Consider the following 144,179-nt stretch of genomic DNA (forward strand, 5'->3'; position numbering starts at 1 on the left):
ACCATTTTCATGTTAGAAATATCATGGCAGTGATGAGAAAAATAAATGTAGTTTTTACATGCACCCAAATATTATCAATTACCTTTTTTACATTAATCTAAATTAATTCATAGATTTTGAGGGGGCTTTAATCTTTTTAAAAATCAGTATGTCTTTTAAAATATGTATTTTAAAACATACATATTATCAGTGATTATCATTAAACTTGGGAGGTTATGAAAGATTTTTATCACTATTAAATAATAGTTAAAACCTTCTTGGCTATTCCTTAATATCCTTTATCTGAAGTGTTCAAAAGCCTTTCTTTGTGGGGGGTGTTGCAGCACAGCAGAATCGGACAGTTCTGTTCAGAGAAGGAAGTGGAGAGTTTTGGTTCCCATTTTACACTTCTGGAACAGTTTAGGGAAGGAAGCACCTTTACACCTTTTATTGTTCGTGGTTGCTGACATCATATCCTTCCCTGACCACTCTGTGCGTGTTTCCTGCTATTCTATCAAGATTCTTCTGTGTTGCAGGGAGGGATAAGGAGGGAGGGAGGGAGGGAAAGCGGAGGGGGAAAGGAGAAAGAGAGAGAAAGGAGAGAAAGAGAAAGAAAGCAGAGGGAGAGAATGTAGGAAGGAGAGAAGAAGGAAAGACAGAGAGAAAAGGAGAGATAGAGAAAGAAGGAAGGCAGGAAGGAGAAAAACAGAAAGAGACAGAAATCAGAGATCATGTGCTTGAATATATACAAAAGAAAAGAGGTGGGTAAATAATCTGCAGTATCTGTCCACAACTTTTCTCTACTTGAGTTCAAATCACTCTTCCTTCATCTATCTGCCTATGACAAATCATATAGTGAACAGAAGCCTGCAATAATGAAGTTCCTCTTTTTAGTAAGAAGCCTGATTTTATTTTTCTTATTTTGGGATATGAAAAAATAAAAAGTGCTTCAGACTAGGATGGCAGAATTTTGTTATTTATTTATTGTTATTATTTCTTAGCTATAGTTATCCTATGATCCAAAAATGTCTTTTATATGAAAAATTATTTCGGCAAAACTTTTCAAATTATTTTAAGCTTTTTACAAATTATTCAGCTTCTGAATTAATAGGAGATTCAATTGGAGTTGGCTATTCTGATAGCTTTTATTTTCATATAATTTTTTTTAATTTTGCAAATTGAAGAGGCAGTATAGTCATCTGTCCGTTCCTGTCCAATTTAATATGCTTGAAATAATATATTTACATTAATTTAAACATAAGACTTAGACTCAGAGAAGTAGTTGTGTAACTAAAACAGGTGGTAGATAATTGTTGACCTTTCTAATTCATCACATTCTCACTGACAACCTTGGAATGTGGCGACCCATGAATCAGATGTTCTAAACCACACACTTCAAAACGGACACACATTGCTGGGTCCAAAGAGCTACTGGTTATATCCTCTTTGCCACATTATCACTTATATACATGATTGCATTAAAGAAATTTCAAAATAAGTTTAAAGTAGATACTAGAAAGATAATACAAAAGGAAACTATACTTATATTTTATGTTTCAGGAAACACACATTTTTATGGGGGAAAGATGAGTTTCATTTCTTGAAAATTAAACTTATTTCTCCTAGAGCTACCTACAAATAATGTACAACATATTTTTGATGAGGAAAATATCTCAAATAATATTTTCATCTAGAAAAATATTTTGAAATATATATTTTAATAATAATGGTTCAATTTTTTAAAAAAATATCTCTTCTTCTGGGCTGTTTGGAAAATGTCTCCTGTTTAAAATATTGGTGTGAAACATATGGTCGATATGGGAGGGGCTCTTCATAACTTGGGTTCATCAAGAGCTGCCTATGTTAGTCTTGGAAGACTTTCAGAGCCCTGATGCTTCTCTCCTCATTCAGTTTCAAAATCTTGATCTGTAAAGGAGCTTTCATTCTCACTAACCCTGTCACCACCACTCTAATCTGTCCACCCTGACCTTCCACCTTGAAGTGAAAAAGAGCTTAGACATGCGTAGGGCTGTAAGCCGATAGTGCCACTGGCTTCAGTTGAATGAAAGGAAGGGAAATTGTTGTATGTGCGTTTGTTGTGGATTCGTGTGTTGGAAAGCCTGTTAGTTTCTTTTGGTTCTTGCATGTGTTTGGAAAATACTATTCTAACTTGCTGTTTGTACTTAAGGTAAGACTATAGGAAACATAGGAAAGCAATGCAGTTGACTGATATTTAAGACTTTCTAAAAATAGATGGATATTGAATGTGTGATACAATTATGTTTTGCAGATTTTTACATTATAATGTATAGTTTAATATCTCTAACAGCAAACGTTGGAAGACATTGCTAGCAATAACTATGTCAATATATATGTAATTTTTGTGTCACAAAAAGTTTTTAACTATTTCCATTTCCTAAAGAAACAGTTGTAGCAATAGTTTTTGCTTATCACATCACGGTTTTGATGTTACTCAACCTATATATACTCTGAGCCAAAATCAGGCATGAATTTTCTACAAAGGCATTTAGCAAAAGGGAATAGATATTCTTAGTGTCTGAGCACTGTTTAATCCACTAGAACTAATTATATCATAATAGCTATTGCAATTAGCTGATCATAAAAAAAAAAAATTTAGACGTTCATTCAAGGTGATAAAGTATTTAACAGTTAATGCAAAGAAATCAAAAGGTAACTGAATATCAGAATAAATGTATAACAGCTTTTCTGCTCCAATAATTTTGAATTGGAGCCAAATAATAGATTAAATAGCCAGGACATTGGCTTAATGTTACATAACATATTGTAGGAATTTATCAGCTTGGTTGTCAGAACAGCAAGTAAAAATAAACAGGGAAATTCCAAGCCATGTGTAAAATAGTTAAATATTCCATATGAAAATACATAGAATTAGGAAATGTATTGTCCCTACATAGAGAGTCTAGTATGAAGGGTTTCTTTTCTTTTTTTGCTTTCACATTTTGTGAAGCCTCGGTTTCTGAAATAAAAAACTTAAGGAAAAAAGCATTAAAATACAAAGGAATATGCAGATTCATAAGGTTCTATTTTGCTTGATTTTCTTAAACTTATTATTATATTTTCTTTGACTTTTCATTTTTTTCTAAAGATTTAGCAAGCTTCTAAAAGTAATCTTTTATAAAGTTGTTGTCATGCACTATTTTGGCCTCTTAACCAGTAGATTCATGATTTTGTTAACATGTAAATAAAATAACAAATATACCAGCATTTTCATTTACATCACTTTTATTACTGACTATTGTTTCCTTTTTTTCAGTTGATTTCATAAGTGATAGAAGATTTCTTCAATATAAAACAAACATTGGTACTCAGGGAGGATTTTTTTAAACATGTGCAATAAATAATTGATACATTTAAATATGTATCAATGTAACATATTTTGGAAAGTCGAAGTATCATCATTGACATAACCCATGTTGTATTTTCTGATATTTGCATAGAAATGTTGTATGGGAGTTTTTGTTTGTGTATGTGATTTTTTAAAAAATGAGATTAAAGTATTTAGATTTAAACTAGTTGACATTTCCATATATCAAATGCCACTTTAATAATGGTCCATCCTATTTGCATAACTAGGGACGTTATCACCTCTGCTGTCAAAACACAAGATTGTTTTCTCTTCAGAAATGAATTAGCTGGCCTACTTAGCATACTCAGGTATAGAAAGGTTCATTAACTCTCTGATTTAGGTACTTTGTCATGTTATAATAGTGAATAATAAAAAAGAGACACCTAATTCCATAAAAAACATTAAGAAACACTTTGGAAGAGATATTATTGAAATATCAGGCTTTAAAGCATAGTTTTCATAATTTTAATAACTTATTAAATTAATTATGAGATAATTTTAATTATAAAAACAAACTGTTCATAGTTAATATACCTTTATATATGATATATGATACAACTTTAATAAATACTTGTTTTAATTTATTTGTACAATTCCAAAATTATCTCATTGATAAAAATAAGATACAACTTTATGAATCTAGCTTGCTTTTTTATTTTATTTTATGATAATTTTTTGTGTGTGTGTTTTATATTTAGCAGGAACGAATGCAGGGATCTGTGAATTGAGTAGTGCAAGTGCTGAAGAAGGAGGTTTGTTTGGAGGAAACGAGAAAGAGAAAGAAAAGAGAAGGAAAAAATACATAATTTTAGGAACGAGAGAGAGAAGAAAAACGGGGACTATGGGGAGAAAAAAGATTCAGATCACGAGGATTATGGATGAACGTAACAGACAGGTAAGTAACTTGAAATTTTATTTGCATTATTGCTTCTATTGGATTGTTTGCTTTTTCCTCAAGAGTTTTCAAAGTGTTGAGAATATTTTGAACTTAAATTGCTGTGTCCTTAAATCTAATATAAGAAAAAATGCTCCCATATTGATTGGAGTCATATATATAATGTTATATTTTTATGATGAGCTTTTTAAATTCATTCTCTGTATACTTAGGAAAATACAAGACAACTGGATCATTTGATTAAAAAAAATAAACTTTGTACTTCAATGTGGATTTCAAACGGGCATAGTACTCTGAAGCACATGTTTTACTTAATAATCAAGAGTTAATAAGCATAATATTGTTAGATTTCATGCATCATCCAACAAAGATCCTCTTATATTGTTAGGAAGCTGATTTGCCATGATTGTAAATGTAATGGTTTGTAAATTGACAACTAGCCTCCATAAAGCTATATTCATTCTATTCACTAGAAAGTTGACTAGAGACTGGATTCAAGAATAACATCTTAGCGTTTCACTGCTTAATAAAAATGTATATTTTGGTAACTTAAACTATACAGAGAAAAAATGTGCACACACATATAATACATGTCAGTTAAATTAAGAATGTATAAAAGGAAGAAAGTTCTAAGTACTCAGTAATTGTATCTATATGACTAAGGATAACTTACTCTGACTGCTCTCTGTATCCAAATAGAGTACTTAAAGACTTCAATGATGATGTTTTTTGTAATATAAAAATCTAAATGTACTTCAATTTTCAAGTCAATAATATGTTTAGTAAGTCAGGAATGTGAGGGATATAAAATTGTGTTGTGTATAATCCCAGACTGCAGTGAGTTAACAAAATAGGAAGGGAGATAAGATTTGACTGTAGAGCAGTTAAATTTTCTAAATGGGTAAGGATAAATGTAGTGCCCTCTTAAACTTTCCAGTACTAAATGGGAAAGAATCATTCTTGAGAATGAATCCTATGCTGGTATTATGCCATAGAGTAAGCTTTGTATGGTGTCAAGAATACTGGATCTAGACTTAGCAGGCCTATGTTTAGGCCCTGTTGCTTTCTGTGGGACATTGGCCAAGTCACTTAATTTTTCTGGATTTCAGTTTCCTAATTTGTAAAATAAATTTGATGGATGATAATTCCCTATGTTCCTTCTAGTTCTAAATCCATTCTCCTATATTTCAATTTTGTCTAAGCACTGGAACTCTCAGAGGAATCATGGACTGTGGATGGAGCAGGATAGATCTGCTGTAGCAAAGCTATAGTTTCAGTAAGGGAAGCTGATAGTATATTGTTTACTTTTGGATGTCAATGGGGCAGCTAGACAGTGTAGTGGATAGAGCATCAGCCCTGGAGTCCAGAGAACCTGAATTTAAAACTGTACTGAGAACTTGACATTCTTAACTGTGGAATCCTGGGCAAGTCATTTAACCCTGACAATCATGACCAAAAAATTATAATAATAATTAAAAATGTATTTACCTTTGTCATTTTTTAAAATTTTAAATTTTTTTCAGTTTTCAAATTTGCTTTTCACTAAATTGTTCATGCTTTAGTGTATGTACAACTTATGCTATTTGTGGTAGAAAATTAAGTTTAAAAGATAAATGGTGTTATGGTTTATGATAGATATATTCTATCTATAATATATCTATTTAGCTAAAATATATAGAATATATTTTCCCTTTAAGTTGTTTATTGCTATTGATTATTCCAAAAATCAACAATTCTATCTATCAAGTTTGTTTTAATTAATTATTTGGAATTAAAATTAAAATGAAATATTGATTAGTATTTATCAATAACACTTTGGACTCTGCACATTTGTTTAAATTGTTCTGAATTAATATAATAAAAATAGGAACTGTCCCTTTGATTTTACTGGCATAAAGAATTCCCAGATGAAGAAACTTTATCCAGCAATACAAATGGGAACTTCTGTGACACTTAAAGCCTAACAGGGTCTCCAGGGTCACAGAGTCATTGTATGTCAAAGGCAAGATTTGAATCCATGCCTGATTGATTTTCTATCTACTCTGCCAAGCAATCACTAATAATGAGAGGTAATTTTTAGAATAATAAAATTAACTTTAAAAGTTCCATTTAATAAAAAGAGAAGACAAATCTCATGGAAACCTCTGACATTCGTGACCTTTAAATAATTCTTATAAAGAAAACACTATAATATTCAAACAGGGATGCAAAAATTTCAGTACTATCCTTTGGATGATCTAGTCACTGAAAAATCTTTCCTGGTTTAAATATAGTCGCAACTATAGATGTTTATGTCATTTTTAGCCATAATATTGAAAATTAGTAAAGTAAAAATGCACTTAAATTTTGTGTCAAGCTTTTGTTGGGAAAATGGTATGTGTTTTGTATTGTTTTTAGAAGCTAACTAATACTTATAGAACATATTCTAAAGAATATTTTTCCTGCTTGCTTTTAAGGAAAGGACAATAGACTTAAATTTGATATTAATAAATTAAATAAAAAAGAGAACAGAGTAATATCAGCCCTCCAATAATGTGTGTTCTGGTGAGGAGGCTAACCTTTTCTTTAATAAAGAGGCTTCTTACACATTGGTATCTTATATATCTTATACCTAATATTTGGTTGTCAACTTTTCTTCCATGGAAATGATCATGAGCCACTTGAAAAAGGCTAAAAGGATAGGACTCATAAGATCTCATTAAAATACAAGGCAACTACTGCTATGCATAATGTCATGTCATGAAGACCTTTGTCTCCTTTAAACTATGTGTTAATACATTGTAAGGTAAAGGAAGGTATTATTAATATTGTCATTTCTTTCAAATCTTCCTCTTCCCAATGAGCTCTACAATGGATTGTCCCAATGGAAACTTAACTGCCATGTTTTCTTAAAAGTGATATTAGGAATACTCAGAAAATGAATATTCAGAAAATTCTCTAGATACACATGTATAAAAGTGTTTTCTTAACCAGTATTAAGAAATATAGGCATTAAGGGGACACAAAATTTTGAGGTAAAATTTGAAGTTTTTTTTAAAAAGTAGCTGTTTTAGAATGTAGTACAATTAAATATTTTAAAATATACATTACCAGATACACTTTAACAGTAGAGATACTATATAGCTATAAGTCTAAAATATTTCATAAATCTCCTTTAGTAAAATAAATATTTTATGTATTATAAATAACATAGGAAATTTAGCTAAAGGTATCAGTTATTAAACATTTTTATTAATTTCTAACCTGAATAAAATTATTTTCTTCAGTTTATACTTTAACAAGTATACTTTAAATTATCTGAGGTAGCTTGATACATAGGACAGGTAGGTGGTCTAATAGAGTACTAAGCCTTCTATCAGGAAGATTCAACTTCCCCAGTTCTACTCTGAATTCAGATACTTACTAGCTATGTGACCCTGGGCAAGTCACTTTATCCTGTTTTCTCAGTTTCCTCATTTGTAAAATGAGCTGGAGCAGGAAATAGCAAACAACTCCAGCATCTTTGCCAAGAAAATCCCAAATAGTGTTATAAAGAATCAGAGGCAGCTAGGTGGCACAGTGGATAGAACACCAGCCCTGAACTCAGGAGTACCTGAGTTCAAATCAGACACTTAACACTTCCTGGCTGTGTGATCCTGGGCAGGTCACTTAATCCCAATTGCCTCATCAAACACACACACACACACACACACACACACACACACACACACACACACACACAGAATCAGACACAACTGAAAAATGACTGGACAACAAAGTATGGTACAGTGGAAAAAGTATAACACTAAAGTTAGAAGAACAGAGTTCAAATCCTTTATTTTGAATTTCTGTGTGACAATTCACTTGAGTCCTCTGGGGCATCAGTTTTCTGAGCCCTGTACTTCATTTTAAGGGATAGACTAGAGCCTATTGAGTTCAAGAGGGAGAATGGACTAATGGAAGGAAGAGCTCTAAGGACTTATTAGGGAGTTTAGGAATGGGCAAAAGGGTAGAGAAATGATAATAGAATCAAAGAATGTTGGTTTCACTGGAGGTTTGTGGATAATGGTGGAAAGATTATGTAGAATTATTATAGGGAAGCAGATGGGGAAGCAGATGGTCTGTTGGATGAGTGGGAAGGGGTATCTTTCTACAAGACTTTTGGGCCCTGACTTTAAACTTACTGTAATGAATAGAACATTTTGCACACACACAAACTTATCAAAAGCTTACCAACTATGTACTCAGAGAGATTTCAATTCAGAAGTGTAACAAGGAATTTTTATACTTGGGGCAAGCAGAACTAAAAGTACCCTCAAGTACCCTCAGTTTCTGGAATCTGGGGAAGAAGATGTAGATAACACTGTTCCCATTCCCACCTCACAGAACATATAGAGATTCCAAGATACTATGACGCTACTGATGTGAAGGGAAACTGACCATCCTGCCTTCCAAGAAATGAAGCTTTTTGGTAGTTATCTATTTAAATTAATAATTTCTTTAAAATTAAGTGCTAAATTCAGTTATTTCTTCACACTTGTCATTCAAATAACCCAGACGAGTTGGAAGAGTTAGGCAGGTTTAAGAGAAGAAATGATTACTCTTATAGCAGAGAGACAGAAGATTTTGAAGAGAGGCAAGACTGAAATGGGACTTGAGATGTTCCACACCCCCCACACACACACACACTCATACACACCTATAATAATGTACTATATCAGAATTGGAAGGAACCTTAAGAATCAATTATTGATTTTACAGAAGAGGAAAAGTCAACTCAAGGGAAAGGAAGTAATTTTCAAATTTATGGAGAAAGGCACCTTCAACTCAGTCAGTTTGTGGCTAGGCTGAGAAAGAGTGAAATGAAGCACAGATTTCATAGTTTGAGACTGTTAGAGCTGAACTTTTCCCAACACTTTTATTTGACATAGAAGGAAACAGAGACCCATCATTAATTTCAGAACAGTGACTAGGGGGCAGCTAGGTGGTGCAATGGATAGCCCTGAAGTCAGGAGGACCTGAGTCCAAATCTAACCTCAAACACTTAACACTGTCTAGCTGTGTGACCCTAGGCAAGTCACTTAACTTCAATAGCCTCAGAGGAAAAAAAAAGAAGTACTTTGACTAGGATGTAGTCCTCTTGGCACCCAATTCATCATTTTCAATAAATTCACTGAAATGTTTTGTCTCCTTTGAAGATATGGTCATTAATTTAGATTTGTTGATTTGTGAGTAAGTCTTCATGATCTTATTTGAAATTTTCTTGGCAAAGACACTGGAATGTTTATGATTTTCTTCTCCAGGTCATTTTACAGATAAGGAAACTGAGGCAATCAGGATAAAATGACTTATCCAGGTACATATCTGAGGCCAGATTTGAAGATAAGTCTTCCTAACTCCAAGCTCAACTTCAACCAAGATTTACTTACTGTGCCACTTAGCTATTGGTCTAGATCCATTTATTGCCATAACAGAACCAGTAATGAAGACAGTGATTGCTTTTAGATTCGTCAAGGTATACTTTGATTTCAAGCACCATCAAACTCTTCTTCTCTCCCCTCCCCATTAATATTTAAGGAACTTGAAAGATCAAAACTTGGAAAGGAAAGAGTGTTGGAGAAGGGGAATTTAAGGGGTGACTCCCCCCTTCATACTGTCCAGCCTTAATTTTCCACAACCAACTGTCTCCTCTATGCTGGCCAGCTATGATGAGAAGGGGAAAAGAACTACCAAGCAGGAGATGTATCATATTCCCAGGGAACCCTCCACCTAACAGGGTATAGGATCCCTATAGCACCTTCTTTTACTTCCTTACAGGACAACCTGTGCTTGAAACCTAGGTCTCCTCCCAGATCCTTTGGGTTTTATAAAAATTTGAGATGCCAGAGAAGGAGATAACATAGGTCAAATTCATAGCCTTTCTTTATGTCATGAACTCTTAGTATGATGAATGGATTCCTTGGGGGGGAAAAATGTTCTTAAATAAAATGTAGAATTTTACACAAAAAAAAATAAAAATATGTTAAAAGTTATCAAAATACTTTCCCAAAAAGTTCACAAACACTAGATCAACACCCTTCCAAAGAAAAGTCAAAAGACCCTGAAGCAGAGAGATGCAGGGAAAACATCAGAAGTATCCTCTTCCTTTTTTCTGCCTTGTTTCAAAGCTGTTGAGGCCCCTTTTCCATTAGCTGAGAACAGGCGGATGGCTATTCCTTCAGTGTTTAGGTGACACTGTGAGGCCAGCTGCTGTTTGAGTTACTGAAGAAACTGGCTTTCTGGAAAAGGAAAGAGGAAATGGTCAATTAGAGATAGGCTCTCTATCCTAGCCCCAGCCTGACACAGAGGTTGGATTTTACCAGGTCCAGTTTTAGGCAGATCAAAGAATCTATCCAATCCTTAATCTCTCAGTGAAATCCTACTCTCTATCTCCATTTAAAAATTCTTCTTTTGCATATTCTACCAAGCCAAAACTGCATTTTACTACTAAATTCTGCCCCTTCCTCCTCCTTAGAGGAGCACAATTGCTATCACCTGTCCTTTAAATCTCCTGTCCCAAGGTAGATTTCATCTCCCTTGGACAATTTCCAGCCCTGGGTCAAAGTCTCTATCAATCTGCCCTAGTTACCTAACATTTGAGTAGCAAATAGCAAAATTCAGCTTTTTTCAATCTTTAACTCAAAAGAAAAACAAAAGTTAAGTCAAGCCAGCCTCAGTCTTTCTGGTTGGCTTTATGATTTTATTGTTTGAATTATATAGAATACCTGACTTTTAAATGAATTTTATTTTGAGAACGCATGCATTTCACTTGGTTGTCACATCTATCACTGTTTTAAAATTTTTGCTTTTTTAAAATAAGAGATGGTTCTGAAGCAACTGATAGCTTTTTCCCCTAACCTTAAACCAGTTTATATGACTAGTTTGAAAAATTAATTTAATCACATGTACATAAGAAATATTTGATGAAATGAAAAGTTAGTACATAGAAATAAAAGTCGAGAAAGGGCATTTTTATGGGTAGTTCTTATTTTTAAAAATTTAATTCTTAGAAGCAGGTTAACTAATTGTGCATCTTTGGTTAAGTCTTTTTTGTGATTCAGGCTAACTCTCTTAGATTTATCTATCAACTGACAAGTTGTGGTCTACTTAAGTACATGAAAAACCATTGGCAAGAATATACAGATTTTACAGTTATTAAAAGGCAACTTTCCATTTCAGAGAGGAACATGTGAGTCAATGAGGCCTGGACATTGGTTTCTTCACAGTGAAATCAGAAGAGTCTAGATAGACCAAAACTGTTTGAACTGGTTTGAACTGTATAGCAACAAGCAGATAGGCATCTAAATCTATCACTGTTATCTAGTGAAGAAAATTAAAATGATGTCTTGGTGAATTTAGCCTTTCTTTTATGGAAAGAGTCCATTGGGGTCAACTGTTATCAAGAGGGGAAAAAAATAAAATAATAAGACATTTGCAGACTGCTAAGACATGTGGGCAAAACCTTGAGCCTAATAATAGAATTGCTGTTAAGTCCATCAAATAGAATATTTAAGAATAGTTTTCTTTTCCTCCTTCTCTATTTTTTCTCCCTTACATTCTTCATTGAAGACTCAGTAGATAATTGAAAAGCAATAGGAAGAAATTACAAAGTCCAGATAGATAAGTATGGATATAGCTCCTCAGCATTTTTACGTATTGATAATAATTTTTATACTAATAATTTCAATGGTTTCCTAAATAAGTAAAAATATGTTTAGTGGATATCTTTTAAAATTCAAATAAAATGCATATGTTTCAGGATGAAGGGGTAAACATTACTATTTGAAATAGCATAAATTACTAGTATTTTTAAAAAGTTTTCTTCTATATTTTTAGTCAAAGGTCAAATAATGGTCAATAGAAATTAGCTGAATGTTTCATACTTCCATGTTTCCTGATTCTAGTTTCTACATTTTTAGCTTTTTCTTATCACACTGAACATTTTTAAATATTTCAGATTTAAAATTAAATGTAACCTTCATTAAAAATAAAATATTAAATTGTTATGCATGAAAAGGATAGCTATAATATTAGGTTGTAAATTCACATCTTAATCAGATTTCATAAAAAACTGATACTAATATTCCAACTTTTCAGTAGATTAAGTACTTTTATAATATGAATTACTGAAAAATTTTAAGTGTTTTTATAGAATCGTGATAAGCTCTTACTTATGTTACAAAGCAATATATAAAAATATATTCTAATTGCCAAATCCAAATTGAATGCTCATTCTACAAACGTCCATTTCAGTAAGAATGATAATAATGAAAAGAATGTTGAATTTGGAGTCATAAGACTGGATTTCAAATTGTGTCTTCACCATTTATTTCCTGTCTGACCGCTGATTAATCACTAAATCTCTCAACCTCAATTTCCTCATCTATTAAATGGGAGAGTTGGGTAAATATTCTTTAAAGTCTCTTCTGAGTCTAGACCTATGATTCTAAATTGAACCACCCTATGCTGTTTATTTATACAGTAGTAGCCTCTTAAATCTTATGGAGGAACATTTTAACCATGTTGTTTCATTGCAAGCCTTAAAACTTTACTTAGTTACATGGCCTTGAGGAACATTTTTAAGCCCTTTCAATTCTTTTTATTCTCCTTATAGATTTTGATCAATAAATTTCCTTTCAATTGAAACATTCTTTAACTAGTTACAAATGGCAAGGAGAGATTTCATGACATAGTAAATCTCTCTTCTCTGGAAATCTTCAAGCAGAGACTACATTACAACTCATCAGAAGCATTGTAAATGGAATTCATCCTTGTTGTTGAGGTTCAATTTAATTCAGTTTGACAAGAATCTTGTTAATCAAATACCATGTTCAAGTCACTGTATTAGGAGCTGAGGCTACAAAATTTTAAAAAAAAAATAGTTTCTCTTGCCCTCAAGGAGTCTCCAGTGGCTCCTTATATAAACTAGCATGTTTAGATTTTAAAGCCCTACACAATTTTTTCCTAACTTCTCTTTCCAACTTTATTGTTCAGTGCTACCCACACCCCTACCCTGTTATTGTTCAATCATTTCAATTGTGTCCAACTTTCAGACTCATTTGGAGTTCTTCACAAAGATACTGAAGTGGTTGCCATTTCTTTCTTCAACTCATTTACAGTTGAGGAAACTAAAGTCTAAGATTAGGGAGAAAATGCCATCAGTTGTTTTACAAACAGTGACTTGTCCAGGGTCATATATTCAGTAAGCAGCTGAGGTCAAATTTCAATTCATAAAGATGAGTCTTCCTAATTTCAATCCCAGTGTTCTACCCACTGTACTATCTAACTGCCCTGCCCCTCTACCATCCTGCAAAACTAGCCTTCTTTCTTTTTCACACACAGTATCTCATCTCATGTATTTATGTCTTTGCATTGGCTTACCTCTACCTCCCTGAATCTCTCACTTTCTTTAAGACTAAGCTTTGATATTGCCTTCTATATTAAGCTTTTCTTGATGCCTTTTGAGTGTCTTCCCTACCAAACTGTATAACAAGTGTCTAACTACTTTGGATTTATTTGCATTTATGGTTATATTCTCTTTACATGCACTTATTACCTTTCCCATTAGGATATAATCTTTTTGTGAATGAGGATTACTTCATTCATTTGTATACCTAGAGCAAGGCTTAAAAGGACATGTTGGTAGCTTCTGAGGTTTCTTCCAACATTGTAATTCTATGATTGGATGATCCAAAGTTCAAAATAAAAATAGGTGTTGAACTATTTCATCCTTATTTTTTCCTTCAAGAATTAAAATAATAAATTTAAAACAAGAAAAATCCACAAAAGTTATAGAAATCAATCATCTTATTTTACAAATGCAGAAACCAAGATCCAGAGAGGTTAATAATTTGCTCAATTACACAGAGAGTAAATAGACACCAACACAAAGATAGTAAGTGGCAGAATAAGGATTTAAAAGCAGGATCCCTGACTAAATCTATTTCTATTTTCCACTACAGCAAGCTGTCTATTTTAGTATATAATTTACCAGCTTCCAAGAAAGCTCTATTCTATTTTTTTCATTAAGCACCAATGTAAAAATGTTTTAAAAGTAATTTATAATAGTGTAATATGATTTGCCATTGAAATTCATATCCTACTATCATAAAAGGTACCTTATATTCTTTGGAAAATCTATTTTCCAACTGCCATAGCTATAGTTGAAGAATAAATATGGATTTTTAAATGTGCATTTATATCATGTTTAATTTTATTTGCATGCTATATTGCAGTCTGTATTTCTTCATTATTTTTACCCTTTAATAATAATAATAAAAATCATATTGACTATATATTTACAAGAGATGGCTCTTAATTTGAAATAACAATCTGACTCAAGAAATCAGAGTAGTAGACATTTCAACAAATACCACTGTGTTTGGAAACTAGAGCCAGAGACAGCCCTCTCTGCCTTCTGCTTGCAAGGATTGATTTGGAAGGCCCTGAGGGAGAAAAAAAAAAAAAAAAAAAAAAGCTGTATTTAGGAGGTAGAGCTTAAGCTATTGTGGAAAGGAAGAAGTTACATTCTTCCTGTTATGACAGGAAATGCAGACAAATGTGCTTCCTGACCATTTGCTCAGCAGGGAATGAAGCATTCTCTGACCTTTACCTTAGGTACATTTTGACTTGGTTGAGCTAGTAAACATGTTTTTTATGCTCCTCCTCCCCCCAAAAATATTAATCTACTCTTTTAATATTCTTAAGTAATTCTTTCTATATGCAATTATATAGTTAACTCATTGAGTGATATGTGTTTACATTCTGTCCTTTATCAAGAATGAAGAAATTAATGTTTTTAAGATTTTTGTAAAGGATATGTGTCATAATCTGCTTTTTAAAAAAAGAATTAAGCATATTATGTGACATTTTTTAGAATGCACAGTACTCAGAATGTGTGGGAATAGGATAATGTGGATACTAATAAATGTAATAATTTGTAGGTTATTTCACCCATTAACCAGAACATCTGTAAAATATTCCAATTCTCTTATAAAGACAAATGACATACCAAAGATCAGTAGAAACATTAAAAAAAAATCAGAACTTGGATCAATTTGAATAAAAATTCAATTTATTCATTGCACAATTTCATTTATTTACCACCTACTCTATAATTAATATGGTAATATACTTAAAATATGATTAAAAAGCAAACTTTTTCCACTATAAATCTAAATAAAGTTTTTAAGCCTTTAGTTTTATACTGTTTATCATGTTGATGGTTTTAAAATACTTGAAAGTGCTGCTCTTTAGAATTACTATGACATTCTAGCAAATCATGGCTCAATATGCTTGAGGCTATGAAGGACAATAGTCCTATTGGTAACATAACACACTGCTGTCTCATCCTTGTAAATTATGCTGGAGGGTTACAAGCACATGGTAGCAGTCTGCTTAAAGAGTCCCTTAATGCTCTTTAATGAGCCTTTCATTTAATATGGCAGGCCTAGGCGTTGCATAAAGGAGGGCTTGTCTGAAATACCAGTCTGCAAGGGTACTACTTCCTTACACCATGTGTAATCATGAAGGCTTGAGTTAGCAAGCCTTTTAATGGCACACTGAATTAAACAAAATAAAAGCAAAAAGGTGCTTGAAAATAGCTGCGCCAAAAAAAACCAAAAAACAAAACAAAACAAACAAACAAACAAAAAAAAAAAAAAAAACCCTTATGTTCTACCAGAATATAAGAGGGAAAAAAATTCACATTTAACCTAGTACTTCTGATTTGACAATTAGAGATTATCATGCCAAATGTCAGACTCCATCTCTTTACACCTATGTAGTATATTTTAAAAGATGAAGAAAAATCATCTTTATTATTACATCAAATTCTTGGTTTTCTTAATGTGACAATGGGCTGTTCTTAGGGAGTGGAAGTACACACAAATATGTGTACACACTCAACACATAAACACACATTTTCTGAGTCTGTCTTTTCATCTATCAAATAAAGAACTGATCTAGATATATCTAATGACCCTTCTCTCTCTAGAGTTTATATATTAATGATTGCAACTGATTTCAAAATATTTTCAGATGTATTTGAGATAAATCATCTGAAATTAGGACTAGATTATTCTTGACTAAAATGAGGTAGCTGCTATTTTCAAAAGATTAGTCTCTTACATCTGCATTTACTCAGTTAATGAACCTCTCTCAATACTCACATGGATGGCAATAGAGTTCTCCTAAGGTGAAACTGATAATTGAGCAAAGTGGGAATGACTTGAAATGTCCTCTCATTACCCTTTAGGAAATTATAAAGAACTTATCTTTGTTTATAGAACATAATTTATTTTGCATTTTTTGCATTGCTTGTGTTTAATTCACATACTTACTTTATTATTCTTTCAAGGTTATGAGCAGTCTTGTATTTTCTACCAACTAAAATATTTCTTATTTTGTTCAATTTAAACAAACATCCATAAATATAGGACTAACGTCTGCCCACTGGTACATGCATGTGGTTCCCATTGGCTTCTTTGGGAATCTTCTGAGCATCTGAGGGCAATGTCTGCTATTGAATCCACATAAAATTGGCTTTGGTTTGTGGTTGGAACCTAGAAACCATCTTGCTCCCAAATTTAATATTTTTTCTTAAGCATAAAAAATCAAGTCTTGCATTCATTGATGAATATTTTATTTAATTCAACTTCAGCAGTCATAAACCATCCCTAAATATTAGTGTCTATAAAAATATAGTACAGATTAATATATTAATGTGTATAAATATATATAACAGATATTCAGTAAACATTTATTGAATAAAATAAATGAAGAATGTATTATGTTACTATGTTTTCAACCACAATACACTTAATAGAGAGAGACAACATAAATAGAAAGACTAGTGAATTTTGATGAATATATTCTATTCCTAGCTATTCTAGTGACTCATTATGTGACCTTGGACAAAGAATTTCACATCTTTATTTCCAGCTCATCATCTGTGAAGTGGGAATGATAAACTGTGCCTATCAATTACCTCAAGGTGATAGTGTCAAGTTTTGTGAGATAATATATTGGAAAGACTGAAATTCCTAGAATAAAATCCCTGTGCAAAGTCAAAAGTATCAACAAAAAAGTAGTGTTGTGATAATTATTATATGCTCCATTTCTAATACCAAAACCACATAAAAAAATGGACAATTTCAATTTTTCTTATGTTCCCCATTGCAGCTGACAAACAGTTATATTAGAAATTACAGTTGAAAAAATGAACAAGTTGCTTTTCCCTCTCATTGGGAGAAAAGCTTTCAAATTATACAACCTAAACATGCTGTGTAAGAAATTTCTATTTATTGCTTCATTCTTGAGTCCAGAGAATGTATAATTAATCAGGCTTATTTACTCTAGATAGCTCAAATTTGCCTATTTGCTATTTTAATGTCCTTTTCCTGCCATGCTTTGTCACAACTGTGTAGTCTTGATCACATTATACTTCAAAAGATCTGCAATTTCACTGAGTGCTTACTTCATTGACACAAATCACAACTGCACTCTATTTTATTAGTTCTTCTGCATGAGTTGTTATAGGACAGCTAGGTGGCATAGTAAATAGAGTGCCAGGCTTTGAAGCAGGAAGACTCATCTCAGCATATGTAGTCCCTAAGCAAGTCACTTAACCCTATTTGCCTCAGTTTCCTCATCTGTAAAATGAGCTAGAGAAGGAAATGGCAAATCACTGTTGTACCTTTGTCAAGAAAACCTTAAATAGGGCCATGAAGTGCCAAATACAACTGGAATGATTGAACAAGTTGTTGTATTTTTTAAGTCATCACCTGATAGATAACCTTTAAATGATGAGTCTTTCTGGATTTAGGTGATCTAGTTCTCCAATGATAGACATATAGTCTCAGTTTCTTATGAGTCTCATTTTTTAAATGTTTTCAGATTGCTAGGACCTGCATGACTAAATTGAATACAACCTTTGAGAACTGAGTCATCTCCAGTTCACGATAAGGAATTAGAGTAGGATTTTAATGAGCTTTATTATACAAAGCAAAAATACAGAACTTCTCAGATCTCTATTTTTCCAACTATTCTCTGGCAAAAGAGTTTATGATGGACAGTCATCTTCAGGACTCTAGAGAAAGTGATTTACATTTGGAAAAGTCAAGGATTTTGAGGTGATTTTGATGAGATATACATATATCTCTCATCAAAATCACCTCAAAAATATATATATATCATCAAAATCACCTGTATATATATATATATATATATATATATATATATATATATATATATATATATATATATATATATATATATATACACACACAAGGTCAATCAATACAAAGTTGGAATAAAACTTACAAAAGGGGTCAGAAAAGTTGGTTGATTTGATTCATACTTTCATACTTCATCTCATATTAAAATAACTAGAAATTTTAAAGCAGTGTGTCATGTAATCCTAGAACCCTAGAACTGAGAATTTAAGGATCATGATGTAATTTTTTTTTACCTATTCTAAGAATCCTTTTCTATAACCACTGACATCCTGCACTGAAATAAAGCATCGATCTAAGAAAAGTTTGAATACTTAACTTTGATAAATATATATATTAACTTCACAGGAAAGAAAATGAGAAGGCAGCTAGGTGGTACAATAGATAGAATGCTGGCCCTGGAGTTAGGAGGATATAAGTTCATATAGGCCTCAGATACTTACTGACTTTGTGACTCTCGGCAAGTCACTTTACCCTGATTATCTCAGTTTCCTCAACTGTAAAATGAGCTGCAGAAGGATGTGGAAAACCACTGAAAACCAAGAAAACTGAATGCTGAATGCTGAAAATGGCCTGATTATGAGAGATTACAGTGATTTTATGACTTTCGGTGATTGCATTACTATACCATTAATGAAACTTAAGGTTGTGTTCTCCTTTTTACATGATTTTCATATTTTTGACTTCATATAAAACTTATGTTCAGATCTTTCATCATTATCATCACTATTATTTATGTGCCAGGCATTGTGCAAAATACTTTACAAATATTATCACATTTGATTCTCACAACAACCCTGGGAGGTAGGTGCTATTATAATTCTCGCTTTACAGATGATGAAATTGAGACAGACAGATATTTAATGGCTTGTCCAAGATCACAAGTTAGTAAATGTTGGAGGCTGGATTCTGATCTTCCTAACTCCAGGCCCAGAACTCTGCACCAAAATCTTGCTACTCTAGATGTCTCCTAACATTTTTAGGGGAGTTGTTAAAGTGAAACTATTATAATCTATCATATTTTTTAATCCACAAGAACATTGTAAGAGGGTCTGTGAATTACCTTGTACTTTAAAACCCAAACTTAACAAAGAAATTTTTTAAGTTTGTAACTTCATTTTCCCCCTTGATTGTGATTGTTTAAGGACAGAACTTTTTTCCCTGATCTGTCTCTCTCTTTTTTGGTTGTTTTTGCTGAGGCAATTTGCTGAGGCAAAGTGACTTGCCCAAATAACACAGCTAGAAGTGTTAAGTGGTAAGAAAAATAAACTTTTCAAAATTCTAGGATTCATATCAGACTTTGCAAGTTTCAGGATGACCTGGAATTGTTTTTCCTAAGATTTCTGTTGATTGTACAACCTCTGTAAAGCAGTTCTTTGTTGATCAGAACTAAAACAGATTTGACACCAAAACTGTACAATATTCTAATTTTTGAAAACTGAAATTTTCACAAATGATATATCAAAAACTTTACTTTTAGCAGATTATCTTCTTGATCTCAAATCGCAAATTGCAAATCGCAAATTGCAAATCTCAAAAAAGGACTAGTTTAACTCTATTTCAATTTCATACTAGAATGAGGAAATCTGAAATCTCAGTAAATGACAAAATTTCACCACTTTCAAAATACTAAACTTTAAAATTCTACTTACCAGATATAGCATTCTATCCTTCTGTAATACTTCCTCTGAGCTCATTCTTATAACCCACATTCACTGGGCAGAGTAAGTACTCAAGAGAAACTGATACTATACCCACAAATGTAAAGGTAACCATAAGACTGACTATCTTCCCAACCCTAATTTATGAGCACCCATTGGTGATGTTCTCTTTATCATTCATCCGATAGACATGGATCTTCAGCCAAAGATATTTATTCAAATTACATAGCAAGAAAAGTACTGATAAATCATGTGTCAGAACTAGGAATCTATTCTCCTCCAAATACAAAAAAGTGGGCATGAACTTAAAGTACAATATGGAGAACATATGTAAACAAGGGTATTAACAACTCCAGAAGTGCAGGACTTCAGTGTCCTTTCTTCTGAAATAAAATTGTCACATATTTCTCTGCATTATAATTGGTTATAGCACTGGTGATAGGTGAGTTGCTCTGTTGCTTATATGAGTTGGTCTCACAGAATTTAGGATCTCTGTGAGTTGGCAGCTCAGCTTGGGCTGTTCCTTATAGAGAATGATATCTTAGATTGGTCAATCTGTGAATAAACTAAATAAGACCTCTGGACTGCTGTAGGACTGGTTCTAGCAGATCACTCAGTGCTATGCAGCTCCCATACTGGACCAGGTAGGTTTTTTCGAAACTAGGGTTTTCTCAGGACAGAGTCTCTGCTGGACAGGTAAATCCACTATATTTGCTGAACTTATTCTTCATTGGCCAACCACAGTCTTTTACCACATTCAGCAACTGACTAGACTAAGTGGTACTGTACTGTCTTCAGCTGAAGTCTGACAGTATTTTTGTCAGCTCTATTTTTTAATTCTTTTAGCTAGGGCAATAACCCATAGCCTCAGATAAGCAGAAGCCTCTCCTCTTTAAATACTTTAAAGTCTCTGCAATAAAATTTAGAACCACCAAGAAGGAAGTAGAAGTCAGCAAGGTATTCCACCAAAGACTTAAGGTGATCCATCCTAATGTGTCACTTACACTTCACAGAATTCTTCTGGAGTTTTATGCAGATGTTCAACTTGATATAAAGTTAAAAATACAATTTATGCCACTGAGGCAAGTTCATTGATCTTCCCTAGTTTCTGCATATGCTATTGACCTATCCAAGCCACAGACCTTTTCTAGGATGTAGAATGTTTATTTTTGTATCTGAACCACTTCCCCTTAATATTTAAATGTCTCTGTCTTTTCATTTCTTATGACTATTTTTTGCTCACATCTCACTTACTATTACACTTACAGTTATTGTACTTTCTCACACACTTTATATTTCAAGGATCCTTCAATCTTTTGATCTATTCCTATATCTTCATTTCACTGTGATTTAATTTTTCTCTGTAGGCACCCTGGACCCTGTGTTCTACCACTTTAATGTTTCACTATCCAATACTCTGGAATGATTTGCTTCCCTGACATTTCACTATTTCCAACCTATTAATCTTCATTCATGAAAATTGGTTCAATAAAAACAATTCACACAAGCCTCTGTGTACATGATCACAGTATATTCCCTTCTCATTTTCATCTCTTAGAATCCTAATGGGGCTTCAGGATTTAGCTAAGGTTCTGACCACTCTGTGAAGCATTCAATGACACCCCCAGTCATGTATTCTTTCTCCACCCTCAAATTACCTTGTGTTTATGCCTCTTTATACATATACCATCACTTTAGTAAAATAAAATCCTTACCATATGAGTTTCCTGCTCTTGCTTTCAGGATGAAAGAATCACAGGAGTTCACAGACTAAAGCTTTTTTCAACACTACACATTTATGGAACATTAACTTAGATGAGATTTCACTATTTCTTTTTAAAATTCTCCTTTTTTAGTTATTTAATAATTTTATTTAATTCACTTAATCATTTTAATTAATTAGCTTCAGCATTAAATATATACAAAATGTACAAAAAGACTTATGTAACTATGAATTTCATTTCTATAATGTACTTTAAAAATGTATATTAAATTTCAAAAGGTAGTAGCAAAATTGCCTCTTTTCTGTTTTCTTCTGATCTTTTTGTTTTCTTCATCACTTATTACATCTTGACAATAGTTTTGATCTCTTTTTACTAAATTTCTATCTCATTGCTTCACAACATGTGTTCCAGATGTTTTCCCTCTTTCCCAAGTCCCTATGAATAACCTAGTTTTCTGTAGTTAGCATCTCCTACTTTACTGATTCTTAGGCTAATTGATATAAGCTCCCTCAACCCCTTCCTTCATTCCTCAAAAACTTCTCTGAAAAATCACCTACTCTCTTCTTTTTTTTTCTTGTCACAGAAAATAAATATCACGACTCTTTATTCATTCTGGCCTCCTACAGAACCTGGCTCCTGCAGTCAGTTAGTGAATTTAATAAGATGAAACTTAATAAAGATTTTTTAAATTTTTTTCTATGTGATATAGTTCTATGGGAAGTGGGAGGACTATATTGCCAAAGATAGTGTGTGTGTGTATAATATGTAAAACACACAAACACACATATATACATACACATACACACATATACATATGTTTTAGTTGACTGCAAACTGAACAAGAGTCAACAGTTCAACACAAGAAGAAAAAAGTTAATGAGTTCTTAGACTATATAAAGAGATAAAGAATATCTACACATGGAAAATATCAGTTCCAATGTGGTCAGAGTGAATCTGCAATGTTATGTATAGCCTTGGGCATGCTATTTTGTAGCACTTTTAGAGAAAGACAAACAGGATAGTGAGAAGGTTTAAACCATGCCATCTGAAGACTAATTGAGGAAACAGGTTGTGGGTGGGAGAGGTTTGACATCAGTAAAGCAGAGCAAGGAGAAATATATCCTCCTCCTCCAAATCCTTAAAGTTATCAGGAAGAGGGATCTTATTAATTCTGCTTAGCTCCAGAGGGTAGAGCTAGAAGTCATAATGGCAGATGCATAGAGGTAGATTTAAACCCAGTGTTAAGGAAAGTTTACAACTTCAGTGTAATAAAACAAAAGTTTAATAGACTGTTTCAGTCAGTAGTGGATTTCTCCTCATTGGAGCAGAAGCTCTTAATCTTTTCGGGTTTTATCAGCCCCATCTGGTGAGAAATGTTTACCACTTCTTAGTTCTGTTTTTAAATATATAAAATTAAATATGTATGTGTGTGTATCAAAGAAAATAAATTATATTCAAATACAATTAGCAGAATTTTTATTTAAATTCACAGGACTCAGATTCTAAGACACACATCCTCCCTCCAGTGACTAGAGAGCTTGAAGTAAAAGTTGGCTTTCTACTAGTTGAAGATATTATAGAAGAAAAATTATATAGGTACAGGTAGGATTAAATGGTCCTTTATAATGGCAAGCTTTTGTGATTTTACTCAAAAGCAGCTCAATCTCATTCTTTATCAGTCACAGATGGCTGTCAAAGCAGTATATCCAGCCCCCATCTTCCTGAATTCTAGTTTCATTTTGCCAGTTACCTATTGGACACTTCTTCCCAGCTTTGACATCAGAATTCCAAGTTCACTATATCCATCATTTTCTCTCCTATACCTTTTCTTCCTCCAAACTTCTAGAATTCTATTAAGGACTCTGAGGTTTAGAAATCATTGACTCTTCTCTCTTTCATCATGGTAAATGCAACCAGTACCCAAATACTGTTGTCAGTTCAACTGTTTCAGTATCTCTCATATTCATCCCTTCTCCAATGGCATAACCATAAGTGACCTCCCCACTGCCCTCATTGTACTTATTTACTTCCCTGCCCCTCTATTCTGTCATACAACTGCCGAAATTATCATCATAAAGACCTTTAAAGGTTTACCTTCTGATATTTGTCTTCTGGTAGTCTAATTCAAATATTCACATTCCCAAGCTCAAAAAAATCTAGTAGAATAAAATATAAATTTCCCAAAAAGCATCTAAAGCTCTCTATAATCTGGATCTAATCCACCTTTCCAATCATTTCATATTATGTACCTTCATGAATCGAAATTTCATTATTTAGCAAACAAGTACAATTTGTGGATTCCTGTTTCCTAAACTCAACATTCCATCTTCTCTCTCATTTTCTCTCTTCCATTTACATTAGCCTCCCCATACTTAAAATGTTTCCTTCTCATTTCCATGTTAGAATAATTCTCTTGCTTCAAGACTTAACTGAGATTGCACCTCTTCCATGAAGCCTTCCCTGTTTATATTCAGTTTTTAGTGCTTTCTCTTAACTATGTATATGATGAATTACTGCACATTAGAATGTTACCGCCTTGAGAATATAAACAGTGTCCTTAGATCTTTGTATTCCCAGAACCAAGCATAGTGACTTGTATGTAGTATACATTAAATATATGTTGAAAAGAATAGAATAGTCTGAACTTTATATTTTTCCCACTGACTAAACTAGTACTCTTCATACTGGTGATATGCAATCCATATTGAAGAAATTTAAATTATTTTTAGAAATCCTAGCACATGAAACTTAGTGAAGAGAGAGGTAGAAAGTACAAGAAATTTTCTTTTGAGTAATTAATTCTCAACTTTCTCAAAAAAATACATCTTATATTTTAATTTTCTCCTTGCCTGAGTCTGACTTGAAAAGTATATGTCACTTTATGTCAAAAGTTCTATTAAACAAATAAAAAAGCAATTAAAATCATTAATATCTACTAAAATTATTAGTATATCTATACTGCCTAAAGAAAATTTTCTTTTAAATAAATAATGTTTACTTAAAAGTTAAATAAAGAGTATCCTCTTTTTAAGCACTGGGATTTTCAATACTATTTATAGGGAAATATATCATTTGGAAATTATCTTTATTTTCTATGTTACCATTTTATTTGCTTCTTTATAATTGTGGATGCATTCCAGCAATTGCCTAAGGAATGTGGCTTATGCTTTCAACCTCAAAAGTGCATAAGTCTGATTTATATCCAATTTTCCTCTTGAAAAGCATTATTTTAGGGCTTGTTGTAGGCATAAACTAAATGCTGAATTTATTTCTTAGGAAGATTTAAATTTCATAATCCAAATATTTACTACTGGGTCACCTTTACATCTGAAGCTTTTCAAATTCAAGATATAAGGGAACTTTATGGTGGTCAATATCTGTAGACTAATTTTATTTTTAGTACATATCTAACTTTTTTAAGCTATCAGAAAATTGAAAAATAAAATTTGTTGAATTATACTATTCATTTATACATTATTGCATTTACTCCTTGTCACTATGCAGGCTTGTTGATGTGCACATTGGAAACATTTTTTCTTCTTAACTACCTTAAACAGATTCTTTGCTCACCTAAAGTTGAAAATACTATTTTTGAAACAGAAATATGGACTTCTCCCCATTGCAAACTGTTGTAAAAGTATGAAAAATGTAATCATTATAGTACATTATCATGTTTAAATGTAAAAGCTCTGAATTGCAATCTTTGTCATTGAGTGGCATATTTTAAAAGAAGAGTAATATCCCAGTTCTCTTTAAGAACATTAATGCTTAAAAACAATTTTATCTAGCAATGAACAATGGGGAAAAGCATTATGAAATACATTTGGAGAGATGCTATGAAGAACATGAACATAATACTGAATTAAATTTAGAGCAATTAAGAGCAAAATTTGAAGATTTTTCTTAAATGGTTTAATATATTTGTCACTCAATCTGCAGTTTTAATAAAAAAAACTATATGCATTGCATTTTGTGATAAGTGTTATTAAGTATGCACCATCCTGAAGCCTATTTGGTTAAGTTAAATGTATAGAAGTACCAAAAGGTAAAACACACTGTGGTTTTAAAGTTATTTTAGTACTTAGGTGAACTTTGATGGCCAGAAGCTCTAACGAGCTAAATTTTGAGGTTTCTATTCTACAGAAACCATACAGTATGGAGATAGTCCATCTACAATTTCGTGGTCATCAAGCCTGATTTAAAGTGGTTTTAGATACATTAAAGTATTTTGAGTCAATACAGTCTATATTTTGCATGTGATATGTTACCTATTTCACTTATTAAAATAATACTGATGTACAGATAATACTCAAATAAATGTCTCTTCTCTTCCTGAGTGGTTGCTTCTTAATGGCTTAAAGATGAAAACACTTGAAGAGCATTAGTATTTCAAAGAGCAGCAGATAAACAGAACAGTAAAATCTGGCCTCCAATTAACGCTGCCCTCTTCGTTTTTAGTCTTTCTATCTCAAGCGCCTAACACAAGTCCTTTAAAAAAAAATGTTCTTCTTCAAATCAAGAAGCATTTTTAAACTCCTGCTATGTTTCAGGAACTGTATGAAGTGCCAAAGATAAAAAGAGCAAAAACAAACAACAAATAATGAAGACAACAAAACAATCCTTACCCTCAAAAAGCTCATAGTCTACTGGGGGAGACAATTTGCAAGAAACTATGTATGAGCAAGAAATAAATATAAAAGTTAAAGATAATCACAAAAATAAGACATTAGAAGTAAAGATGAATAGAAAGACTATATGGTAAGACTGAATCTGGGACTTGCATATAAGGAATGTTTAATAGATGCTTCTAATTAAAGGAAATTTTCTTAAGACCTTGGTACCAATGACATTTATAATGAATCTATTATTTTTTGCTCATTCTAAGAAGAAAAAAGCTCTACTGCATTTAACTTTTTGAAATTAGTAATAATTGAGCTTAAAGATTTACAAGATTAGGTCCAGATAAACTGGTTTTCAAAATAGCTTATGTAATCAGATGTGAAATTATAAAATCTATATTTTGTCATAAGCATCTTGTTAAGAGCTACAAATATAGTGTTACAGAAGGAATGTGTGCTATTAGTATGCAGTACAAAGAAAAATACAGAAAATAGACACATAAAAGACATTTTCGACTAAGAAACTAGCTGGTAGGAATTAGTAACACAGAAATGTCAGATTCTCTGTGGTATGACCAGCAGGGATTCCAAGGTAGAAAGAGGTTACATCTAGTATAAGCTTGTATTAGGAATTCTAAAAGATTAAAACATTTTATAAATTACATGTATTAGAACTCTTCTACTACTGCACTAAGTCACCAATTCCCATGTAATTGGAGACAAATAGTATTTTGTTCATCTTCCCTTCACTTAAATCAAATATCTTATATGCATATTTAATAAATAAAATACATTTTTAATTAATGAAGCTTATGCTTCTATTTGCCTTTAAAAAAAGTATCTGTCTCTAATTTACTTTAAAAATCATATCATGGGGGAAAATCTAAGCCCATGATTATTTATAGCACTTATAACTGATGCTCTTAAATATTTTGCATGCCAGTGCCCACCAAATTTTTAGGATACTATAGATTACCTCTAAGAAATCATCGTTTTTTCCTCCTTTTATTGTATTCATTGTCCCAAACTGGCAGCCAAATAGAGCTCATCATCTTAATATTTTACAGTAGATTTTAACTAGATGTATACTATATGCCTTTGAATTCTCCTTTTTTAAACTCCATTTTAACCCAAGTCTTTTCCCTTCATCCTCCATCTTCTTATAGTTACTGAAACAAATTTTTCCTAGAGACACCATATCTCTTTTAGTATTGCCTTTGAGAATGGCTGGTTCATTTCTCAAACTCTTTGACACATAAGGCTAGCAAATTCCCCTTTCATATATTCCCTCTGCTTTTATTATTCAGCAACTATTTCTTATCTTTTAAAATTCACTGCATACTATCTAAGTCTTTGGGGTTAAATTATATAATATCACTCCAGGACACACACACACACACACACACACACACACACACACACGCTTTAATTAATGGTCCACAATGGTTTTTCACTACCCTTGTTCCCTTTGATCATTCCAACTCCCACAACCCCTGTTTCTAATGTTCTTTAGCACATTACATCATATACCAGATATCTAGTATACCATACCATTTGTAATTCCTAGTTATAGTTTACTTTAAAACATGACAAATCTGGAGCAGTTAGGTGGTAGAATGGATAGAACATTGGCCCTAGAGTCAGGAGGAACTGAGTTCAAATTTAGCTTCAGATACTTAATACTTACTAGATATGTGATCCTCAGCAAGTCACTTACCCCCAATTAACTTAAAAAACAAAAACAAAATATGACAAATCTTAAGCAACAATAAGATGGAACACTAGAACTAGGAGACTAGCTACACAGCAAAAGTCTAATAGTTCTCCTCAGTTTCATGGGCCAATTATCAAGCCTGAGAGATCAACTAAAGAAAAGAGAAAGCAGGTAAATACTATAAACTCAAGCAAATAAAGGGTAAAGTATAGAAAGATTTGCCAAGTTAGACAAATCGATAAGGATCCTGGGTTCAAGAAATACAAGGTATTCAGCTACGGCAAGGAGGGAGAAAGAAGAAGGGTAGAATTCTCCACAGGAACATAGATTTAGAACTGGAAGAAACATTAAAAATGTTATAGTCCAATACTTTCATTTTTCAGATAAAGAAACTGAAAGCCAGTTAGGACTAATTCTTTCTACTGCTTTGGTCTGTCAAAGAATATGAGAAATGGGACAGCTATTCTAATTGATATTGCTAAAAGAGATAGGGTGACTTTAGGAAAAAAATAAGAGAGAAAGAGAAAGGAGAAAAATTTAATGTGGGATTTAATAGAAGATAGTTCCAAAGGTTACCATGAAAACAGAGGGCAAAAAAGGTTATGGCTTGGGGAGAAGGAGTTTATTATGAAGTATAGAGGTAATGGTCTGATAACCCCAGATAACTGACTTTCCCAAAGTCACACAATTATTAAGTGGAAAACCCAGTTTTTGAACTTAGGTCCTCTGACTCCAAATCCAGAATTTCTACAATGGGACTGAGCAAAAAAGAGATGGAAATCTAGGAAATCTAGCTCAGGCTGGTAGAAATAAATAGGTTGTATAAGATAGGGCTTCTTAAACTTTCTCCACAAATGACCCTTTTCTACCTGAGAAATTTTTATCCAATTCCATCTCAAATCAGAGTGGATATTCTGGCAGCATTCATGCAGGCATAGTGTAAAATATGCATGTGGTATCTGCAGAACCAGTGAAATTGTGTGATGAAACATGGACAAGCACTGTCAGAGACACTTTGGATTCATTATGTGTTGGATTTTTAATTAATTTTTGGTCATCCATGGCTCTCTTCAACAATAAGATTACCAGTTCCACTTGTTCAATGATGAAGAGAGCCATCTACACCCAAAGAGAGAACAGTGGGAACAAAGTGTGGACCACAACATAGCATTTTCAATCTCTCTGTTGTTACTTGCTTACATTTTTTTTCTTTCTTAGTTTTTCTTTTTCTTCCTTCTTGATCTGATTTTTCTTGTTCAGAAAGATAACTGTATAAATATGTATATATAATGCTGCAGTCAACCTAAATTTCAGAGAGACCAAGCAGCAGGTGTAGGAACCCATATGAAATTAATGGAGAATAAATTTCCAGAAATAGCAGCAAAGGTTCTGAACAATAGTAGAGAAAAACAGACTAAATCAGTCATTAATAAGTCAACATCAACAGGTTAGCGGAAAGAGTACTAGTTTGGCAACTGGAAAGTCTAGGTTCGAGGTTGAACTCCAACATTTACTCAACTCTCTCACCTTGGTTTTTTCTCACTAAGTCTCAGTTTCATCCTCTATAGAATGGAAATAAAAGTACACACACTTCTTAACTCATATTTTTGTTATAAAGAAAGAATTTAAAGTCTCTAGGAGTTTGGAGTATTATTATTGTTGCTATCTAAGTGAAGATAGTGGCAGCAAGATTTAAGCTTAGTAGATCATCAAGGGCTTCAAGAGCTTCTCTGTTCCTTCTACCATGACCAAAACTGATTTCAGAGTGACATTGGACCTAAGACTCCAGTTAGAAACAAATTAATAGCTTCAACAAGTAGGAATCAAGGAAATGCTGATACTTCTCAAAGTCAGTGGAAAAGGGAGCATATTCAGAAATTCAACTCAATTAAATATAAGCATTTGTCCAGTTCAAAACATTGTTTTATGTATGTTTATGAGTGTTTAATACAAGAGGTGATATACATAAATAAAAATGAAAAAGTTAAAATATGACAAGGATAAAAGAGACATGCAAACAAAAGGTGTTCAGAAAGTTTAAGGAAGAAGATATTATTAGAAGATTGGATTCTAAAAAAAAAAAAAGAAGATGGGATTCTGGGGTATGATTGGGGAGGTTGATGATGTGACTAATATGGTTTCCTAAAGGAGGTATCACCTGAGTTGAGCATTGAAAGATATGAAGATTTCAAAGATGAGTTAAGGAAGGATATATGTATTCCATATACTAAACATTTATTAAACAAATATATAGGCAGGGAATATGGGATGGTCCATGAAAGAGGAAGCAGCTTAATTTAACTGGAAGATAAAGAGGAAAAAGAGAGTAATAGGAAATAAAGCTGAAAAGGTAGATCAGTATGGACGTAGAAGACTTTAAATATCAGCCTACTTTGTTGTTGTTGTTGTTTTTAACTTTAAATTATTGTTTCTGAAAAGATAAACAACACAGGTTATCAGATCTATATAAAATAAAGGCTATTTTGGCAGATGTAGAAAGGATGAATTAGAAAAAAGCAAAGAGAAGAGGTAAAGTGACACAATTAGGGGGTGATACAGAGCTGAATTGTAAAGGTTAATATGGAAATAAGGAGTAAATAGAATAAGAGATATGAATTAGACATGAATTGAGGAAGAAAAAGGAATAAACCCCCAAGCTTGAAGTCCAGAAGACCTCTATGTTCAAATCTAACTTCAGACACTTACTACTTGTATGACCATAGACAAGTCACTAAACCACTTGTGCCTTAGTTTCCCCGTCTTTAAAAAGATAGGGTTAGATTTGAACTCTAAGGCACCTTATCACTGTAAATTTTAAGAGTTAGGTTCAGAAATATGATAGCTTGAGAGGACAACAGAGTTGAGGGAAGATTTTTTATTTGCTAAAGTGACCAGATAAAAAGTAAAAGAACATTAGAAATGAAGGAGGGAATGACTGACAGAACAAATGTTTCAGGGAGTCATTAAGACATGAATAAAAGGATTAGAAGGCAGTAAGCAGATCAGAAAACATAAATTTATAGTATATATAGTCAGCATAGCATGATTTAATTTCTTCCTTCAACCATGCTATAAAGTGGAAGCAGAGAAGCAGATGATTATAAGAGAACCAAATTCCAACTCTCAAAAGAACAAGAAATGTTAAGGCAAAAGAAAATGCATTACTGAGGCAGCTAACTATAAAGTCAAGATTTTCAAAGTGATAAAAGTAAAGCAATAATAGAGATGATGGGCTGGAATAATGAGGAATCAAGGCACAAGAGGCAGAGGAAATCAGAAGAGTAAAGAACAGACTAGAATGACTAAAGCAAAGATGAGAGTAGAAAAAGATAAGTTTATTGTACTAGAATAGGTTTTTAGAGTTCTAGATCTGAGTGGACGGGCAGTTATAGGTGATGGCATAGTCTAAAGTCTGACCACTTCAGTTGAGACTGATTGGAGATAGAGTTCCTGGATAGGAAGAAGTTAATGAACCAGACTGAGGAGTTATGAGGTCAACAAGATAAAGAATAAAAGCAACATAGATGATGGAGGAATTGGTATAAAGAGTAAAATTAGGAAAAAATGAAAACAATGGGATATGGGAAATAAAACATGTGAGGTTGTGCTCAGAGAAGGGTTCCTATAAGGCATAAAACGTGACCTAAACCTTGATGATAGGTGCAATTTGAATAGTCTTAGAGGAAAAGGAAGGGCATTCTAGAGAAGAGAAACAATTATGATGATGATGAAGACAAGGCAGAAGAATTTGAACTAGAAATGGCAAATAAAATGGAGTTTGAAGATTTAATAAGATGAGAAAGGGTAATGTGATAAAAAGCAAAACTTAGATTACTTTTGGTAACTTTATTTTTGATCAATTGGAGGAAAGAGAAAGTAGGGATCAGTTAGAAAGTTGGTTATGATTGAAGTTGAAAGCTTTAATCATCTTAAAATGAGATTATGGAAATCTGATTGAAGAACTGACAGTACAAATGGAAGAAAACAAGATAAATTTTGAAAGAAAAAAATAATATAAATTGGTGAAATATTGAATAAAGGGGTGAGTGATGAAAAAGGGCCAAATATACTGCCACTGTTTATATCTGGTTAGGCCAGAAGTGTTCAGAACAGAACTGTTGCTTTTATTTTTAATTTTGTCTAAAGATATTTCTTAAGTCCTGACTTTGTGACTACCAGAAGACATCACTGATCTAGAGCTAAAGAGATCTTAGAGATAATTCAATATTACTCTATCCCTTTCCTGAGAAGAAAAATGAATCTCAGGAATGTTAAATAACTTGCCAAACATACTACTAGGAAATAAGTGTTTGTGGCAGAATTTGTACCCACATCCTCTGACTCCAAAGTCAGAGTTGTTTCCATTGTATAATGCATAATTAACCATTTCTGAGGTCAGGCTTCAATTTTATCACAGAACTAAATAAATAAGAAATTAAATTTTAACTTTCAAATTAGCTAACGATGCCTACCAAAAAGGCCTGAGAAAAAAAAAATAGTTTTTGCCAGAGTTAGAAATTGAGATTTTGGAATGCAAGCCTTTTAAAATATGAAACTTTTAGAAAGGAAGGGAAGGCAAAAGAAGGGTAGACAAGAGAAGGAAAGAGAGATTAAATGAAAAGATATATTTGGGCAAAATATTTGATGCTCTGAAATGAAATTTTGTAAATGGATGGTTCCAAAGATAGAACATTAGTTTGTGAAATAACAAAAATTTCCTTTCCTGTCTTCATAAAAACATACTACTTCAAATGATTCATTAAGTTATGTGTATATATAAATGTATATATATACACACACACACACACACACACACACACACACACACATATATATATATATATATATATATATATATATATATATATATATATATATATATATATATATATATATATATATGTCTACCATTTAGAACCCACAGATTTTTTATATTCTTAGCTAAAATACAGTTTGGGATTTCTTTGCTTCCTTTCTGAATATAAAAGTGTTTAGGAGAGTATGGCAGATATGTCATTGTTTTAAGAAAAAAAGAGTACTTTAAAAAACACAATTTTTGACAGACTTTTTTTCCTCCTTTTTTTTCAGGTGACATTTACAAAGAGGAAATTTGGATTAATGAAGAAGGCTTATGAGCTGAGTGTTCTATGTGACTGTGAGATTGCGCTAATCATCTTTAACAGCACCAACAAACTGTTTCAGTATGCCAGCACGGACATGGACAAAGTGTTGCTGAAATACACGGAGTACAATGAGCCACACGAGAGCCGAACAAATTCAGACATTGTTGAGGTAAGAATTAAGGCTTTATGAGAGTAAAGCTTTGACAGAATTGTAGGACAACTCACCAAATGTTTATATTGCTTCTGAACTGCAGTACTTAATTCTCTTCAGAATGTAGTTATGTCAAGAATAGTGGGGTGGGGGGAAGAGAGGGGAGTTACTTAAAACTAATGCTGTTATGATTGATCTGTTTACCACTTTTTTTCTTATTCATGTAGTTGGAATGCTAGAGAAAATTATTCATTTTAAATTATATTATTTGATCCATTTCTGTGAAACTTGAATACACATTCAGGATCTGATAGTTCATGAAGAAATAATTCTAAATGATTGTTGTAGCAAATAATTTTTTTACAGAAATTAATTCAGATTTAATATATTACATTAAGAATAATGTGGCAGATTTGCAGCACAAAGATTTTAGTTTTCTGGCATGTTCAGGACTTCCTAGTCCTTTTCTTATAGGATCTTATAATCTAGAAGGAGGATAATATATATATATATATATATATATATATATATATATATATATATATATATATATATCCATTAATAACTATATTATGCAAGTTAGTATATGATTCAAGTCAGAGGGACGATAAAAAAAAGAGTAGCATGAGAAATTTTAAAAGAGGAGGCTACATTGGGGAAAACTTTGTAGAGGAGGTGATGATGCCTAAATTGCCCGTGAAAGTGAGATTCATTTTCTGAGTTTAATGGGAAACATGAGAATCTGTTCAAGGTCAGAAGTGAGAAGGAGAGAGGAGCAGATAACATGAGGAAATGTACATGATTGTGAAAGGGTTAAAAGCAAATATTACCAAACATTAAGATACAACAGCAAGTATAACAAAATTTTATTATAACTTTTTTACAATTGTTCAGCACACTCTGTGTTTGAGATTCAAAATGGTTTTGAATCACCTACCAAATAATCCCAAGAGTTTACCTTCATGAGCAAAAAAATATTAAGGGAAGAAAGTAAAAGATGAGAGTTTTTCCAATTTTATTAGCTTACTCTTCTTACCATCTTCTACTGGATCTTGCTATTTTCTTGCTTTCCTAGAATATTTTGAAAATTTTATTTACAAAAGGCATTTTGATCAAGTAAACGTCATTCCTATCATAATTAGTCTCAGTCATTACTAAAAAAAAATAGTATTTGTCCAAATAAAATTAATCAACCCATAGCTTTCCCTCTCACATTCTCCCTTCAACAGTTAAAAATGTTTTTAATTTTACTTTCAATAATAGTTATTATTAAAAGTTAGTTTGAAGTTTGCAACGAATGTCATGCTTTTAAATATTCTTCATTCCAAGACTAAGCAAAAAAAATATTAACTTTATGGTGGCAAAAGTAAATTATGAATAGACCTCATGCAGTTATGTACTTAAGAGTTTTTAGAGATCATTCAAGTGGTCACTACAAATATAAAATTTAAAGTTGATACTTAACTGAAAAATGCTTTGTGTTTGAGGAAATTTATGTATTTAATGCTTCTCTTAGAAATAGTATTTTATTTATATGTATCTATATATAAGTATACATGAAATATATGTGTGTAGCTAGCTAGATGGATGGATAGATAGGTAGATGTATAATGTAAATAGATGGTAGATAGATAGATAGATGTATAATGTAAATGAATACATTTACATTATAGAATACTTTTGTTGTTGTAGACCTGTAAATTCATTGATGTCAGAAAGAACTCCCAGTATGGAAATGCCTTCTAACAGTACACACATCAAGTCTTCTACAACTTAAAAAAACACCTGGGCAATTGATAGGTTAAGTGACTCATCCAGTGGCAAACTGCCAACATGTAACAGGTCTCCTGAATTCTAAAGCTGATTCTATCCACACTGATTTGTGACTATATGGAAATAATCAGTTTTTGACATATTGTCCATATTCAAGGTATTCTTATTTTTCTTGTCTACATATACAAGTCAAAAGTATTATGTCAATCAGTCATCAGTATGGATTTATTAAGTACCTACTATGTTCTGTGCAATGAGCTAAGTCTTGTGGTATCAAAAAAAAAAAAGGCAAAATACTATTGCTGTCCATGAGGAGCTTATATTAGGGGAAAGATTAAGCAATGTATAAACAAACTATATAAAGGATAATAGGAAATAGCAGAAAGAAGGCACTAGAATTTAGACAGACTGGAAATGGGTTCCTATAAAAGATGGGATTTTTAGCTCAGACTTGAAAAAAGCAATGGAGTACTTATAAGACAAAGTCTTCCATTTTTAAAAATCATAGCTCATTTTTATCTGTAATATTTAATGCTTTGATATTTCATCTTGGTGTGAAAATAGCATTAAGTTCTCAATGGCCATATATTTGGAATTTGACCTCCAATATTTCCTACTAAGCTGCAAAGGTTTAGTGTACAAACCTGAGAATGTCCTTCATCTCCTAAATTCAAAGAAAATCATCACCAGAAGTTTGACCAAAATGCTTTTGGCCACAGCATTCATGAAAACAAACTAAGATGTGAAGGTTTACATCAGTGGGATAATAGGCCCATGCTAATGAAATTCAAATCCTAGAAGTATTAGAAGTTTTTAAGCTTAGAAATACTAAATAAAATTCAATAACAAAACTTCCAGAAATATAAGAAATTGTTTAGTTCCTTGAAAATTTTTGTAATGGAATTTAATTTTTGTTGTTTGGTAGTGTTAGTGTCTTCATTACCCTTTTGGGGTTTTATTGGCAAAGATACTGGAATGGTTTACCATTTCTTTCTCTGGCTCATTTTACAGATGAAGAAACTAAGGTAAACAGGTTTAAGAGACTTGCTCAGCATCATGCAGAAAGTAAGCATCTAAGGTCAAAATTGAACTCAGGTCCTAACTCCACTAAACTAGCTGTTTTAACACCAAATTCTTTAAGTTTTACCATTCCTTAAAGATTAAATTAAATAGAAGACAATCATTTTGCTTCAAATATAGGGAAATACTTCACTTTCATGTGTGTATTTGTGTTCGATTTATAAGAGTTTAACATATACATGAGGTCTCTTTTTGAGTATACAGTTAATAAGGTATACAATCCTCCTACACAACTTAGAAGCACTTAAATACTGCTTATTTTCCATTTCCTTTTACAAATGGATATTTGGAAGTTTTTAGGATATTAAAGAGGCAGTTATTGTTTCTTCAGTGTAACATCATCAAACTATTTTGAACCCAGAAAAGGTACAATTTTGAAGCTTTTAGGTCCTACTTTCAGAATGACAATACTATACATTGTAAGATATTTATCTAAGAATATGCCAGTCACTTTCATCAATTATTAAAGCAAAATTAACAGAAAAAAAAGATTTTAAGAGTTATGGTGAATTAAATGCACTTAGCTTTCTCAACCCAATTAATTCCTGATTTCCCTGTTTTCAAGCCTCAGATAAAATGTTTCCTACCAGAAGTCTTTCCCACTTCTCCCTAATACTACTGTCTTTTCTCTAAGAGAATTTGCAATTTATCCTGCCTTGTTTGTCCACAGTTGTTTCCATGTTGTTTCTGCCATTAGATTGTAAGCTCTTTGAATGCAGGGATTTTTAAATATCCTCTGAGCTTAATGCTTTGCTTGGCACATTATTGTTCAATCATTCAGATGTGTCCAATTCTTTATGACTCAGTTAACTATACAGCACACTAGACCCTCCATCAGAGAAGTTTTTCTTCCAATGTCATGCATTCCAATACAGCCCATGGGATTTTCTTGATAAAGTTACTGGACTGTTTTACCATTTCCTGCACAAGTGGGTCAGTTTTTGTCAGAAGTCTCCATCAAGACATGTTCATTTTGGGTAGTCCAGTGTGTCATAACTGGTAGTTTCAGTGAGCTGCACAAGCCCCTCCACTACAAGGCAGTGATCCAGGAGGGCACAGAATAAGCATATAAAGTATATAAATGTTTAACTCTAACATGGCAATGGTTTACTTTAACCAGTCTTTAAAAGTAGCTAGACAGGAGAATATAGAGATCATTCAGGAAAGGAGAGGGTAAGGGATGGAGGTGGGAGAATCAGTCACATTGATTGAATTTGTACACTTGAATGAGAAATTGATTATATTGTATAGAAGATATAGAGAATCTTGCTTATGGGAAAGGAGAGCCCTGAAAAATCGGTTTCCATGTAGATTTAACAAAACCTTGAAATTTCAGTAATCTTGATGCTACTAAGTAAAGTTTTAAATCGTGTTTATTTTCAATAAAAGAATTATAACTGAATGGAGTTAAATAGCAGGAGAGTTCTAGCATAAAGGGTCATTTGTTATGCCTCTTCCCATTTGGACTATTACCTCTACTCTCAACCCCCCGAATTAGTTTATTCACAAGGAAACAGAGAAAAACCACACGGTTTCAAACATTCAGACTGAAATATAAGATTCCTGGGCCATGTTACAGACAGTGTTGCAGGGTCAGAGGAAATTGTGCAGTGCGTGGGTGTTGAAAAAGATTCTTCTCTTAACAAAAAAGCTCTGCGTAATTATCATGTCTTTGCTTGATAATTAGCACTACTGTTACAATGGCACAAAGACTCACAAAAGCTTAACGAGAAGACTGCAATCGGGTTTTTTTGTTTTTTTTTTCCTCCATTCTGAATGCAGTTTGAATATATGTTTAGATACAATATATAAATGTGTTGGATTTAGTAAATGTGCTAAATTTTTAATCCATTGGTTTAAAAAACAAAAACAGTTGTATTTAAAGCATTTCCTTTGAAGGAAGTCCATTTCATTTAACTTTACTGACATTAAGAGAGAATATTTACCTTTGTGTATAAGGCTATTAAAATGCTATAAGAATTCTGAAGATATTAATGGGCCATGTCTTTCCCCTCTCGGTTGTGCTCAACAGTCCAAATTTACTTAATCACTCCCCCACCTTACATACAGAAAATGGTTTCCTTTACATAGAGCACCATTCTGAACATTCTTCAGTATTGTGAAGAATACTGCTCATTCTTTTAGTATACATTATTGAATGCCAACTGTGTACATAGCTCTATAATGCATACAGTAAGGGAAACAAAAGAAGCAGATGTAGAGAAATTTACAACCCATTTATGGAGACAAAACACAACCTAGGTTAGACAAAATTAATGATACCAGAGTGGTACAGCTATAGAAATGAATGCTAAGAAATCTAAGTAAATTCAAAAAACATCCTTTGTTTCTATGGTCCTGGGGAGAGAATCTTTTCCATGATTCAAGAACTATAAATGTCACTGTGGTTTTATAAGCTCATTCTAGTAGACTGAGTGGGCAGCTAGATGGCACACTGAATAGAGAGCTGGACCTGGAGTCAGTAAGATCTGATTTCAAATCCAACCTTACATGTTTATTAACTGTGTGACCTTGGATAAATCATCAGATGTTTTATAGCCTCAGTTTCCTCATCTGTAAAATGGAAATAATAATAGCACCTCCTTCAGGCTTGTAATAAAGTTCAAATTACATAGTAATTATAAAGGACTTTAGCATTTAGTGCTCATCTATAAAATGGGAATAATAATAGTACCTTCCTCAGAGTTGTAATAAGGTTCAAATTATATAATAGTTATAAAGTGTTTTAGCATTTGATGCCTGCCATTGAGAAAGTGCTATATTTTGCTAACTATTGTTATTATTCATTATAAATAATAGTGGTCCAAAAAGCTTCCAAAAATTGCTTTTCTGGTCCTTAGGAGATGATACATTTATTTTTTAAAAAGCAGAACAGAATAGTGGCTTTCTAAGGAGATGGTTGCCCTATTTAACATGTCCTTTACCCAATTATCAGCTTAAGCTTAAAAATGTTCACTTCTAACCATGTAGTTTAGTGGTGCAATAGATAGTGTGCTGGACTTGGAGTTAGGGAGAATCATCACCCTGAGTTCAAACACTGATCTTTGACAAGTACTCTGTGTGTGTGACCCTGTTCACCTCCATTTATTCATCAGTAAAAAGAGCTAGAGAAGGAAAGCAAACCTTTTTTAGCATCTTGGCTAAGAAAATCTCAAAATGAGATCACGAAGAGATTACTTAACAATAATAATAAAAACATGTCATTCCCTTGCTCACAGACCTTCAGTGACTGTGGAACAGAGAAGTTTTTTGGATTAAAAAAAAAAAAAAAACTCAACTCATCACCATTGCCTCACCAAAATCTATTTCCATCTTCTCTTTGCAGATTGTTCTTATTTGTGCAGTCTCCTTCCCTCTCAGGAGCACTGATCCCAGTCTTAACCAGACTTTCCTGACCATTCATAAAGGCTATCATTCTCCATTCCTGAAATGTATTCTCTCCCTGCTTCTCTCTCTACCAGATTCGTGTCTTCCGTCATTGTCCAGCCTCAGGTGCCACCAATTTTCTGAAGTCTTCTATAACCTCAAAGCTAAATATAATTTAGGAACCTCAGTCTGCTTCTCTTCTTTTGTCCTTATTTACTCTCTGGGTATACCATAAATCTTAGTGCAAACTTAAGCTTTAGTACCTTAAATTTGCACTGATACTTTTGGGACACCCTATACAATCTTTTATTTGTGTACATAGTGAAATCCTTCTTTTATATTGCAAACTTTTTGAAAGTAGGGCTCAAGAGTAGAGATTTTCATCTTGGTACAATGACTTGTACATATTAAAAGATCATAGAATTAGAATTGGAAGAGGTTATCTAATCCAACCCCTTATTTTTTTTTTTTACCAATAACAGACTTACCCCTCCAGGTCACATAGATATTAAGTGGCAGAGTCAAGATTTGTATGCAAGTCCTTTTTCTTAAAGCCAAAGCCCTTTCCACCAATACTACAATTCATGTCAGGATAGGATAGGAAAGGGAACAGATCTGATATTTCATTGGTATTGGGAACTCCAATGTATCTTCTTTCTAACTCATCTTAGTATCTGGCTTGGCACTCTAAGGGACTTGCCCAGAGATCTGTAACCAGTATTTGACCAAGGCAATGTTTGAATCCTGGTATTCCCAAATTGAAGGCTCTCTATCCAGGTATCAAAAATTTTATTTCTGCCTTCAAGAAGTTTACAATCTGATGAAGATAACATGCAAACAATTATGTACATTCAAAATATATATCAAGAAAACATAATCTTAGAAGTGTCTTAGGTGTCACTCTATTTGGAAGGGATGAAGCCTCAAAGGAGACTAGGAAAGGCTGGAGGCAAAAGTGAAGCCATTGCAAGTATGAAGAACGGCAGATTAAAAGGCAATGAGAGGAATGGCCTGTCAAAACCAGTGTCGAAACAGAGGATTTACAGGTGAAAAGGGGCAAGGTTACAAAGGGATTTAAATGTCAAAAGATTTGATTCTACACCATCTGTTCTAAAGGTGATAGAGATTCACTGGAGTTAATTGGCTAGGGGAATGACATGATCAAACCTATACTCTAAGAAAATCACCCTATTCTCCAGTAGTGTATAGGTGTGAAGTGGGAGAGGCTTGAGACATGGAGATTAGTCAGAAGATTAATTTCAATAGTCCTGGTTAGAGAGGTCAGGGTTGTATTGGTGGTTGTGAATGGAGAGGAAGGGGCATATACAAGATAATGGTATGGCAGAAATATCTATAATGTTAATGCAAGTGAGAAGTCAAGGATAACATCAAAATGTGAGAGCCTGGGTACCTAGGAAAATGGTGATATCTTTGACAGTAATAGAAAACTTGGAAAGAGAATGAGTTATGATTTGTACATGATGGCTTTGAGATGCCTTCAAGACATTGACATGTCCCCAAAACATTTGCTTATATAAGACTAGAATTCAGGAAAAAGATTATAGTTGGATATACAGGTCTGAGAATCATCTGCATTGTTGTTGCTGCTCAGTTCTTCATGTTCAATTCTTCATTTCTTTTCTTGACAAGGAAACTGGAGTGTTTTGCTATATCTTTCTCCAGCTCATTTTACAGATGAGGAAACTAAGGCAAACAGGTTTAAGTGACTTAAGCAGGGTCACACACTCAGGGTCTGAGGCCAGTATTCTATCCAGCATGTGTACATAAAGATAATAATGAATCCATGAGGCAAGAAGAAATCACTAAGGAAAACAATCTAGAAGAAGAGAAAAGGGCAAATAATGAAAGCGCATGGATTTCATATGACATGAATAAAGATTCAGCAAAGGAGATTGTAAGAAGTCAAACAAGTAAAAGAAGAAACAGGAGAGGGTAGTTCCATGGATACTTAAAGTGGAGAGACTACCCAGGAAGACAGGATGATTAACAGTGTCAAAGGCTGCAAATAATTACAAAGAGTGAAGATTGAAGAAAGACCATTAGATTTGACAATTAAAGAATCACTGGTAATGTTGGAGAGAGCATTTTCAATTGAACAATGGCATCAGAAGCCAAATTGTGGAGAATTTAAAAGTAAGAGGAGATATGGAGGTACCCTATATAGATGGCTTTCTCAAATGTAAATCTGGCCTTAAAAGTAAGATTTGGAATCAGAAAGACATAATTTGAACTGGATTCATACATTTAGCTATATAGTCTCAGTCAAGCCACCTCCCCTCTGTCTGTTCAGTTTCTTCTGCCAAATGGAATTACTAATAGCACTTATTCTCCAGATTTTTATGACAATCATTTAGGTTATAACATATGTAAAGTGCTTTGTAAAACTTAAAGAGCTTTATAAATGCTAGCTATTCATGATTATTAAGAGAAAAGACCTTACTAATTATGGTTTATTAGAATCTAGTGGAGGAAAACTAGTCAGAAAATCAATTTAAGGGACCTTAGGGGTCAACTCATAAGTAAAGCATGAAACTTCTATAATGCATCCCCATCAAGTAATCAACTAAGCTTTGCCTATTTCCAGGGAAAGAGAACTCACTAGCAGAAGAGTGCTTCCCTTATGATACTTAGGTTTTTTTGTTTGTTTGTTTGTTTTGGAGGCTGGGGTTAAGTGACTTGCCCAGGGTCACACAGCTAGGAAGTGTTAAGTGTCTGAGACCAGATTTGAACTCTGGTCCTACTGAATTCAGGGCTGATGCTCTATCCACTGTGCCACCTAGCTTTCCCTACTTAAATAGTTGTGAAACAATGAGCAAATCACTTACCTTCTTCACTTAAGTTTCCTTGTATGTGTGTGTATGTATGTATGTGAATATATACATTTATATATAATATTTATAGTACATATAGTACATCATCTCAATACTGCTTGGAGGATGAAAGGAGATGATGTATATAAAAACATTATCATCGCCTAAGATAGCCACTTTTGGTTCTGACACCTGTCATTATTGGGTACTGCTTTTAATGTAGTTCAAATTTGGCTGATTGTAACTTTTACTCTTCAGATCTAATTTTTATCTTCAGCCATGCAAAATAAATACAATCTCTCTTTCACATTGAAAAACCCCTAAAATAGTTGAAGACAACAATAATAATAACAGCAACAGCAACAGTTATCATTTACCAAGTATACTATGATTTACATTGTTTTTGACCCTGTGCTATTATAATCGATTGTGTAATATCATTACTATATATTTGTATATTACATAATTATATGGCACAATTTTAATATATTAATATGCTATATGATAAATAGTATTAGATAATTTTATTATAACCCCCTTTTTAACACATGAAAAAAGCAAAGATATTCAGTGCTTTAACCGCAGTCACACAAGGAATGTGCTGCACGATTGAAGCTAAAATCTTCATGATTCCACATACTGCAATCTATCTATCATGTCACCCAGCAGCCTCAAAAGAGTTTTATGACTTCAGTTTGAAATTAGATGACCTTAAAAGTTAAAACACATTTCCCCATCAAATCAATAACTTTACTGATTAGTTTTAAACTTTATTTCTTTTCACAAAACAATTATGAATTATATGTATATATACATGTCTAGATTGTGTACATAGAACTATGAATATATAAATATTTACACACAAATATGCATATACATGAAGTATAAAAGATCTGACATATTCCATTTCTGACACATGATGGCTTGCCTCTCCTTGGGGCAACCTGGTGTCTTTCCTCCCCCAGTCCTGGACACTCAACATATTAGGAGAGACTTAGTGCATACACCTAATAAAATCGAGCCATGCTGAAGCCCAGAACTCCCAAGCTCAACAATTTACTAGCTCTAGCCTCCCAAATAGTGAAGATTATACAGATGATAAGTTTTATGTTTACATACCTCAAAACTAATACATGCCTATAGGCTAATTGTTATATTGAAATGAAGAAATATGTTCTTATTTTTGAATAATGCCATTTGTTTAACTTGTACATATTTAATAAATATATGATACTCAATCTCATTTAAGAAAATAATTATTACTGAACATCCAAAACATTAAGAATATTAAAACACTGAAATTGAAAATTGAGAACAAATTAACAAGCTCATTTCTTGTGAAGTTCAGTTGAATGTGTTAAAAGGAAATATTTTGTTTTCAATGAACTCTCTTAAAAATATGAATTGTTGTTCACAAAAATCATGGTATATTCATAAGAATAAAGGATTTGACAAAGTTTCATATTGTTTTCCCATTCTGAGACTCAATTTCCTCATCTCTGAAATGATTAGGTTGGAATCTATGATCCTTAGCATTTCCAACTCAAATGATCTTCCTGACTATATTCATAAGAAAATTAGATTCCTTATAATTCTTACTGTCCACTTATAATGTATTATTAGAATTAATCAATGAATAATCATAGTAATGATGGCAAATGAAAACACAAGAGGGAATTTCAGTATAATGTAATGAGCTTCTATGCAACTTTTTTAAAATGGTCTAACTCCATAATATGGAATTGGAAGGTACTTTGGTGACAATCATATTATGATTAGGAAACTTATGTCCAGTATAATGAAGTGACTTGTCTTGTCGAAGGTTATATATGTTGTAAATGTCAAGGGAAAGATTTGGATTTAAGCCTTCTGACTTCAGAGTCAGTTATTTTTTTCTCTCAGTTTTTATTACCACTGCTATTGTAACACGTCCTTTACTAAATCAAGAAAAATAGCATTAAGAAGTGAATTTTCTTTGACAAAAGATGAGACAGAAAATAGTATTCACTTTAAAATAGGATTTCTTAATCTCAAATCCATGAATTTAAAAAAAGTTCTTTGGTGACTATATTGCTGAGTAATTGTTTTCCTTTGTAATATTTGATTTTATGCATTTAAAAATCTTATTGAAAGAAGACTCCTCCAGGAGGCCAAAGGAAGGAAACAAGTATTTATTAAGTACTTACTATGTACCAGGCACTGTGCTAAGCTATTTACAAATATTAGTCACACGATGACTCTGGGAGGTAAATGCTATCATTATTCCCATTTTACAGTTGAGGAAACTGAAGTTAAGTGACTTGCCTAGGGTGACAACAAGTAATTCTATGAGGCCATATTTTAACTCAGGAAGCCTTTTTGACTCCAGACCTAGCAATATCAATAGCACCACTGATTTACTCTAGATGACTAATAAGTATCTCTTTTGGGGTGGGGAGAGTGGAGTTAAATATAATAAATAATGTTCATAACCTTGGTGATTTTTTTAAGACTTTGGACTTTATAAGCCCATTTAAAAATACAATTCTTATTCCAATCCATAATAACATTAAAAACACTCAAAAAAGATTCCAAAAGACATGATCACTTTCTTTGTTTAAGAGTGGTCATTGGAAATTTAAGTTTTTAAAACTTTATACGTGGAAAGTTCCTTTCACACAAATGGAAATTACAGATCCACACTCTTCTGTCTTCCCACACATACACATGTATACACACACACACACACACACACACACACACACACATACAAACACACATACCCCTATCCACTACTACCACCCCCAAAAAAGTAAAAAGAATTACCATTTTGGGGCAGCTAGATGGCGCAGTGGATAGAGCACCAGCTCTGAAGTCTGGAGGACCCAAGTTCAAATCTGGTCTCAGACACTTAATACTTCCTAGCTGTGTGACCCTGGGCAAGTCACTTAACCCCAGCCTCAAAAAAAAAAAAAAAAAAAAAGAATTATCATTGCAAGCACTTATAGACAGTTAATTTTCAAGAAGAATTTCAAAGACCTTTCCTTAGGCAAATTAGAAAATGAAGACTTTTTATGTGGAAGAGAAAATACAGAAAAATATAATCCTTCACAGTGTACATATAAGAGCATATATAGAGCTATCTAGCCTAGATTTCTTTCTTAAGAACCATACCTTAAAAACTAAATAACTTTGATTCTCATTGATTGGTCAAAAATGGACCTCAGTCCAAAACTCACTTGGTCATTATTTCAACTTTGATGATTCAGAATTTGTGTAAATAGTAATTTATTCTGTTTTGGCCAGAAACCCTGAGGGTCTTCCCCTATCAGATTTTTTTAAATATAAACTAGGTAAAAAGAGGCCATGCTTTGCCTCATTTCTTACCTAACCTTAAGTCAAACTGAGACCTGGGAACTTTAAAAAGCCAAAGTCTCCCATTGCATCCAGAGCCACTCCAAGTTATCCTGATATATATCTGGCTATTGGATCCAGATGGCTCTGGAAGAAAGAGTAAGGCTGAAAAAAATACACAGCTTCCCTCACTTAAATCCAATTCACTTGCAAATCATGGCATCACCTTCCAGAAGTCCTGGCCCTCTTGGAGAAATTAGGGCAACACAATAAGGAAGGGAAAGAAAGAAAAGAAAGGGAGAATAAAGCAAAGTTGGGCAGGCAAACCCTATATTAGTAGATCAGAAAATTTCACGAAGCCAATTATAAACAGTGGTTCTCAGAACCATCAAAATATATTAGAATATCACTTGTAATAAATAAATATATTTACATATATATACATATATATATTAGCCTAATGCTTTTGCAATTCACTAAATATATATGAAACACCTATTATCTGTAAGATATTGTGCTAAGCATGAGAGATACAGAGGCAAAAATTAATCAATCTTGCCTTCAAGAAGATTAGATTCTACTCTAGATTCATAAAAAGTTACTTTGTTAAGTAAATATTAACTATATCCAAAGTAATTTCAGAAAGAAGCATTGAACTGGAGGTATCAGAGTGATGATGGAAAATAGGGATTCTAGGAGATAGAGGTACAAATGATATGTTATAGTAATGCCATTATAAAGGCATAGAAACAGGAGTTAGATTGTCATATATAGAAAACCACTAACAGGCAATTTGCCTAAAATTCAATTTGGTATCATTTAACTAACATTTATTAAGTGTCTACTATGTATAAGTCACCAGGAATACAGACAAAATGAAATAATCCCTGTTCTTGAGGAGTTTGCATTCTATTCAGGAAAAAAATATGTTAATACAAAATATACAAAGTAATTTCAGTGGAAAGAGTGGAGATCAAATATGAAGACAGTTTGTTAGCTTTATAACAGAGTTATCCATAGGTACAATGGAAGTTTGGGGAAGAGTGAGATAAGAGTGAATAGGGTTGGGACCAACATGAATAGGTTTGTGGGAGGATGGAGTGGTGAAGAGAAAGTACAAGAATTTAATTCAATTTAACAAACATTTATTAAAGAACTCCCACTTGCCAAGCATTAGGCATGGAGGGGTTACAAAATGAAAAAGGCCCTGCTTTTAAGTAGCCAATGAAATAACTCTAGAAGTGAGAGCTATGGTATAACAGAAATTAAATGCCAGATGAAGGGTTTTGCATTTTATCCTAGAGACAGTAGAGAGCTATTGATGATGTTCGAGCAAAGATTTTCTTCTTAAAATTCTTACTGCATTCCAGGGAAATAATATATCTTTGTAAAAATAAATCTTTGTTTTCTATAAGATTTTTTTAAAGTGGGCTATTTGTGTATATATGTTGAAAGTATATTATGAATAGAACTTCTTACCATTACATAAAACTCATAAATTCTCTGTCTACTGCCTGGTGGCCCTTGCAGATAGCTCTGATCTGTGCTGACCTCATTCTCCTTGAATTCAAATAATGTCATGGAAAATTTTGATATCAGTGGTAATTCCCACTGAACAAGACCTTGATCACTAAAAAAGGTTAAGAATAGACAATGAATTGTATTCTAATTACAAAGACATATAGGCATGTAAAAAGCTACATGGATATAAATTTTGAGAGAAATAAATGCTCCCGTTTTACTGATTCATTATACATTATCCTGTCAAGACAGCTATGTATATAATATATACTTTGTCATGCTTAAGTTTAGTCACCTGGTTGAAGTTCTGGATGAGGAAAAAAATCCCCTGTCAATTATTTGTAAAGGTCACAGAGTTAATGACTAGCTGGGAGGTTAATTAGATTCTGAAAGCCTCTTCATAGCAATTAATCTCTTATCTTTATGTTTTTAGTAAATAATCTTTCTTACTGTTTAGATATACTGTTTAAGGTAAGAAGCACTATAAATAGGAAATCACAATCTTCTATTTATTCAATGTGGGATTTTTCCCCTTTTACCTAATCGCAAATATCATTATATAAGGATTATGACTTAAGAATTCATGCTGAACTATTAGATAGTAATATATAGAAATTCTTATACTACAATTTCTGTATTTTATTATGTTCTTTCCAGGTTTTCTTAATTAGAATCTCTCAGTCCTAAAAACATATACTTAAATACATACTGTGTGCAAAGGACTGTATTTTATTCATCAGATCCATTTTCTCGATTTAAAAAATGGTGAAGTCAGTTCAGGATTAAATTACAAAGGAAGGAAACAAGCATTTCCTAAGTATCTACTATGTGCACCCTCTCTACAAATACTATATTTGATCCTCACAACAACCCTGGGAGATAGATGCTATTATTATCCCCATTTTACCATTGAATATGGTGTGAAAAGATTTGCCCAGGATCACATAGCTAATAAATACCTGAGGTTGTATTTGACCATTGTTCTTCTACTGTACCATCTGGCTGCCTCTATTTAGCAACTAATTTAGAAATGCTTTGGTTTTTCTGTCTTTTTAAATCTATATATATAATATTTTCACATTTGCATTGACCACTCCTTTTTCTGAAAAGAAAAAAGTCCTACACTTGAGTTTTATAGGATATCTGCTATAAAAATGTGATTTTAAACAGAAAGCTTCTTGTCAGATGTTTGTGAGCAATGAATCCTACAAGAGATACAATGACGATATTAAACACAGAATTTCAGAGTAAAGCTGGAGAATCCAAGTTTTCATCATTAGAGTTATTAAGATTAAGGGCTGAGAGGAAAAGTGTCTACAGCCTCAGAGGAGATGACCATCATCAGAAAAGCATTTAATAACTAATTGCTCATAAAAAAAGATACATGAAGTACAGAAAAGCCCTTAAAAAGTAAAACACAAAACTTAAATTTATCAAAAAAAAATGAAAAAAGAATAAAAGAAAGAGTGAAAAGAAATAAAGAATTTTGTAGTTGTCAATGACAGGGAAATTAAAATCTGCAACAATCCTCCCTGATATACACATACACACATATGTAAAAATACCGATCATTTTGCCAGTAGTTAAGGGAAAGAATTTTATGTTCATTTAGAATTTATGTTTAAAATCTCTTTCTTGCACATTTTGAGTTTACTCTAAATTAATTTCATATGAAGAGAAGAAAGCTCAATAGTGAGCTGATTTTCTTGTGTGGTGGAGGCATTGTTGTGGAGAACAGTTTCTTCAGCATTAAAGCATTTGGTTTTCATCAAATGACTCATAAAGTATGACCTGGAAGGCAATGTGGTATATGATAGCAGACTGAGAGGAATCGGAAGCCTTAGCTCTGCTCTTAGTTCAGCTCTGCAGGTTACTAGCTGTGTGATACTGGGTGAGTCATTTAACCCTCTTCCTTGTTCTTTCATTTATAAAATTGGGATGATAATTCCTGCCCAGTTGTGAGGATACAATGAAACAATGGATATAAAGATGTTTTGGAAACTTTGAAGTATCATTAAGATATAAGATGATTTTATTTTTAATGCCAAAGGAAAAGTTTAACTATTAAACGTTTGCTATAGGAAAAGAATGATTGGACTAAATGCCCAGTATTTGAAAATGTTAACTTTTAAAAGTGTTTTCCATATTAAGTCCTTCCTTTACTGTCATACAACCAAAAGAGAAGTAATGAACAAAAACAATACATTGTCAAGTTAGGTGATAGAAATGATAGACAGATAGACTGACAGAAAGAGAGAGAGAGGGGGGGGATAGGTAAGTAGGTAAGTAGGTGGGTAGGTAGGTATATGAACAGATGGATAGATAGATGATAGATACATACAAAGATAGTTAGACAGATTGATACATGTGACGATGCCATTATACTTTTCAAGTTTTTTTTTCCTTTTTTAAATGTATGAGTCATTTGTAAATGTCGTTATAATTTCTACAGAAGTGCCATGAGATTTTGCTTCTGAAAAATATAAAGGGATATTTTATTGTCTTTAAGTCCGATAGAAGTTCTCTTGCGGAAAACTAAAAACCTGTGTCCTGATTATATCTCACAGCTAAATGTTTTTTTTTTTTTTTCCCCCAAGACATGATATATCTAGCTTTAAGGCTGGAAAAATTTTACATGTCAGTGTAACATTCTTAGTCCTAATAGCTCTATGGGTTTTCTCCCAATCTAGTCATTGGAGAATGTTCTTTGTTTTTGTAGTCACTGTTTCACATAGTAACAGCTTGTTGTATTTTGGTCTGTTTGCCAGAGGGTAGGTTTATTTTTAAAACCCTGAACTCTGAATTTTCTTTATTTTTCCAAGATTGAAAGCAGCTGAAATGCCTGGAGTTACAGGTTGAAGGCTGCTTTACAATATGTGAAGGGAAGCTTCATTCCCTCCCCCCTTTGTGTTTTTTTTTTTAATTTTTCCTAACAAATGTCTTCTAACTGGTAGTTGTCTAAAAATAGAAAGCCGCCTAACTAAAAATAGCTTGGCTCTCAGGCTTGCCAAGGAAAATGGAGAGGAATAGGCGTGGAATAGAAGGCTGAGTAATCCAGTTCTATTCATTCAGAGATCCCTTTGAGAATGCAGGCGATGATAAAGTGCCCTCAAAAAACCACAGGCCTGACTTGCTCTCTTCAGACTTCTAGGTGCCAATAAACATTTTAGCCCAAGGATATATTTTTTTCTCATAGGTCGTAAACACTCTGAAAGACAAGGCTTTGTTTCACAAGGCCTGACATTCTGTCAAAAATAGCTACCTTTCCTAAGGTCTTTTTTTTTTTCTTTTAAAGAAATTTCTCTTAAGTTTTTACTTACATTTTCAAATTATCTTAATTTTGAAATAATGTAACTACAATGGCAGTGTTTTTAGTTGTAATAAAAATTGTAAACTGCTTATGACCTCAAAACTTTAAAGATTTTTACAGAAAGAGAAAATTATTTCAGAAGTTCCTTTAAAATAGTGAGTAAATTGTTGATTTATTACCTCATAGTTTCACACACCCTAGATTAAACAGCAGCTCACAACATAGCATCATTTAGTCATTCTTCTTACAGTTTTCCAACCTAAGGTAGATAGCAAAATCTCCCTTACTCCTCCCTCCTCTCTCTCTCTCTCTCTCTTGATAATCTGTTTTTATCTCCATCTCTGCCTCTCTCTGTTTGTCTCTTCGTCTTTCTGTCTCTGTCTCTGTCTATCACTGTCTCTCTGAATCTGTTTCTCTTTCCATCACTGTCTTTGTTTCTTTGTATCTATCTGTCTTTATCTCTGTCTGTCTCTGTCTGTTTCTCTATACATATATAATCTTCCTCTCCCCTTCTTTCCAATTTTCTATCTCTCTGTTTCTATCTTTCTGTCTCTGTCTCTCTGCCTTTGTCTTTCATTCTCTGCCTTTGTCTCTGCAATTCTCTTTTTTTCCTTTTTTCCTTCTTTCCTTCCCTTCTCCTCGCTGTACTTCTGTCTCTACGTCCCTCAATCTGCATTGTTCTATTCTCTCTCTTTCTGTCTCTGTCTCTTGTCTCTTTGTTTGTGTGTGTGTTTTGTCTCTCCTCCCTTTCAAGTATTAGCTCTCTCTTTAAAGGCCTAGTATTCTGAGACAAATATAAAAACATGACACAGACCTATTTTGCAATCGTAACGCTTTTTTTTTTTGTTTGTTTTCATTTTGTTTTGCTTGAGTAATCTGAATAACCAGGTCAAACATAGCAACAGGGTGTGGAAATGTCAGCACAGTTCATAGGGTTATTTGGGCCTGAGTATTGTTCTATTCAGTTCCTGTAATGTTGCTGGTGATAAGGCTCCTGAGACAAAGGATGATAATTGATGGAAGGAGACTTAAATCATTGAAAGAAGAATCAAGGTCCTTGTATCTGTGTACATTGACTCTTCTGGTCTCCTTCCGTCTTGTACAGCATTTTGTCTTCTTGCATGTTGGCCCCCTACTGCTCTTTGTAATGGATGCAGACCACAAGTGATTCCTTTATGCAGTACACAGGGTGTAATTGTGTCTGTGTGGTGTATTAGTAATTACCAAGCTGAATTCCCATATTGTATCTTTACTGCAGGCATGGAAAAATAGGACACACAACCCTGCACGACCATTTTCAACCTAGATAGTGAGCCACTAATAGCTATATTCCAGGGACAAAGACTTTTTTAGGCACATACATGTTTCATTTTCTTTGTCACACATTATTTGTTATGTAGAATAATTTCAAAAAGAATTATTTCTTTTTCTTTTACTATTAATTGAAAATTTTTCAAATATTACAAATCCCCTAAATTATAGAGAAAGTTCGTTACTTTTAGTTGCTGAACAAAAAGTCACATCAATTTAGCATTATTAAATAAGCTTTAATTATGCATAGAATACCATGAATGGAATATTCAAGTATAGCATATACAATATCTGTTTAAGTAAAAAGCAATATAGTTATGTATTTCAATAATTTTTAGTATTTTTGATTTTCTAAAAAATGAGTATTATGCTCTAAAGATAATTTAATGTTCCTAGCACAGACTGTTAAACTTCAAAAACAGCTGACATTTATTTTTTGTTACAGTAAACAGACATAAATTAATTATTAATTTCCTTGCTATAAAATTTACATCCATCCCTTATGTATTATGTAACATATTGATTAGTCTACCATTTACCTCCTATTCATGGAGGTTTTTAAATGTCTAAAATATGATTTATATATTAGAAAAATTAAAATAATAAAGACTATTCAATTTAATAAGCCAGAAAACTTAATGTCTGTATATTATACTTAAACAAAGCAATATGATAACTAGTTACAAACTGGTAAATATATCACTATAGTTTTTATACTCCACTCAATTTTATTTAACCCACTAATGTTTGTTCTGTATTATGACATGAATTGCTTTAAAACATAATTTTTATATATTTTCACATTTAGATTGAAAATTTATCTACTCTAAACTTTAAATATTATTTTCCCATATTTATTTCACTCAGACAATGTCTGTAAAGTACCTTCTAAACACAAAATACTGTGCTATGACTAGAAAGGATTTAAAAAAAAGTTTAAAAAACACTGCCTGTCCTCTTGGAGCTCATAGCTTCCCTGAGGGAAAAAAAACCATGAATGGATTAGATGTCCTGTTATATCCTAGAGCTATATAACAGGAAGAAGGGGAATACTTGTAGAGCTTGACCCCCAGAAGACAAAACCAGGAAGATTGGGTAGATGTTACAAGGAAATAGATTTAGGTTTGATGTCAAGAAAACCTTCCTAAAAATTGGATCTTTCCAAAAGTGGAAGGGACTGCAGTATGAGGAAGCATTGTGTTCCCTTTATTCAAGCAAAGGTTGAGTGATCACATTTCCTAATTTAGAGGGGATTCTTCTGACACGGTGAGAGCTAAATGACCTCTGAATTCCCTTCCAAATCTTAAATTCTTTGATTCTGCAAAGAATAATCATTAAGTTCACTTACCAAAAAATATGTGCCTTTGATTTTGAATCCTTAATATAAAAAGAGGAATAGATATTCCAAGGCTATTTTACAGATATAGTATTCCTTTGTACCCTTTCCAATTTGACATCTTGTTCATTGTCTATAATTCACAACACAACTGTCTCCAAGATAGCCACTACCTCCATCTTTATTTTGTCTCACAAATTTAAGCTTCTTTTGGGAGCTTTTGAGAGCAAAGAAGATAGTCATATATAACCATATTTGAAAATAATAGTAGTAGTGTGGAGGGCAGTGAGAAAAAGCTACAGATTCCATTCAGGTACCCACAAAGAAGCTCAAAATATATATGGAAAAATATAGAAACATTACTTATCAAATAGAAAAGTACTATCACATATTTGTGAACTTAAAGATTGGAAATTCTGACATATTTTCTTTTCTGGCATCACTCTGAAACTTATGTCTTTGGGAAGAGCAGACCTTATTAAGTATTCGCTATTTTATTAAAAGGAAAACACTTTCATAATGTCAAAATTATTAACACAGCCAAGGCAAGGCATTTATTGCCTTTCCATTGCTTTGTTTAACATACAAAAAAAAGTTTGTTAAAATATTTCCAGCATTTCTTGTTGTAAAAGAATTTCCATTGAGGATATTCCTTTGCCTAGATAGATCTGTAGATGGTACAGCAAGTTAGAGGATTTTCTGGTACCTAGAAGTTCTGTCTTACTGACAATCACTACATGTTAGAGTCAAAACTTGAGCCTACCTTCCTGACTTGGAAGCCAGCTCTCTATCCACTGCAGTCCTCTGATTCTCTAACATGTGCAGATCCATCAATATTGAAAAGTGGTTTGCTATTCCCAAGTTATTTATCATTTACAACTTTATAATATACATACAAACACATATGGACACCCCACAAAATTGCTTCCAGTTTTAGAAAAAAATTTAAGACTTTACTCCTGTTTTCTCAATCATTTGATGTAATTGCAAAGTTATGACTATATCCCCCTGGACATGATTTCAATGTATTATCTAAGTGATACATTTTGGCTTTGCTCCTTTCTAGCAGGTACTTTGATGGGTCCTTACAAACAGAATTCAGAAACCATGTAAACCAATACTACATTTTGATTGTTTCTAAGTTGTTGTTCATTCATTCAGTCATGTGAGACTCTTCATGACACTGAATGGGTTTTCTTGGTAAGGATACTAAAGTGGTTTGCCATTTCCTTCTCCAGTAGATTAGGTAAATAGAAGTCAAGTGACTTCCTCAGAGTGATACAGCTAATAAGTACTTGAGGTCACATTTGAACTCAGATGTTTCTGACTCCAGGCCCAAAGCTCCATTTAATGAGTCATATAATCTCACCTAGCTGCTTTTGGGTAAAACCTACAATATCTGAACCATGACAGATAACAGTTTGAACAGTACAGATTCTTTAAAAATGGAAGGAACTTCACAGGACAACTGGACCAACTTATAAATGAACAATAATTTCCTTAACAACATAGCCACAAGTAACCCAATGGTTCTGCCATTTAGGGGCAAGTACTATAAATCTAATCTCCCTTCCACATTTTAAAATACTTATTAATAGTCCTTAATATTAATAGTAACAAATGTTCATTATCATGTAGTTCCAAATCTTCCTTTCTCAAAGCTAATGTATTGTAGGAATTTAATAGACTGTGGACAATTTTAAAGATATACTAAGAATGAAAACTACCATATTCCCATTATTTATTAGCAAGAAGTTCACTGTGCCTCTATTCATACATAAATATAAATCCACGTATATTCAACTGTCAGTTAATCCATAAACACTTTTAGGAGTGGTAGCAAATGAAGGAGAGAAAAAAGTCAAAGATGACTCTTAGATATGGATGTTTCTTTGTCACTTAAATTAGAAGTAATACAATGGCCCAATGAGAGAAAAGATAAAGATGGACAGAGAATAAGAATGAGCCTTTCAAAACTCCTAACTCACTCTTCATTTAAGCCTATACACATACAGACATATATATATATATATATATATATATATATATATATATATATATATATATATGTATATGTATATGCACATATATATACACACATATATATACATATTATTTTATTTATTTATACATATATGCCCATATACAAGCGTTACTAGGCATTTATAATGTGCTAAATGTATTTTCAAACAGAGGAACTGAAGCCTAGAACTAACTCTCTCTCACTGGGTACAGTCTTCTAAGTGAGGGCAGTATTACTTGCCATCATACTTCTGTCATTGGCTACTTTACTCATGAAACAGATTGGAATGGTGAATTTTATTTTAGGTTACCCTTATCTACCTGTCCACATCTTCATTTCAGACATATATTAGTTTGGGAGAGGGAGTAATAAACTACAAGGAGCAAAATTTCAGAAGTCATAGGTATCCTCTTTTAATTTTAATATTTTCCTTCATCTTGTAATGTACATTTTTAATAAAAAAAAAGACAGATTTGTACCCAAGGTGGTGGTTTGATATAATTATTTAAAATTTTTTAAATTTACAGTTCTTTTTTTTATATCCAAACAAAACATGTTTTAATCCATTTGAAAAAGCATGTCCTAGTACTCAACATCTCCCAACTGTTATACAACTTGGTATAGTTTTTTTTTTTTTTAAACTTCACTTTCTACCTAATGGAATCATTTATTTGCGGGGATATGGAAAGACTCCAAGGAAAACTGGAGAACTAGGCTACTACTGCAGGCAGTGGTGTCAGGAGCTCTCTGGGTGGTATTTTCTCTGCTGAGTCAGGACCACAACTCGTTTTCCAGCATGCTTTTTGCTAGTCGTGCTAACTTTCTGACAAGATGCAAAACTGGAGGTTCTTGAAGATTTCTTGCAGTTTTCCCTTCCCCCCCCCCATTCCCTAGTGAAAATGCCATTGAAGATGGCATCTCTCTGTCTAGGTTATTCTTGTCATTTAAATTGGTAAAAATTTGCAAAATATTCTATCATACTTATTTTGTTCTTTCATTAACACTATAAAATGTCTTGGTATTGTCAGAACCATTTTATTAAGAAGAAAAACTGAGGTTTTTAAGAAAAAGTTTTAAGTGTTTCAAGATTAAAGGATGATTTAATGACACATGATTAATGTTTTAATTATTAAATAATTAATTATTAATTCAATAGCAGTATGATTAATAATACAATTAATCCTTGCTTCTATTACATAGGCTACTGTGGAATGGTGCCTTTTTCCTTAAAATGTACGTTTTCCATTTTGAAAATGAAATTTTAGAAGTAATCTTTTTATTCAAAATCAGTTCAGCCAGCTAAAGTTGAGCTGAAAGTCACACAGTTACCAGGTGAACCTGATTAAGATGGGAAGCCAAAAATAACCCCAAGATATAAAACTTTCTTTTACTAAGTATTGGGGTATTTCATCTAATATCTGGATAATTTCATCAGCCCTGAACATCACTTTCGTTGGTCAGACACAGTTTATTGTTTAATGTAAACTGAAAAAAAATGGTAAATTATTATTTTCAAGCACAAATGATTATTTATCAAAATACTATAGTAGTTAGCATACATTAGAGAGGAGAAAGCAGGCAGGCAGAAGATAAGTGACTTGTCTTGGTAAATAAATATCAGGACTTCCTGACTCCAAGTTCAATCTACTGTGCCAAGTACATAAAATTTTTCACCTCATTAACATGGAAAAAAATAACCCATCAAAATAGAGGTGTTAAAAACTATATGTGTCTGTAGGTAGACAAGCTAGAAAACTGAGATAAAATTCTTCTCAGGCCTACTTCAGTTAAATGTGCAAAGCTGAATAGTGCATCTAATATCTTTTTAATATCATTAGGTTCTAGAAAAATCTGAATCTATTTCTTTGTGCTTCTTAATTGGTCTTAATTCATATATGAGTCTGTTTTATGGACCCAAAGTGCTTTATTTTATTTGTAAGACTTCTATCAATCTATGATTTCATTTGGTTTTAGATCTCCCTCCACAAAAGCAACCTAAACTCCCATAGTCTTCATTAGTTCCTATGGTCAAAAAACTCCACCGCTCAATAACCAACTTTCTGGTGATGTGGTTCCCCATTTGGAAAAAATTGGCTATTGGGTGGTGAATGTTTAGGCTGGTTTTTGGACAATAGGGACACAGTACATTGCTAGACCCATACTCAAAGCCTTTCCAGGTTGGTAGGACATGCCAGAGATTGAACAATACCTTTGACATTGTCTTTAAGAACCTAGAGTCATCCCCATGGAGGACTCTATTTTATAGCAAACATAAAATCAAGAACACTTTAATTTTTTTTTAGAGCTGAATGAAAATATTTGCAGTTGGTGTGCCAGGTACGAAAGAGAAAGGCATAGCCAATATAGTATTGAGAGAAAAAGAGGAGTAAAAAAGCACCTTGTTGAGTTATAAAATTTATTTTCTTAAGGAGCTCCATATTTCATAATGAATTCAACTGAATCCAATTCAACTCAATAAATATTTATTACATGCATGCAAGGCTTTGTGCTAGGCTCTGTAAATAAAGAAGACAAAAACTAAAGTAGCCCTGCCTTCAGTGATCTTATATTTTAATGAGTGAGGGGTGAGGATATAATACATACACAAATAAGTAAATACAAGGCATTTTTAGGAGGGAGAAAGTATTAATATCTGGGATAGAAGGAGGATCGGTATAAAAAGTTTACACATATCTAAAATGATTATGAGGACATGTCAGTTGCAATATATTGTTTCTTATTGTATTTTTTGTACTTTTAAAAATTTTTTCAATAAATACAATTATGATATATATATATATATATGTATGTATTCAGTCATTACTTATCCCTCTAATGGATTTATATATTCCTTTAGAAAGAAAAGGGAAAAACATAAACATCACTGTGGGTTGCAAACTAATTTTAGTTTGTTCTCTCTATTTTCAACAAAGACTATGTATATATATATATATATATATATATATATATATATGTATATATATATGCAAGAGAGAGAAAAATCACCAAATATGTTTTAGTAAAATATTTACAACTTTTAAAATATTCAAAAGTTTTTTACTATATAATGAAGTTTTAAAAATTATTGTTTATAAACAATAATATAAATGAATTACAACTTTTCAATTATATTGATTCCATCAAATTAAAATCATTCTTTTTATTATCATTTAAGATATTTTCTAAGTCCCTATGGTATGATAGTTGTAGTGCTATTTTTCCATTCAGAATAATGAATATTATTAAAGTAAAGAAAAACTTTTTTATAATGTTGGTCACAATTGAACAAAGATTTGAGTACTAGAGTTAGGTTTGCCCTACAGATAGATCATTTCAGGTGTCTTTGAATAAGAGAAGGCTCATTTTAAATCTTATGGATTTCCTATGAACTCCCTATATGAAATTCATGTAACTAAACTCCAAATCCAACTAATTTACCACCCTAGGACTTTCTGGGTGACCTAGAGAAATCCCCACTGGAGCTATTCCAGAGCCTAGCATCATGAACTAAGTCTGTCAGCCTGTCCACTGATATGCTAATATATATACAGGAAGTTCTAACAACCCCCTGCCAAGTTTGAATTCTGTTACAATATCATTTTGCAACTCTACAAAGAAATCTCAGTTTAATATGTACATTTAATCATTACAAGTATGTTTTGCAATAGAGGAAATTCATATTGTTCTCTGTGTACTTCAGTAGGATAAAATGTCATAAAAGTAGTATAGAACAGAAGAGGTTGTTGCATGAAAAGAAAAGTTAAAAATGTGCAAGACAACAAATTTTAAAGCATACTTAACTGCAACAAGGTAAGAGAATTGATATGTGAGAATGAGGTTTACAATATAAAGGTTTTTTCCCTGTTGAGAGCTAAAATTATTGAGAATATGACAACCAAAAATAGCAGACAAGCCACAACTCTAGTCTATAGAGATGTAACAGAAAAGTCCATCTATGGCCATGCTACCGAACTCTCAATTTAGATTGGCTCCTATCTTTTGGCCTTGCCAATTTAGACAACAGGTGCAGACACTGACAGGTGTGGATATCTAGGATGAGTAAAATTGCTGAAGCTAATGATATGGCTTTATGTTAGATCTTCAATTGCTAAGCTCTGACAAAATGGGAATCCAGCTCACATACTTTGAGGTCATTTGATTCCTTCCCTTGCTTATTTTCACCATCTCTTTCACAACTCTCCATGTCTTTCATCCAAGTTAGTCTGTCTCTTTCTCTGATACATATGTAGTTCATGTTCTTTTTCTTCTTTTCTCCATCCCCTCACTTTCTCATTCTTCTTTTGATTCCAGCTTTTGACATATCACATGAAGTCCCAAGTGGCTAAATTCAGACCCTACAAGAATTTAAGAATATTATTATTTAATATGAACTTATTAACTGAGAGTTTACATGAGATCTTGGAGTCAAAGGCAGCCAGATAGTGCAGTGGACTGAGAATCAGGAAAATCTGAGTTTGAATCTGACTTCAAACATATTAGCTGTGTGATCTTGGGCAAGTTACTTAATTTCAATTTGCTTCTTTTCCCACCTGTAAAATGAAAAAATAATAATAATAATAGCACCCATCTTACAGGGTTATTATGAATATCAAATAAGATAATACTTATAAAGCCCTTAGCACAGTACCTGCCATATAGTATTATATAAATATTGATGGTTGATGATTATGATTATATCAGCAAGATTTTTAAAGCCTTCTGATTGAAACACTGACTGCAAATTCTGACCGAAACTTACAACTTAAGATGTAATATAAATGAAAAACTACTAGTAAAAAAAAAATATAAACAAATGAAATGAATTATGCATAGCATTACAAATCTTAAATATTACAGGAAATTCTAATTTTAAAAAATTACTAGTAATTAACCTAAAAGAAAATATTAAGCCTCTTTTCTGAGGTAATATGAGAATAAGGCTTTTCTGACCCTACTGAGTAGATATTCCATATCCTATTTAATTTTCAGTGCCTAATCATCCTGTAAACAGACAAATCATATACCAAGTAAGGCAGGGAACTCAGGAGTCAGCTCTAAGGAAAAATAAGGGTGATAATTTTTTTTTCCTTTTTTTTTTTTTTTTGAGGCTAAGGTTAAGTGACTTGCCCAGGGTCACACAGCTAGGAAGTGTTAAGTGTCTGAAATCAGATTTGAACTCTGGTCTTCCTCAGTTCAAGGTTGGTGCTCTATCCACTGTGCCACCTACCTGTTTCTCCTTGATTCTTTAAATGCCCACCCTCTAGATAACAATGAAAAGAACTGAAAATTTCTGTATTTTGCACCATTTAAAATAATAAGATTGTTGAAATAGCAAATACAATATTTTTATTGACAAACCCAATTTTTTGCATAAAAAAGAAAATTAATGAAGAATGTGTCTTCCCCTTTGTAAATAGTCTACTCTCCATGTCCATAAATCAAGATCCTAAGTATTAGATATTTCAACAGACTTTGTGACTTGACAGAAGACAATACTGATAATTACCAATTAAAGGAATGTACTAGGTAGGAAAGGTAGCTTCAAAGTTATCAGCAAGAGGGGAGAAGGCTACTCTTTGCTCTCATGATTATTAAAGATGATCTATTTACCTTCTTTTGTTAAAGTCACAGTCATTGGTAATTTAGACAAGATGCTACAAAATGTTCTCATATGAGAAAATTGCTGCAAGTCTGTTTTTGTTCCTGAATCCTATTTGCAAGTAAAATTCTATAATCTTTTAAAAGTTTAATATGTAGAGTTACAATTATGCTTTATTCCTTCAAAGATATATTGCTCCCTGATGGTTATTAATTTGCTCCACTCCTCTAGTGTGTTTCCTCAGTCTTTGTTCATTTTAAACTTTGTCCTAGCTTTTTCTCCCACATCTGAGGAGTCACCAATAAATTAAATTCTTCAAGAGTTCCAATTAAATTGATTTTTTATCTTTACCAATTCAATTCACCAAATAATTATAAAGTACTTACTGTGTGCTCAAGATGATTGGGATAGAAAAGGTAGCACACACACCTCCTTTTGACCAGCCCTTGGGGAAGGGACAGTGGAACCAACATGACTCACTGACCTGCCTTGAGGAAGCCTGAATTACTTAATTGATTCTGCTATTACCTTGCTTCTTACGAGTCCTCCATTCTAGGGTAAATCTAGAATGTGACCAGAGTGACCCAGAGAGAGCTAGATGAGGTAGAATTTGTAGAATTTTTATCTTCAAATTACACTTTTTTTTAATTCAAGGTTGTGGATTCTCATTTAAACAATGCTTAGTACAGTGTATGAAACATAGTAATCATTTACCAAACATTTGTTGACTGACTAATTGATCCAATACTATATCTTTCTACTTCTGACTATATTAATTCTTAAATTTCTTCTTCCACCCTTCTTTTAAGTCTGCCTGAAATCTTCTCTATTTTCTTCCTTCCACTATGCTCTCTACCCTTCATTCTGATGTTCCCCTTACTATAATGATTTTCTCCAATCTTCTGGCTATTAAACACTTTCTGAAGACTCATATCTCTTCTGACATTTTATCTTTGAAAAACTGAGCTTTGTGATATTATATCCGTTTTAATTAGTTCCAAATTAAGTGCATCACACAGTATCTTTAACAAAAATTTAGAAAGATATTACCTATATTATACTTGACTGAACTCTTCAGTATTCCAAGGATCTTTGACCCCTCCCCCTATTCCTATTGATGAGGATTATACCCTTCCCTCTCCCTGTACACACACATCTTAGTATATCATCTTAGAGAGTTACTACAAATGATGAATCTCTCCAAATTTAGCTAGAATAATCCTCTGGGCAACAAACAGAAAGTCTTTCCATCCTGGTAAAGCCTGCCCTTCCATATGCTCCATTACTACAGATCCCAAGAACCCCCATGCCAAGATGAGATATTAGAGTAGGATTTTAGTGAAAGACTGAAGGCCTCCAAAAGTAATAGAATTTATAATGCTATTCTCCTCAAAAGAACTTACAAGACTTTCTTCCAAGGATATCAAATCATAGAATCATTGCTTTAAAATAAGTATTTAGAAAGATGCTAACCTGGCTTAGTATAGAAACAAGCTTCAGTATTAGAAAGATCTGAGCATACATTGGCTGCTCGATGCTTGATGTGACACTGCACCCAAACAACTGTCCAAATTGCAGGAGAATTTAAAATCCACATTAGTATAGGAAATTTCTTCACTGGAAGTCCACTACACTGGGAATAAAATCACAAATCTAGTTAAATGCATACACACATACAGATGCATTTGTGTATAGGAATGTATTCATCTTTAAAAAAAAAAAACTGACAAGCATGGGGATCAGGACACTGTTGCCCCCTTCAATCTTCAAGATATAACCTCTTAATTGATCAGGACACCCCAATCCTAATATCAAATAATTCAGACATATTGAAATAAAAACATATTCTCACCCCTTCCAACAAATGGGCAGGGTCCTCCCCACAAAGTTAATAATTAGCTATGAAATTTTCAGCAAGTCACTTAGCAGCTTTAACATTATTAGGAAACCATAAAGAAAACCATTATACATTGAATTTTAAATCTGAAAGTAACTTTAGTGATCATTTAATGTAAAACTTGTATTTTACAAGAGTGAAACTGATATTCATAAATGATTAATAATAATAGGGTGTTAACTTATCCAAAATATGATAGAACAGTCTGATATCTGAAGAGCTACAAAAATATTTCCTTTTAAAGGTGTTTTAACCAAAAGTTAGCCATTAGGTGGCATTAGTTCTATAACTGCATTTGAACTTTAGGAACCTATAATTAACCTCTTTGATCTTCACTCTTCTACTGAAGTCCTACTCTGATGTCTTATCATGATCTGAAGGTGACTCTGGGCTCTCAAAAGCCCTGATAGAAGATACTAAGCTCTATTGAGTCTTCCCAAGCTAAAAAGGCTTTGAGTACAGGTCTAAAAATCTACTGTGTCAATAGGACCAAGAACTGGCTTAGTCAAGTTCAAAAATTTCACCAAAATTTTTGCCACATAATGATGAATTTCTTTTGCCATCATAATTCATAAATAGTAATAAAAAACTAGTAGTGGTAATCACATTAATAATTATAGTACATTATTATATAGTACCTCTAAGTTTAATTCCCAGAAATGAGGATCTTCACAAATCTTAGTAACTATAAAGTATTATGACCTCCATTTTATAAATGGGGAAACTGAGGCCTGTAGAAGGTAAATGGTTTTTCCAGTCACCCAGCTAATTAGTGTTTGAAGGAGATAAGCCAATCTTCTTAACTCTTAAGCCTGGAGTATTGTCCATACAACACACTACTTCTTAAATTAAGAGCTAAGTCTTTGATTCTAGTAAGCATTGATGTGAAGAGTAGCCAGACTAATGAATTTTGATTCATTTAAATATTTTAATAAATCTTTTTATTATTTGAAGATTTTTAATATATAATGTGAACAGAATACTAGTTCAATATCAAGGCTAATTTTTGAAAAGATTTTTAAAAAGGCCACATACTGTAAACATCATTAACTTTTTACATATTACTGATGGTAATCATGATTTTTTGGGAGGCAATGATCACCTGTATTGTGAAAAAATATAGTGATTTTGGAAGCATTATATTTTCAGTTACTTTTAAAATTCTTGCCTACATGTTGATTCCTTTCAAAATAAGACCTATTTTTTTCAGATCTTGAATTGGGATGTTTAGGGTGATTTTCATTGCTAAAGTTTAGTTAGTGCTCAATTAGTGCTTTAATGTTCAAGAAGTTCTCTTTAAGCACCAGATATGCTATATTTGAATAGACCCTTGCCACTGTACTATTAATAAAAAAGAGAAAGGACCAAATCAGGAGGAGGTAATAAATAGTCTAGATCTATAACTGATGATTAAGCCCTGTAAAGAAGCCTCTTGTCACTGACCTTTCCTCAGCTTGATAGGCTATCAGTGGGACTGTCCAGAATGTAAACATAAGAGAAAAATAGTGAGACTTTGTGAGACTGTGGCTCTGTGTGGTTTGGGACAGCTAGGTGGCACAGTTCAGAAGCTGGAAGTGCTGGTTCAGAAGCAGGAAGACTCATCTTCCTGAATTCAAATCTAGCCTCAAGCCCTGTGACCCTGAGCTGGTCATTTAATCCTGTTTGCTTCAATTTCCTCAAATATAAAATGAACCAGAGAAGGAAATGGCAAATCACTCTAGTATCTTTGCAAAGAAAACTCCAAATGGGATTACAAAGTCAGAGACAGTTGAAATCAATTGAAAAACAATAACCAAATAATATATGGTAACTCACTGGTACACGACAAAAAGTGCAAGACTTTGATTCAGGAGAACTTGGATTCAGATCTTTCCTTGGGTACTTACTAGCTGTGTGACAGTAACCTCTCAGCCTCAATTTTTTTAATCTATAAAATGGGGATAATAACAACACCCACCTTCCAGGATTGAGAAGATCCAGTAAGGCAGCATATGTAAATAATTTTTCAAACTTTAAAGCACTGTATAAATGCTGGCTATTATCATTATTATATTGTTTATTTAAATTTTCCATTACCCACATTTTCTGAATAGTATGTCACTAACCACAGGAACATGGTCCAATAGTAAATAGAATCCTAAATTTTGAAGGGGCATTGTAGAAGGCTGGAACTCTGGAGAAGTATACTTGAAACAAGGATACTTACAACAAGATGTTAACTCAGTGAAATTGATGAGATGATGGTTCTTTAGTATACATAGACTTAGTACTTAGTGTGGTGATGTAACGGTTCTCTAGTTCATACAAACATAGTGTGCTGTAATGATGTAATGATTTCAAGGTATTTAAGGGCTGAGAAGGACTGGAAAAAGACATTCTATCTTTGACCTTCCTCCTGGTGGCTCTCCTGTCTCCTACACTTCTCCAGTAATATCAAGACTGAGGCAGAATAAAGACTCTCGACTCTATTCCTGACCATTCTCATAGTGTCTATCCTGCTGAGTCCAAGGCCTGTCCAAAGGACCTCTAGTAAGCTAGCCCGGACATTACAGGGAACCAAGACTCCAATCTAAAAGTAAATAATGTTTGTAGCAAGAGTATTTGAATATTTTTGTTGATTCAACAACAGATATTTATAAAATGTCATCCAAAACTCCTAAAATGCCATAAAATATTTCATTTCCATGCAATATGCATTTCAACTAAACCTCTCAACTTATAGAAATTTGCTGATTATTAAAGATTATTTACTCTCTTATGAGTTAACTCGATTTCATGGGGAAAGTGCTAAAGGCAATAGAAAGCAATCTATAATGAGATCAAGAGAGATAGACCTTGTTATTTAATCTAGTTTTATTTGTTTTTTTTTTTCTTTCCCTTATATGATTCCTACAGTGCACTTCAGAGTGGATATGGAGATGTCAATGGGGTAAAAAGAGAACAGTTTATTTTATATTTAATAATTTAAATTTTTATTCTAGTTTTATATTTATTATATATAACATATAAACACATTATATTTAATTTTAATTTAATAATAATTTTACGCTTAATCATGAGGGTCTTTCTGAAATTTTCACATAAGGATCCATTTCTACCTATATCATGAATTAGTCAGAATAAAGCCTAGCTCTTTTAGTTAAAGAACATGGACTCAAATCCCAGCTCTCAATACTTACTCTCAGACTTATTTTCCTGATCTGTAAAATGTAGATTGCCACTAAGTTTCTCTTTTCCATTTATAAATCTCTCTTGAAAGGAAGTGAAAGGAAGGATGCCCAAATTTTGCCTCCTTGAGGACAAAATGATATCAGAGAGAGGGGAGGAAAAAGTAATCAAGTTAGTAGCAATTTTATGTGATGGTAATAGTGCTCTGAAAGCATCTAGCTTTTATAGAGATAGCACTATAGAAAGATACATTGCTTTATGTAATTAGCAAGTGCCAGTGACTTATAGTTATTTCTTTAGCTAAGTAGGCAGTAATTAAGGGGGAGGGACCAGTGTGAGTGATTATATATAGGAATGGGTTTTCTCCATGATAATGCTTAACCCAGGAACTGATACTTCTATCTTATTTTTCTCTATTTCTATTCCTTTTATACAGCATCTGTTTTCTATATCTATATATTAGAATTCTCAGAGCATTTATCAACTGTTATTATACTGACTTGCGAAGATTTTTTTAAGTGCTTTAGATGAATACATGTAATAAAATAGAGTTTTTGTATCCATGCATCTGTAAAGGGAGTTTGCACATAGTTTATGAAGTAAAGATTCAACCCTTTTCCCCATTTTATTATTTGGAATATGTCATCTTCAGTCAACCTAATTACCTCTATAAGAAATAGCTCTTCCCAACTCAGAGTATGACATTTGCTGTCTTATGAGAAAATCTCAGAAATCTTTTTTGTTCAATTGATCTACTCCAAAAATGTCAGTCATCTATGGGATGACTTAAATATTGATTTAAATATAGAGATTTACTTAAGATTTATAGAACTCTCCAAGGGAAGAGTTTCTTTGGACACAAGAGCCAGATCACTTTCAATAGATCATTTTATTTGTCTTGACATACAGAAACAAATCTTTTCCAAATATGAAATCAGTCAGCTGAGAGGCACTGAAAATGCACTTCTGGGCCTCTTTGCCCCTAGGAAAGAATAACGATAAGTACCTGCATGACCCTACAAATGAGAATCTGGAGATGTTTCTAAAAACTAGCAGCCATAGAAGTTTAATTTGCCTGAAAGGAACCTGGAGCAATTGTGCTTGTTTACCATTTGGTAATACTCTTAGTTTCTATTGAGTGTGTACTATTGTGATAAAGATAGACATGGCAAACTTTAACATTATTTTCTTTGTCATTACGGAAACAGTTGTAGATTTTCAAGGTAATGAAGATAAAACTGTTATCATGGTATTACACTCACTTATTGTATTCAAGACTTTGTCTGCACTTCCTTGTGTTCAGAAGTTTATAACTTACAGAATCACAGAAGCAAAAGAAAGAACTTCAGTTGTCAATTAGCCCAAACCATACTTTTAAAAAATTTCCTCTACTATGTACCCAAGAAGGCGTCAAACAGTTTTTGCTAGAATGCCTCCAATAAAGGCAAACTCACCATCTCCAAAAGTACCTGTTTACTGTTCTAACTCCTCACATCCAACTTAGATTTCATTTTCTTTGGACAGAAATGTCATTCAAGTTATCAAGTGGAAGATAATATTTTTAAATATTTTTAGTGCTCTGATTATACGGGTATGGGCACTTAGAATACATTACTAACTTCTCTTCAGTTTTGTATTTGTATATCTCAACATTTTCTTTTTATAAAACATTCAAAATTTATTTTGAAAACTATAATCACATAAACAAATATGAGTTTGACAGTTGTTTGTTTTTTTAAACTAGTGAGATTATAACAATGTTTAAATGGCAGTGTTAAATGTAGTGCCAAAAATAAAGTCCTACATAAAAAGATTTAGATTCTGAAAGAATTCTCTGTCTACTATGTTGTTTCCATTTTTAGTCTAATGATACCTCTTTCACTTTCCTATTGGCCAGCCTTCTGCTGCTATAGCTCATAATGACTAGAGGCCTAGCAACAAATGCTACAGACAAAAGAAAAAGAAAATGGTTTTGAAGCTGTATTTGTTTTAAAAGGGGGGAGAGGAGGGTAGAAATATGTATAGAAGAATTGCACATGTTCAACATATATTGGATCACTTTCAGACTAGTGGAGGGAAGGGAGGAAAAAATTAGAACACAGATTTTTATAGGGTGAATACATTATTCATGTATATATATATATATGTATGTATATATATATATAGAAAATAAAAAGCTTTAATTAAAAAGGGAGAGGAATAAAAGATATACATGTACATATACATATACATATACATATACATATACATATATACACAATATATAGAACTGTTGTTCAGAGTAGATGGGGCAATGCTAATGGTTGACAGAAAACAGAATGAATCAACTTTGATTTTATAACTGTTTTCCTCTACTGTTATCCACTAAATTATTCTAATGTCTCATAACATGGAAATGACTCTAGATCACACAAATTTTAGAAATTTGGCCAACCTGGAAATCTTTCAAGTATGAGCCTAGTAATGTATTGGACATTCTATTGGCTATAAGATTGTTTTACCTAAGTTTGAATAGGTTTGCTACAATGTAATGAAATCTTTGGCTACAGCAACTTTTGAAGATTTTATGTTGCCATAGAAGGGTAGCTATCTGCTTCAAGAGATGAAATTACATATTCTTGAAGTAATGAGGTATTTATCTGCCAAAGAGAAGCATCATTAACTGGAAATGGAACAAAAATGGTTAACAAAGGATTATCACCCATAATAAATAAGAAGATAATGAGAGCATTCAGCTGCTCTTGATGAGTTTACATTATCAGACTCAAAGAAAATACATTCCAGAGTCCTGAAAAAGCTGGCATATGTAATTACTAAACTATTGTCAGTGATCTTTGAAAAATCATAGAGAATGGAAGAGGTGTGATGGGACTAGAGAAGGGAAAATGTTTTTCAAAATATTCCTTCAAATTCAGATTTCAAAACAGGGAAGACAGTAGTCAGCAAATTTTAACCTAGGGAGCTTGATAGATATTACTTGCTGACAATATTCTAGAATATGTTCTTAAAGAAGGGTTCTTAAAGATGGTAAGCATTTAAAAGCAGGTCAGAGTAGACTAATTTCATATCTTTTTTTGACATGTCTCTATATAGACAGAGCAAAAAATGTTGAGATTTGTTTTATTTAATAAAACATTTGATAAAGTCATTTAAAGCCTTGTGTACAATATAGACATGAGAATAGATAATAATATCAAGTTGAATTCAGAACTGGTTGAATAATTGAGTATGAGGCATATGTTAATGACTTATTATCGACCTTGGTAGAGTGTGCCACTGACTCGTCCTTGACCAATATTACCTTTGTTTTTGAACATTTTTATTAATGATCTGTTTGAAAAAATAGAGCACATGCTTATGAGGGATAGAAAACATTTTAGATGACAAAATAAAGGTTCCAAGAAACTTTTCAAAGACTGGGATACTGGACAAGCTAATCAAATGAAATTTAGGCTTAACATGAAGCCTTATAGTTAGATTCAAAAAACTCAACTTTACAAGTACAAAATATGGATACTAAGGAGCAGTGAGTTCAAGAAAAGATGATACTTTTAAGTTCAAAGTGAATTGTCCAAGTATAGCACAAATTCATGAGATTATAGCACAAATTCCAGATTGTTCATGACCAGAGGGAAATAGTATCTCTCTATCCTCTATCCTGGTGGTATATTAAGGGGCTACATTTTAGGAAAAATATTCACAAGTTATACTGTTCCTAAAAAAAGTTACTTGAAGATCAGTTGAAGGAATTTACATATGTTCTTTGAGGAAGAGGAAAAGAATAATGATAACTAACATTTATATAATACCTATTATGTTTCAGACACTATGCTAAGTACCTTACAAATATTATTTCATTCAAATCAACAATCCCATGAGATATACTATGGGTATTATCTCATTTTAATATACTCATGTGGTAGAGTATTATCTGATAGTAATCATTAATATTTATATATTTTTAATGTTTGTAAAGTACTTTACATGCATTATATCATTCTAATCAACACCCTATGGTGTAGATATTAGGAATATCATTATCTTCTTTCACAAATGAAGAAATTGAGGTTGAAATGAGTTAAATCCCTTACTTATAATCACCAGCTAGTATTAGGACAAATGAAATCTAAACCTTCATCTTTCTAACTTCAAGTTTATTACTCTTATCCCCCACAGTACACCATGCTGCCTAAACGTGGTGATCTATAAATATTTACAGAAAAGTTATGCTTGTTCTACTTGGTTTGAGAGGAAAAAAAACTAAGAATAATGTGGGGAATTAAAGAGATATTGATTTTGGCTCAATGTAAAGAAAACATCCTACTAATTAGAGCTATTGAAATTTGTAATAAGTTGCTTTGGTAAACCAAGAGTCCCTTTTTATTTGAATTCTTCAAACTCTGGATGATCTGTCATTGAGGATGCTGTAAAATATTATTGTTCATTGGATTGAACAACTGCTGAAGTTTCTTTTAACTCTATGATTCTGACTTTATATGTATAAAATGGGCCTAAAGACCTAAAGAATAGTTTGAGTTTTTTTCAATCTACTAACTCATAAAAACTTTATAACTGACCCATAGAATTTTCACCAACCTTTTCCACATTGACCAGTATTAAGCATGAAATATACAAATAATATTTCTAGTATAGGCCATAATTTCATTTTTTCTCCATTAAATTTTTCTTCTTGTATTTCATTTTTCTGTAGAAGTGTCCCTGTATGGGTTCCCTAAAATTAAATCAATTAAGCATAATTTTTAGTAAGTCCTAGCAAACTATAAAGATGACTTTAGACTTAGAAACAAATTGTTATTCTAAGAGTGGAAAGCTAAAAAGTTAGGCACTAAGTTCTGAAGAACACCAAAAAAATTTACTAAAGTCTAGAGAAAATGGAGCCTATGTTGTGGAAGCATTCTTTTCTCCATCTTTTTAGTGTTCTGAACCTATAGACAGAGGAGGAGGAGAGGAAGAGCATGGCAAAGAGATCATATTTGTGATTATCTCCATCAAGGGCACAGCATATTTTTTTATTATTATTTGCTCTGCAATATACAATCTTAGAGAGTTGCCTGGACCACTCAACTAGTCTTTTGTCAAAAGCAGGAACTGAATCCGCATTTTCCTTACTCTGAGGTTAGCTTTCTATTCAGCATATCATTGCTATCTCTATTAGATCTGAACCTTTATAGGCCATAAAAGATTGGAACTAATCTTCTAGCTTATCTTCTAGCTCAATTACTTTACAGAGGAGGAAACTGAGGCCCAGTGAACTTAAGAGATTTGGCCAAATCAAAATACTAGTAAATGGCAGAACCAGGACTAGATGCCACATTTCCTATCCTTGATGCATCATTCTTTCTACTAGATAGATTAGTTTGACTCTTTTAGATTAAATGGAATATTTGGGCTAAAGATCCTTATAAACTCAGAAGAGAATTGTGAGAGATAATGAGTTAATAGTTATAATGGTCTATGAAATAAAAATGCTACATAAATACCAAGTGTTACTGAGATTTACATTTTTGTGATCCAAACATACTATCTCCCTGCCCAAAAGATTCATAAGAATATTTAACACCCATGTATGTACCAGATGGATTGTAATGACAGATGATGGGTCCTTCTTAACCCTTACGTTCTGTTTTCAGAAACCACATTTCAAAACAATTCTAGTTCTTTGTTAAGAATTATTTCGTAAAAGCTTAGAATACTGAAATTTTATCAGGACTTTAGAGACCCTAAGAAAATAAGTCATTTGTCCATGAATATACTTGCTATACCTCCAGATATGTAAGCAGGTTAATGATAACACTATGAGAAAGCTATGTATATTAATCAACTCTTCAATATATTTCTATATAGATATAATCTAATTGTTGTGATATATAGGTCCAGGTAATGATATATGGAATATAGTTCAATATCTGTAAGTATTTGCAAAAGATCCAATATATAAAGAGATAAAAATATGTTCATAGAACATAGTTATAGAGAACAATGTAAAATGAGAATCAAAATTAAACAAATTACTAGTTCCTGTGGAAAAGATTTTGGTAGAAAGAGGACCAAAGAAAAAGAAGATTGAAGGAAAAGAAACTTGTTCTGAAAGCATTATAACCTCACTTAAAAAAAAAAAGTGGAATCCCCTAGAAAGATATACTACTTCTTTTTTCTAGTGAAAGTAATAGCAACTGACTCATGGTAGAGGTCCAGGTGTCCCCACCAATTATGAAATCCCCAGTATTGTAAAATGTATATTTATCATCTCATGTCAAAATATTCATTTTAATATTCAAACATTTATACCACATAATAAACTGTAACCATATGTTTATTTGTTATATTATACCACTATAACATAAATAAATATTTATAGAGAAGCAATTCAGTCATAGCAGTATTATAAAAGGTTCTTTTTCATAGTTTTCTTTTTAAAGAGAACACATCAGACACATAGAAACTCATTTTAAATAATAATTATGTTACATGCTGACAAGAATTTAGGAGTTCAATATTTTAAGGCTGACACTCCCCCTTTTAACTAATGTTGTTTTATTTATTTTTTCCCCAATAGTGTGCATTAAAGATGGAGTGTTATCTCAGCTTTGAATTTCCTGGCTTTATGTCACAGCTTTAACTTTATTTGAATGTACTATTTAGTATTTAATAAAGATGAGTTATACTGTTGAGCTTTCATTTAAGCAGACATTTTGGTAGATAGCTCTCTTTTTTTTTCCTCCAAAATTGATTGGATTTTTTTTTTAACACTGGGCAATTTTAGATTTTTTAAATATTTATCAGTATTGTTGATTTAAATATCATAGTTAAAATGGCAAGAATAATTATATTGAAATACAGTGTGGAAATATTTGAAATATATCATTATTTCTTTTTAAAATATCCTATATAACTAAACATCAGTAAAATAAATGAAAATAAATTCAAGCACTCTGGCTTAAAAGCACTACTTTGGCTTAGAATTTCACAATTGAGACTAGCCCTAGACATACATTCAGGAGACAGAAAATTCAGAATAAGGCATTGACTTTTCTCTTTAATATGTTAGGAGTTTGAATCAAGGAACTTTTTACCCAAATGGATAAGCTAGCAAAATTTTATACCTGAAATGAGAAAGAATATTTTCTTGATTATTAATTGTTGCCTTTTTTCCTAATTTTTGACATTTTTTGTCTCTAGTAAACTTGTTGATAATGTAACATCAAACTCAACTGTTTTAAATTTTGTTTTTGGACCTATTTTAGCAACAAACCCTATATGTTAAGTTTCGGCATAGTATTTCATTTTTGTAGTGCTATAATTAGATTTTTTAAGTTATAAAAATGAACATAGCACATGAAAGCTCATAATCAGTTTTCCATAGCAACACTAGATATGTTCTCTTTATCCCACTTTTTTTTCCTCTCAAGAACATGTAATTGGGAGTGATGGAATAACATTACTATCATGAAATATATTTTGTTCAATACAAATCAAGGATTTGTATTATACAATTGTTTCAGGATCGCAGGTTCTGAAATCATTGGCAGTGTCCTGATTTCTTGTTTTATTCTACTGATACAAAAGAGGATGTTACAATTAGTTGCTTTCATTTTATTCAGTTAGTCTTGTCTCTGATTTGAGTAGTAAAGTACCTTTGACCTAGATATCAAATGACTTAAACCTTTTTTATTTCTATCATTTATTGACTGAATCTCACTTTGAAAGAGTTTCCTTCTTTGTCATTATTAACAAAAATCTTCTATTGTTAACTCACTGTATCTATATATAATTTATTTTTATAATATAATTTATGATGTGTCAGCTTTGAATTACTGGACCTCTTTCATGCAAGTGAATTTCTCTTACATCCTCTGTCAAGATTTGAACTTTCCAAATTATGTATTTCAGACGTTGAGAAAGAAGGGACTTAATGGTTGTGACAGTCCAGACCCTGATGCAGACGATTCAGTAGGTCACAGCCCTGAGTCTGAGGACAAGTACAGGAAAATTAATGAAGATATTGATCTAATGATCAGCAGGCAAAGATTGTGTGTAAGTACCGAGAACACCCTTCGTTTTTTTTTTACTTCTGATATTTCTCTGAACCTGGCAGGCATTGAACAAGAAAGAAAACAAAGGTTGTGAAAGCCCTGATCCTGACTCCTCTTATGCACTCACCCCACGCACTGAAGAAAAATACAAAAAAATTAATGAAGAGTTTGATAATATGATCAAGAGTCATAAAATTCCTGTAAGTACCAAAGGGAGATGAGATGACTGGTCTGCTGACAACTGCTGCAGTAACAAACCTTAACCCCTTCAGTTCTGGCTTACTTTAGTCAGTATCTGAGAGAAAAACAAAACAAACAAAAAACAAAAAACAAAAAACGGGCCAGATAAAAATAAAAATAAACTTAGCACCTTAAGGCTTGCAAAGTGTTATATATCTATATCTATATCTATACCTATATCTATATCTATATCTATATTATCTCATTGCCAAAGACAGCTCATTTTCAAAGTATCTCCTGAAGATGAGCATCCCTTGATTTGAAATTATTTTATTCTAAATAGTAGGGGTTTAAAAAGCACATTTTAGGGCTGAAAACTCATAAGGAAGAAATAGGGACATGACCTATGATTACATTGATATGGGAGACTCCCAGATGCAGAAGTATCTTCTAATATGACAGATTAGCATCTGTCTTATGACTTTTAGTCTTAGAAAGCTGCATAGAATTCTGTCACACAATCAGCATATGTCAGAGTAGGGACTTATGCCCAGGTCTTTCCTGACTCTGAACATGGCTGTTGATGCCCTATACAATGTTGACTCTTAGAAGAAAGTTAAAAGCTAAATATGATATCCCCAGATTTATATGACTCTTTTACCATAATGTACTCCATTAATAATACACTGATGAAAAATACTGGAAATCTTCCTGGAAACAAATAGAAAATATTTTCACTGTTCTCATGTAACCAAGACACACACAGAATTTACAATTCTCTCAATTCACTTAACAAAGACATCATACAAAGATTATTTTCTTGATGAGATCAGATCCTAGGATTCTACACTAAGTTCAGTAACAGCACTGAAGGGTTAAAGCTATTTGCTCGCTGCAGAGAAACAGACTGCATGAAAACCTCATGGTAAAATTTGCACTGTCTGTGTGCTGGGGTGACGTTACAGCTTGATCAGGAAATTTGCTTCGCCAACATCACCATTTTCCATGCTTTAACATTTGGCTAAATTTTGTCTTAACTAAGTCAAAATCTCTAACAGTCAGTCATATGCCTTGCCAGATACTAGAGAAATAACTGCATGTGCTATTTTGTTTACATACAAAGATAGAAGAAAATACATACCCCATTAAACATTGTCACTATCTAAATAATGTTAAGTTTGTGATATAAACTGACAAAATTCAAAGCTGACGTGCTTTTTTTTTGAATGTCTTTTGTTAATGTCACAACCTTAATTTTATTTAAACTTTATCAGTGGTAATTAATTTCTCCCAAAAAAAAAAAAAAACCTTTTCACTTAATAATAGCAGCTTTAACCTGAAGAAAAAGATTGGTCGCTATGGTGAGAATTTGTTAGTCAATTCATATCTATAAATGCCTATTCTAGAAGAAAAACTCCAAAGCAAATAAGTTCTTAATTAGTAACTATTTTAATCATATAGATACCAATTAAGTTCATAATTTTAATTAAATGGATTTGTGTTAACAACGGGGTTTTTTATCTAGTTGGACTTCCATTGTATATTAAAAGAATATAAAGTAACCTAAGCTTTGAGATGTTCTAAAAATAAATAAATAAATGAAAACTATTTATAGCAGCTTTGTGGTAGGAACTTTACCAGGTAATTCTCTGTATCAAAGGAAGATGGGGAAAATGGCAGTCTTCAAAAATGATGAATTTGGTTAGCTATCTATAAAATCAGTTCTGCTATGGGAAAGAGCACTAGAGATCTAGAGTTTGTTATTCTTTATCTGGGAATCCCTCCTACCCACTACTATGCCAGTTATGTGCTGAACACATAGAGGTTTTGAAATGTCTAATACCAATGTCAAGGAACTTGTCATAGGTTTACTGATCATAGAAACAATTATCCCTCTGTAGGAAAGGATAATGTGCTAATCCCTGTTTGTGTATACCTTTTCCTTTGTCCTCTATTTCCTGTATACATTTTCTTTTCAGAAAACTTCTAGACACATCCTGTTTAGTGATTGTGTATACCCTGATAAGGAGAATTACTTAGACCATTTTCTTGCTTTATATATAAGTACAGGTGTGTGCACTTCATTTCTAAAGATACTATTAGTGGTTAAAATATCTCTGTATTCCCTCACTACACATATTCCTTTCATGCTTAGAATAAAAAAAAAAAAAATCATGCTTCATAGTTTTTCAAAAGCTCCAGTAATGGATAGCACAAGAGTCGAAATCAAATTTGATTAATTCAGAAATATTTATGAAACATTTGCTATGTTCAGAGTACTACTGTACTAAGCACTAAGTAATTTTATTGTGTACTTATATGTATATGTGTTGTTTCCTGCTAGAAAGTAAATTCTTTATTTTTGTCTTTGTATCATCAGTGCTTAACAAGATGTCTGGCAAACAGTGGGTTCTAAATAAAAGGTGCTTTATAAAAGTGTATTGATTGTTTGATTAAAAAAAATGAATGAGATATAGCCATGACTATCATCTAGTTTGCAAAAGTTGTCTCAATCTGTCCCCTCCTCTCTATTCATAGTTACAGTATAACTCCTAGTTAGCATTCATCTGTATTAATGAACAGGATTTCATATTTTGATTCTCTCCAACTTCCAGTCCATTCTTCACACTGCTGTCAGATTTTTCTTCCCTCAGTACAGATGTGATCACGTCATTACATTATTGAAACTCTTTCAGTAACTTTGCAAATGCTTTCCAAATACTTTAGCCTGGTATTTGGGGGTTTTTTCTACAGTGTTCAGTTATATCTGACTATCTATGATCCTATTTGGGGTTTTTTTGGCAAAGATATTGGAATGGTTAGTCACTTCCTTTTCCAACTCATTTAACAGATGAGGAAACTGAGTCAAACAGATTACTCAGCTTGTAAGTGTCTGAGATCAGATTTGAACTCAGGAAGATGAATCTTCCTGACTTCATGTCTGGTACTTTATTCACTATGCCACCTAGCTGCCCCTTCTGTTGTTCTAACTTTACTTCATATTACTACTACTATTACTATTACTACTGCTACATTACTACTACTACTACTACTACTACTACTACTACTACTACTACTACTACTACTACTACTACTACTATGACTCTATACACTCACATACATACATATATACTACACACAAATCAAATGGGAGTACTTGCCCTCAAAATGCATTTCACTCTCTCTTATTTGTGTGTTTTTATTCTTACTTCCCTCTATTCCAAGAACTACTCTTCCCCTCCCTTATTGAAATTTTGTTACTCTTTTAAGGATACTAAAGTTCAAATTTCCCTTCCTTCATAAAGCATTCCTTCATTTCCCTATCAGTACTCATTAGTAATGATCTTTAATTCCTTGGAATAAGAGAGCAACTCTGTTGGGCTGGATACATTGTTTGAATGTCAGATGTACACTTGCCAAAAATACTATTTTATGGAAAACTCACACAGGCAACACAAGTTGATCAGAAAAAGCAATACAAAGATGCTCTCAAAATCCCTCTTAAGAACTTTAAAATTGATTGTATGACATGGGAGACACTGAGACAGGGCCAAACTGCGTGGTGTGCCCTCATCAGAGAAGGTGCTGTGTCCCATGAGCAAAACATAAGCTCAGAAGAAATGAGGTGCACAAAATAAAATCTATTCCAAATGTTCATTGGGATTATTTGTGTCTGGTCTGTGCCAGAGCATTATTGATCTGATCAGCCACAGTTTGACTCTAATATAGTGATGTCACTTTAGTCCTCTTTAAGAATATGAATGACAACAATCAACCAACTAAGGTACTGAAGGGACAAGAAAGATGAAAGACCATCCCTTCTCTGGAAGCTTTCAGTCTAATGGGGGAAAACCAATATGCAAATAATTACATACAAATAAGATACATACAGGATAAGGTGAAGATACTCATCTGAGGGAGACACTATCATTAAAGAAGATCAAGAAAGCCTTCTTAGAGAATGTAAGGTTTTAGTTGGGACTTAGTGGAACCCAAATATATCTTCATTTTTTGCTTTCCTTCTGTACTTATCATTTATCATGTTAGATTATAGTTCTTTATGTAGAATGTGAACTTCATGAAAAAGGGCACAATTAAAATTAATTAAATAAGACCATAACTCATCTGACCTAAGTTTGTATTCTAGGACCTAATGCAGTCCTCTGCATATTAAGCATTCAACAAATGTATGTGGAAGTTTTTATATAAGACTGATTTATAAATTATTACAATCTTTCAGAAAATGATAAACATATTAAAGAAATGAAAAACAAAACACTGTGAAAGAACCCAAAAACTAAGAGAGAATTCTCATCTATGGTTTTAAGGGAACTCTTCATGGAGATGATAGCATTAACAAAACTATGGAATGAAATAACATCACTGTTTTCTTACTTTAATAAGTATTTTATCTTCCATAGTGCAAAGGGTCATGTTTTTGTCCAATGCTTTCAGTTCCTATAGATTCCTTCTTCATATACATTTTAGGAAGTTCCCACAGTTACTAAAACGTTTAAAGCAGTGGCTAATATGATCTTCTCTATGTAAATTAACCCAACTTTTTTAAAAGCTCAAAATCTCTAATTTATTTTTTCAATTTCAAAGATCCAACCTGAACAACTTCCCCTTTAAAAGGAAAAAAATTAACATTTCATTTTCTCATTTGTGTGATAGAATTTATGTGTATTATACCTCGGATTTAGCACCCTGCCAACATTTTTCAATTATATGAATTTGCACTATTTACAAAGGATTTCTCATTTCTTGAAAATTCACAACTTATATTGAAATTTATTGAGCTGATTTGAGGATTACAACTATTTCTGAAAAAGAAAAGGATTTGCTGGGCTTTATGCAGAAATCATTACACACAGTTAAAGGGAAAAAATTTCAAGATAGAATTAAGGAGTTACTATTCACATGCACATATAAGTAGAGTATTGGTTGTATACTTTTGATTTTATTATTGAGTTATTTGAGACTCTTTGTAACCCCATTTGGAGTTCTCTTGGCATAGATACCAGAGGGATTTACCATTTCCTTTTCCAGGTCACTTTTACAGATAAGAAACTGAAGCAAGCAGGGTTAAATGACTTTCCCATGGTCACAGAGCTAATAAGTGTCTGAGACTAAATTTAAAATTCATGAAGATGAGTTTTACTAATTCCAGGCAGTATCTATCCATTTTGTCACCTAGCTGCCCTGAGTAGCATACTATATGTTAATGTGCCACACACTCACAAATTCTTTAGTGCCCAAATATGGTATGAGCTGCAGATTACTTCCTTTTGAGCTCTTAAAGGACAAGAATTCTATTATTGAATGAAGAGCAGTTTCTAAATACTTTTTAATTATATAGGATCTCTACCCAAAGTACATAAAGGGAAAAAGTGTCTGAAAAAATAAAATTTGAACAGGTATTAGAAGGTAATTTTGAAATTTTTAAAAATGCCACTCTATCATCAAAATTATTTTTAAGATTCTGAAAGAACATCATATATTTAAAAATATATTGACTTACTTAAATATTTTCTAAGAGATTTTTTTGCTTAATTAAAATATAAGTTGTGGCAAAAATTGGAAAAAATAGTGGACTTTATCAATGTATACTAATAATCTTTTAATCATTATTACTTTTGAATATTTTTATAGTGAAGAGAATAAAATACATAAATACTATGCACTCATCAGCCCAGATTTCCCTCTTCTATGAAATCTATCCCTTGTGTTTAGTGTTCAGCATATTTGAGCTTGACTAACTCTTCTTATAAGTTTGCAGAATTTTTTTCAGTCTTATTATATAATTACTTTGTATATTTTTTATGTTTGTAATATATTCCAGTATCCTTTATTTAAAAGAAAAAATAGTAGGGAAAGAACTGAACTGCTAAGTAAATGATCATAAACTAATATTCACTCCCCATTTTAAAAAAAATGTAAGATTAGAGGGAATCTTTAAGATGATCTCAATTGAGTTCTTCCCCCCACCATCTTCCTGACAAAATGAACTAGAAAGATGAAGTTAATTGCCTAAAATTATACAACTACTTTACTGGGAGACCTAGAACTAGCTAAAACTAGAGGCTTCCCAATTCTTTTCTTCATTTTCATTCCATGACACTATGCTTTTCAGTCAAATCATTTTTAATTTGTAATTTTACTTCTTACTTTAACATGTTTAATTCTTGATACAGATATGAAAATGAAAGAAATTATGGAGAAGGTATGAAAGAGGTCAACTCAAGCATTTATTACACAGCTTGTCAATTCTTGAATTCAAAATTCCCAAAGTATGTTCTCATAACCAAGTAATACCTATTTCTGATCTGCAAAGTCTATCCAGATATTCAAATCAAAACTGTTTAATAGTGATTAATTTCAAAACTATCCTAAATACCTAATTCTGAATAATTAACTGGGGGAGGATACAAAAGAATTGACCAAACTACTTAGGCAATCTTGTATTTTAGTTACTTGTGAAATGTGCATCTCCTCAGAATATGTAGTCATAACCAACTACCCTTTACCCTGATAAGACCTAATCAGCTTTCAGAAAATCAGTATTTTTATAGTCTTTGGGCCATCATGAGATAGTAATTGCATAATTATTGGTAATTAATAATAATCCATTATTAACACACTGCTAAAAGTATTTTAATGAACATAACCACAGGAAATCAGCCCTTAAATATGGGGGTGAGAGAAAAGAAGTGGGAGAAGGAGGGAAAGAAGAAAGGACAAGTGCATGGATATTTGTCTTTGGACTTTATTCTTTCCAGGGCAAAAGTAGCTCCTAGATAATAAGATAGACATGATAGAAGATAGATGAATAAGATTTCACTTAATACATTACTTCTGCATTGCAGAAATAATCCTGAAAAAGTTTATGTACATCCCAAAGGGATTCTTTCACTGTCAGACAATTCCATGGGCATGGAGGAGAATGACTATGTGTGCCGGTGAATACATCCAGCATGTTTTCACTGACAATGATAAATGACCTTGGTAAATATTCTTACTCAAAAAGATTTCAGTATTATCCCTATACTTGTGCCATATGAAGGACAGTTCTATCCCAATGCTTTTCTTTTAAAGTCAAGTCTATCTACTACAAATTAAAACAGAATCCCATTATACCTACATCATAAACTTTCTGAGTTAGAGTGGGAAAGATATATCTTTATGAATCTGAACATTATTTGACCCCTCAGTATAAGTGACTCCCTGATATATAGAAATGAAAAAATAGAGCTGTTTTATTATATGTCTGTGCACGCCTTCCATTAAGATATGGGGTTCTAAAAGGGCAAAGTTCTTTAAATTTTAATATTTTTATAGAATCATAGATTTCAATCAGAGAGGGATCATTAATGGTCATGAATCCAACCTGCTCATTTTACAGATGAGAAAACTAAGGCTGACAGGCTGATTTGTCAAGATTAGTTCTCTAATAAGTACCTGAAATACCATTCAATCCCAGGTTTTCTTGACCAGCACTGTATCCACTGTACCAAAGTTTCTTAAAACTGAGGATCATGACTCCATACTGGGTCACATAACTAAATTGGGAGGTCAAAAATTATTATTTATTATTTGTAAATGTTTTATATATACATATATGTGTGTGTGTGTTACATTTTGTTAGTAAATAAAGAACTTTAAAACTGATATTTGGGAAATAAATTGAAAGACTGAGTGTTATGATATATAGTGTTAAACTTGGAACCAGAAAGACTGACATTCAAATCACAATTCTGACACTTGCTAGCTATGTAATCATGGGCACACAACTTAACTTTCCTGGGTCCCTAGGGACTCTAAGCCTACAAATGTCTAAATGAATTGTAGGCTACAGTGGTGGATGGAATCCTCACACCTGTGAAACCACAAAGCCTTTTTATAGTGACATAAAGTTATCATTTAAAATTAAATGGAGAAAGCATTTTCAATTTTAATATCTACATGTAACAGTAGAGGACAAGAATGATTCGGCATCATGTTTAAATTTCTCTGTCCCTTTCATAATTAATAGGCTTTGAAAAGGTACTAACAAAAAAAAATCCTACCTATTCTATCCTGATTTATACTAGTCTCAACTGATGATTCTTCTTAGTAAGAAAATGGAATAAGTACTATTTAGTACCTTACTCAATGAAAAGGAAATTTTATTCATCGTGCCCATTTCTTTCTATGATATAATGCTTTGTTTTGTTTTGTTTTGTTTGTAAAAATCATGTTGCTTTTTCAATGGCTACTAAGATTTGGCATAGTTTCAACTAAAGAAGCTTCTTATTTCAAGGTAAAAACAACCATAGTATCTTTCTAAAGTAATGTTTCATCTTCCTAACTTACCACAAGATAAGGTCTATTAAGAGAAATTTTAATAATCTTGCTGCTATAACCATTACAATACCATTACCAGGACCTAAGAGAAAGGAAGAAGAAAACATTTTAAAGACTATGAGACATGAAAGGCATTATAAGACAAAATGATAAGAATTGGGCAGCAGTGCTGTCATAGAACAGTCATTAGATTTAGGAATTGTCCTAGACTGACAAAATTAAATATAGGATTTAAAGAAAAAAAGTTTAATCTTTTTTCGCCATTTATATCTCCATGAACATGTCTTTTTTCCTATTATATAGTGCTTACTTGAGATTATTTGAAACAAAAACTCCTTATATAAAAATTATTTATGGAATATTATGTATATTTTCCATTTTAAAACTGTATTGTATGTGTGTTTAAATATGTATGTAGATATCTATCTACACATAATATATAAATATTATATGTAAAAGATATATATACATATAATACATGAAAGATTACCTGTAACTATATGTGTATATATACACATGCACACACATACAAATACATGTATGTGCATACATATATGTGTATGTAAAACAATAACATTATAAGATGTATATGTTTATAACTCCTAATATAAAAATTATTTATGGACTATTATGTGTATTTTCCATTTTAAAACTATATTGTATGAGTGCATATGTGTATAAACAATTCAAAAGGCATAAATATGTGCTTCTTAGGTATGTTATTTAAAAACTGCTAGAATCTGGATAATTCAAAACAGAAAAGTACCACCACACAAAATAATGTTTGTTTTTTTATGACATTCCCCCCAAAAAAAGAGAGAGAGAATAATCAGGATTTGAGATTTTATCTCAATTAACCACCTACTTACATGGTATCTTTACTAGATAATTATGCAATTTCAAGCTGTCTTTAATTATATAGAATTATAGATATTGCCATTCTGTTCATAGTAGTGTAATTCATAATATGAGTAAAATATGCTCTAAAGTCTTTATAAGGTACCACTGCCCCAAATTTATATGTATGCTTTTAACTTGCCAAAAGATAACTTTGTATTATTAAAAATTCTGAATAAATATATTTTTTTTTAAGTAATTACACTAAAATTTCCCTTGTGTGTGTCATAGTCCTCACTTTTCTATGGACAATGAAGTCATCACCATCACATACCTTTGATCTTACAGTCATTTGCAATTCCAGATTAAGATATTACAAATGAACAATTATGACTTATGGCTTCATTGAATGGAATATAAAAAGATGAAGTCTAATGAAGTAGGTTTTTTGTTTTAGACAAAAGTGAAACAATTTATAACATTCACAAAGAAAATGTATTAATTGTATTAAAAATCAATTTATGATTTTACATCTTAAAAATCTTTTTTAATGGTCTAACTTGTAACTATATAGTAATTTATCCTCAAACCAAAAAAATAATAAAAACTTTTTAAAGAGGTCTAACCACAAGCTACAAAATATTTTAATTAAAACAGAAAAGTTGTACTTTTATGACTATTGAGCGTCAGTACTATTCTCGTCTCTTCTTCTTATGTTCATACAGGCTGTTCCACCACCAAATTTTGAGATGCCAGTTTCTATCCCAGTGTCCAATCACAACAGTTTGGTATATAGTAATCCAGTCAGCTCACTGGGCAACCCCAACCTTTTGCCACTGGCTCACCCTTCTTTGCAGAGAAATAGTATGTCTCCTGGAGTAACACATCGGCCTCCAAGTGCAGGTAACACAGGTATGTACTGTCGAATATTGAATGTCAACAAATAATTTTTAAGAGGCTACTTTTAGCAAAAGAGTTATGGTATTTTATTTACTTTGTACTAAGGCAAGGTGCCATCTCATCAATTCCAACATTATCCAAGTTATTAAGAGAAAAACTCAGAAGCCAAACTATTTCTAAATTCTGTGCAGCATAAATCTGTGATATATTTATACTGGAATCTTTTGAAAGGATGCTTTGTAGAAAGCAGTTTTGAATCTTCTTGAATGTATGGATATGCATTATGAGAATTAAATATTTATTCACATTTTTAAAAGTTTTCTTCAAAATATCTAAATAACCTATAAAGCCTAAGGAAACATTTCTTACGCATTAATTGCTTCTTCTCTTTTAATTTTAAAAAATGCACTGGTATGCATCCATATATACCTCTTCCCTATATATATATAGGAATTTAACTAAACTGAAATTAAACCAATCTTAAAATGCAAACATTTTAAAAGTACATCATTTTTATGTGATTGTCTTAAAATGTAAATGTTCCAAATTTAAAAATATAATAAATAAGAAGCAGCTGGTGAGCTATATATCATCTGAGGAAAAAAAGCAAACATACCTTTAAAAAAAAAAAGTATTCTCTTTTTGGAAAGAGAAGGGATAAAAGTGAAATTCTAGAAAGAGACCTGTTTTGAGTCCTCACTCTATTTCTTACTGCTTGTGCACTTTGAACATCTCTTTTCTTCCCAATGCTTTTTTATGTATAGAATGAAAAAAATAGATTATCCGGTTCCAAAGTCCCCTTCTTGTCCTAAAAATGATAACACTGCCAATCTTGCTACTTAGTCTAGGCAACAATCCCAAGAGTAATAATGCAGTATTAAATGAGAAGCACAGGCATCAGAAACTAAACATACATTCACCATACATCATAGCTATGACATGTTATATGACCACTGTGAGTCTTAATGTGTTCATTTGTAAAAATAAGCACAAAAATCCTCACTCTCTATATATCACAGAGTCTTAAGGAAAGAATGGTGCAAACATACTAAAGGGTTCTTATTATCTTTTCCATATCATTTCCTTTATAATTGAAAGCAAATATGATAGAATAGAGATTGGACGGGGTGATTTCATTGCTGTAGAAGAAACTCCTTCTCCTGACGTCATTTAGTGCCTTCTTAGCACTTTCTAGTCTTTGAGAGTTACCTGAAGCACTGACAGCTTAAGTGACTGCCCAGGATCATACAACCAGGATGGAAATTTAGGTTTTCCTAGACTCAAAGTCAGAATGCTTTTTAAGGCCTTCTTAATTCTTATTAATCAAACTTTGCTATGAAAATAAATTTTACCTCTATTCTTTTTTAAAAACAGCCAAGAACAGAGTAAACACTTAATATTAGGAACCATGTCTTTGAATAATTGATAAATAATAGACAAAGACTGTTTTAGAAAACTTTTTTGAATTTTTTTACATACTTTATTTGGAAGAAATGGAGTTACATGATTTGGGCACAACACTGACTTTTCAAAAATAGTCTTTCCCATAGTATCTGTCTGAAGGGGAAAAAATTTAGCAAAAATTTAATAAAGAGAATTCACGTTCTTGTTGCTGTTGCCAAAGAGATATCTGTGAACAGGACAAATAATAAATAGTCAATCAATTTCCATGGGCAGTTGATAGATGAAGACAGTATTAGTTTTATGAGGTAAGAACATTAATTGTGTAAGAGATCCAACATAAAATAATATAGAGATAAATACTTATTGGTGCTCAACTCACCAAATTATTTTACTGTCTTTGGGTTTTAGGGGTGATTACTTAAAATATTTTAGCCTTTATACCCTTGGGGAAAAAATAATTATCTTGGCAAAAATAATAAAAACACTCACCACCCAGATGAAACTTTTTTTTTTTAAAACTGTAAATTTTCTTGGACAATGTCAATAGTAAGAAAAAGAAATGGTCTTGGCACAGTGTCAGTGTAGAATGCATTTTTAATGTTTGAGCACAACTTGTCATGATGAAACAATGATGTCAGTGGTTGTATGACTTAGGTTGTATTTCATGATTTGGGGGGGTTAGGTATTAATGATGATGAGGTTAAAGCTGTTGTGATTTTTTTTTTAGAAGTTAATCCTGTTCTATTTCTTCTTACTTTATAGGTGGTCTGATGGGCGGGGACCTCACAACCGGTGCAGGCACCAGTGCAGGTAATTGAGACAATTTTGTATATTCCAATCTATTGGGGGGGGGGGGGAAGGAGGAGATGAGGAGCATTCTTATAATGAATGGCATAGAGTGAAATAATTCAGAAGGTAAAATGATTTTATAACAATAAGACAAAACTTGCCCTTCTATCATTCAAATAGTGTTTTGAAATAGTTACATATCAAATGATACCTTAATAATGTCATTTTTATTGAATAGTACTTTAGTTAATAAAAGTTCCAAAAGTTTTCAGCATATACTCAGGGACCTGAGTATCCAAAATATCTGATTAAATTCTAGGCACCATTATAAGGAATAATAAAAGTATCATTATAAGGGTATATCATTTACAGTGTTGAATACCCAAGTCACACTTAATGTGAACTTCCCAAGGCCTAAATTAAGAGAGAACATCATCACAAGTATTCCCATCTTACATAATAATTTAATTTATAAAATAAAACTATAGTTGGTATGAAAATGAGCATAGCTATTAAATAAGAAACATGAAGAGGGGAAAAAAATCTTTAGTTTTGTTTCTACACATCTGAGCCTTTATACTGTGGCCTCCATGGCACATTCCATAAAGGTTTAGTATTAATTCATAATAATGTGATTATTAAGATATTGATGTCATTTTTGATGCAAAGGCAAGAAGATACAATACTTTCAAATGCCAACTGCAGTTCACTGTTGGTATAGGAAGTAACCATGGCAATTTTTCTGCAGCTGAGGCTATGCTGTAGATTTTAAATTGCAGAGAGTGTGCAAGAATGACATGAGGTTATGTTTGAAATGTCAGAAAAGGATTCAAGTTTATTAAAATATTCATGGATGATCTCGTTAAAATATTCTGCCAGGGTCAAATGTAATAAACAGCTGATCATAAGAAAAAAGGAATGAATTTGGGGCTTTAGCTTTTACACCCCTGGAAAAAAATGCACATAAAACACTTGTTTAACTATCCATTCAAAGTTATTATTTCTTCTCTCTGATTTGAGTTTTTCACTGTCTTCCATTTGTTGACCAATTCATTTAATCATGAAACCCAAATAAGGAATTTCACTAATTTGTTGAACTCCACTCCAAAAGAGGACAGCCAGGATATCTCATCTTTGAAATAAATGAAAAGATTTCTGTTTAACTTTAATCCAGTAAGTAATTTGCCTCAGAATCAAAATTATCTATCTTCCTAAATTATCTGATCATATAGAATAGTGGTACTTTATGTGTGCAATAATTTTTTGTTAAATAAATACGGTACCAATGACAAAACAAAGCTAGAAAATCTAAATTTAATCATTCTACAAACTCATGCTTTTAGTTCAAATTATGCCAAAACCTGAAGTTAACTGGAAAGAGTCTCAGAGATCTAGGAAATCAAGCTCAGAGGACAAGATAATACATTTGTTCTATTGGCACAATGCTTAAGACCTTAAGAATTATTTCCATTGACAGCTTCAATTCAATACTAGTCCAATAAATAGACTAGTCCTAACTCAGTTTTATGGTAACTTGCATAAAGTCATAGTATCATTAAAAAACCCTTAAGATATATATTGTTCCTCTCCCCTGCAATACCATGTTCCCAGATTGATAAATTCTATTCAGTTTTAAAGATTTCTAGGGAAGGATATTCTATCCTTTATTAAAGTTATGTTATATTCCACAATAATGACATAATCAATATATTTTTATAAATAATTTTCCAATTACATGTAAAGATAGTTTTCAACACTAATCTTTGTAAGATTTTGAGCTCCAAATTTTTCTCCTTCCATTCCTTCTCCTTTATCCAAGACAGCAAGCAGTCTGATGTATATTATACATGTACAATCATGTTAAAAATCTTTCCACATTAATTCTATTGTGAAAGAAGACTTAGAACAAAAGGGAAAACTATAAGAAAGTAAAACAAAAACAAAAAACAAGTGAAAATAGCATGCCTCAATCTGCATTCGGACTCCATAGTTCTTTCATCTGGATATTCCATCATGATTCCCTTGGAACTATCTTGGATCATTACATTGCTGAGAAGAACTAAGTTGATCATCATAACATTGTTATTGTTAAATTGATAACACATTTTGATGAACAAAAGCAGTTCTATTTGGCACAAAGTATGATTTCTGAGTTTCCACTGGATTGTGATACAACTACAGTTCCTTTGGAATTTTTTTCAATCAGGACATGGAGGAGTTGTGGTTGCTAGGAACACCTGTTGTAGATGCCACTTAGTCTTCAGCTTAGCTCTCACGTCCTGCCCATAAACGGAGCCTTCTTTCCTTCTTTCTTTTACGAGACAGTATCATATGTCTAGGCTGAATATATCTCTGCTGATGTCAGAGTGTCACATAGCACCAAGGGGAAAAGAGGCCAGCCAGGATGTCTCTTGGTTTGCAGAAAGGGAAAACTCCAGAAAAATAATGAGATCTTCTGAATTCTAAACAGTGCCACTAAAAAACTTGGTCAGATAAAGATATGACCTCTTAAGATCATGGCACAGGCAAAGCTATGATTATTTTGAAAAGTTTTTTTTTTTTAATCTTGGTGGCTATTTTAAAATTTTTTGTGTACATTATAAATCGTCTCAGTATGTTTTTAAGTCATAACAGTTGAGAGTGAGGTTTCAATTAATCAAATAAGCCATCATTGCTTAAATACTCTCTTAACATCCCCACTGATACTGAAATTGTTGAAAAGTAAACTATGAACGTGTTTCACTCCCAATTAAATGCTACCCTCTTGTATCAAAACAAAAGGCCTCCTGGCAGAAAAGCAACACATAGAACATCAGAAGTGGAGGAAACCATGTAGGTCATCTAACCCAATCTTCTCCTTTTACAAATTAGGAAATTTAATCCCAGAGAGAAGAAAAGTCACTTACCCGAGGTCACAGAGTGGCAGAGCAAGGATAATAAATCAATGTTCCTAGCTCTTAAGCCAGAGTTCTCATCCCTATACCACACTGCTTCCCTGGTATAAAATATTTGGCTGAAAAAAAAAAAAGACCAACAGACACAAAAAGGAAGAAACTGCTTTCATATCAAACTCTGGTTATATGCCAACAGAAAGTCACCTGCATGTTAATTTTGTCCAGTAATAATATGAAGAATAAAGATGATGCCTTATACTATAAGCCCATATAAAATAGACTTATTTTCCCAGCTAAGATTTCCCTCTAAGAAGAGATTACTTTTTGGTGCCATTTGATTCAAGAACTCCCTTATTCTTTGTTCTCCTGATGGGATCATTGCATTTTAATTCCAAATCTGACCCTCTGAAAACACCATATTTTTTATTTTCTTTGTAGCATGGCTTTTGCTTTCTTTAATCACTGAATTTCAAAGACAAGTGAATACTCAAAGCCCTTTTCATTATTCACCCCAAACTTCTTATTCAAACTTTCTAGATTAGATGCAATAGAACTATAAACTCTTCAAGTTAGAAGGAACCTTAATAGCCATCTATCCAATATCTATACCAAAGGAGTTCCCATTTTAACAGTAAATCTAATTTTTATCCTTTGATCTGGAGATTAGAAAGAGTGTAGTATTCCAAATATTTTATCCAATATCATCTGAATTAGAGGAGATAAAATGCTAGGAAAGGAACTAGTCAGAAACCTTCAGTTCACCCATATGTATTTCTCTACATCGAATATTCATTTCTTAACCTCTTTCTGAAATTGATCCATCAATTCCTTTGGGTCATCTTTAGTCATGTAGACTGGTGTGACTGTTGGTTAGGCTCTTCAAGAATTATCTTGCACACTGATCAAGGAAGGTCCTGATCGATATGTGAAGATCTAACATAATTGATATAGATGTGGATGTAGATTAGATCTTTGATTTCAGGGATGTAGAGAACTTTTAGATGTTTAGATGATGATACTCCCCTTCTCCAAACAGAACACCACGGAATTCTCTACAACTTTGAGAGCTCAAATAACTTGCTTCAGATCATGAAGCCCACTTTGTGTGTATATGTGTGTATGTGTGTGGGGGGGGGGGGTAATGAGAGAGAAAGAAAGAGAGAGAGAGAGAGAGAGAGAGAGAGAGAGAGAGAGAGAGAGAGAGAGACAGAGACAGAGAGACAGAGACAGAGACAGAGAGACAGAGAGAGACAGACAAACAGAGGGAGGGAGGGAGAGACAGAGAGAGAGAGAGGAAAGAGAGAGAGAGAAAGAGAGAAGAGAAAGGAGAGGGGGAATAGAATAGTAAGCCCTATACCAAGTGTTTCCAGTCTCTAAGGATGTTTCCATTCACTAGGCCCCACTGATTCTCACTGGAGAATAATTTACATAGTGAAAAAAAAAATTAGGGTAACACAAAACTTTCTATATTATACATGAAAAAAAGATTCCCTTATTTAAATTTCGGATAGAATATACAAATACTATTTGATTTCTTGAAAATAAAAAAGGATGAGTGTATCTCAGTGTACTAACAAGAAAAAACATTTACTTAAGTCATAATTTATTTAATACCTATTATGTTCCAGGTCCTGTATGTTCATATATTGGTTTTAAGTTTGGAAAGTACTATACATTCATAATCTTATTTGAGCCTCACAACAATCCTGTGAGGAAGGTACTAAGCGTATTATCCCCATTTTTCAGATGAGGAAATCAAGTATCAGAGAAGTCAAATGACTTGCCCATGGTCAGGTGAGAAGTGCATGGACCATTAGTCAGTCACTCAAAATTGCACAATTTTTTCTAACACTGCTAATGTTCTTAGTTGAAGACCTTAACATTTTATTCAAAGTTATCCCCAAATTTAGTTGCCACTTCCTTTTTTTTTTTTTAATTATGCTATTAATTGTTGAAAGAATCATTTTCATGATAAAATGATAAAAAGTGACGATAAGACTATGTATTTGATGTAAATGAAAATGTGCTGGGAACTTAATTAGAGTTAGTCATTTTATTAATGAACTTCAGTTGGCAATTATTCATATAAAGTATTGGTCTGAGAGTTAGGGAGTGCAGGCTCAAATCCCAACTCCTGCATTTAACTTTCTGCATACCATGGAGAAGCCCCTGTTGCTCTAGGCCTGAGTTTCCTCATCTGTAAAATGATGAGATTGGACTAAATCTCTTCTGAGCTCTAGATAAATGATGCTGAGATCCTATATATGATCAAATCCTACTTTCTCAACAACCACACTGAGAAGTTGCAGATTCTTTAATTAGTTTTTTTAATAGTTTGTCTGCAAAATTAAATTTATAAAGTGCTAATTTTTTGGAGTACATGATAATTAAGAGATCTGACTCAGGACAGCTCTCTTAATGACTTGATTCTATAGAAACAATTGCTATTACCAGAGTGAAGTCACAAATTAAAGAGGAATGCCTACTGATTTTTTTAATGTAGCTCTGTTTCCTTGCACTTTAACAAACTTGCATAGCAGTTGGTAGAAATAAGAAAGGTACATTTTATTATTAAATTAAAGATTAAAATAACCATCGTTCTAAGTGATTTTCTGATTCGTGATTATAACAAAAACAAACTAATAATTCTATAGAGAATTTGTGAGCATTTTACAATGTAAAATAATTTGACACTAAGGCAAAACATGTAATATTAAATAGTTAATAGCATATGTAATATCTATGTGTTAATTGCTTATGTGACATTTATTATGAATCGTATATAATTTTATAGAAAAGAAAATAATTCATTTTTTTTGTTTGATGTTTACTAGCCTGGTTATGCATTTGGATACAAGTCTTGCCATTTTTTAAATGTTTAATCAGCATCACATTAAATAGTCACTTAAAAGCAAAAAGTGTGATGATGAAATAGGAAGAAAATTGAACTAAAAACTAAGAGAACTGGATTATAGTTCCAGCCATGCTTCTTCAAGTGCTGATTTATGACAGAATCCCTCCACTTAATCCAATAAACATTTATTTAGCACCTACTATGTGCTAGGCGTGGTGCTAAGCTCTGCTATACAAATAAAAAAAAGGAAACAAAAGAAAGATAGACCCTGCCTTCAAGGAGCTTAAGACATAATTTTGGAGTTGTTCAATCATTTCCAACTCTTCATGAACCCACTTGGGGATTTCTTGGTAGGATATTGAGCAGTTTGCCATTTCTTCCTCTAACTCACTTTACAGAAGAAGAAATTGACTCAAAGAGGATTAAGAGACTTGCCTAGGGTCATATATCTAGGAAATGTCTAAGGCCATATTTCAGCTCAAGAAGATGAGCCTTCCTGACTCCAGAAATCTTATTCTATGTCCATTTTCTACTTAGCCTTAGTCACTGAATGGGTGTAGCCTTAGTCAAACCTGTTGAAGATTTTGGCTTTAAAAGGCCAAGGTCTCCCTCTGTATCCAGGACCATCTCCAGTCATCCTGATCTATATCTTGTCACTGGGCCCAGATGGCTCAGGAGGGGAAAGTAAAGTAGGTGACCTTGCCCAGCCCTCTCTCAGTGAAATCTAATTCATTTGTATGTCATGACATCCCCTCCCTGATGTGGTGGTCCTTTTCCAGAAGGAAAGACAAACAATGCCCAAAAAAACAAACAAACAAACAAAAAACAATAGAAGATCATACACAAAAGGAAACTTGAAGGAGGGTGGACCCTGCACTTGAAGGAGGCTACCTATGGAAAGTAGAGTTGATTGGAAAGTCCAAACCCAAATCCTCTATAAAGGAAAGCATTCCAGAGTTTAATGTTCACCTTCTAATTCAAAGAAGAGAAGAAGCTGAAGGAGCTGGGCAGGTATTGCTGATAAGATTTCAGGTGATAAGCTTATATTAGGTGGGGCATGACATCCCCTAGAGTTGAAAACAAGCAAAGCTATATTCTAATTTTGTGACCTTGGACAAGTTAACTTCAATGGAATTCAGTTTGTATAAAATTGGCAGGGAAAAGAGGAAGATAGATGATCTAGAAAGTTCCTCCCAGCCTTAAATTCTGTAGTTATATAAATCTTATTTTTTTGAATAAGTAACCTTTTTATTAATATGACATAATGGTTTAAAAAGGCACATACATTTTTTCATGTTTATATTACAAGGAACTGAATAAATGTGTTATGCAATAGACCTGAGAAGGAAAACGATAGTCATAGAATGTTAGAGCTTTAAGGGATTTTAGTGCACATCAAATCCCAGGGAATTAGCAACTGTAAAACTCATTAAATGATGAAGGTGGTTGATTTCTTAGCAAAACATTTAAGTTTTCAGAACCTTAATTTTCTCATCTGTAAAATAGGACTAAATAGTTTTACAACTTACTTTACAGAGAAGCTGTGTAGTAAGTACCTTGTTAAAAAATATGTGTATATGTAGATAGATATAGACAATAGATATAAATGGAAGTTAGAGAAGCCAGATGGCTCAATTCATAGAAGCTGAGCCTCAAGTAAAGAAGACTCCTCTTCCTGTATTCAAATCTGTCCTCTGACACTTCTAGCTATATGATCTTGGATGAGTCACTTAACTCTGTCTCAGTTTTTTATCTATAAGATGAGCTAGAGAAGGAAATGGCAAACCAGTCCAGTATCTTTGTCAAAAAACTTCAAATGAGAACACAAAGAGTAAGACTAAATAAAAATAATTCAACAACAAATGTATTATTATTTTTAGGGATTTCATATACTATTATAAGGAATGCCTAATGAAGAAATTCTCTCAAATAATACAAGCTGGCATGTCCTCTGCAACACTTAGAGAGAGAGTTGCCGTAGTCACTGAGAAATGTGACTTGCCCATAATCATATTGTCAAGATGCAAAAAATAATAAAAATATTTCAAAGTATGATTATTTTTATTATTACTTGATTTATCTAAGGTCATATAATTCATTACAGTAAAGCTGAGCACAAAACATAGATTTTTTGATGTTTAGTTTTCTTGAAAGAGTACCATTGTTTTAAGAAACCTTTATGTTTTAGGATAAATATAAATATTGCCTGTCTTTATCTCCCTTTTAAATAATGCACAGAAACACCCATAGAGTTCTCATTAGGCAATCATAAGGGTTGATGAGGGTTCATTTTAGCCTCCTATACTTTTAACCACATGTAAGGATAATAAATTTACATTTTTACATCCTAAAACAGTACAAATTCAGGTTAAGATGCTCAAAAAATGAAAATTAGTTATACCAGTCACTTCTAATGAAAAAAACTACTTCTGATTGCTAATACAAGGGCATAATTTATGTGTGTATTGCTTCTCCAAAAAATATAAGTGAGAAATAAAAAGTGAAAGAAGAAACAACTTAGATGAATAGTTAAGGTTCATGTTTTGAAATTATTATTTTGTTGGTCTAGATTTTTGTAAGCAAAAACCCTGAAGTCATCTACAATTTTACCTTGGGAGGCAACCCAAGACATAAATAAAGTCTAAGGAAACTGCTTGCTTTTTATTATTATTAATATCCTGTGCAATTAAATATGAGTGATATTTTTAACTGAAACCAAAATAATCTCAGGTTTGTTAGAAAAAAAAAAGTTTTTTGTCATCTCGCTGGATACTAGATACCCCCACATCACATGATGTACAGCTGTTACCAGTAAAATTATTATACACTTCCCATTTACAATAGCTGACAAATTATCAATGGAACTATTTTCTAAAGACTTCTATTTATGGGATTGGTGAATAGATACTGGAAAGACCAGCAACCCAAAAGCAGGTTATTCTAGTGTGAAGTCCACTTTACTGACTCACTTTTCTTCTGCTTTTGAGGCTAAAGTAAAAATTGAGCAATATGCTACCTGTTGACTTAAAAATGTAAGAAAATTTTCATTTTTAAGGAAAGAATATGCATTTAAAAGATTATTGAGTATAGCAAATTGTCACTTGCTAGAAAGATATTTTTGGACTTTTTAATGTTAGAAAGGTTTATAGTCATTCGTCTAATGAATATCCTTTTTTCACTTTAATCAATGACCTAAGTTTTTAAATTTTTCTTAAGATGCTTGACCAAATACTTTAAAGAATGTGACTCTTGAAATAAAGGCCCATTTACTTAACATGAATATGATTATTAGCAGAATTTGGCCTCAATTTCCTTAATTGGTTGTTGGCTTTTTTTTATTGTTCCAAAATTCAAATAAACAACATATTTCTGCCAACTAGTAGTACACCTCTTTTTCAGTTTTTCTTTATTTCCAAATTTTCCACATCATCATTATATAATTTAACTTGGGGCAAGTATTAGAAGAAAGACATTTTAAAAGTTATAATCAGCAGAAGTTTGTGAACTATGGCAAATACTCCTCTTCTGGAAATCAGATTCTCTATACTAGAGACTTTCTTACAAAGGCTTTTCAGTTCTTAGCCAGCATTATAACTCTGATGTAATGCAATTTTTCTTGTTCTTTCCAATTGCTTACTTTCCACTAATAGACTTATAGCCTATTAAGTTTGAATTTCAAACCCTATCTAAAAGGGTGGTATATTTTATATGCAAGCCAAAAGATCATTAGACACTTCAAATTAAAGGAAATGAAATCGATGTCTATAGAGTGCCAAAAGCTTAGAGGAGCAGAGGAGGAAGGGTAAGAGCAAAAAATTAATCATCTGGATGTTTTGTCTACAAGATGCTAAACATCCAGATATCTATCCTTGCATAGAAAAAAACATCCAGATGACTGATTTTTTTTTTCATTTTTCATCCAGATGTTTTGGTAGAAGCATATTAATAGTTAAGGAATTGGATTCACTTGATACTGCCACTAATTAGTTATGTTAATTGAACAAACTCAATTTTCTTTCCTTTTTTTCTCAACCTAATATTCCTACTTAAATAAAATGGGTATAAATATTTAACACCAACTCCAGCTGAGAAAAGAAAACTAGTGAAATGATATTTGTTGAGTTGAATAAAAACTTAAAAGTTAGAACCAGTGTATTTCTTCATGCAATAATTTTTTTAAAGGGAAAAAAAAACATTGGAGTATGATCACTTTAAAAAAAAGAAAAAAAAAGTTTTTTGGTCAGCATACAATTTTGAAAATGTTTAAATAATTTCTTTTAAATGTTCATATGCGTCAAGGAAGATAAAATATATTTGCAGCTCATGAGTTAATTGTATAATGTCATTAACATTGTACATACAGTTTATATACAGTATATTTTCACCGCACTTAACAGAACTTGATTACTAATATGCTCTAGGTCACTGAGAAAAGGAATTAGGGAGAGAAGGGAAGAAGAGTGAGAAAAGATATTTTGTAACAAGGTCAAGGGAAGGAGAATGGATGTCTGAACTATTAAGATATGCCTTCCTCATCATTTCTTGGAGGGTTTTAGCCTCAGGGTCAGAACATACAATGCACAGTCAGATATGCAAATCTTGACAAGTTTGCCAGTGTTCATCATTTGCCTGGGCATATGCCAGCATACAGTGGCTGAATTAAAGAGGTACTTACAATAATGATAACAAACCCTCACATATAGTGAAGATAGGTACATATTCAAATGTTGCTATTGTAAAGGACTTTTTCTTAATCATTTGTATTAATTGCACAACACATGAAAAATTACAGAATTTGAATCATTGTCTAGAAAGATGTCATAGATTTCTTAACAAAATATTTCTCAAGCATTACTTTGAAATGTATTGGAATGAAAAACATTTTACAAAATTATTCTGTTTTCATGATATAGATAATTAAGTGGGGAATGGCATTATTGCTCTTGGTATGATTATAAATTCAGAAGCTTTACAAGTCTATTTATGTCCTTATTTCTTCTACTTGCCACTCAAAACAATTTATAACAAATATTGTTTTGATTTCTGTAGAATTCTCATGCATCTGTAACAGTTGTGTAAATTGTAAAAAGACAAGTAATTATTATTTCTAAATTCTGTACCATGTCCTCTCTCCAATTTACACTGTCTCAATATTTTTATTTATAAAAATGATTTAGAAAATTAGTGGTCATGTCAATAATGAAAAATGTCCTGATTTGCCAGTAAGGTGAAAGGCCCAAAATCACATATAAAAAGCTTAAATTTAAAAGGAGGCTTATATTACTCATTGTTAAGTATAGTTTTTCAAGATGGAAATATTCAATTTCATTTTCATGGGGTGATTAAAATATCCCTTTAGCAAGACATTACCAAAAACAATAGTTCCGAGTTATATTTTGTGTACATTTATGTTCTGGTAGCATCACATTGTCAATTTCAGCTTTATGCTACAAGCTACGTATTTATTCAAAGATAGGATGCATTGCAAATCAGAAAACATCTGGATTTCATGCTTACTTTGAATACTGAAGAATATAGTTTGGGTTTCCTCGATCTTGGAATGCAGCATTATATATCTGCTCCAGGGTAGGAAAAGAAAAGAAAGAAATCAGGGCACGCATTTAATTCTTGTTGCCAAAAAAATCCAAAATTAGTTCATAGGAATATTCACAAATCAAAATTCTGAACCTCTACCAATTGGAATATGTGATTTATCTCTTTTACAAGGCTTCTCAGTTACTGTTTCATAGGCTTGACTAGCTGGCCCCAATTCCTGTGAATTAATGTATTCCACTAGTGATACTTGTGTCTATTGCCTAAAATTACTAAACATAATTGGATACAAACTAGTTTGTACAATTTTACATTTTCTACCCAAAGTTCCCACTTAAGTTAAAAACACAGTAAAAGAAAAAGAAAAAAAAAATTGTAATGGTTTTCCTAGGTTTTATGGCAGGTACATGTCAATATTTTGAAAAAGCCATGTGCTGCCAGAAAGTGAAGCAAAGAAAGGCATGTATATTCTGAATCCAATAAGTTTAGGGAAGAGCGCCTTCTCTGTAAGCTGTTCATTTCATGAAAGACCACTAAACAAAACAAGACTGGGAAGTATTCAGAAACAAGCATCCCAGACGGAATTCATGTGACACCAGCATAGCTTCCAGCATGACATGGTCAAGCAGTCCCAGAATAATTTTTTTAGATTGTCTGCTGCCCTCTAACTGGTATGTCTAAGAATAGTCTCTTGGCTTTGGTATATTCTTGTTTTTCCCCCCTGAGAATAGACCACAGCAATCACTGAGGGTTTTCTTTGTAGGCAAACCTTACACATTATCATTTCCATAGGGAAAACAAAGAAAGGGTGGAGACCTCCTTTTATGTTAAGAATCTATAATCAGAAGACTTCAGCTGGTTAAGAATTTTAAGTTATTTTCTTGCCCCTTTTGCACTAGGAGTCCAATAAGTCTGTTAACATCTAAAAATAAGATGTTTTTTCATGTTTTTGACCTTGTTTTGTCTTTTCCCCCAATGCTCTTTCACGAAAAAGATCTAATTTTTTTTTTTCAAAAAATATTAGTGATTCAGAATAGCTGAAAAAATAGATATATTGGCTGGAGCTTTAAAAGGGTTTTTAGGCAGTCAAGAAGGTTGGTATGAATATAAGAACATAAACTTATTTTCATAATATTTTCTCTTGATAAATTCAAAATAAGATTGTCTTTTCCAAAATTGCAATATTTTACAAAGCATGCTTACTGCATACTATGTAATATTTGAGGGACATTCATAAAAAATAATTTTAATCCTCAATATAAAATATAAATATGACCTTGGGCTTTTGTCCATTTCCTGGTAAGTGACATCTACTTTAAAAATTAAAAATCCACAAAAATGTATTGCAAATTATAGTACTATTATTTATGTCTAACTCCCAAGATGAATAAGTCATTGGATGTAAATGTTTTGAAACTATTCTAATAATTAAAAAAAAAAAACTAATAGAGCAAAACATTTTGCTGAAATGAAAACAAACAAATCAATACCATTAAAAATTCAGCTATAAGAAACATAATGCTTTCCTGCATTAAAGCAATTTGCTCCCAAATTTCCCCAAATCAGATGCATTAACAAATGACTACACAGAGAAAATTATGTACACCTATATATTAGAAATTGCTGTTGCTCACTAATAGCGGATACTATAAAACTCCTCAAAGCTCAGCTGTACTGACTGCAGAGTGGTTCTGGTAAAAGCGGATACTTTAAACTGACAATAAATAGGTAATCATCTTTACCCTTTGAGTCTATTACAGAGAATAAGGTTATTGACAAAATTATTCTGAAATCTAACTTTAGAAACATATTTGAATATTCAACTTAACTTAAAAAATATTAAACTATGTCCAACTTTTCAAAGTCATTTCATTTGTATGTGTATATGTGGGCAACGAGCTGGTACAGTGGAAAGAATGCCAGGTCTGGAGTGAGGAAGACCTGAGTTCAAATCTGGCCTCAGACACTTACTACATGTATGACCCTGGGTGAATAATTTAACCTCATTTGCCTTAGTTTCCTCATCTGTAAAATGAGCTGGATAAGAAAATGATAAACCACTGTAGTATCTTGGTCAAGAAAATGCCAAATGGGGTCATGAAGAGTTGGACAGAATTGAATAATAAATGAAGGGGTACATACTATTCAATTAGGGGGAATAGAGAAACCATCACAAATAATCTGATTTATTATATTAACATCAGAATCTCTATGGCTTCATCAATCAAATGATCAGATCTTCCATAGCAGTTTTCCTTTCTATCTACTAAGATATTCACATCAAGCCAGGTTTCCTTATTCAGATGAATACAAAGTAACTTATTTAAATCATGAAAGTACTCAAATATTCAAATGATCTGTCATCTCATCCATGTGGATGTTTCCTCCAATCAGATTATAATTCATAAAACAAAGTAAATTAAAGAAAATGCTAAATCTGAGGTCCCTAAATATCCAGATTACCTCAGTTTAATAATATTATTTGGGACCAATTTTCTCATTATTCCCTTTCTGTATTCTAAGTTCCAACCAGATCTACCTCTTTGTTACTCATCATATGCAACATTCCATTTCCCATCTCTATCTTTGAATAAACTGTCCTCTATGCTTTGAATGCCCTATTTCCCTCCACTTGCCAATATCTTTAACTTTCTGGAGATCTCAACCCAAGGGCAATGTAAAGCCATTCTTGATTCTTGATCTCCTTTATGTAATCAAATCTGCTCCTGATCCCAAAATTACATTTAGTTTTTTATGTTTGCATTAATTGTTTATATTTTGTTCCTTCCTCTCTTTCTTCTTCTAATATATAAAAGAATGAGGGATTATTTTGGTTTTCGATTTGTATTTCTAGAATCTTAGAACAGTGTCTACTACACAGTAGATGCTTAGTAATCAAGTCATTATTTATTAAGCCTAATAGAACATTTAATGAGTCCAACTAATTCAACTTTCTAAAAATCACTTTTGTCTGTCTGCCTGTATGTCATATTAAATCATCTGCCTATTAGCTAAATAATATTTCTAGAATGAGACCAGACTGGTAATGGAACGTAAGCATTCTTCAAATCTAGATTATATTGATACAGCCATGGCTTTGAAAATGGGGGGAAAAAATCATTACAAATTTTGCCTCTCTGTAATTCTGAAAGCTATTACTATGTGGTCTCACTAATGGAGTCCAATCACAAATGACCACTTATTAATACTGCCTAAACTCATTTCCTCTATTACTAAACAGATGAAACATATGATAACTTAGATTATAGACCATCATATCACTGCCCATTTTTTAGATAAAGAAACTAGAGCTTTAGGAAGATAAGTGCTTTTATATGTGGGCCCATAGTGGTAATGCTGTAGTTAAAATACAAAATCCAAGATTCTCAGCCCAGTGTTCTCTCCATTAAATCATGCAGCTTACTTTCCATTTGTTGGGAACCATTGAAAGTCATTATTAAATATATCTTGAGATGAATATTGCATATATTAGCAAACAATCCTGTTAATATGAAATAAGAATATAATGTCTCACTTTTTACATAATGTTTCTTTTCCATTGGTGAACATTCCCCTCTCTTTGGCTTTAATTGTGACACTTGCAGTTAGCCAAATAACATACTATGAAATGATGAACAAATGCAACTTGTGAAAAATAGTTTTCAATTAATTCTATATAAACAAATATAGTAAGTGGACATGTACATGATTTCCAATCTCATATATTAGAAGACTAATACCCACTTTTTTTTTTTGTCTCAGTGGTAAACTATGGGGTTTATTTTGCCAACCATCTATAATCATTACCTGAAATGGAAATTCTGCACAAGTATTACTAGGAGTAGAGATAACTAAATCTTCAAAATTATCATATGTTTTAACTGTATAAAATTCACATCTACCCAAAGTTTGGTTTTAATAGACTTTTAAATAGTATCTGATTGACACTTTAAATTCTGTACTGGGAGAAAGAAGCAAAGCACAGTCACTTATACAGGAAAGTAACTTCCAAATATTTTTTCTCAAGAGTAAATTCCAAAAAATTGCAAAATTCAAGTTTATTAATAATAACCTAAAGACTAAGGCCAGGTTATGCTATCATGGGATGATACAGTAAGAAAGAGCACAGCCTCTGGAGGACCTGGCTTCACATCTTTTCTCTGATGTTTTCTACCTTTGTGACCTTGAACTTGGTCTTCCTAGGCCTCAGTTTATTAATTCCTAAAATGAAGGGAGTGAACGATATCATCTCTAGAACTATGAACCTATGTTCTCACAAAACACAGATACGCTAAAAGTTATGCAGAATCCTTCATGCCAAGAAATATTTTTGACACTTAATCAGTGAGAGAAATCTCAAAAAATTTGTTAAGTAAACAAACAAAAAAAAAAGTCAGATGGAAAAGAAACACATGCCCAAAGAATTCAGTAAGTATTTATTAAGTATGTGTTTTGTTCTGTGCTAGGCACTGGGAGAGATGTAAAAGAAATTTTAGAATTGGCCCCTGTACTCAAGGAATTTACTTCTGAATTAGAGATAAAAGCAATTTTCCAAACACAACTGGAGAACATTTTTGTTGCTCTGACTAGGAATTCAATAGAAAATCCCCAAAAAAGGAGACAGATTCATAGAATCAAAGGATTTGGAATAACAAAAGTATTCTGAGGCCCCCTAGTTCAATTTTTTTCCATTTTGCAAATGAGGAGATTAAGGCCTAGGAAGGTTAAGTGATTTGCCCAAAATGTACAAGTAGTAAGCATCAGAGATGAGATTTTATTCAATTTCCTCTCCACTGTACTAAAAATTTAATGGAGATGAGACTTGAAGAATTAGTAACATTAGATTAAAAAAAGTCATCCCAAGCAAGAAACCAGGTTGAACAATTAAGTCAACAAATCAACAAGCATTTATTAACCAGTTGTTATATATTAGGTAGGCACTATGCTAAAACATGGGAATATAAATACAATCTGAAAAAAAAAAAAAAAAAAAAAAAAAAAAAACAGTCCCTACCCTCAGGAAGCTCCCATTCTAATTGGGGAAGATTGGACATCAAAAGGAATTGTGAGGAGAAAAGGACTTATTTGGGACATGAAAGAAAAAGTCTGGAGAGTTGAGAATGGAGCTTGGAAAGAATAAATATATGGCTGGCCTGACTAGTCAGGAAAAGTCTAAAGGGATGGCATGTATTTCTAGTGTGACAAATCCAGAGGTGTAGTGAACTATCATGGTAAAGAGATTTTTTGGCATGGCAGAGAAAGTCTAGAGTAGACAGTCAAGAGTAGAGCCTGGAGAGGGACAGGTATGATAGGGGCAGATTATGGTTGGCCTTGGGAACCAGGCAGAGAAGTTCAAATTTCACTGGTACATGATCCATGGTAGAAAGTAAACGTTCAAACATAGTAGATGAATCACAGCAAATTCTTCAGCATGAATAAAAGCTTGGCTTAGGAGTCTTTGTCTGATTTGTTTACTGGAAGTAGAAATGCATAATAGGAAAGGAGGAAGCTGGAGGCAGAGGTCATCCAAAGCATAATGATCTACTTAGAGTAGGTTCTAATTCATTGTTTATTGAATGAAATTGAAGGCTGAGATGCAAATCTAGGCATGAGGAAATAAGATCAATAACAGCAATTCAACAAAAGAGAGAGAAAGAAAAGAAGGAAGTTAAGAAAGAAGGAACGAAGTTAGGAAAGAAGGAAGGAAGGAAGGAAGGTAGGAAAGAAGGAAGGTAGGAAGTTAGGAAAGAAGGAAAGCAGGAAAGAAGGAAGGAAAGAAGGAAGGAAGGAAGGAAGGAAAGAAGGAAGGAAGGGAGGGAGGAAGGAAGGATGTGAGAGGGAGGGAGGAGGGAGGGAGGAGGGAGGGAGGGAAGCAAGGAAGGAAGGAAGTAGGGAAGCAAGGACTGAATAATATTCAAGAAGCTAATTTTAAAAGCATAAAAAAGAAAATATCTCCTGGATTGATCTTTGAGCTTGGTGATTATTGGTTATGAAGAATTATGCCAAAAATAAAGTAAGAGTAAGTAATTTTTGAAAAATTAGAAGAACATTCATAACACTGACAGGGACTCTCCAAATTCCAGTAAGACCCAAATAACTTCCAACTTTTTGATGCCCCCATTTCATTTTTAGTGAAAATACATGTAACAAAATAAGGCATCCAAAAATTGAGAATTTGAAATTTTTATTTACCAAATGATTTTCTAGCCCTCCTCCCCCAACCAAAGAAGTATGCTGATTATAGGGAAAATGCCTAACTTTCCTGCATTGCCATTGCTGATATTAAGGATTCGTTCTTTTTCTAAACTTGAAAGATGGTTGTTTAGCTACTGAATTGGAAGCCTTCTTATAGAGTGAGGCCCAGGGCAAAAGGCCCTATTGGCTTCTGCTCTGATTGGCCTCAATAAATGAACAGAAATATTTTTTGTTGGTTGGTTTTATGTCCTTGTATTTGTAACCAAGACCTGAGTAACATTCAAGAAGCTAATTAAAAAATAATAATAACAATAATGCCAAGTATTTCAAGTAAGTCTAAATTTCAATTTCAGAACTTTGAGCTGGAAAGAATTTCCCTGACCAATTGAGCTCTGTGAGACAAGGAGCAAATATGCCCCTCATAACCTTAGCCAGGAATATGTTCTTTGAATTTACAGCTTCTTAAAATAGGAAACAATTTTTTTTTTTAAGGGAAAAAAGAAACAAGTATTTGCAAGTTAACTTTGTAGAAAAAAAATAATTTTTTCTTCTGAGCTATATATTTCAAGTTCCATAAATTTGCACATATTTTATTATGACTATTTTAGAAACTTGAACACCTAAATTTCTTTTTTTATTATTCTGAATAAATTATGTTGCCATTCCCTAAGTTATTTTATTTGGAGGAATAATTTTTAATCAAAAAAATTCTAAAATGAACTGGTTTTAAAATTCATCTGTTCTTAATTTTCTTATAGTCTATAATCAGGAAATCCATTCATTCATGCTATGTAATTTTTGTCCTTTCAAGTGGTTAGTAGAATGTGACATTCTGAATGCAGTCACATCTAAATTGATAATGGTCTAGGCAGAGGGTAATTTTAAAGTATAGGGTAAAGTAAAGGTTTAATCTGTATATTAGAAGGTTCATGAAGACAGCTTTTTTGCTCCTTGTTGTGTATATATATATATGCAATCTGTGAGTATATGTGTGCGCGCACGCCACTCTCACATACACACATGTGGACACCCTTTTGTATATGATGATTTTCTGGGTTTGGGGTCTTGGAATGTAAATGGACCCATTTTCTTTGGTAAATTTACCTTAAGGTGGGACAGCTGCTTCAAAGTTGGCCGCAGCTTTCTGAGTAAGGAGGAGGATGCGGTTTTTGAGCTGGCTTAAATGCAGGCTCTCCTTAGCTATAAACCACATGCATGTATTCATCATTGATTTTCAAATGATAGGTTTCTATATCACTGGTTTAGGATCCACAGCCTTGCATTCCTGAATCTATATTATGCCAAAAGAATAACAATTTGGTGGCTGGAAACAGAAATGGTTATTATATGGCTCCAAAATGCTAGCTGGCATAAGATGCCAAAAACAGCAGGAATCAACTAGTAAAAAGCAGATTGTAATAGTTCTTAAAAATAACACTATGCTCTAAAAATATAAATCAAAAAAGTGTCATCATTGCTCCAAATATTTTACATCAGCATGTAAATGCATCAGAATAGGTGACCAATGTTTTAGAATGGCATGGTTTCTAAATAATGGAAAATGACATATCAGTATTATATGTTATCCAGACAGAACTAAAATATCAGTTTATTTTTCAAATAATCTTAAAAAAAAAAACTGGGCAAAGAAGATATGAGTTTTGCTGGAATTTCTCAAGAAGTTTACCATATAAAAGGGGTGGGGGTGGGGGCAGCACTTTACTGCACAGCCACTGTGAAGCATTTCCATTTTCTCACTTTGGGCCAGTACTTGTCATGTCGTAGGACAACACATTTCACAAGGCGGTTTTACTTCCTTTTAGCAAAATAGCTCCTGTATGCAAACCAAAGCAGTAACAGCATAGAACAAGCCTAGACTTCCATTTCTTATGATCTATTCAAGCTTCACTGCACTACTTAACTGACTTTTTTTTCTTTCTTTTGAAATTACCCAGCTAATTTTCCATTTGATTGTTTACAGAAACCAAATCTCACATGGGGTTTAATAGCTGAGTGACACATGTTCAGTGTATCAGTATGAATTTCAATTGACAAGAATATAAAATGCAAAATTTATCTTAGATTTCATTTTATATCTTCCTAAGTAAATCCAATTAATGAAAATTAAACTAATAGATTCACTAAGAAACTTTAAATACTTCTAGACTTTTAAATTCTTCTAGACTTTATTAAAGCATAATTTTGTATCTTCACATTTATAGATGAACATATACTTTTATATTGATCTCAGGGAGATAGTATTAATAATATACACAACTACTTTTTCTCAATAGAAAATAATTCGTATTAATTGTAATGAAAATTAAAATAATGGATGTTTTTGTTATTTCTCAACTGCATTTAAAGACCTTAAATAATTGTCCTGACATTTTAATATAGGAGAGTTATTTAGGGGCTGTTCAGTAGATTTTTTCCCCAAGTAACTTAAAGAGAGGAATGGGGGAACGTGGAAGATGGGAGGAAGAAAAATAAATGTTTGTTAAATGAAAACAAAATTTTATTTTAAGAAATAATTAAATCCTGACACTTAGAACAAAGCCTGACATTTAAAATATCATAGAATTGGAAGTTATGTCAGCAGTCTTCAAGTCCATCCCATAGCCATTCAAGATCTTTTATATTCTGGGCACAAATATAGCATATTATAATGGAAAAAGCAAGGTATGGTCTAGGTCAAGTCAGTTTGGGTCTCTCTCTGAGTGTATTTTATAACAAGTCAAATAAGAAGTGAAAAACATAATACATAAGGTCCCTTTGATCTTTAAACCTAGAATCTTATAATTATACCTTCCCCACATTATTTCTCCTCCAACAAATAAACCATTGCATATAGACCAATCTGTAATGTAAATAACTTTGAGAATTACTTGTACCATGTCTTTGCTCATCTCTTTCTTCTGTCTGGTAGAAGTATCCTCTTCCTCTTCTCATCTTTCAAGTATAAATTTCAAGTCCCATCTCCTTTATGATTTTGTTGGCGGGGGGGGGGGGGGGGGGGGGGGTTATTTCAATTCATAGTGACTTTTCCCTCCTGGGAATATGTATAATGCCCATATCCCTTTCTACTCTGCTTTTATGTTCTTATTTTTCTTTTAATGCTTTGAACTCCTGGAAAGCAGAAATCATGGCTTCCTACTTTTCATATTTCACATAATTCCATGCACAAAGAAGTCAGTCATTCAATAAACATTTGCTGCTATTGAGATGATGGTGATGGAAATGCCTTCTTCAGGCTCCCATAGAAGAGCCTTCTACTTTTCTTATTGATTTATTATAGTTTTAGCTAATGATAACTGGTTCTAGTTTCAAATCTACAAAAGCAACAAGCCAACATAAATTCATCAAGAAGTCATGTCTAGCCTCATTTCCTTTCTTGACAGTATTACTAAACTGATACATTAGGAGAAAGCTACAGACATAGAGTGTGCAGAGATTTCAGAAAAACACTTGACAGATTTCATTTTCTTCTGGATACTTTGCTATATCCTTTTGAACAAGATAGGGAAAGATAGATGAAAATCTAGTACAATTAGGTAAATCCAGAACCATTTAAGTAACCACACCAATAAAGCAGTGACTAGATGATCACTGCCAAATTGGAGAGAGGTCTTTGGTGGTAGAATACTATGTTCTAGTCTTAACTCTGCCTTCTTCTGTTTTTATTAATAATGTATATGGAGGCATTCATTGGAGGAGTACTTATTGGATTTGCAGGTGACGAGAAGGTAGAGGAGAAAGCTAGCACAATGTGGTATTAAAACCTTGCCATTAAACTCTATATATGCCATCTTATACTACATTAAAAGAAGCTTATTTTCCACAACACATGAGGTGGTAGTCTTTCTGTACTCTGTCCCTATTAGTCCATTTCTGCAATATGGGGTTTGGTTCAGAGTACTTCAATTTTAGAATGTTGAAAAACCATATTGTTTTCAGAAGAGGATGACCAGAATAGGGAGGGGAATAGACTTTCTACAACATAAATATTTTTTGAAGAAAGTACATGTGTTTATCCTGAATAAAATGGGGGTTTTTGGCAGAGGGTGGGGAGGGAAAGAGAGAAAGAAAATGTGATACTTATCATTAAGTAAATGAACCATTATTATATGAAAGACAGACTAAACTTCTACTTATACCTCACATAGCAGAATTGGAAAGAATTGATTAAAAGAAAAAAGTCAAGTCAAATCAATAAGCATTTACTTATTTATTAAGTATTTATTATATTCCAGGAACTGTGCTAAATTCTTTGGATGCAAAGAAATGAAAAAGCAATCTTTACACTCAAGGAGATTACATTCTAATAATTCTTCAAACATAAAAATAGATCTACAGAGGATACATACAGGGTAATTTAATTCTAGAACCAAGGAGAATTGGGATAAGCCTCTTGAAAAAGAAGAGATTAGAAATAATATGTGAAGGAAGAAAGTCAAACCAGGAAGTGAACCTAACAAAGGAGAAATTTCTAAGTCTTGGAATTTGAAGTTAGTAAAAATTCCTGGAGTCTAGAGATGAAGTTTCTGGGTCAGTATGTGGAAGGGTGTTTAAAAAAAAAAAAAAAAAAAAAAGGTTTTTTTAAAAAAAAACTGGATAGGAAATTACTTTGCTGTGAAGGACTTTCAAAGCCAAAGGATTTTATATTTGATCCTGGAGGTAATAGGGAGCCAGTAAAGTTAAATTTCAGTTCTGTGTTAGGAAATTAGAAGATTTTAAAAAGGCTATCTAAAAGTATAGTGTTTTGTCTGAGGTTGGTAGTGAGCTATACCTAACTGGAGGCAGGATAATCATTTTCAATAATGTTGTAATAAGGATTCCAGCTCACATACTCACTGTACTTGATGGCCTTCTGAGATCTCTCCTAACTCTGAGATTATATAATAACATGGTTTCTTCTATCCTGCATTAATCACGGTAGAGAATCTGATTTCAGAATTTCCTCTCATCCTGGCTTAGATTATTTCCCAGATGGTTTTCACTGTAGCCCTACATGTCACTGAATAGAAAGTCAAGGTGCAATTTTTCTTCATGTATTTTGAAAAACAGGATAGCAGAAATCTTCAAATATCCATTTTCTACCCTGTTCAATTCAGGCTAAACATCTGAGTTTTCAGAACTCCCCTACTGCCTTGTGAGGTGGCTGCTCCCTTACTGTGATGAATCAGCATTTTATGGCAGCCTCAGCTCATTGCAGCTACTGGGCAGAAGTACTACCCTCTGAAGTTCTATGGGAACCCAGTCAAAAGAACCAGCCCATCAGAGTTATTATTAGAACATACCAAAAAGGGCAAGAAGGATTGAAGAACAACTGTTGGGAGAATTTGCTCCAATAAAAGGGGAACTGAATGACAAAAAGATTTAAGAATCTTCCTGCAGCTTCTTTTCCTTCTTCACATCCTAGAAATTATAGTTTTGCTGTCATACCCTCACTTCATTTAAGGAGAAAAAAACAACAACAACAGTGAAATAAAAGGGAGTGAATCAGGAAGGAAAGTCAGATCCCTGTGTTGTGCCAGTCGATTAAAGCAGCACAATTGTATGCTTTTCTTAGACCATAAGACTGTCTGACTTTCTTCCTGGCTTTTCTAAATAGTAAAAAAAAAAAAAAAAAAAAAAAAAAAAAAAAAAGTTTTAAGGACAGGAGTTCATCTTAGCAATCTGCTTAGAAAAACTACTCCTAGTAAAATTCTGCTTTGAATATATTCAAATATTGTATGAATTCACTTTTAAAAACTGTTTTTAATATTATTCACAGTAAATTCAGTAATACCATTGCTTTTTTACTGTTGTACTTTACACTTTTAAGGCTATTGTTTTTCTCTTCTTTTTGATAGAGACATTATATCTTAAAATATGTTTGAATGTGTGTTTCCTTCTTAAAAAAAAAATTTTTTTTAAACAGGGAATGGGTATGGTAACCCCGAAACTCACAGTTTGCTGGTCTCACCTGGAACTTGAATAAGAATATGCAAGCAAAGTCTCCACCACCGATGAATCTGGGAATGAACAACCGTAAACCAGATCTCCGAGTCCTTATTCCACCAGGCAGCAAGAACGCAATGCCATCAGTGGTAATACTAGACCACATTTTAATGTGTTTTCTGTTACCTTCTTAATATATTGCTTCTCATAGTAAATTCTTAAAACATATTTGATCATTTTTAGCAATTCCTCAAAATCAAACATAAAAACAAAATTGTGTCTCTATCAGGACACGGTGTCTAGCTATTGTTTGTGTTATTTAGTTTCCTTTTTCTTTTCCTTTTTAAATAGAAAAAAAAAAAAAAAAACCCAAGACTTGTTCAGGAAAGGCCCATTGATAATGCTGGTGTCAGAGCACATGGACAATATCCTCATTGTGGTGTATCTAGTTTCTATTTAGACAGAATCATTCATTCCACATCACTATGTTATATAAGATATTCACTTAGTGAGAGAATAAAATTTGCAGAAAATTTAGGTGTTAATAATCTTTTAACTGCATTCATTGGTAGACATTTTCAAGATGTTGAAAATGCAAAATATGATTTTTTTTTCTTGTTAAGGATTCCTTTCTTAGATTCATTTCAGTAGTGATGGTTAGTGTATCTTATATATCTCTGCTTAAACTCAATTTAAGCTTCACTGCTACTAATACAATAGCCAAAGACAAACTATTTTTAATCCCATTCGCTCTAAGAACAAGGGTCATTTTTTACAATGATAAAGAGTAGTAGTCATTTCTGAAAAGGAATAAAATAATACATAAAGAATCCCTGGGCCTATATACTTTTCTGATTTCTTCTTATACATGACAGCCTTCGGTATATTATAGTGAGACTAGATTTGACAATAAAAGGCTTCACATCAGTGTTTTGCAAATTAGCTTATCATAAGAGTGAGAACATTAGAAACACACCTGATTTTTTAAAGGATTCTGTAGACAGATTTAGTTCATGGTGTAAACACATTTCTTCTGTTCAGTGATATATCAGGGCAAAAATTGTACTGTGAGATGATTAATATATTACAACATAGTACAGATGAATTTTGAAGATTGCCCCCCCTTCCAAATCACATAAAAAAGTTAGACCCTTTTTGAAATTAATAAATATGGTCTCCTACAGGGCTATACTCCAGCACACTGAAGCAATGACAAGCTGTCTCTATCAATGATTTATTCTAAGGCTCTTAAAGCTGATACACTTTCCTGGGGATTCTATCTATGAATGGCTAGGGCTCTGGCAACCAGGTGCCACTCTCCAGACTCACCCACCAGTGAAGTTTGGTAGTGTCATCTTTTCTCTAGTGGTGAAATCATGAATGCTGAAACAATGACCTGGGCTGAAAGCGGGATAGATTGTCTTCACATTTGAGACAAACATCTCATTAGAGGAAACAAAGAATGCCTTTGTAAGGAGTTATTTTTATAGACTGGGTTTAAAAGCTGTTTAAATTGTTGTGCCTATCAGAAAATGCTTTTCATTATTTTGAAAGGAATTTGCCCAATGATAAATATTTACTCACACTAATTATTAATACTCCTTTCCTACGCTTTCAGTCTGAGGATGTCGATCTGCTTTTGGTAAGTGGTAGTAGTGCTCCCTTAAATTTAATCATGCAAAGAAACTGATTGTTATTTTTAGATGGACTTGGTGCCTGTGGTGAAATTGAGAAACGTTAGAGATTACCACAAAGGGTCGATATTGCTAAATTTTTAAATATTTATAATTTCCAGTATGCATCAGAGGTGAAAAGAACATTGGGTCATTATATTTTCCAGTTTAACCTCTCTCTGTGTAGTGCCAAGTTTTAAACAGTTTGTCTATTTTGTAGCATACAAAAAGGATTAAAACTCTCTGGTTAGGTATTTTATATCCTTATTATGATGTATTTTTCTAGTAATTAGGTTTCTTGTAGTCATTAGGTTTGTGTGGACCTTAAACCTTCTTGAAGTAAAGAACTTAGAGATAAATGTTAACTGCTTTGCTTCCTAGTTTGAGAGAAGTTTTTTTTTTTTTTTGTTTTGTTTTGTTTTTTAACCTCGGGGTTGGAAAGAATGAAGTGGTCAGAGCACCATCTGCTGGTCAAAGTTTGACATACAGCATTACTATGGTACTGCTTATAGAATTTCATATAAAAACCATTATTGTTGACTTTAATGAAAAAAAATTTTGCATTTGAATAAGGAAAGAAACAATGGAAGTACAGTATACATATTTCATCAGTTTTCCACATGGTCTGTTTTTACCCACAATAAAGCTATCCTGCTTGTTACTAGTTCAGTTGCCTAGGAGATACTGATGTAATGGGTTACTATGGTAACAGTTGGTCTCTTGAAGGATTGTAAATGATAGGGTTGGCAGAGTTCATAGAGGCACATGTTAAATGATTAATTTCATGAAATTTGTACCAAGATATGTTTTTATGTGAAAACTAATACTGAAATATAATATGTTTAATTTATTTGAAATCAATCAATAATGTCCTTTTTATTTACTTTAATAGAATCAAAGGATAAATAACTCCCAGTCTGCTCAGTCATTGGCCACCCCAGTGGTTTCCGTAGCAACTCCTACTTTACCAGGGCAAGGAATGGGAGGGTATCCATCAGCCATTTCAACAACATATGGTACTGGTGAGTATCTTCATAAAGTGTAAATAGTACATTTAACAACAAGAAAGACCAAAAAAATTTATATTAGTCAGTCAAGAACATCTATGGTGATTCCTTATGTGTGCACAATACTGAATTGTCACCTATATTTCTATTAAAACTAGTAGAACTTAGAGATCTTTTCTTTGTTAAATAGTTGAAAGTCTCATTAACTAAATCTGATAAATGAGAGATGCCAAGAGATCCAAGAGATTACTTCATTGATTTACATGGGGAAAAAACACTTCTTATGAACTGTGTCTCTTAAAAATGTTATTTAGGAAACCTTTCTAGCTGAAGAAATCTAGTAATCTGAATAATGCATATAGTCCAGCATTGTAAAGATGATGGATTCTAGAAATATATACTTTTAATATTTAGATGGTTTTATCTGGAATGTTATTCTTCCCCCACATTTAGCATTTTCCTTTTTTTTTAATTTAAAAATGACTCCCTTGTCTTTCTGAAATGAAATAATTGCAGTTATAAAAATATTAGGAGATGTAAATATTTATTCTGGTTACTACTTAATCATTTTTAAATTAATTATTTGTCTGTGATTATCTTTTTCCTCCCTAATCTAGAGTACTCACTGAGTAGTGCAGATTTATCATCTCTCTCTGGGTTTAATACAGCCAGTGCTCTTCATCTTGGTTCAGTAACTGGCTGGCAACAGCAACACCTACATAACATGCCACCATCTGCCCTCAGTCAATTGGGGTAAGCAATATTACTTTTGCATTATAGTCTTATAAGAGGTAAAGCCACTTCATAAAATTTATTTGAGTATTAGGGTCCAGTAACCTAAAGTTTGCCATTATTTTATTGCCTTCATTGAAATTGAAAACATGTTAATCAACACCTTTTTAAAGTATATAGTTTATTTGCTATCATATATTCCTCAATAAGAAAGGTAGTCTTTCATTTATATTAGCAAAATGCATTGGTATGTCTTTCAGGGCGGTATAAAATAAAACAGAAAACATCTTTTTATGGTTTTCTCCAAGGAAAATATAAAGTTCATTTGAAATAGAGTGGTTAGTAGTTCTAAAAAGTTTCTAATATAATTGAGACAAACTTATTAAAAATAAATGAAAATAAAATTTTAGCATGGTAAAAATCTGATCATAGAATTGTCATATTTCCATCTGTTCAGCTGACATGCAGGCTTCACATATTTGTAACTGCCTTGTAAAAATATAACCTAATTACCTAAATCTGAATAGAATATTAATTTTTGTTTTCTGAAACCAGAAAATGTATATCTCTGCCCTCTTGTGGTGGTTTGAGGATATTTCTTTAGTACAAGAGTACCTGTATTGTTATATCATAAATGGAGAGATTAATATCCAAAAAGGGCTGCTATTTCTAACTGAACAAAGAACCACCAGGAAATGCTTTATTCTAGAAAATTATTTTAAGCATTTCCAATATCTCTATATTTGCAGTTTTAATATACAAAAAGTCCTATTTAAGCAAAAGGAATATAGTGGTTTGCTTTTGATATTGTAGATCCTTAAATTTTTATATTATTATAATGAGCTTTTTATAAAGTTATTTCATTTATAAGATAAAAGGTTACCTAAATCTCTTACTACTAAAATGGAGCAAAATTCCAAAGAAATTGGAAATATATATATATATCAAATACCTTGTCAACATTTAGTTCTAGTTATTTCCACTGATTTCCTGTTTAAAAGTAACCAAACATTAACCAAAAAGAATACAAATCAGATCTCAAGCCATCCTTGTTCACTTTTCATTTACTGAATTGTCATTTCCAAATTCAAATCTTTAAAAAGTTAAATGGCAAAGCAAGGAAAGAACTTCCATAACTCAAAGGCTACATGATTTCATTCATATGACTATTTCTTCCAGCAATATAAATCACAACTCCTTTGTGATTTTTACCATGATTTTTGTGAATCATTGTAGTTAGAAAAAAAAATCATCCCATAGAGGCCATCTTCCTGGAGACAAGCCTCTCTGAATGGAGTTGTACAAGACTCCTAGTTCATCTCAAACCTTTAGAAACCTTTGTATTTTAGCAGGTTGGTCATAGTTTACATTTCAGTTGAATAAGTTTTTAGAACCCAAAATAAGTTCCATGACACCTGGAGATTTAGGGTAGAGTTTTAGTAAAGAAGAATTTTGAAGAAAGAAATTATCAATTAAGTAATTTTTACATATATGTATCAGTACCTGTGAAGTACTATTACGGGTAACATCAGAAACTAATATCCTTAAATTTTGTGTACAATAAAGAGTACAACCCTAAGCTATGAAGGACTTCCCTCAATATTCCCAGACTGTTTTTCCCTTTAAAGCTAAGGAATTCTTTTATGCTATTTCAGTACACCATCAGATTTCTTCTGAATTCAGTCAAGCTGGCTGAATCAATGTGTGTGTGTGTGTGTGTGTGTGTGTGTGTGTGTGTGTGTGTGTATCTGTGTGTATATCTGTGTGTGTCTTTCCAGATAAATTTCCAGACTAAATAAGTTAAATTCAAATAAAAGAACCCAACAGTTGATTGGCACTGCTAACTATCCTAATAGGCCATCAATTCCTTTTTCACTTTCCACTGATTGATTTAGAACCAGAAATCAGAACTGGGAGAATATATCACCTCACAGCATATTTTTTAATGTATTTTCTAATTTTTTATCATTATCATTAAAGATCCAATATGATTTTATAGTCACTGTGTACATATCTTAAAATTCTGATAGTATGACTTAATTCCAACTGTTCTAGTTACTTCTAATAATCTTTAAACATAGATATAGATAGATAGATGTTAGTATGTTTCTATATTCTTGGTGACTTTCTCACTTAATCTAAGAATATTAATTTCCCAAATAAGTGTTAGTTATTTGCATTTCCAGTTTCCCAAAGAACAATAAATTATAAAGTAGAAACCAGACCTAAATAAATGTTTTTCTTTTCCTAAATGTGGTATTGCATAACAGTGAATGGCACAACAATAATCCATTCTAGACAATAATGTCAGGTTAGGCATTTTTAAAATTCTCTATCAAAACATTCTCTTAGAAATTCCCAGTAATAAATCAAAAGCCTCATTATTAGTTTCAAGCAAGACTTTATTAGGAACATAAATGAAGATATATTGACATTTCAGGCTATTTTAATGTTTAAATTAATATTCACTTATGTTTTCAACATTCTTTGTAACTTTTAGAAACGGATACACATTTTTATCAGATTCTATGCTAGCCAATTAAGGGACTTCAATAAGTGAGCAAAGGTTTCAGTGGACTGAAATAAATAAGGAATACAGATCCAGGCTGAAGGGGAGTTGAGTATTGAACATGAAATCAAAGAAAAAAAACTATGATTTGATTTTTCACCAGTTTCCTTTCTATGCTTTTTCTCCTCATACATGTCTTGCCCAAGAATTTATCATACAAGTTTTTGATGACTTTTAAATAGTAGATAAATAAGTCCATGGATAATATGGTAAATATAACCCCTTCTTCATCTTATATGGCTGTGTACATACTCACAGACCTGAGTTCCCATACACATACTTAGCCCCTCTTAACACAGTGCCAGGCACATGGTCAATACTTACTGCTAATTGACTGACTAATACACACACACACATACACAGAGTTGTCACCATTTTTTCTATCTTTTTTTTAATAATAAGGTATGTTTTTAAAAATACATTTTCCTAGAAAGCAAAGTAGCTTCAAAAAGGTAGTTACTTCAGTTATACTAATCTAATGTAATATAATTTTTATCAAAAATTATTTTAAATGGCAAAAACTCCTCCTTGCTATAAAAAATCTCTATAAAATGAATCATTTCAGCCACTCAGCTTCATTTCACAAGAATCAATTGAAAGATTCACAAAGGTTTTTGCAGATCAGGTTTATTAGATCTTATTAGGCTGTTGGGTCAATTCCAGGATGACAAGTCTGATGTTTCAAAGGGAAGTTGTTTAATGTGGAGGAAGTACTATATTTTGGAATGTCAGCTAATCCAAAATGGACATCAGTAGTCCAGTATAATTATCAAAGTGTAACTGAAATCCATCAATACTCTACCAAAAATAAAGAGAACAACATAAGTATCCTTTTAAGTGGAAATGTTTTTAGGCCTTTGTAATTATGCTTTTAAAAAATACTTAGCATCCCATTTTAACCATCCAACATAAAGAATGATTCACTTTGGGTGGTAATCTCCTACACAAGTTTCTGATGTTAGTGGGAGTTTTATGTAGGGCGTTAGAGCTATGGCAGAAGAACCTGGCCCTGTGAGATCAGTAGGAGTGAATTGTGTGACTAAGAGTGAGCTTTTTTAAAAGTGGTCATTTTCCATAAAAGTTTCTTCTCTTCTTTAAATCTCAGCAATGCCTATGGGTTTTCCATAGGAAATGCCCCTCTATGTTTTAGGTGTTTTTCTCATTATCTAAAAAGGCGAGATATTCAGATATCTATTCTTGTGATATGGGTATGCAATGCATAATGTAGAAAACTATTTGTGGGTACAGGCAACTTTGAAAAGGTTAGGTAAAAATAGGTCAGATACTCTAATATATTTTACAGGCGGAGGCAGTAAGAATTTGAATAAAACTATCCAGTCATATTTGATCTCTGATCGAATACGGGGAAAGGTAGGTGTTTTCCCAGTTCTAAATCTGGCATCAGTAGTAAATGATAACTTTCAGTGTGGACTTTAATGTGAGCAGCTTGCAGATCATTCTCCCACATGTTCCATTCAATCATAACATATATTCCTCATAACTATCTATAGCCAAAATCATGTTCTAAACAAACACCAAACCACAATTTCTGAATTTGGCATGACTAGTGCTAAAATTTTTTAATTGACTGTTCATTTTCCAGAATTCTTTAAAATTAAGAAAACTGACCATTTAATTCTTGTGTTATAACAATCAAGCTGAGATATGTTATGTTTCATAACAAAGTATCTAATATAATCTTCTGCTGGCTAAACTAAAAGTTTCATGTTTGTGGATTTATTCCCTCAAGCTTTTAAAGAAGTTTCTCTACCAAAGTATTTGAAATGTGTTTTCAGGGTATAATAAAATATCACCAAAAGTCATATTGAAGTATTTGTATTGTACACTAAAAACACTAATAATTCACAAAGTTCATCCTTTACAATAGTCCTGTGGGGAAGATAGCAAGAATATTCTCACCCCATTGTAGTGGGAAGAACATAGAAAGTCTATGTGACTGCACAGTCACATGACTAGTGAGAGACAAAATCAATATTTCTTTTTAGGGAAGGATAATTAGTGTTCCACTCTTCCTCAGGGGAAAAAGAACTTTTACTTATATCAAAAGAATCTAATTACTTAGTTACAGGTTGAAGAAATTATACAGATAATATAAGCTCCTCCCCTCCAAAAAAAAAGATTCTTTTATGACTGAGTGAAAAAATCATTGGGGTTTTTTGAGGTTATGAAGGTTGGTTTGAGAGTCTGATTTGTCCAGATTAGCAACAGTTTTCATAGATACAGAATAATCTTCTAATTGTTTATTTCCTTTTGCCAGTGAAGACAATTTAAATTACAGAGTTGGAAATGGCATATATTGATATGCCACTTAATTTTTAGTTTCCTTATATATTTTTGATTCATCCCAGAAATGCTTGATTAATTTTTAGTCATATAGTCTAGTAAATATTATTTCCCAAAATTCAACAGATGGTTTTTCTTTTAATACAAGGCAATAAGCATTTATTAAGTGTTTACTGTGTGCTAGCATCTGTGCAATGTGCTACATAAAATAATCACCACATAAAGCTTAAGCCAAGAGCAAATATCCTACCTTCAAAATGTAGGGTATAGCATTTTTTTTGTTGTTGTTGTATTTTAATTTCTCCCTGATTTATTGTATAATCTATAATTCACATCTGAGAATACAGTAAGAATTTAAGATAATAAACAGTTTTTAAATTGTTCAATATGAACATTCCTGAAACATCGTGTGAAGTCATTTTAGTGTCTAGATAGATAATGTCAAGACTTATTTGCTTCTATAGAATTATAGAGGTTAAAGAAAGAAAATGTTTATTAAAGAACAAATCATTCTCCTTTCAGATTATTTCCTACATTACATGATGCATTAATAAAAGAGGGAAAGTAATTTTTTGCCAGTAGGTGGTGCTTTTGTACAAAACATCACTCATAAACTCTCATTTCTGTCTAATTTCATATCCCTATACATTTTTAGCACTTATTGTATCTTCCACAAAGCTGACTCCCTCTATCATATACTTTCTACCAAATTTACATGCACATACTCACATGTTCACAGCAAAGTTTAAAATAGTACTTGAGGTCTCTTTTTAAATTAGAAAATGAAATACAAGCTTATGCTGGCAGATTTTGGATCCCTTTGTTTGAGATGGATGGGTGGGTCTTCATGTACAAGTCATTATTTTTGCTCTTCCTTGATATAAAGTGGGGGGAAGGTACTTTTGAAATTTTCTAGCAAGGCATGTTGTGCTGGTGCACACATTTGTCAATCTCTGCCATGGTATCCTTAGAATGCTCACAACTTCTGCATGCAACCTTCCATTTGGGTGATCCTGGCCAATGATAGTTTGTCTATCAATCTCCTTTGAAAAGTTGGTTGAATTCTCATCTTCTAAGACCTGTATTTTCACCATTTCTCCCATATATTGAAGGAAGTGCAAGCTCTTGAGGAATGCAAGGAGGAACAAATGTTCTAAGCACAACTGAGTCACCACCAGATCTTTCTTTGTAATATGTTTCTCCCATACAGTTTCACATAACTGACCATATATGCTTTTAGAATAATAAGGGAGACATAAGTTTAGCATTTTCTTTATTCTTATAGTCTCACATACTTGACAATGCTTGACTAACATTAAGAAAAGCAATATAGTTAGGGAAAATAAATTCTGTTTTTATCCTGCATACTTAAGTAGAAATAAAGAATTTCCATTAATTTACAAGTATTGTCAAGGGGAAAAAAACCTACATGCATTTATAACAACCTCTAAAATCTCAATAAACATATTCACCTTTCAGCTCCTAGCTTTCTTTTCTCTCTCAGCTACCTAGCCCTATAAAAAGAAAGAGTTTTTTTGTTTTTTGTTTTTTTTTTTTTAATTTTTGGTTTTTTTTTTCTGTATGGAGAGCTTTGTGGACCTTATTCATCTGAAACTTAAAATCTCTTCACTTTCCATTAAAAGGATATAACTATTATTCATATGCTTATTTAGTAAATGTATAAAGCCTCCATCATAAAATTTTAGGTGCATACATATAAAAAAAATGTCAAAACAGTCTTACTGATTAGGGAGGTCTGATTCAAGAACTAGATTCTATACTTTCTCATCCTACAAAATATAAAACAAAATTTCAAGGACATAGAAAAATCTCTTACCACCATCTCTTGGACTACAATTCTGGGCACTGCCACCCAGAACTCTTTGAAAGCTCTTAAGTAGACTATCAGAGCCTAAAGAGAAATGGTACCTAAGACCTGAAAGAGTTAAATGTTAAAATTGCAAAAAGGTTTTTAAAAAATAGCATCACCTTGCATTATTGAATAAGTGATGCTTCAACTTTCCACTCATTCTAAATATTTCCCTAGGTACTCTTTACAACTCTTGACATAACACAAGAATCGGTATGAGTCTTTAAACTGATGTTTTATGTGGATGAGAGTGATTGTGCGTTCCTGGGGGCTCCAGGCCTCCTCAATCTGTAACTGGGTTTCCTTTCCTCCTACAGAGCTTGCACTAGCACTCACTTATCTCAGAGTACAAATCTCTCCCTGCCTTCTACTCAAAGCCTCAACATCAAGTCAGAACCTGTTTCTCCTCCTAGAGACCGTACCACCACCCCCTCGAGATACCCACAGCATACGCGCCACGAGGCGGGGAGATCTCCTGTTGACAGCTTGAGCAGCTGTAGCAGCTCGTATGATGGGAGCGACAGAGAGGATCATCGGAATGAATTCCACTCCCCCATTGGACTCACCAGACCTTCGCCGGACGAAAGGGAAAGTCCCTCAGTCAAGCGCATGCGGCTCTCTGAAGGATGGGCAACATGATCAAATTATTACCTACTAGTTTTTTTTTTTTTTTTCCTTGCAGTGTGTGTGTGCTATACCTTAATGGGGAATGGGGGGTCGATATGCATTATATGTGCCGTGTGTGGACAAAAAAGTCAGGTACTCTGTTTTGTAAAAGTACTTTTAAATTGCCTCAGTGATACAGTATAAAGGTAAACAGAAATGCTGAGATAGGCTTAGCACTTGAGTTGTACAACAGAACACTTGTACAAAATAGATTTTAAGGCTAACTTCTTTTCACTGTTGTGCTCCTTTGCAAAATGTATGTTACAATAGATAGTGTCATGTTGCAGGTTCAACGTTATTTACATGTAAATAGACAAAAGGAAACATTTGCCAGAAGTGGCAGATCTTTACTGAGAGAGAAAGCAGCTGTTATGCAACATATAGAAAATGTATAGATGTTTTGACAGACCCAGCAATGGGTGGCCACTGGTAAATGTTAGAAACAGATGAGGTCACCTAACATAGCAATGATGCTCACAAACATTCAGGCATATCATTGGAGTATGGCACTCAGTTAAAAGGATCAAAGACATTTAAAAGAGGACCATACTTATAAAAATGTGGAGTTTGAGGGCTAAACATATTTAATTTTTAAAAATTCTGGGTCTGCATCACTTATTAAATAAAAATATAAAAATATGTACATTACATTTTGCTTATTTTCATATAAAAAGTAAGACAGAGTTTGCAAAGCATTTGTGGCTTTTTGTAGTTTACTTAAGCCAAAATGTGTTTTTTTTTTCTTGATAGCTTCGCTAATATTTTAAACAGTCCTGAAAAAAGCAAAAGGGACTTTTTGTATAGAAAGCACTACCCTAAGCCATGAAGAACTCCATGCTTTGCTAACCAAGATAACTGTTTTCTCTTTGTAGAAGTTTTGTTTTTGAAATGTGTATTTCTAATTATATAAAATATTAAGAATCTTTTAAAAATCTGTGAAATTAACATGCTTGTGTATAGCTTTCTAATATATAATAATTATGGTAATAGCAGAAGTTTTTTGTTATCTTAATAGTGGGAGGGGGGGTATATTTGTGCAGTTGCACATTTAAGTAACTATTTTCTTTCAGTTTTCTTTTACTCTGCATACATTTTACAAAATCAAACTCAGTTGTCAAAAGGATAACCTGTGGGATTAAATTTACCACATCACAAAAATCTAAATAATTTTAAAAACTACATTTGCAATCTATTGGGTGAACCGACATCCATTGTATATATTGATTAGTTCTTTCAGTTTTTAATTTTTTTTTTGCATTTTATCAAATGCAGGGCCCCTTTCTGATCTTAAGTATACCCTTGTGCATCTTGGAATTCAATAAGTACATATCAAAATTTGACCTTTATCCTAAATCACCTGATTGGTATTCAGCCCACTATAATTTGATATATAATATTTGGTTTTTAAAATCTGCCTGGAATGGGCTATGAGTGAAGATATGTCAGAAAAAAAAAAATGTGATCAATGTGGAGGTAGCCCAGTTATATTTGCCCACATTTAGAGAAAATATGAAGAAACTTGATGCTACAGGGGAAAAAAAGAAGCAGGTACCCAGTATTGTATTATTTTAACTTGTACTCAACAACCCTTGTTAGTATCATAAGGCTGTTGAGCTGGCCCAGTGTATCAGGCAACCCCAAAATGTCACTTCTGCATAAGGCATGTATATCATATTTTTCCTTCAATAAAGAGTTAATAGCCATTACAAGAAAACCCATTTAAGATTTTTTATGTCCCTTTTCCTTAAAAGAAACAATAACTTATTGAACATATGTCTCTGGGGATTATTTTCTGGGTCATTCTCCCTTTAAAGTTAGTGCCATAAAAAAAGCTTATATTTCTTCTCCAAAAGTAGTTTCAGTTTTTGTAAGAATAGAAACAATTTCTTTCTCCTAGTATGTGGAGATCCAGTTTCATGTCCCAATCAAATGCATTGACACGTAGCAAAAAAATAAAATAAAATACAAAAGTGATAGCACAAACAAATCCAATTTATTTAGGCCATGCTAAGACCCATTCCCCATCAACTTGCATAGTTTCTGTGTATTTCTCATCATAAGAGACTGCCGCTGGGTGGCAGAAGCCAAAAGATTTTACTCACTGGACTCTATTTTCCTAATTTTATGAAATTTTTTTCCAATTAGTTCTCTGGTTTGTGCCTGACTAGGACGCCAGTCTGCCTTGTGCTCGTATTTTGTATACTCTAAGCGGAATACAATTCAACTAATTCATACATCCTATTTGATAAAATGACCATGGAACATGGAAAGAAAGATATTTATGCAGAGGAAAAGCAGAACTGGATCCCTGACCTATTAAATGCAAACACACATAGACACACACGATATTCAAAGCCACTCTCCTAACCTTAAGCATGATCCCATTTTAGAGTCTCTTGCTGAGATTTTTAACTTGACGTGTATAAAATATGCAAATATGTCACAAACGTGCTTTGTCATTTCAAAACTCTTTGGGTTTATCAGAATTGTCAGTAGAAACTTGTCAGCGGGTGGGGCGGGGGTCAGTCTATGAAAATACGAAGAATAGCCATATTATTAGTTTACCTTGCAATTTGCCTCAGCAACACAGGAAAAAAGGAAAAGTGAGTTTCTAAGGGGGTGGTTGTTTAAAGTAAGCTAAAGAACCAGCAGAAGCCAGGGTGAAGATGAAGCCTTGGCTATTTATAGCAGTTCTGACAATGGTTTTATAAGAACATTTAAAAAAAAATAGAATCACTTGAAAATGGATGCCAGTCACCTCTTGTTCCCACCACTGAATTCATCTAAGTGGTGGCAAGATAGTGAAGGGATAATCTGAGAATTTTTAAAAGATGATTTAATGAGAAGAAGCACAACTTTGAATATGATGAGTCACTTTCTGTCAACAATAACTGTCTATCTTTTTTACCCTTGTACCTTTCTCTGTAATTTACCATTTATTGTATTTGCAAAGCTAATTTTGTTTTTTTTTTCACAGAGATTCCTTTGTATGTAAGGAGTTTGGGGCAGAGCCCTGAGGGAGTATTACTTTACAGAACCCAAGCTGCAGAAACTTTTTTTAGGCAACACTCTTCATTGCAAGTTAAAATACCCCAAAGTGGCATTTTGTTCACTCTCAAAGATTGTAATCGCTAATCCTTGCTTTAAGAAATTTTCAGCAACACTTTTAAACTGAATTATTGGTGACAATGATATGATATACATAAGCTGCACAACCTGTATATTGTATGCATTGGTGCCTTTCATTTTGAGGCTGTTCATTTCAACATTTTTGAAAGTTCAGTTTTATAACAAAAAAGGCATATTTTTTCCCAAAGGCAGAATCTTAACTGTTTTGTAATGATGAATATGAAGATTCCTGTCATCCTCAGATCATTTTCTGGTTAACTAAAGTGAGAATTTTTTAAAATAACAATGCCAATTCTCTCTTATTAAGAATGTCAGCCCTCTTGTACCTGGATGTGTTTGTTTTATTTTTCCTACCCAAGTCTTTAACTTAGGCATAGAGATTTTTTTTTTTGCCCCTTTTCTTCTTGTGTTTCCTTCAGAAAATAAATGCTTTGTATTTCTTTTTTTTAAGCCACTTGAAACCTCAATAAAGGCTGTTGCCTAAACATGGAATACTTCATCTGTTCCTGTTTGTGCCATCTGCTGTGATGTCGTCACTTATATGGCGTTAATTTCCTGCCACTACAGATCTTTTGAAGGACTGATGGGATATTGGTATATGTTAGAATGCTTCAGATTGTAGATGTAATAAGAGGCTTTTGTTAATATGTTTTAACCAAAGATGTGGAGCAATCCAAGCTTTTAGCCACATACCGTCTGCATCAAATTTGTCCATTTGGGTTATTTTTATAATCGGGTGTTACATTTTGCCTTCCCTGTGCATACCTCAAATTGATCCATACCTCACTTTGAATTCAGAGAGGTCAACTAAATGACAGAATTTTTTTCATTCTAAATGCTAGTACCTGTGTTCTCTTAGAGTAGAGCAGAAATGGGTCACTGTAGGCATAGTACTTGGATTGCTTCAGATGGTTTGCTGTATCTTTTTTTCTTCTTTTTTTCTTTTTCTGGGGACTTGGTTCCATTAAATGACAGTAATTCAAAAGTAGCTTGTAAATGAGGGCATACAAGCATTTGCAACAAATTTTAAAATAGAGGCTCACAGCGGCATAAGCTGGACTTTGTCGCCACTAGATGACAAGATGTTATAACTAAGTTAAACCACATCTGTGTATCTCAAGGGACTTAATTCAGCTGTCTGTAGTGAACAAAAGTGGGAAATTTTCAAAAGTTTCTCCTGCTGGAAATAAGGTATAATTTGTATTTTGCAGACAATTCAGTAAAGTTACTGGCTTTCTTAGTGATGCAGTGTCTGTGGTGCATTTCTTTAATTAGTGTTTCACTGTTTAAATTTGTCCCATTTTGCCACATTTTTAAAAGTAACTTCTACCACAAAGACATCTCTTTCTTGGCCTTGACAAATTCATATACAGATAGTATACATAAAAGTAGAGATCTCTATGTGTATAAATAAATGTATTTATCTATCTATACATACATATATATATATATATATATATAGAGAGAGAGAGAGAGAGAGAGAGAGAGAGAGAGAGAGAGAGAGAGAGAGAGAGAGAGAAAGATGTGTCTGACAAATATTTGACAGACAAATATATGTCTGCATAGATTGTGAATTAGATCTAGTTCAGGGAAACTTCTGCAAATTTAGAAATTAAAAGGTCCTGTCATTGATTAAATGCTGCTATCCCTGTAATTATATTACAGGTGTTTGATAACTTTATTTCTTCATATGGATTCTCTTTCTGAGGTTAGTGAGAAGGCCATATACAAGCTGATGGAAAATAGTATTGGTTGTTTTTTGGTTGTTTTTTTTTTCATATGTGAAGTTATAAAAGAAAATATGTACCATAAATGTTTTTTTTTTGGGGGGGGGGTTGCACGACATTTAATTTAACAGCAATTTTGGAAACTACAATAGGAGCTATTTAATAGTTAGGATAATGTGTGTGTTTTTATTATTATGAAAATGACACATTAATTGTTAAAATTGAAATTAAATCTTTCAAATGAAATTCACCTAAGGAGGTCAGCATTCTTTCCTTATGGAAGGAAAGAAGGAAGGAAGGAAGGAAGGAAGGAAGGAAGGAAGGAAGGAAGGAAGGAAGGAAGGAAGGAAGGAAGGAAGGAAGGAAGGAAGGAAGGAAGGAAGGGAGGGAGGGAGGAAGGAAGGAAGGAAGGAAGGAAGGAAGGAAGGAAGGGAGGGAGGGAGGGAGGGAGGGAGGGAGGGAGGGAGGGAGGGAAGAGACAAGAGAGGAAACGAAAAAGGAAAAGAAGGATTTGTTATGCATCAAGCATTATGCTAAGTATTTTATAAATATTATTGAACTTATTCCTCACTACAACCCTGGGATATAGGTGTTATTACTCATCTCCATTTTACAAGTGAGGAAATAAGGCAGACAGAGGTTGTTACTTACTCTGGATCACATAGCAAATGAGTCTGGATTAGAATTCCGGTCTCCCTGACTTCAAATCTGACACTTTATCCTCTATACCACCTGGCTGTCTATAGCAAAAATTATAAACTACTGATGAAGCAGAAGCATAAGAGCATTGGATTACACGATGTCTAAGCTCCCTTACCACTCTAAATCTTAAGAGCTAATAATCCTAAATATAAAATGATCCCAATTCTAGAAATTCATTGGGAAAAATTTTGCCAATGCTCCAAGTTCAAGAAACTGTTAGTAATACAGCTAAAACAGAAATGGCTCCTACAGAGCTTGCAATCTGCAGGGGAGGATGGGGAAAGCTATATGTACAAATAAACATAATGTAAGGCAATAAGTATGTGATTAAGGTCATACGAGTTACAAAGTATGTGGGAGTTCAGAGAAGAAAGAAGCCATTTCTAATATAAATTATGACATTTAGGAAGGTGATATTTGAACTAAGTACAGTTTTCATGAGCAGAAAACAGAAGAGAAGACATTAGCAGAGAATGGAGACAAGCCACAGCAATGGGAGAGTTTGGAGCATGTTTAAGGAATCTAGTATAAAAGGAAAGATTGAGAAATAAAAGCCAGAAAGTGAGTTCAAACCAGGGAGTGAGTGAGTGAGTGAGTGTGTGTGTGTGTGTGTGTGTGTGTGTGTGTGTGTGTGTGTGTGTGTGTGAGAGAGAGAGAGAGAGAGAGAGAGAGAGAGAGAGAGAGAGAGAGAGAGAGAGAGAGAGACTATCAGACTAATGCTTTGCACTTTATCCTACTAAGAATTGGAAAGTCTTTGAAGGTCTGGGGCAAAGGAACAAGATAATCAGAGCTGTGCTTTAGGAAAAATCTTTCTGGCAGTAGTGTATAACATGAAATGTATCAGCAAACTAGGCAACAGGAAATAAAGAGTGGGGGGCCTTTGGGATGAAAAGGAAAGGCTGGATATAAACAATCAATAATTATGCAATTGATGGAGTTTGAGTGGTTATGAAAATGATGTCTCATTATATAATTAGAAAGAGGAATATTGAGGTTTCATGCCTAGATGACTTAGACTTCTGGTACCATTAGGATAAATAAGGGAGTTTAAAAGAGGAATGTTTCCTGAGGGAGATATATTCAGTTTGGAGTTATTGTTGAGTTTGTAATACCAGTGGCACAGCTAGGCAGACTTATCCAGCAAGCAGTTGAAAATATAGAATTTTAATCCAGGAAAAAATTGTATATAATACACCATAGTTGAAGAGCTAAGAGTAGAGAGCACAGACAAGAAAAGGGTAGAGAGGGAGAAAGAATGGAACAGGAAAAAAAGAAGAAAAGTCACTGAATTCACATAGGTAAAATGACAAGTAGAAAAATAGCAAGGGAATCCGGATAGGACAGTGACATGGATATCAGGGAAAGAAATGATTTTGAGAAGGAAGGGGTGCTCAACACCATCAAATTACAGAAAAGTCAAGGATAAGAGTGGAGAAAAGACTATTATGTTTGGTGATTTGGCTCCATTGTTTATTTTTGAAAGAGCAAGGAGAGCAGCTAGGTCACACAATGGAAAAAGCATCAACCCTGAAATCAAATATCACCTCTGACACTAGCTATGATCACATAGCTGGTCAAGTCACTTAACCCCAGTTACCTCAAAAAACAACCAAACTAAAAAGGATCATTGACATTTCAATGAGGAGGGGGCATTAAGGTTAATAGGTTAATTTGTGATAAGGCAGTTGTAGCTGTCAATTTCTTAGAGGAGAAAGAATAAAGGAATGTGTTTAAGGAAACTTTCTAGATGTATTTGTAAACAGAAAGAAATTAGCTTATTAAGAGGCAGAATGAAGGTAAAAGAGAGATGAGTTCAGAATCACTCCATCTCAAGTAGGGAAAAAAAAATAGATACAGATTGATATAAGCCAGTCAGCTTAGGCCTCTTAACTCAGAAGAAGAGAGTAAATGCACAATTACTGATGAAGTCTCTTAATTCCAAAGAATTCCAACATGCCTGTGTTTATCCTTATATGACCTACTTGTGATTGGTATAATCAAAGGTTTGCTTCCTCAAACTGATTTATTTAAAGATACTCTAGGTCTCTCTAAACAAAACCACAAAGCTCCTAATATCTTCAGGACATCCAGAACTGGTTAACTACTTGAATAATTCTGGTTAGCTGTGTTGCAGTTATACATGAAGATTCATTTCTCTAATCCAAACCAAAACAAGGACCTGAAATAACAGTGATATACACACCTTGTATATTTCTTATATGTCTGTGTTACTTGGAATCCTGAATTGGCTCAAGTTAACAAACAGATATCAAACTATTGGATTTAGTGGTAAAAATCAATCAGACTACAATTATTTAGGCTATCTTCAATGGCTTAGCTGAAACAAAATAAAATGTTTGGAAAGAGTTGTAAATCAAGCTCCACTTCCCTCCCTGTAATGTAAAAAAATGAAACATTTGAATCTGAATTTTGAGACAGACTAAAATCTGTCTTCTCCATCTGTTTCTCTTTATTTCTATGTTAAAAGGTAGGCTTTCATACCAGAAGATGACCTTCTTTTGTAAGTATTAACTTTGCAAATAAGTTCTAAGCAAAAGTCAGTGAAGAAAATTGAAACTGTATTTGCTATAATAGTAGTAACAATAATAATAATAGCTTTTATAATGCTTACTATATGCTTATCTGGCTAATCATTCTAATAGTAATAACTGAACAGGCTAGTATGTCACAATATATTTACCAAAATAATTGGAATATAATTCTTTAAGGGCTGTGATTTCATTAGGATGGATGCTCCCACTTCTAATAAAGGCTCACAAGCTCACAACTTCTTAACAGCTTGGTAGATGATATCTGAGATTTGCTATAACCAAAAAACCTTGCAGTAGACCTAATAATGAGTCTTCACAAACTTAGTTAGGTTTCTCTTTAGATGTGTGGTCTGCCACTGAACTTATATGTAGAAATCTTTCCATCTTAATAAAACCTGCTTATGCAGAACCTTAGTAGAATCTATCCATCTTAGCAGAAGCTGTGTATTAGATGGTAATACATAAGGATAGTTTTCAAGAATACAGGGTCATCTACATAACATATTTCAGTAATTTTTATATAGTGTAATAAAGGAAAAAATATAGCCTCTGAGTATTGAAAACATAGCAGTGTTTAAGGTTGAGGGTTGTAATATTGGTTCTGCCACTGCCCTACTCAGTAGCTTTGGGATAGCATTAATTTCCCAAGTTCCTTATTTTTTTGAATGTACATTAATCTCTATTATGAGGGTTGTTCAGACATTCAGTAATGTCCAACTCTTCATGACCCAGTGGACCATATTGTACATGGTATTTTCTTGGCAAGGATATTGGAGTGGTTTGTTATTTATTTCTCTAATACATTAAGGCAAACAGAAGTGAAGTGCCCAGACTCCCAGCCCCAAATTCCATCCACTGTGCCATCTAGAAGCTTCTTATAATCTCCATTACCGAGAAAGAATTCATTTGTTTTACCTCTCTTCTCCCGACTATAACCTTTCTTGCTATCCTTCTCATTCTCACTTTGCACGAATAATGCAATGAATGAGAAAAGTGAATGAGAAAATTTCTATTCCTTCTTGATCACAAATGGATAACTGTTGCAACAACAACAACCAAATAAAAATCTTTCATGTTGCATTACTTAGACTTGAAAACTTTCAGAAACATAAGAAGTCAATGTATCCAGTTCATACTTATGCATAAGTGATAGAAGTTGTGCCAACAAGATTTAAGGTAGCAACAACCCAGTTAATTTGTTAACTCCAAAGAGAATTGATAAAATATTTTTCACAGTAGAGGAATTGGAAAAGGAAGTACTTTTTTTCAGTCATCCAAAAGCCAGAAATATTGGCTTCACGCCTACCTAAACCCTTGTCCCTGTTTTTTCTATCACTAGATAAGCACAGATGTTCAATGAAGTAACAATATCAGAGTAGATCCCCGAGAAAGGAAAAGAGAAGTCATTTGATAGCATGCTATCATGTAATATCCCCTGAGATTGGAGATTGTCAAGGATTCTAATTTAATAATTGGTAAAGATAGCTAACAAGTGTAATTTAAAATTTCACTTTGTCTTATGGCTCAATCCTAACTCCCCTTCAAGCTTCTCAAATCATGTGAGGTCCTGCAAATTCCTATAGCTCTTTTAAGTCATTGCTTTCTTGAAATTTTATGACTTGAATTGTTTCCATTCTACTTTAAATTATACATCTATTCCCTTGAGTTAGGCAGTGATGTGAATATATTCAGCTATTCATAGGGCCTATTGGTCTGGATCTGGGTAAAGTTAATAGTGGGCCATGATGGATCAGAAAGCAGATTTGAGAAGTCTAGGACAGTGCAATACTGACCTCTGTCAAATAGAGCAGTGGAAACAAAGACTTCATATGGTTTTCCTTTATTTTGCCTTCATCAATTTTATCCCTGTGATAGTTCTTTGAAATAAAAATTCACATGTGGTTCCAGCTAACATTTATTTATTTTTGGACATTCCTAAAAGTATCTTGAGGGTGATGTGAGAATTCTGATTTTGCAGAGATGTTCAAACTCATTGAAGAGGATATTGAAAGACACTCCAACCTCTAATCAGGATTGTATCTATCTCAGTGACTGGGTGCTCTCCTTACAAGAGGGAGAAGAAGGTGAAGAAGAGTTGTCAACTTTTCCTAATTAGAAAATTGGTAAAATTTCTATCGTTTTGAGATTACCAATTTCCATCTTTCTTGATTCAATTGGCCTGCAAAAGCACTGTAATAGAAATCATTTCCTACAAATTGAGTTTTCTCTCCTATCAATCATTTACCAATTAATCCTCCCCAATAATTCATAGTTCATGCTATAAACTTGGATTTCTTCTTTCTAATCAAGAAATTTTAGTTTTCCCTAGTCAAACTATCTTATAGTGCTACCTAGTTTCAATATCCAGGACACAATTAACTTGTTACTAAACTTGCAGCTATCCCGTGTGGTATGGTCATTATGATCTGACATGTAGAATTCAGCTTTTGTGTCCATGAGATCATCTAGTTAGAATATTTGACAATATTTTTCTTATGTTTAGCATGATGATATTATCTTAGGAGAATCCTAAGAGTAAAATTGATCTAGCTTACCCATTGATAAATCCTAGATTATACGGATTGGATTCAACAAAATATATTTTAAGTATATATCAATAACAAGGCACTAACTAATCACTGTAAATACATGGATAAGAAATAAAATAGCCCATGCCTCCAAGGTACTTTCCATTTTGTAAGAAGGGGAGATACAATTATATAAATATTACAGAAGTTTGAATATGATTCAGTGCATAGAGAATTTAAGCAGTAGAATGATATACTTGAAAGTCATAAGATTTAGAACTTTCAGGGACTTCTGAGATTATCCAATCTAATGTTTTCATTTTGCAGATGAAACAACTGTCCCAGATAAGTAAATAATTCGCCCAGTGTTTGCAAATAATCAAACCAGAATAGAACTGAGACTCTCTGAGTTCACATCCAGAGATATTTTTCCCTGTGCCTTTGTAAGAAATATGTTCTTGGTAGCCATTTTATATAATGACTGCCTGGGTTCTGGATTTCTAAGGCAGATGGCAATTTCTTTGATTTTGGAGACCAAAAGATGTTTGTAACAGCATGATGAACAGCCTACTTAGAGAGGGACAGGCTGAGCTATCTTTCTTAGGAAATCTGTCCTTCACTCTTCTATCCCTAATGGGGCTAGAAATCTATATAACTCATTTCAAATATCTGTAGTCTAAAGATGAATTGAAAATTGAAGTTTACAGATTAGAATAAGTGAATGGATATACAATATTCAATGGAAGAGAGATAAACTCTCATCTTAGTCAAGAAGAAACAGATCTTACTGGCAGAAGATTCACCCTTAGTAATCTCTAGAGTTGCAGGAACTGGAAGACGAGTCATATTGGAATCCACATTCTGCTCATAGAAGATGTCTCATTCAAAGGTTTTCATTTATCTTTCTAACTTTTCCTCCACATTTGTTCCAGAAGTCACCCCAATCTGAAGAAAATCCATTCTCCACTTATACAGGTCCCAGCCTCAGAAGTCTTTTATATAATAGTCACATATCATTTCAGTTGCACAATATGCATCAATTAGAGGGCTCTCCCCCAGGAGAAAAGAATTTCTCAGATTTGGGGAAGAATTGGGTAATATAGTAAAGGAGTTGTTTCTAATTGAGACAATTAGGGAAGATAGAGACAGTTATACCTATTAATAATTATAATCATAACTAATATATATATAGCGCTTTGGGCTTTGCAAATTGTTTTCTATACTTTATCACTTTATCTCATGTTAGCATCATAACTATCTGAGGTAATTACTACAAGATTCATTTTTAAAATGTGTAAACTGAGGTCAAAAAAAGCTAATGAATTTTCTGATGGTCAAATAGACAAAAGAGATTTGAATTCAGTTCCAAAAGGACAAAATTATAAAATGCTGAATAATTAAATCTAATTATATTCTAAGGCATGTTGAGAAGAGAGTGGGAGGGAAAAAAGATGAGAAGTTAAAAATTTGAAACTTATTTGTAAAAGTTCTTAAATGCCATGCTACAGGTTTATATTTTATTCAAAAGCCGGTACTGAACAACTAAATGTTTTAGAGGGTTTTTTTTTAAGTTGAAAAGTGATGTAGTCAAATCTATATATTAGGATAATTACTTTGAAAGTCCAGGAGGAGACCAATCAGGTGACTTTTATTCTAAATTATAGATATCTGATGTAAGATATGTTAGCCCCATTAATAAAAGAGTGAAGGAAAGACAGTCCAAGTATGATTATTCTGCATTAAGCCTGCCCTTCTCTTACTAGGTTTTCTGGTGCTGTCACTGCCTTCCTCCTACTTTCCAGTGATTGCTATTGCTATTTTATATTCATTCTTTGCCAAATTTATTTAGATTTTTTCCCAATTAGGTGAAAAAAAAAAGGTTTTTTTGTTTTTTTGTTTTGTTTTGTTTTGTTTTCTGCCTCAATTGCTACCTAGTCTTAATCACAGAATGGGTATAGCTTCAGTCAAACTGAGATCTGTTAAAGACCTTTCATTTAAAAAAAAAGTTAAAATCTCCTACTGCATCCAAGGCCATCTCCAGTTGTCCTGGTCTATATCTGCCTATTGGATTCAGATGGCCATGGAGGAGAAAGTGAAGCAGATGATCTTGCAAAGTCCTCTCTTAAATCTAAATTGTTTGCATCTCATGCCATTACCTCCCTAATGCCATGGTCCTTCTTGAGAATGAAGGACAATGACCTACTCTCCAAAATGGTGAAATCTCACTTAGAGATCCAGAAAAGTCCAGTTAATGGAATTGAGAGGTAATGAAGAGCAGAACTAGAGCAGTGGCAGTTAGAGGGAAAGGAAGAATAAACACAAATTTCAAGGGTAGAATTTACTTGTGGAATAGTGGAAAGGTGCTAGATTTGAAGGATACAGAGAGCACAAATTCAGATGCTGGTTCTGTCTCTGATTACCTGTAAAATGTTGAATAATCATTTAATCACTGTGGGCTTCAGTTTCCTTATCTCTAAAATGAGTAAGTTGAACAAATTACCCCAAAAAGTTCACAAAGCTCTAAATCGATTATCCTGTGACTGGAGAATGTGAAAGAGAGAGAAAGAGACAGAGTCAGAAAGAGAAAGAAACAGAGAGAGACACACAGAGAAAGAAGATTAAAATATGCCTCTAAGGTTTGGAAATAAGTGAAAAATATATGTATCATCCTCAGAAATAGAGGGAGCCAGAGGAGGGTTAGTTTTGGGGGGGAAAAAGATGAGATCAGTTCTGAATATGTTGAATCCAAAGTGCTGGCTCAGCATCCAGATAGAAATGTGCACTAGGAAATTGAAAATATGGACCTAGAATTTGGGAGAGAGCGTAAGACTATAGGAATAATGGTGGGTTTCAACTGTTTAGAGTTGCAGCCATAGGAGTAGATAAAATTGCTAAAGATAGTACAAAAATTGAGAAGAAAGTCAAAGGTATAATCTTGGAAAACTTTATCCTTAAGGGAGGGAAGAGACCAGCAAAGATGAAATACCTGCTTGGGAGACTCCCTTCACTGATACAGGAAGGCAACTTATCCATAGCTTATCTCATGCTTGGCAACAGCAAGAGAGGAAGTGATTCACCCATGGTCATATAGTAGATAGTGTCCAGAACTCCATGTAAAAAAAAAAAAAAAAAAATTAGTATCAAGAAGAAAAAGGTGGTCAACCATGTTAAATGTTATGATCATATTCAAAAGGATAAGGTTTGGAAAGAAATTATTAGTTTTGTTCATTAGATGGTCATTAGTGACCTTAAAGAAAGTCATTTCTGTTGAATATCTCTGAGAAAGAACAAAGTAGCACGCCCTAAACAGAAAAAAATCTTAAATTGTGAGATGGAATCAGACTAATACTTCCAGATTCCTAGCAAACAGTCTTGTGCTAGTTTATAGTTAACAAAGATACTCTATAAAATTTTAGTTTTATGAAAATAAAACTTGCATTGATTTTTTTTTTAACTACACCAAGGAAGAACAGATTGTGGAGTGGTGAAGGTTTAGGAGTGGTGGAAGAATAGCAAATTGTGTTCAGAAAAAGGAGTTTCTTCCAGATTCTTAGAGTTTGAGAAGAATGTAGCTGAAAGAGATTAAAAATGGGTATGTAAATTGAGATTAAAAAAATAAGAGGCCAGTCATTGACATACTAATATTAAGGTCACCTAGGATAACGGATAATAGGAAAGAGAAAGATTAAACCAAATGCCAAGATCACCATAGAAGGTAGGAAAAACTAGCAAAGCAGAAAATATATTCTCTTTTTGATATCACTGATGGTTTGAAGGATAATGATTCTACCATTTCCTACCTGTGGAAACACTTTTCTATGGATGTATTCAGTCAATCATTCAACAAACATTTTTCAAGCATCTTACTATGTACCAACCATCTGGTTAAGCTCTGAGGATACAAAAAAAAGTGAAAGCACGGTCCCTACCTCAAGGTGCTCACATTCTGATGGGGTCCAAGCATGCAAATATGTGCATGCAAGTTATCTACAAATTTAATCAAAGGTAATCTCAGAAGGAACACACTGGCTTTGGGGGCCACTGGGAAAGTCCTCAGAAGAGAGGACTTGAGCTGATTCTGTGAACTAGAAAAGCTAGGAGGAAGAAGTGAAGGGGTAGAACATTCTAGACACAGTCAGTGAAAGGGGGATGCAATGCCATTTTTGAGGAATAGTAAGAAGATAAATGTTGCTAGATCATAATGTGTAGAGGGAAGTAAAATGTAAGAAGACAGGAAAGGACCAGGTTGTAAAGGGCTCTAAATGCCAAACAGAAAATTTCATATTTGAACCTGAGTATATCACAGCAAGCCATTGGAGTTTATTGGACAGAGGGTACTTCCCCATCCCTCTACATTATACCACTCCTTGATCTTATCAGCTTCCATGGGATCGTGCTCCCATAACTTTTGTGCAGATGATTTCTAGATCTGTATATCCAATCATAATCTCTCTTCTGAGCTCAGTCCTGCATCAGCATTTACCTTTTGGACATATTAAATTGAATATCCCATATACATCTCAAACTTAACATGTTCAAAAAAAACAACTCTTTAGTGTTTTTACCAAAACACCTCTTTTTTAAAGCCTGCAGAGAGGACAAAAAGGATGGGACTTGGAAAAGATCATTAGATTCAAAAATTGAGAAATCCTAAGGTTGGAGAAAGAAGTTTTAGTTGAATGATGAGTTCAAAAGTCATATTGCAGAAAGTTTGAAAATGGATTAGAAGAAAGAATGTGGAGGTATCAATTGTTGCTATTTCAATCTAACAAATTCATGCCACTGATGTTATGGAACTCCTTTCTCAACTCTTCATTCATCATGGCAGGCTGGAGCCCCAGAGTAATGTTGGCTCTGGTCCTGCATAGATCTAGGCACTGAAGTTGGGGATTGGATGGGGAAGAGATGATCTATATCATTAGAAAACTTTCACAACTATGCTTCCCTAATTATAATCAGTTAAATCAATTAGTTGGCCAGATTTCATTAACTTTTAGGGGGGGAAAGAATTTACTAAATTGGCATATTAAATATTCTCCCAATAGTGTGTAACACAATCTTCCAACAGTATAGAGTGGAGGGGAGAGTAGATTTAGCTTAGAGAACACATGACAAAGAGGTAATTTACAGCTAGATGATGAAAGTTTGGGATAGAAAATTCTCCTTAGGTATGGCAGTTACCTTCTGCTCAGCACCTTATAGAGACCTTTTTCTCAATGTGTCAAATTCATCCTCAGCTCTAAATGTAGATATTGCCATTAGCTATTCTTAGAGTGATGTTTTGGTGAACATGAGAAGACCAAAATTTTCTTGACCTTTTGAAGCATAGATGGTCATTCTCTAATCAAAGGGATGTGGTGGGAGAGCGGGAAGGATCAGAGGTTCTACTCTTACCTTCCCTTTAATGAGTCCTTCTCTGAGACTTGTCTAGAATATCCCTTTCTTCTCTACTTCCAGTCACTGTAATGTTGGGTTCTGAAGTAGCTTGCTATTTTATAGAAGATCCACAATGCATAATAGGCTGAAATTAATTGGACATCTTGGATTGATTAATTCAACAAAACTATTCTCATCAGAAAAAAATGATGTTACCTTAAGAGGAGTGAAGTGATTGATTTATTGACTAATAATGTACCTCCACTTTTATTTAAACATTTATTAAGTGTTCACTATGTAGCAGGCACTGTGCTAAGAATGAGAGACACAAAGATAAAAACAAAAAGATCAACACCTACAAGGAGTTTGCATTCTAAAGGAGAAACATTATATAAATGAAAAGTAACTGAAGAATAATTACACTATGAAAACATTGAATATTCATTCTCTCTTCCAAGGTTATCTTAATTACCTCATTCGGTCCATTTAACACTCCTAAAAGATACTAGCTACCAAAAAAATGTACACACATACAGACATGGACTGCATATGGAAACACTTTTGCCTTAAAAATTGATGTGGTTCATTGTTTTAGTCATGGATCTGCTAAGCATTTTGTAAGCTGCCACTATTTATGATGGATCTGTAGGATAAATCACAATCTCTCTGGTCTTCTCTTCTGGATAGTTGGAATTATAATAGTTGCACTACCTAACAAATAGAGTTGTTGTGAGGCAAAGAATTTTATCAAAAGTTACTACAGAAATATGAGTAACTTTAGTAGTAATGAAGGAATATATAAAATAAAACATGACCATACACAAGCAGGTAATGGGTATATGAAAAGAAAAAAAATGTTCCCAAAGACATGAAGCACATAAATGTTATATCTAAACATAGTTCAACACTAACTCTGAACACAAGACTAGCTATTACATGTGACAGAATATAATCCCTTGTTCTTGCTAATAGTGTCATAAGTAAAATGTCACTAGTTCAGACTAATTGGGTGGGAAGTCTGAACTGTAGAAGAGCTTAAAGGAAATGCACATATACAGCTTTCCACCACAAGAGCAGAGTCTATCCTTTCTACCAAGTGCACTTTTTTTTCATATATCCATTGAAAAGTTACAAAAAAAGAAAAAGTATAATACATGGAATGCATGTGTAACCCACCAAAAGTGGTGGAAATAGGAAAGTCTGAGTATGCTTTTCAATTCACACACACACACACACACACACACACACATATATACTATATATATATATATATATATATATATATATATATATATATATATATATATATATATATATATATATATATATATATATATATATATATATATATATATATATATATATATATTAGCTGTGTGACTTTGATCAAGTCATTCAGTCTCTCAGTTTCCTCATAGCACCTACCTCACAGGGCTGTTGTGAAAATAAATCTACATTCAGGACTTCACAAACCTTCCAGTACTACATATATACTTGCTATTATAATTATATGTATATGACAGTGTGATGTGGTTTAGAAAGTACCTATTTGGAATACTCCCTTCAATGATGCAGAAGGACAACTTATTCATAACTTATCTTAGAAAGATACCTAAGAAGATTAAGAAGGCCATTGATTCACCTATGATCACAGAGTAGGTATCAGATATAGAACCCGTACTCATGTTCCTGAAAATAATACCATTCCCCAATTTACTAGACTATGCCGCCACTCCACTATTTGTCCTCAAGTATTTCAATAATCATAAGAATCCATTCTGGGCTTTTCCTAAATATCATTTTCCCAGGGAAAATCTTTGAATCCAGTGGTATCTATAGTATCAAGAGCTATTTTTCCAAGCAGCTAATAAATAAAACAAGTATCTCTGTTCTAACACATGTCTATCTTCCAACCAAAAACTATTCAACAATTAACAAAGAGAATAAATGAAAATAAACATCTTTTTCATATTTTGAGGTACATTAAGTGAAATTAAATGCAAAATCTCTCTGCTTAAGTACCCTGAAACTCTGATCAAAGTTTATTACTAGATGAATTCCAAACAGGTGACTTCATATTATAATAAATGATGGATAAGAAACATACATAGGTGTTCTCTTTCTATCATCATTTAAAAGTTTTCAAAATAGTAAATGTAAATCTTTTTCTAAAATGTTAGTTGATATTTTTCTGTTATAATTAACAAGTTTTCCCTAAAATATTTATTCCAATAACATCACAAAATGGAGAATCTCAAAAGTTACTCCTTTTAACCACACACACTGGTGAGTCTTGCTGAGCTGGAAAAAGACTTCAAGTATGAGCTTACAATGGCCTCTGTGTCTATTCTTTGAACACCAGCTTAGCAAAATAGGGAGGGGCTTATCATAAGGTTAGCTACCAGGCAATGAATTCTTCAACATTAGCAGTTCATGAAATGTGATGATATTGGCAACTAGGCATTGCTAGAGGAAATATCAGTTTTAATAATGCAAAAGTAGTTTAAAATATTCAAATAGTTAACAAAAATACTGCATTTATGAGAATCTGTTTAATAGAACAACTTCAACGAGATACTGATGGCCCAATAAATTTGCCTGTCAAAATATAAACTTTTTGTGATCAGGGAACTTCCTTTTCTAACTATACACTACCAAGTAATCACAAAAATTAAGCATTTGTTGACAAGTAGGAGAGTAAAGTAGAGAAAAATATCCTTTTCCCAATTGATTCAACTCTCTATAATGGAGGTATTGCTACTATACTGCTTACTTCCATATCATTTACTATACTGCTTATTGCTTACTACATTGCTCTTGCCAGTGATTTATCTATGCAAAGAAAGAAAATAAACTAGGGATAGACCATGCACTTGATTCTTCAGAGGGAAATTTGTAAATATTTGAATTAAAGACTAAATAATCTCAAATTTCAGCAAAAATTAATGAATGGTATATATGTACCACCAAGTCTGTCACTACAGTCTTATTACATTCTGTGATCTTATGTAATTGTGTTAATCATATGCTAACACACCTTAAAAACACTATTCTTATGAATCATGAAGTCATTTGGGAGGGATTAACAAATATTAAAATTTATTTTTAAACATTTATGTTTCAATATGTCTATAATCATACAATCATAGACTTAGAGGTTTAGGGACCCTTTCATCTAAAACCTCTCATTTGTAAAAGGAAAAAGTTGTGCTGTTCAGTCATGTCTGACTCTTCATGACCCTATATGGAGTTTTCTTGGCAAAGATACCAGAGTTGTTTGCCATTTCTTTTCCAATTTTTTTTTTTTTTACAAATGAGAAAACTGAGGCAAAAAGGTATAAATGACTTGTCTAGGGTCATACAGCTAGCAAGTCAGATTTAAATTCAAAATCAGTCTTCCTAACTCTTAAGCCCAACACTTTACTGTGCCCTTTAGATGCTCTTCCAAAAAGAAGCTAAATTCCAAATAGGTTAAATTATTTGCTCATATAAATTTTTCAGTTTTGCATAACTTAGAATCTAGAGATGAATATGCTATAGATTTACAATACAATCTTTATGCTATAGACTCTTATTTTATAAGACTTCAGCTGAAAAGCAAATAAAGCTGTGAATATGTACAGAATTATCATCTTTTATGAAGGTAATTACACCCTCCCTGCCTACTTTTACAGAGTCACTATGAAGATCTAATGAAATGATATATGTGAAAACATTTTGTAAACTGTAAGGTGCTACATGAATGTAAGATATGATGATGATAATTATTATTTATAAACTTAGGTCAAAGTAACAGAATTAAAAGATTTCTCTAAAGATAAATCCTTGGGTTTTTTTTTAAGTTTAAAACATGAGATAGTTGCTAGTTATGAAGGTATTATTTTCTCATAGTTTAGGATAGTAATGATAACAGATAATATATGTATAGTATTTTATAGTTTATAACATGCTTTAATGAATTATCTCATTTGGTCTTCACTCCTATCTTGTGATCAAAATTATTTTAGACTGTGAACTTGGACAATTCCTCAAATATCTCCTAGCCCCATTTTGTGCTTTTGTAGAATGGATCTAATAATAGCCATCTATTACACATAGTTATTGAAGGACTCAATTAAATAAAGTTTTTTTTTTTTTTTTAACCACTTTGAAGGACTTGGATGAAAGGTTATTGGTAAAGCAATAATTATTATGATTTCCTGATTATAGTATAAGTAAAATGAAAGTACTCCACATTTTCTGAGTTCTTAGAATTGGATGAAAATATATTAACATATCTGACACTATTAGATTCCTTAGTAACAGTTGAAAACATATGGAACAAAATTCAATCAAGTATCTAAAATTCACATGCTATTTTATTAATGCTTATAACTAAGGAAACCTTATTCAGTGTTTTGAAGTTTGATCACTATTATATACATGAAAATAGATATTCATGTGTATGAAGTTTGCTTTTTTAAAAAGGGAAAAATATCATTTTACTTTTTTCTGATCATTGCCATCTATACATTGAATAGATATGAGATATTTGTCTTGACAAGGAAAAGAGAGGGAAGATAGCTATAATGTTTCATTCTTAAGTAATTTATCTAGCATATCCAATCAACCTTTAATCATCCACAAATTAATTCCTTTCTATGAAAAATAGTCTATTACTTCAGCAGAATTAAAGTCCCTTGAGGTTAGAAACTGCTTCATTTTTGTCATTATATGCTCAGTGCTTACTACAATGCTTTGCTTTGGTCTCAAGCTTTGATTTAGTTGATAAAGGGAGTTAGTTCCCTGTAAGGAAATTGTCTCAACCCAGGCCTGGGGCAGTAAGAAATTAAATGTGATTTACCCAGGATCTTGTAACTATTAAGTACAAGAGGGGCCACTTGAATCTGGGTCTTCCTGTCTAGAAGTATGCTTCCTTATCCATTATGCCAGTGGTCTTCCTTATCCATTATGCCAGTGGTCTCAAAAATAGGTGTTTGGTTCCTCTGAAGGACCACCAACCAAAACCAAAGGCTTCATGATCTGAGGGTGTAAAGATGAATGACCCTTCTGAGTAAAGCCAGTTGTAGTTATACCATAACCAAACCTGCCCTTATCCACTTTGAGCTCCCTAACTTTACATTTTATTTTTCCCTCATGCAAGCTCTTAATTTCTGTGCTTCTGGGACAGACATTAACCCTTCAGAGAAGTTGGGAAATTTTTATCCTATCCCTTACTATACTAATCCCCTGACATTGGATCTCCTGATCTTATGATCACTTCATGACTTCATAACACAACAAAGGAGGCTCAAGGATCAGGAAAGTGACCAGTAAAAGCCCCACTTCCCTCATTTCCATTTTGTGTGAGACAGTTAGCAACATAAGATAAACAGGTTTGCATGGGTCTCAGTAGATCTCACTACATTCTGTCTCCCCTAAAACCCATACTTTCTCCAAAATTTCCTATCACTGTGGAGAATACCACCATCTTCCAGTTACTCAGGTTCACTGTCATCTCACATTTCACCCAATCAAATGCCAAATGACAAATTATCACCCTAATTGAGTTCCTTATCATTCATCACCTGGATTACAATTTTGACATTCAGTCATGTCTGACTGCTCATTAGCTATTTGGGAGATTTTCTTGATAAAAATCCTGGAGTGTTTGCTATTTCCTTCTCCACCTCATTTTATAGATGTGGAAATTGAAGCAAACAGAGTTAAATAATTTGCCCAGGGTCACACAGCTGAGAAATATCTGAGATCAGATTTAAACTCAGGAAGAAGAGTCTTCTACACTGGGCACTCTATCCACTGTGCCACCTAACTGCCTTAGACTTCAATAGCTCCTCTTTCTAATCCATCCTCCATGCAAATGTCAAGATGCTTTTTGTAAAAAGTAGATCAAACCATCTCACTTTTCTACTCATTAGGAATCAAGTAGCTCCTTGTTGCTTATTTGATCAAATATGATTTCATCTTTATCTCATACTTTTTAAAATTCCCTCCATGGAAAAACCCTCATAGTTTGAGACCCAATGAAATTTGGCAAATGGATGCAAACTTTTGCCTATTTTTTCAGTTGTCTATCCTTTATCCATATTATAGTAGACACCTTTTCCGGATTTACTTTCGCAATACCAGTAGCAAAAGAGATAGCCCAAGTGGTCACTGGATTCCTTATACAAGCTTTTGCAATTATGGGTGTGCCACAAGCAATAAAAACAGATAATGGACCTGCATATACTTCTAAACATTTTGCACACTTTTGTGTATAGTATCAGATTTTACACACCACTGGCATACCCAGTAATCCTCGAGGACAGGCAATAGTAGAGAGGAGAAACAGAGACATCAAGACACTACTCCCAAAACAAAAGAAAAGGTGAGTCATAGGTAATCCTAGAGAACTTTTAAATTTAGCTCTTTATGCTATTAATTTTTTGATTTTTTGATAAAGATGCACTGGCTTTGGAAGACAGGTTTTATAACCCACTGAAAGGGCAGTGTCCAGTGCAAGCAGCTCCATTATCTTTAGATAATCTCCAGATGATTGTGGAGAGATCCAGAAAGTGGTGAATGGAAAGGACCAGATAGGTTAACTGCTTGGGGAAGAGGTTTGCTTGTATCTCTACAGATGAAGAAGGAATCAGATAGATGCCAATGAGCCATATTCACCTTGTCCATCGGAGAGAAACTGAGAAGAACCAAGAAACATCAGATGGTTGCATTGCTGACTGTGCTCACCACTGAAAGAGCATGGCAGTTATGGCAATTGATTCATGAACATTAAAAATTGTTAATAAGACTACTACAGGACTTTAAAACCAGCAGGAATCATTGGATTCCCTGAGAAATGATGAGACTGTTGCAAGATTTCAAAATCTTCAGGAATCATTGGATTCCCTGACACATGAAGTAATGGACAATAGATTGGTTTTGGACTATCTCTAGGACTTATGGACAGTATAATTCCTCATGTTGATTCATGTTATTTGTTACATCACTACTAGCCTGTGTTATATTACTATGTGCTTGTGTAACACCTCCCATGCTGATGGATTTATGTTTTCAAGTAAGACCCTTCAGTCCAGAGGAAACCTGCTAACAATATGTGGTTTGGTGTTCTTACCCCCCTTGGAAGTCAGGGAGGGCATGATCACCTCCTTTTTGGATCACCTCTCTTCTGGAGAAATCAGGCAGGGTATGACCACCTGCGTACTAAACAAAAGAAAGCGGGAGATGTAGAGGCCAGAACTCTGGAGAAGTATACTTGAAACAAGGTGTTAAGTCAAAGGAATTAATGAGACAATGGTTATCTAGTTTATATGTACTTAC

The 144,179-nt window shown here is 32.9% G+C and overlaps 1 protein-coding gene across 1 annotated transcript; it reads left to right on the plus strand.

Moving 5' to 3' along the window:
- The first annotated feature begins 582 nt into the window (after window positions 1-582).
- Window positions 583-121,490, plus strand: MEF2C (myocyte enhancer factor 2C). Its single transcript, XM_074282121.1, is given in 12 exon segments — window positions 583-740; window positions 4,069-4,262; window positions 33,321-33,524; window positions 73,987-74,130; window positions 84,215-84,401; window positions 86,556-86,603; window positions 110,002-110,046; window positions 110,049-110,170; window positions 111,640-111,663; window positions 112,587-112,716; window positions 113,319-113,454; window positions 120,494-121,490. Coding segments are annotated over 11 exon segments (1,416 nt in total). The 5' UTR covers window positions 583-740; window positions 4,069-4,208; the 3' UTR covers window positions 120,816-121,490.
- Window positions 121,491-144,179: the final 22,689 nt, after the last annotated feature.

This window comes from Sminthopsis crassicaudata, chromosome 1 (assembly GCF_048593235.1).
Source record: "Sminthopsis crassicaudata isolate SCR6 chromosome 1, ASM4859323v1, whole genome shotgun sequence".
Classification (NCBI taxonomy): Eukaryota; Metazoa; Chordata; class Mammalia; order Dasyuromorphia; family Dasyuridae; genus Sminthopsis; species Sminthopsis crassicaudata.